Source organism: Lutra lutra, chromosome 12, assembly GCF_902655055.1.
Source record: "Lutra lutra chromosome 12, mLutLut1.2, whole genome shotgun sequence".
NCBI lineage: Eukaryota > Metazoa > Chordata > Mammalia > Carnivora > Mustelidae > Lutra > Lutra lutra.
Window position 1 is genome coordinate 40,664,300 of NC_062289.1, and position 144,179 is coordinate 40,808,478.

Below are 144,179 nucleotides of genomic sequence, written 5' to 3' on the forward strand. Positions count from 1 at the left end.
GGGGCTCGATCCCAGGACCCTGAGATCATGACCTGAGCCGAAGGCAGAGGCTTTAACCCACTGAGCCACCCAGGTGCCCCTATCCATTCACTATTGATGGACACTTGGGTTACTTCCTTATCTTGACTATTGTAAATAATGCTGCAATAAACATAGGGGTGCATATATCTTTTCAAATCAATGTTTTTGTATTCTTTGGGTACACACCCAGCAGTGGAATTACTGGATCATATGGTAGGTCTATTTTAAATTTGAGGAACCTGCAGCAATGGCTGCCGGGGTTTGCATTCCCACCTACCGAGCACCTACTGCTGGCCACAAAAGCCCGAAACTAAGATTCTACTCTCCACGCTCTAGGTGGGGTTTGGATTGTGGCTTCCAGATAAAGCCCCAGCCATTGTTCCTCTTAATTCATTATCCATTCCTCAGTAACTTCTGAATTTAAAATACTGTGTTTAAAGTAGCATGCGATTCTTGTTATTTACTTTGTGATCTTGTTATAATTGTGTGATAAATCTATTGGCTTTAATACATTGGAATATTTACATACATACAGTAGCCACTGATTATTCAGATAATTTTTTAAAAATAAAATAAGGGGGCCTGAGCGGCCTCGTTGGTTAAGCATCTGACTCTTGGTTTTGGCTCAGGTCATGATCTCAGGGTCCTGGGGTTGAGCCCCGATTCAGGCTGCACACTCAGGGCAGAGCCTGCTTGAGATTCTTCCCTCCCTCTCTCGCTTGGGCGCATGCTGCTCTCTCTCTCAAATAATAAATAAATCTTTAACAGACAAACAAAAAAAAAAGAAAAACAAAAGAAAACACCACCTAAATCTCTCATCATACCCAAACCAGCATACACTGTATAATCTCAGAAGTTCAGCCTCCACCAAGTCACTGCCCTCTTCAACGACCTTTAGTGCCTCCAGGTTAAAGGACAGACGTTTGGCTTGGCTCCTAGGGAGTCCTCTGCTCTTCACATCTCCTTGTCTGCCTTATCTCCTGCCACACCCTCCATGACCTTTGTTCCATCCACTCTTCTCTTTTTACCGTCTCCTGAGCACACCTTCCGGAGCCTGTTCCTGGCCCTCTGCTCTAAGAACGGCCCCCTTCCCTGCCCCTTATTATCTAGACGTGATTCACGTTCCAAAGTCCAGGTCAATGGCACTCTCCTCTGTGAATGTTTCAACATCAAAGAAGTGATCTCTCCCTGATCTGGGATTCTACAGCATTTATTTTTGCCATTGTTCATTCAGTATGGTTTTATGGACATGTCGTCTTTTCCCACTAAGTTACAAGTTTCTTGAAAGCAAGATGATACAGTAACATTTGCCCTATCTAAAGGCATTGTTTTTAGCCTAGTGTGTGTGTCTGGGGAAACTGATTTTGCTAAAATTTAATTTTGATTTGTTAGGTACTGAACAAAAGCTATGTTTTAAGTAGTATACAAATGGTTTACTATAACATTTCCTTTTAATTACTCCAGTAATTCCCTATATTCATGTGGTTCACTGCTTAGCTTTTGAATTCTTTTTGGGTAGGTTGGGTTTGTAATGAGTCTTTATTAAGTACCTACTCTGTGCACTGTACTGGAAATAGGAGTTCAGACGGCATGTTTGCCCTCCAAAACTTCGCCTTCTGGTCATCAGCTTCATGGTATTCTTATTTTTACTAAAGTTTTGCATTCCTCTTAGAAGAACTGGTGTTCAAATCACTAGAAGGCCATGTGGACATGGTGTCAGTTTGGATCAAAACTGAGGAAGATGGGATGCCTGGGTGGCTCAGTCAGTTAAGCCTCTGCCTTCAGCTCAGGTCATGATCCCAGGGTTTTGGAATCGAGTCCCACATCAGGCTCCTTGCTCGGCAGGGAGCCTGCTTCTCTGCCTCTGCCTGCTTGTACTCTCTCTCTCGCTTTCTGACAAATAAATAATAATAAATAAAATCTTTTTAAAAATGTGCATTTCTTTAGTCAACCTAAAAAAAAAAAAAAAAACAAAAAAAAACCTTGAGGAAGAGACCCTGAATCTCCTGGACCCTTGGATGCGGTAGGTTTGCTCTGAGAAGAGACAGAAAAGTGGGCATTCTCTTTTCTCTTGTTGCTTTTTACCCATCTACACTATGTTGACTAGTGTGTGATCCTCTGCACAATGACCCTCTCTGACCTCTACACTGTGCTGAATTTTTGCCCTGCTGCTAAGTCTGCACCTTCCTTTCCCTGGACGCTTTAGCTATATTTTCCTTCAGTTCAGTAAACATACATTAAGCACCTACTGCATGCAAGGAAGGATGGAAAGCACTGGTTCCCTGATTTATCAGTGTATGTTATATATTTTTATAACACATGAGACATATTTATATATAACTATATGCACATTTATAAAAGTGTATTTTCATAAGCAGGTTAGATTAACATAATATGAGAGGGTTAAGTTCAAAAGTAAATACATTCGGTGAAAATCCAATAAAAGCACAATTACCCTCAGGAAGTCCTTAAATAGTCTGTGAAAGCGTGTGGTACATGGTAGAAAGGAAGTGAGGGCCCCCTGAAGACCGCCAAGTCGGGCATGAAACATCCCAGACTCACTAAGGGGCTTCTTGAGAGTGAGGCGGACTCAGTGTGCATTTGTGAGACTGTCTGCGTCTGGGTTTGTACGTGTGTGACGGGCCGTGATTCCAGGGGAGACAAAATTATAAAGATGTGTGCAGTAAGTACTACAATCTCTTTCTCTCTTCTGATTTTGAATTGCTCCACTCTACCTCCCTTCTCCACTCCAGGGTGCTCCGAGGTGTTCGGTCTGCGAGTTTGATCCGGAATGTCCTGGTTCTAAGCTGCCACCTTGTGGCTGTTCTGTGTCTGTGTATCCGCTGGCCTTCACCTGCGCTCGCAATTGGATGCCACGCCTCCTACCTCCTGCCTTTTGTCACTACAGCGAAATCCACCTGGCGTTTAGGAGCAGTGTGTTACTTATGTGACAGATAAAAAGTAGAAATATGTGCTTCCTCCCCCTAGAGCTGCCAGTTTTCCTGTCACAGAATCATGAACATGTGTTACAATACTTTTATATCCTTCAGGACCACAGCTTGCCCATGACTTAGGAGTCTACACACAAGTATCGTTGTCTTTATCCCCAGCTGTCATGTCACCCTTCTTTTACAATAGCGGCATCCCACAAGCAATGACGACTTCCTTTCCCAGGCGTTTGCTGAGCACCTCTGAGCTGCTGCCTTGCGCTCCCAGCTTTGTGAAGAGACACTGGGCAGGGGGGCAGTCGCGGGAATGCAATCCCCTACACGGGGAGCTGGGGAAGAGTCCTGGACTCTCTAAAGGGGTCAGTGATGTCTTCATAGAAGAATCTAGGCTGAGGGTAAGCCAGGAGGTCACAGAGGTGGGGAGAGGTTAGGCAGTCCAGGCCGAGGGAAGGAAGAGCTCCCACAGCCCATGTCTGGGACTTCAGTCGCAGAGTTTTGACTCTGAGTACACGAGTAGAGCTCCAGAATCTTGCCTGTCACAGGCTGGTTTAAACATTCTTAGGGGAACTGTCCCTCCTGCCTATTTTCTAACGAAATCTTACACTGAACCATAGCGGATCCTGAGATACATACAGTTTGACCAACCACTGCATTACCCAATGTTTGTTTTCTCTTTCCTTAATATAATTTTCCCGTTGCAAAATGACTGGGTGTCAAGCAACAACCACCCACCCCCTGAAACTGGACTGGAAACCGGCTGAGACTAATGTCTGCAGGAAGTCGCTGCAAAATGCGCTTCTGGTACTTAGTAGGGGAGGGTAAAAGAGAGAAGAGAAAGGTCTTGCTCTCTCTTTGACTGTCGTAGATGCCCACAAATTGGCTCAGGGAAGGAGCACCCATGGGCACCAACCCAGAAAGCCTTGGAGACTACAAGGTGGCCGCACATTGTAGCAAGTATTGCCTATATAGTCAGGAATTAATATCCCACGGAAATAAGAAATACGGTTCAACTGTATGTAAGTGTTGAGAGATTCGTGCATTATAAATCCATGCAGTATCGTTGCCGGATTAGCTGCAGTGGGTATTTCATCGGTCATAAAAATCTGCCATCGTCATGTGGGGAGGTCTGAGAAACCTTCTGAAGTTTGCAAAGAGTTTGCAATGCTGGAAAGGACTGGAAGAACTAGTGTAGATCTTTACCCCATTTTCTTCCCCCTCCCCCAAATATTTATTTATTTGAGAGAGAGTGAGAGAGAGCATGATAGTGGGGAGAAGGTCAGAGGGAGAAGCAGACTCCCCAAGGAGCTGGGAGTTTGATGGGGACTCAATCCCAGGACTCCAGGATCATGACCTGAGCCAAGGGCAGTCACTTAACCAACTGAGCCACCCTGTTTTTATCTTGTAATACCCACTTCTCCACAACTGGTTTCAACTGAATCTCTTCTCTGGGACATAATCAAACCCTGAGAGTTTGCGCCTCTTCCCCGAAGAGCTTATCACAGTTGCAGTGTGGGATTTGTGTCAGTATTTAATGTCTGTCTCTCACCTGCTGCTCTAAAATGTCAGAGGGGCAGGACTGTGTCTTTCTGCTCCCAACTGTCTGCCAGCGTGCAGGACACATCCTGGCCTATACGAGTCACTCATTAGATATAAATTGTTCACTAGACAAGTAAGTACAATAAGTTTTAAAGTCCTGAGTCTTGGTCCTGGGAGATAATAACAGAGAAGGTATGTAAAAATATATCATTTAGGGCCTTGGTGATTGCTAAGTCCTTGGAGGGGAGACCCAGACACGTAGAAGAAAGGGAATATGGACTAAACGGAATAAGTGAAAATGGAATAAGTGTCTTCCCCTAGACAATGAAACTCAAGGGACATTAATCTTTTGTGGACAGCCAGTGTGTTGGAAAGAGCATTGGATTAAGAACTAGGGGCGAGGTTCTAGTCCTTGCTCTACCTACCGTCAAGCTGGAATATAATCCTGGACTATCACCCAAACTCATCTACCATGACTCAGATTCCTCATCTGTGAAGTGGGAATGATATTTGCCCTATCTATACCATCGTTGTGAACTTCAAGCAAGACAGTGGGCCCCAAAGTACATTAAAATTGTAAATATTTAATAAGCATAGGGGTGGTATTTTTAAACTATTTTCTTTTTTTCCATTTTATTTCTTTTATTTTTTTATTTCATTTTTTAATTTATTTATTTTCAGTGTTCCAAAATTCATTGTTTATGCACCACACCCAGTGTTCCATGCAATACATGCCTTCCATAATGCCTACCACCAGGCTCACCCAACCCCCCACCCACCTCCCCTCCAAAACCCTCAGTTTGTTTCTGAGACCACAGTCTCTCGTGGTTTGTCTCCCCCTCCGATTTTTTTAAAACTGCTTTTCTTTCATGATTCTCCTCTTCACCATCTCCTAATACATAATTTATTCCTTATTTTTCCTTTTCCAAGGTTTAACTTCAGGGTCTTTCTCAAGTCTCTTCATAAAATGCTTTCTATAGTTTTTCTGGATATCATCTTTTTTTAAAAATCTTATTTGCATTTATTTTATGCAAGATTTATTCCCAGGCTGGAAGTTTTTGGTTCTTCAGTTTCTTCTGGGATAACTTTTTTCTTCTGTGCATCCTCCTCTTCTGGCTTAGGAACAATCCGCTCTTTTCAGGAAGGAGCAACTCAGTGTGGCAGGGAGGGCTCATGTGTGGGTTCATCCGGCCACAAGCCCTGTAAGTTCAACACCACACCTTGGGGGCTTTGTTTACCTGAATGTGCTCAATGACCAGAGAATCTTCATCTAACCCTTTAAGTGCAGCATTAGTCTCTGCATTTTTAAGTCTGTGCAGTAACAATTCAGCCCTCTTGTGGGGCCCCCGACCCTGTCTGTGTCCTGCCCCACTGTTTGGCCTGGGGCGCACCTGTTCAGCTCCACCACTACAGCAATGGCGAGGCACGCATTGTTTCTACTAAGTGACCTCCTTCAGATACTTGGTGGCTTTTCAGATATGCATACCCTGGATGGCCTGGGCAGCTTTACGTGTGTTCTTAGAGTGGCCCTGAAGATTTGAACCTCTCACTTGCATGATTTCGCAGGGTTTTCTGGGTCAAGTGAATTAGCAGACCATTTTCAGAGATTACCTCAGGGAAGAGCTGGATATTGTCTATTACATTTTTATTGATCATGCATCTTAATCATTATCTAAAATGAATGCAAGGGGTGCCTGGGTGGCTCAGTGGGTTGAAGCCTCTGCCTTCGGCTCAGGTCATGATCCCAGGGTCCTGGGACCGTGCCCCACATGGGGCTCTCTGCTCAGCAGGGAGCCTGCTTCCCCCCTCTCTCTGCCTGGCTCTCTGCCTACTTGTGATCTGTCAAATGAATAAATAAAATCTTTAAAAAAATAAATAAAATAAAATGAATCCAATTTCTTAAAATCTCCATCCATCTCAACATCTTAGTCCCTCAGCGAAGGGAGAGCCCATGCCATTTCTCTTTACTGTCACAAAAGAGTTCAACAAACACGTATTCACTGCCCACCATGTGTTAGGTGTTGGCAATGCCACATGAGGATCATAATAAAAAATTTCAGTCTAGTCTGGTGCAGTGTTTTTTTTTTTTTAAAGATGTATTTATTTGAGAGAGAGAGAGAGAGCAAGCACGAGCACGTGCACATGAGTTGCGGGGACAGGCAGAAAATTTTAAGCAGACTCCACATGGAGCCTGACACGGGGCTCAATCTTACAACCCTGAGATCAGGGCCTGAGCTGAAACCAGGAGTCAGATGCTTAACCGACTGCACCACCCAACCGTCCCCAGTGCAGTGATTCTTAACCCTGGCAGTGTATTAGAATCATGTGGGCCTTCCCCCAAACCAAATAATATCAGAATCTCTGGAGATGGAAACTGGTATGCTGCTCATGCAAAGTTTTCCAGGTGATCTTATGGAGCAGGCAGTGTTAAAAACAACTGGTCTGGTTGGGAAAGAGACTTAATACAAATTAATTGTGTTTTGTTAGGGGTACAAACAGATTACAAATTAATTCCTAATCCAGATCTCTGATACAGTAACTTCGAAGTTGGGGTCAGCGATCTGTGTTTTAACAAGACATCTAGGTGATTCCTATGCACCCCAAATTTTTTTTTTTTTTTTTTGACGGAGAGAGAGATCACAAGTAGGCAGAGAGGCAGGCAGAGAGAGAGGAAGGGAAGCAGGCTCCCTGCTGAGCAGATAGCCCCATGCGGGGCTCGATCCCAGGACTCGGGGATCATGACCTGAGCTGAAGGCAGAGGCTTTAACCCACTGAGCCACCCAGGCGCCCCTGCACCCCAAATTTTAAGAACCACTGGAGTAAACCTGGCCTGGGCAGGCCCATGAGGAGGAGAGAGCTAGCATGAGCTCAAGGTGCCTGCAAGAAAACCAGAAACGCTGAGCAGGTATCAGAGACATGGGTCTGGTGCTCAGAGGAGAGGGGTGGATGAAAATTTGAGATTGGTTAACAAAGATGGTACCTGAAACCTGTACAAATGTGATCACTGATGTACAAAAATGAGATGCTTGATTAGGGATTAAGTCTGTAGTGAGAGAAGAGGAGGGACAGGACTGAGCCTTTCCTGAATAAAATAAGTACTATCTCTGAGACTGCCGTCCAGGAAATAAGGGACATTTCAACACGAAGGTTCTCGGGATACAAATCCAACTTCCATCTTTTCTGCTAAGGAAAATATTTACCATAAACATAGTTAAGAGAGAATGGAAGCTCGAGATACCAGAGTACAAGTAAACAGCTACTTCGTGTGAATTCCTCTCTCTAGTTCCAGATAAACTGCACCTCGGTTTAAGAGTGACAATCCCAGGGTGCCTGCGTGGCTCAGGGGGTTAAAATCTCTGCCTTCGGCTCGTCATGATCCCAGGGTCCTGGGATCGAGCCCCGCATCGGGCTCTCTGCTTGGCAGGGAGCTTGCTTCCCCTCTTCTCTGGGTCTGCCTCTCTGCCTACTTGTGATCGCTGTCTGTTGAATAAGTAAATAAATAAATCTTAAAAAAAAAAAGAGTGACAATCCCATGATAATGGTTGAGAGCCTCCCACATGAAAGCTTCACGTCCAGACTCAACAAGAATGAAGGGAGTGCCTGTGCTTAGAGGATCTCCGGCTGCTAAGGTTTACCTGAACCTAACTCACACCACAGCAGACTCATGCTTCATCACTTCTTTTCTTGCTCTGGGTCTGCTTCTGTGACTAGAAGCATCTCCATCCCCCAACCAGTTCATTTTAGTTTATCTCTTCCCTCTTGGCTCAGTGCTTTTGACCTGGTCACCCACGAGCTGACCTCTGGCTTCACCTCAAGATTTTGATTTTTGGACCTGGCTCCACAGATAACCTAAGACACACACACAACCCAGGGGGAGCAGGTGGGCTGAATTATCAGTCTATGATGGTTATGACACTAACCACTTTTAAATTTGTGATGTTATGATAGATCTGCCGCAAATAATCCTTGAGCGATGATAAAGGCAAAATAAGAGATAAGTAAACCAGTAATTTCCAGGTTTATTTTCTTTTTTAAAAGCAGTATCTATGCACAACCTGGGGCTCGAACTCACTACCTCCAGATGAAGTCACATGCTTCACTGAGTAGGACAAGTGCCCCCAGTAAGTCCCAGGTTTAGAATAACAAAGATTTCATGTGCACATTTCCACCCCTGGATTAAATGATGTGGTATCTTAAACCCAATTCAAACTGCTATAAAATAAATATAACTTTTGCTGTATTATAGCTTTAACAAACCCCAGATCAACTTGCCTCCTTAACATATTCGGCCACACCACATAACCACCAGCAGGGTCATTTATCAGGAATATGAAAGCAGTAAGCCTGCAGATAGAATCTTCTCTTCTACTTAGACATGCTTCCACTGAGAAGTGTTATATTCATGATATCATAAGCCCTCAATAAGCTCCACTCAGGACCTAAGAAACCCTATCTGGATCAAACTGATCCCAAATTTTGTGCAAGAAATACTTCTTCAGAATCAGAATGCCCTCCCTAATATTCAAGTCCTAAGTAACAAATGGAAGAAACAAAAACTTCCAGCTCTATTGAAATAATACACCTATGACGACTGAAGACCATACAACATTCCACAAGTAGTCCCCTTTAAGCATTCCTGATAGAATTTTCCAAAGACAGAGAAATTGCCAGTGAGAGTTAAGTTGCTTGACAAAATTCTAGAGCAGCTAGCTTGTAAGCAATTAGAAAAGAAAATAGTAATTAAAGGACCCACTGTATATTCACTAAGTCAAATTGAACTAAATACATTTCATATTTTAGCACATTTAATGGACCGGTAGATGAAGAATTGTTACTCTTGTGAACAATATGCAAGAGCTGGAGACTAGAATGTTTAAGCGTATTCATAAGTGGTTTGATAACTGTACTCAATTAGTAATAGATGAAATCTGACTAAAGCAGTCTTTAATGATTTGCTCCTGGGCTGCTTTGGTTGTGTGCAGTAAGGTCAAGGCCTTGTTTATCCAATTTGCAAATGAGTCTTGGAGTGATAGCTAATGTGTTGAATGCCAAAATTAAAATTCAAAATACTAATGTAGCAATGAGCCAAAACTACAAAAAGAAAAAGGAAAATTTACTAGTCATAAACGGACAGTACTAAATTATGAAAAACATTTTAGAGGTTATAACTGATACAAATTGCTATCAATGCTCATATACTCTTGAACAGTTTTGGTGAAAATATGGTTTCTAATACAATGCATATAACAGGGGTGCCTGCGTGGCGCAGTCCATTTAGTGTCTGCCTTCAGCTAGGATCATGATCCCGGTGTCCTGGGATCAGTCCTGCATCAGCCTCCCTGCTCAGCAGGAAGTCTGCTTCTCCCTCTGACCCTCCCTCTGACCCTCCCCCTTTTCACGCTCTTTCTCTCTCACTCTCTCTCAAATAAATAAAAGGTTTTTTGTTGTTTTTTTTTTTTTTTAATTAAAGACAAGTTTTGGCGAGGATATGGAGAAAAGGATGCCTTTGTGCACTGTTAGTGGGAATTGCTAAAGCAGTAGAGTCACTATGAAAAACATTATGGAGTTTTCTCAAAAAATTAAAAATATAACTGTCATATGATCCAGCAATTCCATTTCTGGGTATATATCAGAGGAAATAAAATCAGGATCTCAAAAATATATCTGCACTCCCATTTCACTGCAGCATTTCTAATAGCCAAGACATGGAACAACCTAAGTGTGGAAACACACACACACACACACACACACACACACACACAGTTACTCAGCCACAAAAAAAGGAAATCTTGCCATTTCCAACAACATGTATAGATGTTGAGGGCTTTATGGTAAGTGAAATAGGTCAGAGAACGGCATATACTGTATGACCTTACTTCTACGTGGAATCTAACAAACAAAAACCAAACTCAAAAATTGAGAACAGATTGGTGGTTGCGAAGAGATGAGGGAGATGGGCAAAAATGGGTGAAAGTGATCAAACAGTACAAACTTCCAGTTTTTAAACGAGTAAGCCATGGTGATGTAATGTACAGTATGGTGACTATAGTTAATAATAATACTGTGCTGTATATATGAAAGTTGCTAAAAGAGTAAATCTTAAGTTCTTATCACAAGAAAAAAAATTTGCAACTATGTGATGGACGTTAACCAGACTTATTGTGGTGAACATTTCACAATATAAATATTTAATGACTATGTTGCACACTTAAACTAATGTTATGTCAATTTTATCTCAATTAAAAAGACACAAAATCAGAAGTAGTAATTTTGTTATTTTTGATCAGATTAAAATGTAGAATTATGAAGTTATTTTGTGGAGATCCCTTAGATGGGATGTCATCAAGCCATAGCCTGAAAACATTCTGGAAAATCTCAGTAGCTCAGAAAGTGCTCCTCTTAGCTCCACAGCACTAACTTCACAGACTTAATCAATTATTATTATTTTTTTTTTTTGCTAAGCCATCCTTTCTGTTCAGCTTAATCTTCCCCATAAATTGCCAGAGTTCTGCAGCTTGCCAACGAAAGCTTAAATTTCAAAAGTCAGGGTGCAAAAAAGCAAAAAAAAAAAAAAAAGAAGCTTTCTTGGGAACTTTAATCTGCCTAATCTGGTATAAACTACTTGTTTTTCTGTAGTATCCCTAAAGCACCTTCTTGAAGTATCCAAACTGCAAAAAGCGCCAGCTAGTACACAAGAATGAACTTTCCCACAACAAACAGGTAGACAATGGAAGCATGCTTGGATTAAAAGATTTTTACTTTACGAATAGTTTTAAAAAGAAACAATACAATTTGCTTAAGGATGTTACTTTAGTAAGATGTTTGTTAGAAGGGCTTTTTGGTTTTTGTTTTTTTTTTTTTTTTTTAAGATTTTATTTATTTATTTGACAGAGAGAGATCACAAGTAGACAGAGAGGCAGGCAGAGAGAGAGAGAGAGGAGGAAGCAGGCACCCTGCTGAGCAGAGAGCCCGACTCGGGCCTCGATCCCAGGACCCTGAGATCATGACCTGAGCCGAAGGCAGCGGCTTAACCCATTGAGCCACCCAGGCGCCCTCTTTTTTGTTTTTAAGGAATAAATTTATATTAGTAAACATCTTGATTAGATTCCAGGTGAAGGAATAGCCAGTCATAGGTGGGAAGTATGTCAGTTCTACAAGAGCATTTTCTACGACTATTTTTGTTGATACAGCCCAACTACATAAATGTTTAGAAGATTACTGTTTTCATGTATTTAGGATCATATGCTATGGCAGAATTTTTTTTACACCAAAAATTGGAGTGTCATGGGGACCTGAGACCAAGAAGGTTGAGAATTGTTGGTCTAATGGACCTAAAATTACTTTATAAACATAAAAAATGCTCTTAAGGTGCAATATATCAATTCTATCTAGAAACAGAATAACAAAGTTAGCATAAAGTAATGTCAACACTCCGTGAATATTTCAAAAAGTTCAGAAAAACTAAACACTTTAAGACTACTGAATAACCTATATAAACAAACATATATAAGCTATTAAAGTGATTTAATAATATTACAAAATAAATTTTCTTCTAGACAATGGTTTCTTCATGTTAATTATTGGCTAAAAACTAGGCATGTTAAAAATAAAGTGGGTCATAATGCTCAAAGTGAGGACTATAAACACCTGCACGACGTCTGAAAGTTAAGAGAGTAAATCACAAGAGTTCTCATTACAAGGGGGGAAAACCCCCCATTTTTCTGTACGTATAGGTAGGTGTTAACTAAACTTACTGTGGTAATCACTTCATAATATTGGCCAATCAGTAATTATGCTATACACCTTAACCTTCTACAGTGCTGTACGTCAATTTTATCTCAATAAAGTGGGGGGGCTGAATAAATTTCTCATCAATAAATCCTGGGCATACATTACTTAGTATGATTATCAGCTGATTATTCTTCATAATGATTATTCTAAAAGACAGTGTTTTTATTCTAAAAATTTATTCTAAAATTATTTATTTTATTTGTTTTATTTGTTTTTATTCTAAAAATTTATTCTAAAAACAGTGTTTTTATTTAGAAAGCCTCATTATCTATTGAGCGTTTGTACTTCTTGGAGACAAACACAATGTGTCAAATCTTCCTGCAAAAGTTGAGGATAACAAAAACTAATAACCCTTTAGGATCTATATTGGGAAAGGAGGAAAACATTACTCGACTTTCCCGGCAGGATTGATTGAGACCGGACAGATATAAACATAATTGGTAGATCTGGACTGAATACACAGGAACAGTAAAGATAACAAGCATTTTGTGTGTTAGCACCCTGAATCCTCACAACCCAGAGAAGTGAGAGGCTAAGTAATTTGTCCAAAACCATGTTAAGTGTCAACCTGCAGGATCATCAAAAACATTCTAACCCAAGAAACTAGGCTTCTTTTGTATCCTCTGTAACCCCCCTTTAGTTTCTGTTGGTGCATTACTCAATTCCCAGGAAATAGAATGCTTTGTAAAATCCGCTGCCTACAAAATGCTCTGCAAAGAGAACATCCTCCATGCAGTTTAGGAAAAAGGTCAAACAAGAGCTGTGGAAGGCCACTGCCTCCTCTCTTTACCTGTCTTTCCCCAGTTATAGTGGGACAGGGTGGGGCGGTGCGGGGGGGGGGGGGGGGAGCCAGTTTTCAGTTTTTACCTAGATTGACTCCTGTGAGTGCCAACATTCATGAAAAGAACCATTTGCAATGTATCTAACAATTCACAAAAGCTACCATTCAGCTTTTTTGTTCTGGACAAAAGAAAAGTTACTGTAGGTAGCGGTTGACAAAATTAAGACGTACATATAAAAACCTCAAAACAAGGTTAAGCAAAAATAGCCAGATATAATTTTTACTGTCCTTCCTTTTCTGTAAAGTATAAAAGCAGGCAAAACAACCTGTGGTATTAAAAGTTTGTGATGGTAACGAGTTATGACTGCAAGTAGAAATAAGGGGATTTACAGGATTCTAGTGATGTTTTTCTAGTTCTGATTACTAAGGCTACTGTTTACTTTGTGCACATTATCATGCATTATTTTGCCACACTGACAGGTAATTTCTTTCACTCGCCTTTCCTTTGTTTCTTCTCCTTCTCCATAGAACAGCTATAATTCAACTGATTGGGTCTAATCCATATCCACTCCCAGGCCCTGCTCATTTTGAATTCTGTAATCATATGTCCTTGACCATTATACTCTCAAGAATTCCTATTAACATAGGAAACTGTACGGTATAGTGAATGCAAGTTTGCCAGGTAAGTACATAATGGAATACACACATTTATCTTTCTCATTTCAAGGGTGGGAGTGTGGCAACGGTCACCTCTCTCAGCCCCAGCATTGGACAACTGCTGTCAGATTAGAGGGGGAATGCAGGTGGTAATACGCATTTTTGGAGGCTCCTGAATTAATTTCTTAACATTAACTCCTTCCCATTCCACGCTTTTTTCAAAATTGTACTGCATAATCAGAAAATTATATTGACACTAAGTGGTATCATGGAATGAGTACTTTATTCATGTTTCTATCATCAGTTTTATACTACATGTATTTACATGTTTTCTGGGTCACAAAGGCTAAAATGTCATCAGCTCCTCAAAAGGTTTATTCTTTTGAGCAGCAGCCATAACAGATTTCCATAAAAGTTATGATTCAATGAAGATTATAGTTAATACTTCTTAAGCAACCCAAAAGGTATATGACATTGTATTTGGCAAGATGTTCTTACAACCCTAATATCTTACTTAAGGGTAACTTCTCCATCTAAAAGTGTTTATTAACCAGTTAACTAGCTTTCTGCCTGGTTGCTAACAGGATTTGAAAATCTTGCAGCATAAACACTTGACAAATAGCCTTACAAATTGATTAACATTTGAAATAAAGATAGAATAGGTTTATAAAGTTAAATGCAACATATAGCATCAGCATGTGGTAGCTTTCTCCTATCCACTTTTTCAAGAGCAAAATAATGAGTTATCTCCTACATGTCTTCCAGGGTGAGTTATGAGAATTAAATGCTATCATGTTTGCCTCTAGACAAAATTTTAATTAGACACACAAGTAGGAGAAAACCACTTTTAATTGAAAAATAAAGCAATACATCTCAAATAAGACTCTGTTTAACAACATAAACTGTAACTTGCTGGGGGAAATCGCTTTCCTAGAAGTGGTATTGTGAAATTTGGGTATCAGCAATCAATAGTTTCCCTCCTTTATTTTGACTCAGCTATAAGCATATTAAAAATAAGGACTTTCTCATTAATTTAAACTGCAAATCTGTAAAGCTTGTCCCCATTCCTAACCCACTGACAAAAGGTGAGATTAAACAAACATTTCCATACTGAGGAGTTCCCAGGTAATAGCAAATAGGCAATATTTTCCTTAAGAAAAGTTTATAGGAAAGACACACAAGACTGTTATTGATATTTAACTAATCCACAAACTTCCAAGCACAATTTCATCAAGATGATCTCTACTACAATTTTCCTTTAAAGAAGTTCTCAAATCTCAGAATGGTTTAAAACTTGATATACTAGAAGTATTAACTTTGAAAGAAAGTAATAAAGTTATTGCTTTAAACTGGAAAAACCTATGGTCAAAAATCTTTTTAAAAAGAGTTCATTAAACAGCTATCCTTACAATTACACTCATGTAACTGCAGAGAAAATGTTCAAGCACATAGTAAACATCACTCTTTCGAATGACAGAACAAAGGCATATGCTCATCAAGATGTATGGCTTTTTTGGTGATTGTTATTACTACCATAGTCATTGTTTGACTGAAAAAGGTTTTTACAAAACTCCACTTTCAAAATTAACATTTTTATTAAATCAAGTTAAAAAAAATGTTCACTGTAGAAAAGTCAACAAGGGTTTTAACAAAACCAAAATATACCCTTTCATACAATATATGTATATATTAGCAGCAAACTATTTCTGAGATTTTATGTTCTTTTAGTTATTTTAAAGAAAGCATAAACAATGCATATTAGTATGGAATGTCAGCTAATACACACTTCCTCTTTCATTCTGTGATTTAGGCCTTCTAGTACAAGTTATTTTATGATTCTTATTAATAAATACTAAGAACAAACCCAGTGTTGACTAAGAAGTAGTGAAACACAGTGGCTGGTAGCATCAATCTCATTACTTCATAGTCATGCATTATCTTTGAGAATAACAAATGAGCACCATATAAACAAGGTAATTATGTGTGTAAATTCAACTTTAAGGTGTAACAGTAGCCAACTAAACCACTTAGCATTTGGCCGTTACTTTTTAAAAATTTGGTGATATAAAAAATTTTAATCAAATCAGATATTCAATCCCATATTGCTTGTCCATTTTTTAAAATCTTAATAGAAATTCTGTATATAACCTGACAAATTGCATGCATATGTGTGTGTAAATACATAAAAAAGTGTATGTATATATACATACACATCTTTAGCTTTGAATGAGTTTCTAAACTGAAATGAAACCAAACCTCTCATTTAAACATACCTGTAGAATATGATATCACCAACTGGGAGTTTCTAGTCAAAGTTTCATCTTAGCTAAAGAGAAATACCGGCTAGAAAATTTTGAGGACAAAGAGCTATAATTTTGCTTAATATACTTTAGGCTTACAAATTAGTCGGCCAAACAAACAAGATTTGAAATTACCAACCTCCCACCTAAGAAATAAATTTTTCTCTTAGTATTTCCTTCTAAGGCAAAGAGGAAATACCTTTACAATGAACTTTCACTTTTTAAAGAGTTATAATTATTAAAGAAATCTCACTAGTCTTCAAAAATACGAAACATTATATAAATACAATTTTCTTATAGTTGGATTCTTCAGCTAGAATCTGTATTAAAAAAGTTTCCTTTGGATTGTTTCACTTAGCACTTCAAGTCTCCATTCTGCAACTCTGGTAACTGGCTCAGATTTAGTAGTTTTCTATCAATCACATCTTTCAGAGTGTGCTACTGTGTGTTACCTGTGTACAAGAACATCCATGGGAGGAACTGCACCAAATTCCAAAAGCAACATAAGGAAAAATTTAAGACTGTGTAATATAAAAAAAGAGAAGTACAACATGGAATCCCTTTTGTCCATTTCAATATTTTTAAAGATAATGTCCTAACTTTCATTTTTAACTTATCAAAAAGATGAAGTTTTCAGATAGCCCACCTTTATTTTTTAATTAAAAAACTAAATCAATAGACTGAATTACTTTTATTAATATACACGTCAAGTTACTGAAACGGTGACTTCATGTAGTTTTCCCCTTAAAGATGGCACTTGCAGGTACAAAGATGCAGAGATGTCTATAGCCTTCAGATGTTTACTTGAAAAGATTCTTCAACAGCAGTTTGATACTGGGTTTCCTCATCTAGCTGAAGATTCTAAAAACAATGACATTAACATATCAATAGGAAAGACATACTCCACTACTCAATACTTTGCCCAATATATTAACACACTTAAAATGGTTTATGTTACAATATATGCTATCCTTTAAAACATAAGATTTAAATGTCTGAACTTTAGTAATTAAGTTCAGTTGTAATTATTTAAATATAATTGATAAACAAATTAGGATCAGCAGAAAATGAAATTTGAAAGTTATAGTGCTTTAAGATGAGGTAGTTAATTAAAAGTACAGTTAAAGGTAACCCAAAATTTTAAGTGATAATAAATGTGTCATCTCTAGAAAACAATGTCAAATTATCTAAAAAATTTAATTTTAAAGAAAATAAGCATTTATTGAATTAAGAGAACTAAATAGCAGCTTCTTAATCCTAACATGAAGCTAAAAACTATAGCTTCCTCAATCTTAGTTACACCACCCTCCCTCACTTAATTCTACTTGCTGCTATCAGTTATGTTCTATGGGTTTGCTTTAAAATGGGCTTCCACTTGACAATCTCGAATAATTAAAATTACATACTCTTCTGTGGCAAAATAAAACTGGACAATAGATCAAAATAGATTACAATATCACAATAGATCAAAAGCGGTTTATAAAATATATTTTCATTTTTGCAAATCAGATTGTCCACAGTAAACTTTCTTAAAATGAGAATTTAAGAATCTGTATTTCATAAAAATGCTAAAATCATAAAAGTACACATGAATTTTACACATTTGAGGTGTTATTTTAAAACAATATAACTAAAAATGCAAATTCCACAAAATAAAAAAAAAACTTATCAATAATGATATAATTTCAGCACTGGAGAACAGAGAAAAAAATAAATTCTGTTCATGTCATTGTCAGAATTGCACATGCCTGTGCTTACGTCAACTGGAAAATAAGTATCAGCCATTCTTTATCAGGATTAATATTGAATTAGATATGGTTTTAATTCACTGTAGTTGAATAAAATGTAATTTCACAATAAAACAAAAGTCATCTAATTTCTTTAAAAAATTATAATGACACATTTGGGAGGTAGAAAGTAACCCCATTTTTGTTTTAGGGATCTTTTTTATATCTTCTCTCATGCCTGTTAAAGTGATCGTCTAAAACCAGAATCTACTCAATCTGGCTTTATTTAATAACTACGCTCCCTCTTTTTTAACAAGGATGTGGACACCTGGCTGGCTCAGTTGGTTGGGTGTCTGCATTCGACTCTGGTAAAGATCCCATGGTCCCAGAGTCCTGGGATAGAGCCCCCGTAAGGCTCCCTGTTCAGCGGGGAGTCTGCTCCTCCCTCTCCTCCTGTCCCTCCCCCACCTTGTGATCTCTCCTGCTCTCTCATTCACTCAATCTCTCAAATAAAATCTTTAAAAAAAATAATGTGTCTCATATGTAGATATAAGAAATCTATTATAATAAGCAACTTATACTACATGAGAACAACATTCTCCTCCATCTGTTGCACCAGTTTTACTTCTCTAAGCAGGTATAATTATCCCTTAAATCTAGACAGTTTTCACATAAATAGTCATTTTGTTCAATCTGGGGGTTTACTTGTCTTACATTAATTATCTCCCTAGTACAGGAGGTAAACAGTAAATTTAACTTGTACCACTTCCACAAATATAGAACCAAAGTTCACCAATATTATTATATAAACAACCCTGGGGTGCCTGCATGGTTCAGTCATTAGGCATCTGCCTTTGGCTCAGGTCATGATCCCAGCATCTTGGGATCGAGCCCCCATATGGGGTTCCCTGCTCAACAGGGAGCCTGCTTCTCCCCCTCTAGCTCCCCTATGCTTGTGTTCCCTCTCTCAATATCACTCTCTGTAATAAAATCTTTTAAAATAATAATAATAAATAAATAATAAAAGCAATAGCTTGTCTCAAAACTCAAGTCTAGACTGAAAAAAAAAAGTTTAATTAAACTTGAATATTTATTTACAGGGTATTTTCTTAAGCTTAAAGAATTTCACTTACCACAAATTCTCCATAATCAAACTGATGTCTTTGATTTAGATGACTAACGAAATTTCTAGTAATCTGGCTAGGATCTCCCCAAGGAAGAGACACACAAATAGGACATGTCTAAGAGAAACAGAATGTTTTAAATATAATGAAAATATCCAAACATACTAATTATTGGAAGTATTAAAACAACACAAACTTATGTTACTGAAAATGTCTATATAAAAATCATTTCTGGGGTGCCTAGGTGGTTCAGTGGGTTAAGCTTCTGCCTTCAGATCAGGTCATGATCTCAGGGTCCTGGGATCAAGCCCTGAATCAGGTTCTCTGCTCAGTGGGGAGCCTGCTTCCCCCTCTCTCTCTGCCTGTCTGCCTACCTGCGATCTCTGTCAAATAAATAAATAAAATCTTTAAAAAAAAAAAATCACTTCTAAGGTCCAAATTTCAAGAGATCATTTCCTGACCAAAGTACCTCAGATAAAGTATAGTAATCTAACACAATAAAAAAGAGATATACATTCTATTATTTATATCTCTGACCACAGAGCTTTGTTTGAACAGAAACATCACAGCCAGCCTTTAATAATGCCACAGTTGCTATCATTAGTCAGTATGTAATCTCATTTGAACCACAAATAACTATAATCACTATTAGCTTAATTTTATTTATAAGTAAAATGAAAGTGAAGTAAACTTCAAATCATATCCTTAAGGTTTTAAATGAAGGACATGCTAAAAAGTGAATGGATGATACATTCAAATCAAGTTAAGAAGAAACTTTTGGTAATTGGACTCTAACCAAAGTTTGTGCTGTTTTGAAAATAATGCAGAACAAAAATTGGCCAATGCAATATAAAACAAATCAAATATCTTAAATGTGAGATTTTTTCCTGGAGAGATCTTTGGCAATTGTATTTGTTTATTAACTGACCATCCCCTAATGAACAGAGAAGGTGGTGTATCTCCCTTAGTGCTATGTAAGAGTTTAAATGTAGTCTCAGTAGTTACTGAGGCATATCTTTCACAACTTTTCTAGCACAACCAACTAAATCTGCTTAGAAATACCTATAATCCTTATTTTATTTATGAAATGTTCTTTCTACTCTTATTTCTGAAGAAAATACATATCAAAATGTACAGCTGAAAAGGAAGTATCTCTTCCAGCTCAGTTTCTCCTGTACCATCCACAGCTGAAATCACTTACCTGTGTAACTCATGTTCCAAAAGAGTACTTGTAGGACCATTAACACAATGCTGGAATCCTGCAGTCCACTGTCTCCCTCATTTATCAAAAAGGTCTCCCCCTTGCTTACACAGCCTCAAAATGGCATCAAAAAGATATGTATGCATCAAAAAGAAAGAATGTTTCTTTTCCTTCTGTGCTTTATGCATTCATATACTAGATTCTGCAAGGATACAATTAAAAACACCTACTGACTTCATTCTTATTTATAAAAGCTTTCACCTGCAACAGGTCCACCAGGCCAGATCCAGTTGCCTGAATCCTACAGATTAAGAAATTGAGAGGTCCCAGTAGAGGTTGGTTCTGCCATTCCTCAAATGAAAATCCCCAGTTCACCTTTCATGATTTCACTCTCCTCCAGCCTATTCTCTTACATCACCCTTGTAATAACCATCTCCCTTTCTATAAGTGAGTTAGTGGAATTATAAATATCTTATTTTGCTTCTGGTCATCAATTTTTTGTTGACAAAAGTCTACCTTATTGATAATGCCCCATCCAAGTTTAAATCAACTACTTTCCCTTATACACATGAAGTAAAATAAATGGAAGAGCATATTTAAACAGAAGACTGTCTTTAACATAGGTACTTACCACAGGAACTATCTGAAATAGGTGATTACTGTTACAATGATCCAGTAAACGCTGTCTGGTAAAATTTGATTCTTGACACAAGGGACACTTAAAGGTAGGATGCCCAGAAGAACTATAAAATAATTTTAAATGAAATGTACTTAAGGTGAAATCGTAACAAAAATGATGCTTTCCTATTCTTTGACCAATTATTTTAAGTTTCTTTTTTTAAAAGTATACTTATTATTCAAAGATTTCCTCATTTTGCAAAAACTATTTTCCGTAAATGATCTACAACGGATGTTCCCAAACAATCTCAGTTTACAGTACCCTTAAAATGTTTCAGTACATTTTTTTTGGTGCCTTTGTCCTAAACAAAAACAAACCTAGCTGCCCCATATGTTAAGCAGTTACATCCAAACAACTTTAAATTTAGTCATGTGTGTAAGGCCAACAGGTGTCTCTGTAACTCTCCTGAAAGTTGTAAAGCCCTGTGGTGTCCCATATCTAGGACCTCAAAACTTTTTATTAAAAAGATTCCCATCAAGGTCAGATCCTTAGTCTATCCCAGTCTCTAGGAATCTAACATCCAAAATTCATAGGAAAAGTGAAAAACAATAGTGTCAATTATCAGAACGATCAACATTTCAAAACATTTTGAAGGATTTTTTGAGGACCATGCATCACTGAAGTTTAATACCTCAGAATTTCAGCAAGGGACAGTTTAATACTGACATCTCTACCTAAATAATGCATGGAAGAAACCGGACCACAGTAAAAGAGGAGATCTACACTATTCTAATTTAATGTGATCTGTAAAAGCATCTGTAGCATTTATTTAATTGCTAGTCTAGCATTATGTCTGATGATTTCATTTTATAAAAAAATTCTAGGGGCGCCTGGGTGGCTCAGTGGGTTAAAGCCTCTGCCTTTGGCTCAGGTCATGATCTCAGGGTCCTGGGATTGAGCCCCACATCGGTCTCTCTGCTCAGCAGGGATCCTGCTTCCTCCTCTCGCTCTGCCTGCCTCTCTGTCTACTTGTGATCTCTGTCAAGTAAATAAATAAAAAAAAAAATCTTTAAAAAAAATCTTTAATTAAAAAATCTATTATAAAGTGACAGAAATTATATACTAAAGTAGTAAAATTTTCAAAAGCTTACCTTGTATTCTCTTGATAAGTTTCTGTGTTATCAGATGTAGATGTTTCACTCCTATTACTTAAGAAGAATAGAGGGGGGAAAAGTTAATACCTCAAGTAAAAAAGCACATTACAGATTCATTAACTTGAATTACTAATGAAATGACTAGTCTGAATTTTTTTAAAAGCCTGAACTTCAGGATGCCTGGGTGGCTCAGCCAGTTAAGCATCTAACTCTTGATTTTGGCTCAGGTCATGATCTCAGCGTTATGAGATTGCGCCCCATGTAGGTTCTGTGCTGGGCACGGACCTTGCTTGAGATTCTCTCTCTCCCCCTATTCCCTCCCCCACTTGCACATGCACGCCCTCTCTCTTTAAAAAAAAAAAAAGAAAGAAAGAAAAAAAAAGCCTGAACTTCAAATAGTTCTGAACTATGAAATAATTATAGCATTACTTTTTAAATAAATTCTGGTAAGAAAACTGCTTATTAAATCTTTATTTACATCCTTTTCAAATTAGGTTATGCAAGTACAAATATATAGAGAATATAGAATTTTGCAGAATTATCTTAAATCCCTAGCATGATAGTATTTCCCCAGGTTCTTCAGACCTTCAAAGAGACTCTTCTACCTAGACTACCTAGTTTTTGAAAGCTGAGGTAGAAGCAAGAATCTGTGAACTTTCTGACTTGTAACGAATGTGGTTTAAAGATGCAGCCTCCAAAACAGAGTAGTTTTAAGATTTAAATGTTCATTATGTTCATATTTTCCAAAAAAGGAACTAGACTTTCCAACATTGAATATACAGAACAATTTGACATCTTCAGAAGGACCCTGTCCTGGAGCCATATGTCATATGCAGTATTAGAGAAATCCAGAGGGAAGAGTGGGTATGTTCCAAATGGGGACTGTCACTTATGCATTACAGAATATCATCAGAGTTGTCAATTTTATAGAAACAAAGCCTTTTAATAGCAGAAACATTAACAAAATGAGACAGGTAGTGGGCAAAGAACTGTACCATGCAGAAGTCTGCTTTTATATCTCAATACCAGAATTAAAAGAGTTGTTAAACATAGAAAAATGCTTATTTACTTTTTTTATAAAAAACAAAACCGTTACTATGCTAGCTGCCTAACAAATGTTTTCTTTTTGAATTTTCCTTTTTTGATTTGTTTTTCATAATAAAGTTACATACAACAAGGTTTATTTAGTGTATACACCCTCCCAAAGACCGTCCCTTCTATGAAAATAACCATGTTCTCTCTCCACACACATCTATCCAATGCTGAGCCAGCAAGCGAGCTTCCCAGTTTTCACACCCAAAGAGGAAACTAGTAAACCATTATTTTCTGTACCTTTCCAGCAGATACTAATCTGTCTCTTCAGCTAAAAGTGGCATTTTAACAATGTGAAGACTAAACACCTTTTTAAAATAAACTCAAATTATGGAGACTGCATTTATTAAAGAAATGTTCTGAATTTGTCACTGAAAACAGTATGTGTCACCTATTTTTTAAAAATCTCATATCTGTATTTTTAAACTTGGTAACAGATTTTTCTAATTGTTTTTTTAAATCTTTTAAAAAAAATCTTTCAAATAGGGGTGCCTGACTCGCTCAGTCGGTACAGCATCTGACTCTTAATCTCAGGGTTCTGAGTTCAAGACCCAAACTGGGCACTGAGCTTACTTAAAAAAATAAAAAATAAAAAACAAATAAAATCTTCCAAATAAATATAATCACTGGGTTTTAAATGTGTCCTTTAAAAACACTGTAACGACTTCTGGTTGGTTTATAAGAACAACTGTAACATCATTAGGGAAGATGAAAATTTCAACAAAGCTCTTTTGACATTTAATGAATGGAACTGAAAATTTTAGTAAGCTCAACCTGTAACATACTTCTTCTATTTGGATCTATAAGCTTTTGTATGGTAAATATCTTTTTCAGCCATGACAGTCAGCAAAATCTGTATCACTGTAAAAAGAACTTAGTTTCAAATCTTTGATTATGTCATAGTGTTAAACTAAGATTTAAAAAATTTTAGGGGGCACCTGGGTGGCTTAGTCAGTTAAGCATCCAACTCTTGATTTCGGCTCAGGTCATGACCTTGGGGTAGTGAGACTGAGCCCTGTGACAGGCTCCACGCTCAGCAGGGAGTCTGCTTGAGATTCTCTCCTTTCCCCTCTCCGTCTACCCCCCAACTCATGCACGTGTGAGTGTGCTCTAAGTGTGTGCTCTAAGTAAATCTTTAAAAAAAATTTCTAGAAAGTACAGTCAATACTAGTGTTAGTACAAGAATAAAACATTAATAAAATATCTCATACCATTAAGCAAAACTTATTTTTAAAGTAACGATTTCATCTTTAGCTCACTTAAATTTTGCCTGCTTTAAATGTACATAAAGTATTAGAAAAGTAAAATACACGCATGTTTTTTATTATTTTATTTTAACTTTAAGATTTGTGTATTTATTTTAGAAAGAAAGAGAGAGGGTGAGTGAGAGCACAGGGGAGGCAAGGGGAAAGAAGCAGTTTCCTGCTGAGCTAGGAACCTGATGCAGAGCTGGATCTCACAACCTGGAGACTATGACCTAAGCCAAAACCAAGAGTCAGACACTTAACCAGCTGAGCCACCCAGGTGCCCCACCATGCATAGTTTTAAAATAAACATACATGTACTAGGAATGCATTCTTTATTTTTTTCACTGATGGGAGTATACAACCACAAAAGTGATTTAAAACATTTTAATATCAAATTTAACACCCTTTTCAAATGCTTTCTCCCTTCCCTCTCCCATTACAGTTCTCTATTTTCCATTATAACTGTCATTATCATCACTCTAGCCCTTCCTAATCATCCTGTACCATGTCTGGGCTACTACTGGTAGCCTATTCATTTACTCCAGAAATGCATGAATGGGTTCAACAACAGAAAATCTATTACTGGCACCATATTATCAATTAAAATTTTTAAAAGATCATTTCATCTGATGCAGAATAACTATTCAATAAGATGCAACCTCCATAATGGAAACAAAAACAAAAAAAATCCTGATCATTCACAATGCTTTTAAAAATACAAATGCCGGGCGCCTGGGTGGCTCAGTGGGTTAAGCCGCTGCCTTCGGCTCAGATCATGATCTCAGGGTCCTGGGATCGAGGCCCGCATTGGGCTCTCTGCTCAGCAGGGAGCCTGCTTCCCTCTCTGCCTGCCTCTCTGTCTACTTGTGATCTCTGTCAAATAAATAAATAAAATCTTAAAAAAAAAAAAATACAAATGCCTACACCTTAAGTACCAGAATACCTGGGAATGGTGTCAAATGTATATAAGTTTTAATTCCATAAAAGATTCCTTTTTTTTTTAAAGATTTTATTTATTTATTTGACAGACAGAGATCACAAGTAGGCAGAGAGGCAGGCAGAGAGAGAGAGAGAGAGGAGGAAGCAGGCTCCCCGCTGAGCAGAGAGCCCGATGCAGGGCTCGATCCCAGGACCCTGAGATCATGACCTGAGCGGAAGGTAGAGGTTTCAACCCACTGAGCCACCCAGGCGCCCCAAAAGATTCCATTTTGAACAGAACCATTTAATGGGGAAATCTTAAATTCAGAGTGATATCATTATGACACAGATAAAAAAATACCTATGTTAAAAAACTACAGTAAACATAATACTTAATAATAAAATTTTAGATGCATTCCCACTTAAAATCAAGAACAAGAAAAAGGTGCCTGCTATTTACTATTGGATAGAGATCTTAGTTAATGCAATAAATTATGACATGAAGCACTAAGACATAAAATTACATTAAAAAAAAAAAACAAAATTTTCCACATAGTAAGTCCAAGAGAATCTACAGGTAAATTATTTGGAACTATGAAAACTAATAAGTCAACAGTTGCTAATACAACCTTAATGTAAAAATCTGGACTATTCCTACTCGCTAGTAATAATCATTTAGATTACAAAACAGGAAAAAAGATCCATCTGTATACAACAGAAGTTTTACTAGGAAAAGACACAACAAAACATATTTACACATGCTCTAAATGGAATTCTTTCAGCACATTTTTAAAAAAATGCTCTTTTAAAAAAAGAGATGGGGCACCTGGGCGGCTCAGTCAGTTAAGGGTCTGCCTTCAGCTCAGGTCATGATCTCAGGGTCCTGGGATGGAGCTCCATGGCGGGCTCCCTGCTTCTCCCTCTCCCTCTGTGCCACCTCCGCCCCTCCCACTCCTGCCCTGTCTTTCTCAAATGAATAAAAAAAAAACCTTTTTAAAAAAAAGGGGAGAGGGGCGCCTGGGTGGCTCAGTGGGTTAAAGTCTCTGCCTTCAGCCCAGGTCATGGTCTCAGGTTCCTGGGATCCACCCCCCACCCAGTCGGGCTCTCTCTCTCTGCCTCCTCTCTGCCTACTTGTGATCTCTCTTTCTGTGTCAAATAAAAAAATAAAATCTGTAAAAAAAAAAGGGGGGGGGGAGGGGCGCCTGGGTGGCTCAGTCACTAAGCATCTGCCTTCAGCTCAGGTCATGATCCCAGTGTCTGTGGATCGAGCCCCTCATGGGGCTGCCTGCTCAGTGGGGAGCTTGCTTCTCCTTCTCGAGCTCCCCCATGCTTGTGTTCTTTCTCTTGCTATCTCTGTCAAATAAATAAACAAAAATCTTTTTTAAAAAATCACATTAAAAAAACTGGGGAAGACAAGCTATATTTCTAGCAGGGAAAATCAGGAATGTCAGTTCCCTACAAATCTAGGATTTCAATGAATTCAACCTCTATAATGCTTCTGATCAAAATCTCTACAGAGATTTTCAGGAGACTCAAAAGTCTGATCCTAAAATTTATATGGAATATCAAGGGGACAAGAACAGTAGAAACAATTTTATAAGTAAACCAAGGAAGGAAATTTTCCTTACCTGATATTAAAACTTCTTGTTGAATCAATAGTAATTAAGATAGCCTGATATCAGAGAAATAAGCAAATGAACAGGACAGAACAGAACACGAGATGTGCAGGACTGAAATGGCACTGTAAATCCGTGAGAAAAAATTGACCCAATGAATGGTACTGGGACAAATGGCTAATCACATTGGGAAATTTTTCCTACCTCACATTATACATTCAAAATAAATGTGAAAAGCAGATCTTTAAAATGTTCAAAGAAGAAAATATCTTACAACCTTGACATAGGAAAAAAATTTCTCAAGCATGACACAAAATACAAAAATCATTTAAAAATTATATATATGTATATACAAATAAAAATATCACATTTTTGTCAAAAGATACTATAACAAGACTAGCCAAAAACTGAGCAAAGACATTTGCAATCAGGAAATAAAAGCAAAAATAGACAAGTAGGACTACCTAACTTAAAAAGCTTCATCACAGCAAAGGAAACAACCAAAAGAGTGAAAAGATGACCTATGGAATGAGAGAATATATTTATAAACCATGCATCTGATAAAGGGTTAATCTGATAAAATATATAAGGAACTCCTACAACTTAACAGCAAAGAAACTACCAACCCAATTACAAATTGGGCTAAAGACTTGAATAATTCTCCAAAGATGAGATAGAAATGGCCAACAGGTATACAGAAAGATGCTCAAGGTCACTAATGAACAGGGAAATGCAAATCAAAACCACAATGAGCTGTCATCTCATACCTGTTATGACAGCTATTATCAAAAAAGCATATAAGACAAGTATTAGTGAGGGTGTGGGAAAAAACTGGAACCTATGTACACTGTAGGTGGGAACGAAAAATGTTACAAACACTTTGGAAAAGAGTAGGAAGGTTCCCCCTCAAAAAACAAACAAAACTACCATATGATTCAGGATTCTTGTGGGTATTTACCCAAACAACTGAAATCAAGTTCATGAAGAAATATAAGCATTCCCATGTTCACTGTGGGGCTATTCATAAAAGCCAAGAGGCAGAAACAATCTTGTAAATGTATAAAGACACAAGATACGAATAGATAAAGAAAATGAAGAAAATGTGGTATATACATACAACTGATTATTCAACCTTAAAAGGAAATCCTGTAAATGAATGAATCCTGAAAATGACAACATGAATGAACCTTGAGAATGTTCTAAGTTAAATAAGCCAGTCACAGCACAAATATTCCATGATTTCACTTATATGAACTATGCAAACTAGTCAAACTCATAGAAGCAAAGAACAGAATTGTGGTTGCCAAAGACTAAGAGACAATGAAATGGGGAGTTACTAATCAGTATGTATAAAACATTAATTATGCAAGATAGGTTCTAGAGATTTGTTGTACAACACTGTGACAATAGATAAGAACACTATATTATATACTTATAAATCTGTTAAGAGGATAGCTAGCTAGCTCATGTTAAGCATCCTTTCCAAAATTTAAAAAAAAAAAAAAAAAAAAAAAAAAAAAAGGAAAGGGGCCCCTGGCTGGCTGGCTCAGTTGGAAGAGTGTACAAATTTTGATCTTGGGTTTGTGAGCCCCAAGTAAATAGAGATTACTTAAATAAATAAAACATTTTTAAAAAGGAAGAAAAAGAATTAAAATTATGTATGACTATGCCATTTAATGCTAAATTAAGTTGCAATATTCCTTAAAGCAAAATTTTCAAAATACTGAAGTATCTCATTTCTAGTCTTTTAAAAATATGAAGAAAAATCCCAACGTCTATGTTTATGTGTTTTACAAAATGGCAAAAAAAAAAAAATACAAATTTTTTTGAGTAAAAAAAAAATTAAAAAATATATATATACTTGTAATGCATGGAATAAAGGATTGGCATCTACAATATATAAAGAATGTTTATAGGGGCGCCTGGGTGGCTCAGTGGGTTGGGCCGCTGCCTTCAGCTCAGGTCATGATCCCAGGTCCTGGGTTCGAGCCCCGCATCGGGCTTTCTGCTCAGCGAGGAGCCTGCTTCCTCCTCTCTCTCTGCCTGCCTCTCTGCCTACTTGTGATTTCTCTCTGTCAAATAAATAAATAAAATCTTTAAAAAAAAAAAAAAGAATGTTTATAAATAAGGAAAAGTCATTTTATCTAATACTTATACCAGATTCCTTAATAAAGAGTTATTTAGCAGGGCGTCTCGGAGGCTCAGTTGGTTAAGCGTAGGAGTCTTGATTTTGGCTCAGGTTATGATCTCAGAGTCACGAGATTGAGGCCTGCATTGGGCTCTTCACTTGACATGGAGCCTGCTTAAGATTCTTTCTCTCTCTCCCTTTCACTCTGCCCCCCTCCATGTCCCATATACACATCCTCTCTCAAGAAAAAACAAAAACAAAACAAAACAAAAGAAAGTTATTTAGCCACTTAAAGTGTTCAACATCTTGAAATCTGTTAGGAACAACCTAAGACTGCTTGTAACTTTCAGTCTTTCAGTCTCTGTGAAGAGCTGTATTTGGACAAAACTATATGCACCTACTGATATCTACTGATTAATATTTTCAAAGAGTCAAAATTAGTAAGAAAAACCTACAACCAGACCAAACAATTTCCAAGGAAGATAAAATGTGTCTGGTATCAATGATTATATGCATCTTTCCTCCCTATCCTCCTCTTCCTCACTTCTAGTGGCTAAAGAAAACAGCATACACTCTTACATGTTAAAACCAGAATTTTATTAGTATCAACTAGAGAGGGCCTTAAACAACTAGGACTGCTATATAATTATCATGACAAACTACCCCATACTAATGCAATAATTTTATTAAACATCCTCTAACATTTATTACTTTATAGTAAATAGTTATACCCTGAATGATCTGACTGAAACTAGTGGACTAGTTTACCTTGGATTATTCAACTGGAAGTTAAACTGTTTATATATATAGAAAAGGGGACTGTGTCTGTTTTACTCATTCCTTGTGTATTCTAGAACATGTAGAGTGTGCCCAGTAGTTTAAAAGTACAATAAATCTATGTTGAATTAATAAAATGATCGACAGATTTATTTTGAAAAAAAAAAATTTTTTTAAACTGCTGAGATAGGTACATGCAGACACCACTTTAAGAACTTCCACAGCCGGGCGCCTGGGTGGCTCAGTGGGTTAAGCCTCTGCCTTCGGCTCAGGTCATGATCCCAGGGTTCTGGGATCGAGGCCAGCATCGGGCTCTCTGCTCAGTGGGGAGCCTGCTTCCCCCCACCTGCCGCCTGCCTCTCTGCCTACTTGTGATCTCTGTCAAATAAATAAATAAAATCTTAAAAAAAAAAAAAATTCCACAGCCATGAAATTCAGAGTTTAAATCATCCATTTGTACTTACGAGGGAATACTGAAAACTGTATTCTGAGAAAACACCTGCTCTACTCTTAGGTAGTCCTTTGACTCTGCCACAAAGAGGTCTTAAATTATTGTAACAAATTTTCATAAAAATGCCACCAAATCCTGCTTAGCTGTTAATTACATGGTTCTGTTCTTAATCAGCAATATAAAATGTATCTGTTCTCCAGTAACTTGACAAAGAGTAAGACCTTAAATTCTCCAAACTGAGCTGTTTAAAAAAGCTTAGCTGCTAGCAATGATCTTCATGGAGAACTGCATGAATATACAGATCCTCTCCATTCTACCAACACACCTAGATTAATTAAGCCAGAATATCAGAGAAAAGACCCTGGAAGAAAAGTTTTAACAACAATAAGGCATTATTATATGCTACCTTTAAGGTGGCCTTTAAATTACAGCCCTATGTACCTTGTTTTGTATTTACCACAGGAAAGATGACGTTTAATCGCACAGTTTTCTTTAAGGGTGCTATGGGCAAAATCATTTCAGTATCATTTTTTTTAGTATCAGGAATAGCTGTGTTTTTCATTAGAAACATTTTGTTTACAATATCACAGACAATGTTAATATTAATAACATAATAGATGTTTTCTTCTTTGTACTAGCTACTTGGAGGCTATGAAACATAGTTGATAGGATATTACAATATATTTGGCTACTAACTGAAATCTTTATATGCTGGGTATCTTCTGTCCCTCCAGATCTTCTCTCCTCCATTTTTCACCATGCTTTGTGTACTGAGAGACTGACCTGCATCAATAGGCTCCCCTCTCTGCTTTCCAGTTGGGTTCAGCCCAGCAGGCAATTGGGAGGGTAAAACAAGAGGAGAGTTAGGATATTTATTTCCCAGACTCCTTCCTACCAACACTGCCTCAGCTGACTGCATTCCTCCCAGCTGCCCTCTCTATGCAGCTCACTTTCTCCACGTTCTGGTATCTACTTCCTCCCCTCCCCTGCTTTCAGCAGACCCAGAGTACATCGATAACTACTTGTGATTTTCAGCTGCTCACATAGTGTACCCAACACCTTATGCTTTGAAAATAGTCTCTTTACTAAATTCTCCTCAAAATACCTAATTTGAGCATATTATCTCCCTCCTCCCAAGACCTTGACTATACTCTGGCTTCATATCTTCCTACTTCCTACATTAAAAAACAAAAACAAAAACAAACAACCTTCTTTTCCTTCCTTCACCAATTTCCTTACTAATAATTCATACACAAACCCAATTTTTCCATTACAATTAGAATTTTGCACAGGACATAAAAATGAGTAAGACCAAGAAGCCCATTCTAGATTTTAAAAAGAAAGGCAGTAAACAAATAAATATAATAAAGTCTTAGAGGACCTAGTTGGAGAATAAAGAAAGGGCGTACCAAAAGGAAGAAATTCTAGAGGTCAGGGAAGATTTTACGGAGTGATTAACACTTGGTCTAAATCTTCAAAGAAAAGAAAAAGTCCACTGACTGGCAAAGTGTGGGTTAGGGTGGTGGGAAAAGGGACTACTACTTGTAAAAGTATGGAGGTGAGGGAATGATGAGAGTGATAATTAAAAACTACCATTTTGGAGCACCTGAGTGGCTCAGTTGGTTGGGCGACTGCCTTCAGCTCAAGTCATGATCCCGGAGTCCCAGGACTGAATCCCACATTGGGATCCCAGCTCCACGGGGAGTCTGCTTCTCCCTCTGACCTTCTCCCCTCTCATGCTCTCATGCTCATTCTCTCTCTCTCTCTCAAATGGATAAATAAAATCTTTAAAAAATAAAAAAATAAAAACTACCATTTACCAAGCAAGGTACGATTCAATATGCGTTGCCTTTATTAACCTATTTAATGGCTCCCAACCCAATAAGGTACTAATAGTATTATTACCATCCCCCCTTTTAAAACAGAGGAGAAAACTGAGATACAGTTTCTTGCCAAGATCATACAATTAGTAGACCCAGGTAGTCTGACTCCAAGGGTTCATTTTTTAAAACTGCTAACTTATACTGCTTCTTAAGGATGGCAAGGAAATGGTACAAATAATTCAATATAGCTAAGACATATAAGATAATGATGGTTAGCCAAGAAAGAGAAAGGCTAAAAAATGCAAGGCAAGTGCCAGATCAGAAAGGGCTTTAGAATAAAGAATTCTGTCTGATAAAACAGTTGTTGGATTTTAGATCATGGAACCTCTTGAGAATCTCAACATTCTTTCCCCAGAAAAACACACATACACAAAATATTTGGCAGTTTAGGTAGTTCACAGAGTCCTTACTGGCCCATGCAATTCAGAATGAGAAACACTGCTATGGAGTCACGGTAAGTCATGGACAAGGTACAAGGAGGAAGGTATAAGGACAGGGAGAAAGAGATCAGAACTGCACTTGTGAAATACCACTTTGGCAACAGCATATAGGACAGGTTAGAGGAGGACCACCAATAAAAAGACTACATAATAGTTCAAGTGAGAGATGATGAAGGCTCGAGCTAGGGAAGGACAATAGTGTTAGAAGAAAAGCACAAATGAGGAATACTGCTATCAGTAATCAAATTGGATCTGAGAGGTAAAGGAGAAGGCAACAAGACTTCTGGGGAGAAACTCTGGTCCTTTAACAAGCAGTGATTACACAAATCATACATACTGGCAACTTTGCCAAGAACTGGAAATACAATGTTAAATAAGACAAACACCACCTCACACTTAAGAATAATCTATTCGGTTAATAACAAATTGCTGAGTAACTGCAATACAGCAGAAGTACAATAATAAAGAAAGCACAGGGATGAAGGTACCTGAAGAGACTTTTTTTTAAATTACAAAACAAGAGTGACCCACTTCATCCAATGATGCTAAGTCAAGTAAAATGAGAATCTAAAAGAATTTTGCAGACTGGGCAATCAGAAAATTACTAAAGACTAGAACAGTTTCATATGAGTAGAGAAGCCTACAGTACATAAGCCTAAGTACTTAAGAGCAGTTAATTACTGAAAATTAGCAACACATGAAATGAAATGCTACTGAAATAAAATCTTAAGAGACTCTGCTTAATCCAGTCTCCTGGGAGCCTTTCCACACTACTGCCAATACTGCCTTTCCATACACAACAACTATGTGTGTACTTGCTATTATTGAGTGTTTAAAAACTACGTTAAAAACTAAGCACTTTACGTCTAGGGATACATGCACAGATGGTAATATTACAAAGAAAATCAAGGGAATGAATAACCTAAAAAGGAGGAGAGTGGCTACCTCTGGGAGTATGTGGTTCAAAAGGATATGGGCTCACAAGGAGATTCTAAGACCCTAAAGAATGTTCTATTTTTTAATCTGGGTTATAGTGGGTAACTGGGTATTTGTTTTATCACTATTTTAAAAATCATACATGTACATTTTGGTCACTACTCTGTGTAAAGTACATTTCATAGAAATGTTTAATGCGGGCGCCTGGGTGGCTCAGTGGGTTAAGCCGCTGCCTTCGGCTCAGGTCATGATCTCAGGGTCCTGGGATCGAGTCCCGCATCGGGCTCTCTGCTCAGCAGGGAGCCTGCTTCCCTTCCTCTCTCTCTGCCTGCCTCTCTGCCTACTTGTGATCTCTGTCTGTCAAATAAATAAATAAAATCTTTAAAAAAAAAAAAAGAAAAAAGAAATGTTTAATGCATATACATCAGAGACAATAAGATAAAGCAAACCAAGATCTAGTTTAAAAAGGGGAGGGGACTAAAATAGAACTAAGAATTTATTAGTACCACATCTTACTTTTACATGACATCTTATTATGAGAATTAAAATTTTTAACAACTCTATTTCTCAGATAGCAAATAAAGATTTTAGTTGAAAGGGATTTTCTTTAGTTTTCAAGTAATTTCAGTTGCAAAAGAAAACAGCCTTCAACTCTGTTTTTTATTTAAAGAAATGTAGATTTTTTTCTTAGAATTATTTTTAAATAACATAAGCTTAAGTACATTATAAAGATGCTCTCCCAGATGCAATCTTACAGGAGTTAAACAAGCTTGAAGACAAATGTTATAAATCTGTTACTTGGCAAAATACTTTAAACACACTTATATACCCCCAAACAAAAAACACTTTATCATATAATTCTCCAAACAATTCTACTTGAACTATAAAAATTCTCTTTTTATAAATAAATATTGCTTACCTGTTCCCTACTGAATCTTGAGAGATCTGAAAGTTTGGAATGATAGAAGAAACACCATATTCATCTTGATACTTCTTACAAGATTTGTAATGATGTCTCATGCGATAGAATTTAATCTGTAAATTATTGATCAAAATGTAATGTGACTTTTAATTTCAAACAGAAGTTGTAAGATTTGAGATATTGTCAACAGAAGAAAAGCAAGATAAACATAACTAACCAAATATTCCATTTAATTTAAGTAAATGATTTAATTCTTAAGAAGCTAAAAATAAGTAATAAGTTTCTGTCCATTACATGCAGATATGAACTCACTGCAAAAAAATATTAACAATAATTTTGTACTTGAAACTATGCTGCTAATAATAGACCAAAAACAAGTAAATTAAAAGCAGTAATGGGTTTGCCTTATGGTACTGGGCATTTCTTTATTCTTTATTGCAAACTGACAGAGTTAGAAAGTGCTTTTAAAAAAAAATTAGGTTCCCAGGTTAACACCTGGAACATTTTTCAGTTTCTCACAGAGAAGCAGAGACTGAATCTCTCAAGTGTATTTTCTGGCTTCACTTCATTGCCCTGTCAGTTAACACCTCCCTCAAAGAGATGGAAAAGCAGATCTGACTTGTGTGAATGCATGAAAAAGCAACTTGTTTTGCTCGCTGACTTTATTAGCTATTTGAAAAAGTGGCAGCAATAAATCCATAAATACATGGATATACTCAAAGCCTAACCTCCCCTCACTACTTCACTCCCTCTTCAAATGAAGAGAATAAAATCCAGACTGGAGAATTAATGCCAGTTATTTGCCAACACCTGATTTTCTCACCTGTTCCTTAAAAATTAATTAGTTTTCCGCAAAATATTCTGTGATTTTTTTTTTTTAAACACATAAATAAACACAAGTAAAGTGGGCAGCTAGAGAGCTCCTTGACTACATAAATCCATCTGGCCCATTTCTATGTACAAAATTGCATTAATGATGCTGTTACTATCACAATTTGTACCAGAATGGGGTTTAAATGAGTTAAATGCCAGTTTGTTCATTTAGTAGGTAATCAATGAGCAATTACTTTGAGAAAAATACCATGCTAAAAATTATGACAAATTCACAGACTGTATCTTTCAGTCTGTTTTCAATAAGTTTATGATCTATCAAGTTCTGTCATCGGATTTTTTGGCCTTTCTACCCAATTTAAGTAACTTCTTTCTCTTCAAACCAGCACCTACCAAGAAAATTCAAATAGGAATTTGATTTTCAAAGTAGAGTAGAACCTTCATTTTCAAAGAAGAGCTATGTTGCATTTACTCTACCTGTTTTGCACAGCATCTGCAGCTACCAGAAAACTTCCTCATGATATTTTCAAGGTCTAAGGCCCGTTCAGGACATGCTCTCTCTCTTCTAGTCACATTTCCACGACAGAGGGGACAATGTATTCCGCTTTCTCTCATTGCAGTCAGGAAACATTTTCTACAGAAACTAAACCAAACATTTGTGACATGTTAACTACAGAAAAAAGACTTCATTTCTATGATTAAACACACTCAAACAGTTATAGATATATATTCAAGCTAAATGAGTTAGGCTATTCATATATACGTAACCTGCAGAATTTTAAAAACTATACATGTATTTCTCAGAGTCTAAGGCTAATATTTGGGCTAAATAGGAATATAAAAGAAACTACACTCAATTATGCTTTAAACTTTTTTTTTTTAAGATTTTATTTATTTGAAACAGAGAGAGAGATCACAAGTATGCAGAGAGGCAGGCATAGAGAGAGAGAGGAGAAAGCAGGCTCCCCGCTGAGCAGAGAGCCTGATGCGGGCCTCGATCCCAGGACCCTGAGATCATGACCTGAGCCGAAGGCAGAGGCTTAACCCACTGAGCCACCCAGGCGCCCTGCTTTAAACTTTTTAACATAATATATGAAAAGTAAGTATTAACACTACGTAACATTATCAGAGGAAGCGTGGACAAAGGAAGGACTGGCTTATCCTGTGTCATTTATTAGCAGTGTGATCTTAGGTAACACACTGAACAAAACTGGATCTCTATTTCCTCCCCTTATGAAATGAAAGAATAGGTCACATCAGTTTTTATCTCAAACTCATGTACTTTGAGATATTCCACAAGATATGAATAGGTCTACCACCAAACAGTGCACAAAATGATTTGGGAAATTCTAGGATAAACAAGTTAAAGGTTTCTCCGCTAATAAAAACATTAAGTAGTACCCAAACTTATGTTGCCAGGAAATGTGAAAATTTCCCAAAACAGTGTGCAATGGAATAGAATCTGAGAAATATTTAAGGATCCTTCCAGCTCTAAATTTATGTCTAAACATTCTAATTAGAACCAAACTCACTAAAATCTTTATTTCCTCTCTCCTAACCCAATCAAATACCAAACTTGATCATTCTGCTGTTAAAAAAAAAAAAAATTAGATAAATCATAGCCATCTGCATTTGGGGTCCAGAGTACATATAAATTTAATCCAATCCCCTATAAATGCAAATATTCAATCTTCCTCCTCTAACAAAAAGCAAAAGCTTATAGTATAGTAACAAATCATAGAAAATGAGTTTCCTAACTATGTAGCATTGAACAAGTCACTTTTCCCCTCTACAATCAGCTTCCTCATCCATAATATACCTACAGTTGAAACAGTTGTTCAAAGGATTAAAATGGGTAATAAGTAAAATGCTTATCACAATACTTTTGAGTTACAAAGTGCTCCATAAATAGTAGCTAATATCAAACATGGCATTTGATATGATTACCAATTAAGACCACAAGTTAAAATATTAAAAATATTCATCACAGTAAAAAAAAAATAATTCATCAAGAAAATGCAAAGTAAACATGGCTGAGATACCATCTTTCAACTGTCAAACTAAAAACTAGCTTTAAAGGGGCGCCTGGGTGGCTCAGTGGGTTAAGCCGCTGCCTTCGGCTCGGGTCATGATCCCGGGTCCTGGGTTCGAGCCCCGCATCGGGCTTTCTGCTCAGCAGGGAGCCTGCTTCCTCCTCTCTCTCTACCTGCCTCTCTGCTTACTTGTGATTTCTCTCTGTCAAATAAATAAATAAAATCTTAAAAAATAAAAACTAGCTTTAAAAATAATAACCACTGTTAGAAGATATATAAAGAAATAAGTACTGTGTTTCTGGGTAACAACTTGTCAGTACTTATCAAAATCCTTAAAGAGAGGACATCCCGAAAGTCTGAGTGCCACTTTCAGCTTTAATAATTTCGGAAAGTATGAAAATTACAAAGTTACAAAACTATCATTTGTAAGTTCAATTACTAAAAACTGAAATTTAATTGTCTATATATTTTGTAAATTTTGAATAATAAATGTTTAACTTAAATTCTTTGTTTTAGTCAGTGTTTGCATTCCATAATCAAAGGGACCGTAAAAGAGAAAAAAAAGGATGAGTCAGAAAAAACAAAAACAAAAAAAGCAAGACCAACTGGAGCAATAGCCTCAACCATGAAAAGGTCTACAGTAAGGCAGGGGTAGGAGAAACAGAGGATCTCTATTTCAGAGACACAGTTCTCAGTTTGACTGTGTATAGAGGGAGCTTCCTATGTTAACAAAACCAACAAAATGTTATGACAATTGTGGCAAGATAAGAAAGATAAGCATTTCTAACCTAGAAGACTGAATAAAAGGTGACTGGATTAATCAAGTTAAGAAACATTGGAAGAGTTGGTTTGACAGAGGAAAGATGGGTGCAAGTTCAAAGCACCTACAAAAATCTCAACGCGTGATATCCAGTAAACAACTGCAAATACGGATCTTGAAATTAGGGAGAAAAATATGGAGAGCTGTTCAAGTGTCAAGAGCACTACAGAAACAATCTAGAGAAATATAAACACTTACAGGAGTGTTCAGAGAGGAAGAGCCAAAGAAAAAGAAAGACTAAGAATATTAGAGAAGCCAAGTCTAATAAGCTATCAAAGAGAAATAATAAAAAGATGAAAGTAAAACTGTCACCAAACTATTAAGCTAAACTTTCTTCTTTAAATAAGGAATCAAAACCCATCAACAAAACTCACAGCAGTAAAATTCATTACAAAGAAATAATCATGCATAAAAATGATAATACTTGAGTGAAAGAAATGAAGTAGAACACTATTGGAAGGTAAATTAGTCAAATATGCTGGCTAATTTAACAATTAATTATAAATAAAACATAAACATAGAATATTAAAAGATCTTGAGCAATCAAGATGCACAAATGAACGCTGTATTTAGACGGAAGAGATAAAATAAAGCAAAATTTCAAAGCCCACTTGCTGATTAAAAAACTAAAATAGTAAAAATGTGGTAACACCACATACCAACCAGAGCTACTAAAATGAAAAAGGTAGAAAATACAAGTATTGAGGAGGATGTGAACCAACCTAAATTCCCATTTGATCTATGATAATGCAAACTGATACAAAACCATTTGGAAAACTGATATTATCTACTATAAACCAGTAATTTCATTCTCAGTTTATACCCAACAGAACTGCATATATAATCAGAAGAAATTTCTATGAAGTTCACAGCCACAATACCGGTAACAGCCAAAAGCTGAAAATTATACAAATGTCCATCAAAAAAAGAATAAATTGTAGCATATTCATAAAATGAAAACTGTAAGATATTGTAATGAGAATGAATATGGATGAATGTAATGTTGAGTTAAAGAAGCCAGATGTAAGAGTACAACTACATGCTTCTATTTTTATGAAGTATAAAACATGCTTAAATGTTGAATGGATTTTTACTAAAAAGTAGAAACAAATAGAGTTTCACCACTTTCATAATATTGGCAGTGGCTATAAAAATAACACTTAAAGGCATAAAATATAGAAAAGCAAGAAATAAAAATCACTTTAGAAGACAAACTGTTTTGTTAGAAAATACTCAAATAGCCCCCAAAATAATAACACATAACAACTGTACAATACAAACTCTCCAAATAATACATTACTAAAGATTATTGATAGTGTCAAAAAATGAAAAATATTCATATAAAAAACTAAAAAAAGTATGCACTTAAAATTACCTTTATTTTTAAATTTTTTTTAATTTTATTTTAGGATTTTATTCAAAATATAGACATAAATGAAGAAACAAAAATTTCTAGTGGAAACAAACATAATAAAGTAATAAAGGCAAAACAGGGTTTTATTAAAAAGATACTGAAACATCTTACACACTGGCAAGAATATATCTTAAAAAGCAAAAATGGGGGCACCTGGGTGGCTCAGGGGGTTAAAGCCTCTGCCTTCGGCTCAGGTCATGATCTCAGGGTCCTGGGATAGAGTCCCACATCATGCTCCTCACTCAGCCGGGAGCCTGCTTCTACCCCTGCTTAACGCTTCCCCTTTGTACTCTCCCCTCTCTCTGGCAACTAAATAAATAAAATCTTTATATATATAAAAAAAAAAAAAACGAAGAAGAGAAAGTTCTGTTGTTATAAGCCACCAAGGTTGTGTTAATTTGTTACAGCAGCCCTAGGAAACTAATACACAGAATTAAATGTAAAACATTAAACTACAAAACTTTTAGGAAAAAAAAATAGAAAATATTCACAATCACAAAGTCAGATTTTCTGTTTAGAATAGAAAATAGATTCTAAATAGAGAAAAAGGATAAAGTGGACTTCATAAAAACTGAGAACATTTGCTAAGCAAAAGACTACTAAAGATCACTAAAAGGATAAAAAGACAAAATATAGACTGGAAACATTTTGAACTCACTTACCTAACAAAAGTACAGTTAACTAGAATACATAAGGAAGTCTCAAAGCTCAACAGTGAAAAAGGAAACAATCTAGGGGTGCCTGGGTGGCTCAGTCAACTGAGTTTCCTACTCTTGATTTTGGCTCAGGTCGTGTATCTCAGGGTCCTGATATCAACCACCACAGGATGGGCTCCATGCTCAGTGGTGAGTCTGCCAGAGATTCTTTCTCCCTCCCTCTAGGCCCCTCCCCCCACTCACTGTCACTCACTCTCTCAAATGAATAAATCTTTTTTTTTTTTAAAGGCAATCTATGGGATGCCTGGGTGGCTCAGTCAGTTAATTATCTGTGTTTGGCCTGGGTCATGATCTCAGGGTCCTGGGTCCAAGTCCCACATCAGGCTCCCTGCTCAGTGGGGAGTCTACTTCTCCCTCTGCCTGCCACTCCCCCTGCTTGTGCGCTCTCACTCTCTCTGGCAAATAAATAAGCAAAATCTTTTAAAGAAATAAAAAATAAAAAGGCAAACTAATTAAAACATGGGCAAAAGATATGAGGAGACAAGATTTTACATTAAGACACTACAGATGATAAGTACACGAAAAGATGTTCAACATCATTAGCCTTTAGGGAAATACAAATTAAAATCATGAGTTATCACTATATACCTACTGAAATGGCTAAAATTTTAAAATACAACACGAAATGCTGGTGAGGATATAAAGAAACTGGATCACTCACACAATGCTGGTGGGAATGTAAAATGGTTCAGACACTATGGAAAACAGTTTGGCATTTAAAAAACAAAACAAAACAAAACAAAAAAAAAATACAACTACCACATGACCCAGTAATTGCATTCTTCAGCATTTATCCCAGAGAAACAAAGGCTTACTTTCACACAAAAACTTGTACCTGAATATTTATAGCAACTTTATTTGTAACAGTAAAAAACTGGCTATTCCAGACGTCCTTTGGTGGGTGAATGGTTAATTAAAGGTGGTACATTCATACCATGCATACATGTATACTCAGCAAAAAGGAACAACTGATATACACAACAACCTGAGTCTCCAGAAAATTATGCTGAGTGAAAAGAGAAATCCCAAAAGGTTACATAGTATTTGATTACACTTACATAACATTACAGCACATAACATTCTTTTTTGGTAATAGCTCTATTGAGATATAATTCATGTACCATATAATCACCCATTTTGTACTAATATTTACAGAGTTGTTCAATACATAAGATTCTTTTTTCTTAATAAAGATTTTATTTATTTGACAAAGAGAGAGACAGTGAGAGAGGGAACACAAGCAAGGGGAGTGGGAGAAGGAGAAGCAGGCTCCCAGCTGAGCAGGGAGCCCACCATGGAGCTCCATCCCAGGATCCGGGGATCCTGACCTGAGACAAAGGCAGACGCTTAACAACAGAGCCATCCAGGCGCCCCAATACATAAGATTCTTGAAATGACAAAATTATGAAAATAGAGAACACAAGAATGTCAGTGCTTGCCAAAGGTTAAGGAAGGGAGGGGCGATAGGAAAAGTGGGTGTGGCCCCTTTTGGCCACCCCAAAAGGGCTTTATGAAGGATCTTCGTGGTGATGGAAATGTTCAAAATCTTTACTCCACTGGAACAGATATTCTAATTATATTTATAAGATGTTACCATTGGGAGAAACTGGGTCACAGTACATAGGATTTCTGTATTATTCCTTACAACTATATGTGAATCTACAATAATTTCAAATAAATTATATAAACTTAAAAATTAAAAATTATATAAAAGAAAAATAATAAACCCATCCTACCAGACTTCTAAAAATTATGCCCATAGACTATAAAGCATACTACTAACTCAATAAAAATGTATTAAGTACTTACTACACAACAGACATTGGGCTTCTAATAGGCAACAGAAGTGACAAAATCCCTACCCCAATGGTGCTTATAGCATTATGTGTATGCAGGTACTTGTAGCAGGATTTTGTGTATATACTATATCCCCCCTCAAAATTTAATAAGTAATATTAAAAATAGAAAAAGTAATGAAAGGGAAAAATCTCCAATAATCAAATTATTTTAAGAATTTAAATATACTAAAGATAAATATCATATGATTTCACTCATGTGGAATTTAAGAAACAAATGAGCACTGGGGGAAAAAAAAGGAGAAAACTAAGAAACAACCTTTTTATAAAAAAGATTTTATTTGACAGAGAGAGACAGCAAGAGAAGGAACAGAAGTAGGGGGAGTGGGAGAGGGAGAAGCAGGCTTCCCGCCCAGCAGGGAGCTCGATGCAGGGGCTTGATCCCAGGACCCCGAGGGATCATAACCCAAGCCAAAGGCAGGTGCTTAATGACTGAGCCACCCAGGCACCCCAAGAAACAAACTCTTACCTACAGAGAACAACTGATAGCTACTAAAGGGGAGGTTAGTGGGAGGATGGGTTAAATAGGTGATGAGGATTAAGGAGTGCACTTGTGATGAGCACAGGATGTTGTATGAAGCGCTGAATCACTATAGTGTATATGTGAATCTAATATTACACTGTCTGTTACCTAAGTGGAATTTAAATAAAATCTAAATAAATAAATAATTTTTTTAAAAAAAGATATTCTTTATTTATTTGACAGACAGAGATCACAAGTAGGAGAGAGGCAGGCGGAGAGAGAGAGAAGATAGCAGGCTCCCTGCTGAGCAGAAAGCCCAATGCAGGGCTTGATCCCAGGACCCTGAGATCATGACCTGAGTGGAAGGCAGAGGCTTTAATGCACTGAGCCGGCCAGGCACCCCTAAATAATTTTTTTTAAAGACTTTATTTATTTATTTGACAGATAGAGATCACAAGTCAGCAGAGAGGCAGGCAGAGAGAGAGAGAGGAGGAAGCAGGCTCCCCACGGAGCAGAGAGCCCGGATGTGGGGTCAATCCCAGGACCCTGGGATCATGACCTGAGCCGAAGGCAGAGGCAATAAATAAATTTTTAAAAAAGAATTCAGGGGCGCCTGGGTGGCTCAGTGGGTTAAGCCACTGCCTTCGGCTCAGGTCATGATCCCAGGTCCTGGGTTCGAGCCCTGCATCGGGCTTTCTGCTCGGCAGGGAGCCTGCTTCCTCCTCTCTCTCTGCCTGCCTCTCTGCCTACTTGTGATTTCTCTCTGTCAAATAAATAAATAAAATCTTTAAAAAATAAATAAATAAAAATAAAAAAGAATTCAAATATACTAAAAAGGCTTTTTAAAACAATGGAAAAAAAAATGCCCTTGAAGAAATACTGAAGCGAAATGAGTAAGAATGGCAAATTAAGATTCAAAGGCACACACATTAAATATTTCAGTAGACTCCAAGCAGGTACAAAAATTGGAAAAATTTTTTAAGAGATTCAACAAATAAAATCGAGTATCATCATAAACTTAAAGAGAATCAAATACCTCAAATCTGAATATATAAAATATAATACACAAAAGCAAAGCACTAAATAGAAAACCATCTCCAATCTGAATGTATAAGATGATGTAATACACAAAAGGAAAGCCCTAAATAGAAAAAACAATGTGGAGTAATAAATATAAAATAATCACTAAAATATAGCCATAGAGGGCGCCTGGGTGGCTCAGTGGGTTAAGCCGCTGCCTTCGGCTCAGGTCATGATCTCAGGGTCCTGGGATCGAGGCCTGCGTCGGGCTCTCTGCTCAGCAGGGAGCCTGCTTCCCTCTCTCTCTCTCTCTCTGCCTGCCTCTCCGTCTACTTGTGATCTCTCTCTGTCAAATAAATAAATAAAATCTTTAAAAAAAAAAATATAGCCATAGAAATGATCACAATATACTTAGAGCACTCTGGGAATAGTAAAAATATAAAAACTTAATATAGAAAAATGCACAAAGCCTTGCCAGCAACTAAAAAAACAGATTTTAAAGTAACTTCTAGACACCATTTTGAGGGGTGCCTGGGTAGCTCATTTGGTTTCGTGTCTGCCTTTGGCTCAGGTCATGATCCCAGGGTCCTGGGATATAGCCCCCCATCAGGCTCTCTACTCAGCAGGAAGTCTGCTTCTCCCTCTCCCCTCCCCTCTGCTCCTGCCTGCTCTTTCCCTCTCTCTCAATAAAATCTTTTAAAAAAAAACAGACACCATTTTTTACTTTCCCTTTTTTAAAAGATTTTATTTATATGGTAGAGAGAGGGAGACAGCTCCTAGGAGAAGGGAGAAGGGACAGAGGGAGAGGGAAAAGCAGACTCTTCACTGAGCAGGGAGCCCCACAAGGGACTCAATCCCAGGATCCTGAGATCATGACCTGAGCAGAAGGCAGATGCTTAACCAACTGAGCCACCCAAGTGCCCCTAGAAAAAAATGCTTAAAAAAAAAAAAAAAGTTGGCAAAGATGTCAGAATATAGATATACTTTTATCGTACTAATGGCATTTTGCAAGTTACCCCAATTTTGTGCAAGGATTATAACATTTATACAAATAACAGTAACTATTTATTGAGTACTCAAAATGTGGTAGGCAGAGTTCCAGATACTTTATATTCATTACCTTGAATTCTTTAAAAATAATACTGTAAATATTTTAAATGGTCCTTTATTTTACAGTTGAGGAAACTAAGGCTTAAAAAATGAGAAGTTAAGAAGCCTGTAAGAGGGTGAAGGCTAAAAGATACTTCTTCATTAAAATACAAGGCCCTGTGCATTCCCCTCCACTTTAGGGTCTTTGCCTAGAATGTTCCCTCTCCCCAGAATTTTCTATACACAAACATACCCCTCCACAAATTAACACCAAACATCACTTAGATCTCAGAAATGGGTCTTTGATTACCTATCCATCTACCCATCAACCTCCCTAGATCTGGTCTCCTTCTTATTCTCTCTCCCTCTCAAAACCCGTGAGTTTGTAATTACAAGTTTATCTGAGTGTTTATTTGAATTAAAATATGTCTTATCAACACCAGCTTCAAGGGGAGTTATCATACCTCTCTGTTCACCACTGTATGCCCAGCACTATAACACAGCTAAGCACCTAGGAGGCATTCATTAATATTGTTAAAGCAATGAATGTCAATTTACCTTAATCCCAAAACTGTTAAATCCCTTAACTCAAAAGACAGAATCCAGTTTTCAAATCAAAACCATAAGCACCTTCCATGTACAAAACACTCCCCTAGAGCTACAATCATCCTTGTGTGACAGAGCTGACAAATTCCCTGTATTTACTCTTTGACCCAGCAATTTCACACTTGTGAGAATTTATCTTACAGGAAAAACTCCCTGTGAATTTTGCCATGTGAAATGCCATGTGAAATGGCATTTACACAAGTTTAATCACTGCAGCATTTGAAACAGCAAAAGACTAGAGATCACCTAATATTCATCAATATGAAATTGGATAAATAAAGATACATCAAACAGAGATGCCTGGGTGGCTCAGCCGGTTAAGCATCTGCCTTGGGCTCAGGTCATGATCCCAGGATCCTGGAATCGAATTCCAGGTCAGGCTCTCTGCTTAGTGCAGAGCCTGTTTCTCCCCTCCCCCTCCCCCATCCTGTGCTCACATGCTCTCTCTCTCTCTCTGACAAATAAATAAAATCTTTTAAAAAATTGACACATCAAACCATGTAATACCAGAACACTAAATATGTCCCATGAAGTCAGGGATTTTTTATCTCATTTGTTGAATATTATAGCCCTAGCATCTACAATACTACTCGCTCATAATGGCCACTCAATGTTGGTTGAATAAATGAAGAAAACTACAACCAAAATACATATACATGTACTGATATAGAATGATCTCCAAAATAACATGAAAATAGCATGGTACAAAAGAATGTATACAGAATGCTGTTCTTTCTGTAAAAAACAAAAAAATATATTTATAATCTTGTTTATATACACATCTCTGGAAGGATATGTAAGGTAATAGTGATTGTGGGAAAGAGATGTATTATTTCCTATTGTACCTTTAAAACTGTGAATTACAATATTCTCTGTTCACAATAATGCCTTTGGTATTAAATGTCTGGACCAAAAAACTTGAAATAGATTCCTTTCCACTTATGATAAATCTAGCTTTTGGTGTTAGATGCTATAGCTATCAAACTAACAATAATTTTACACTTGTATAGCTTTTGAAAACTGTAAAACAAGTAACAAGATTATTATTATTCACAAACATTGCCTAATCTGGTCCTTGCAACAATCCTGAGAATATATGTTGTTTCTACTCATTTTACAGACAAGAAAATAGGCTGAAAAGAAGTTAAATGACTTGAAGTAACACAAATAATAAGCTATGGCCTCCTAAGACAAACCCATTCATTCCTCTACTCAATACAAAATGTGTATCTTAGACTCCAGTAGGAAAAAGGAGACATAGGTTGCTGCCTTTATAGAGCTTACAGTGAGAAGGACATTAATCAAATCATCTGATTCCAAAAATGTTATGATTATAAACTGTGAAGAGTGCAAAGGAGAATTACTGAGGTCTTTTGTCTCCCATTCTACCACTTCTTCCCCTGGACTACCAAGCACCAAGTTGCCTCAGATACGAAACTTGCTTATTTCTCATCTCCCTTTGGCTGGACTGCTTGAATTTGCTAAATAGAACCTGTTTCAAAACAAAGTAGAAGGTGTATGAAAAAGAGGCAAATCAAAATTACTACAACTATTTTGATGTATCAAAGCTTGCATCTTTAGGATAGTGCATTACCCAGAAACAACTTAAAAGGTTATTTTTAAGTTTCCTTCAATTTTAAAATAACAGACACCAGATTAATTTCTATTCTTACCCACTCTCCTAACAAAAGGCGGATAAACAGACATTGGAAGAGAAAAACTTTCCCATCTATCACGTTCCTGAATTTAGTACTAATTAAAAATTTAGCTTTTTTTTAATAGTTAAAATTTGTAAGGACAAATATCCCAAAGAGACTATCACAGGAAAAAATTATAGGCGCCTGGGTGGCTCAGTCAGTTAAGTGTCCAATCAGGTCATGATCTCAGGGTTGTGAGATTGAGCCCCAGTGGGCTCACACTAAGCATGGAGCATGCTTGGGGTTCTCTCTCTCCCTCTGCCCCTCCCTTCTCCTGCATGCGTGCACACTCTCTCTGTTAAAAAAAATAAAGAAAGAAAAAGGTCATAAAACAGTACCTGTAATATCATTCCACCTAGTTGATCAAACATTAATAGGTACATGACAGAAAAATAAAGACACATAAATCAGTTAAACCCATCAGTCAACCACCCAACCTTTAGAAAGGATACATCACATTGCTCACAACTGCCATCAGGATGCTGTGATTGTGAGTTTCACTTCATTCCTTACATCTTTTTGCACTCTGCATTATGTCATTATGTCACTTTTATAAATAGAAAAATAAAAATTTTAATTTTGGAAAGAAAAAAGTGGCAATTGTCAAAGTAAGTTTTTGGTATTCTTGAGAATGGGTTTTTTGGTTTCTTATACTACTAAAGAATAACTGACATAAAATGTTATATTAGTCTTAGGTATACAACATAATGACTGGATACATTACTCAATGCCTACCACAATAAATGTAATCACCATCTGTCTCCACACAGTATTATTACATTATTATTGACTATATTCCCTATGCTGTACTTTTCAACCCCAGGACTTATTTTCTAACTAGAAGTTGTACCTCTTAATCCTCCCCTACACTTCTACAGGCCATCCCCCAACGGCAACCAATTTGTTCTCTGTATCTATGGGTCTATTACTATTTATATGTACTTTTGTTTCTTAGATTCCACATGTAAGTGAAATCATATGGTATTTGTCTTTCTCTGTCTGTCTTATTTCACTTAGCATAATACCTCTAGGTCGATCCATATAGTCACAAATGGCAAGATCTTATCCTTTTTTATGGCTGAATAATATTCCATGTGTATTTTTATATACACAAATGTCTACATATACATACCTATAATGCAGACACACACACACCTTATTTAAAAATCTAGCACGTTTTATCTTCCTAATCTATAGTCAAAATCATTCCCCAAAAGAACAAACTTAAGGAAAAAAAAAAATCAGTTTAAGTTAGTCTTTGGGGCTTAAAACTAAGTCAACCTTGTTACACAAATAAGTAGCATAATTGTTTTTCTAATTATGTCATTTTATAAATATTTGTCAAGCGAATTTGGATAAAGTCTTAAAATACTTAAGAAAAAAGTCTGGAGCAGCATTTATTAAATCAGCAAGAACCTATCTGTCTGACTTTAAGAATTACAACAAGTCCACAGGAAAGAAGAAATTTTAAAAGTATATATTTAGAGCATGACTGCTCAAACAACAAGGTATCAATAAAGTTGTTAAAATGATAAGAAATGTGGGGTACCTAGGTGGCTCAATTGGTTAAGCCTGTGCCTTAGGCTCAGATCATGATCCCAGGGTCCTAGTTAAGTCCCCCATCCCTGCTCCCTTCTCAGCGGGAAGCCAGCTTCTTCTCCTCCTTCTGACCCTCCCCACCCCACATTCTCTAGTGCACACATATGTGCTCATGCACACTCTCTCTCTCAAATAAATAAAATTTTTAAAAATAAATAAAATGACAAGAAATATAAAATGAAAATTTAGGAGCTGGACAACCCAAAGCAGGTGGATAGAGAATCATACAATAAGTGCCTAGTAAAAAGTGAAAGCTGATTTATATAGCTCATTTTTAAAGATGCCTCCTAACAGAGATGCCCCAAAACAGATTAGAGTCCATCTTTAAGGGGTGCCTGGGTGGCTTAGCCGGTTAAGCATCTGCCTTTGGCTGAGGTCATGATCCCAGGGTCTTGGAATCCAGCCCCACTTCAAGGTCCCTGCCTCACTGGGAGCCTGCCTCATTCCTCTCCCTCTGCTCTTCCCCACCCCCTTGTTCTCTTCTCTTTCTCACTCTCTTAAATTCTTAAAAAAAAAAAAAAAAAAAAAAATTCCATCTTTAAGAGTTCAGCAAGGCATCAACTTATTACATGTAATTTTCATTGCGATGGAGCTTACTTTTAACATGTACAAAAGTTATTCCCTTAACCACTCAAAACAGGAAAGAGGAGAGGTTTGGTTCAAGGAGACTTTGAAGATACAAATGAAAACAGAGAAAGAAATACCTTATGACTATGCCAGTTTGTACCTTCTTCTGAAACCTTGCTTTGACTACCTGGTCAATTTTAATATTCCCTTTTTAAAAAAGATTTAATTTATTTATTAGAGAGAGAGAACATGAGCAGCGGAGAGGGAGAAGAACATGAGCAAAGGGAGAGGGAGAAGCAGGCTCCCTGTTGAGGGACCCTGGAATCATGATCTGAGCTGAAGGCAAATAGACTGACAGCCATCCAGGCACCCTTCAACTTTAATATTCTTACTTCATCTTTGCTTTCTAAAATACTACGACTGATCACTCTAAAGTAATTAACATTGCTTCCTTAAAATTCTTCTCAGTTTCCATACTGTCATACTCTATTGCTGGATTTCTTCCTATCCTGTCCATTCTTTCGCAGGCTGTACTTTTCTCCACTCCAGATTTAAATATGCATTCTCCAGCACTTTGTCCTATCTAGGCCCTCTGCTATCTTACAACTTACGGACCTCCCTCAGTGGCTACCATCCATACTCACAGATTTAGTTCCATGTATTCCACATCCACAGACATACACTTAACTACTGGGCATCATCAGATCTTATGTGATCTCTTTAATATGTCAGGAATCTCTCCTCTCCATTCCCACTGTCAGTACCTTGATTTAGGTTCTAACCCCCTCTCTCTCAGACACAGCAATGAATCATCTATCCCTTCACTAGTCTCACCACTACACCAAGCTGGGTCTTGCTAATAAAGTAAACTTTCTAAAATTGAAACGTGATTGTGCTGCTCCTCTGACAAAAATTATTGAGTAGGTTTCTATGACTTTCAGGAAAAAGCTCAAACTGGCTTACACAGAAAGTTCCTACCAATATCTCTAAACACTATCTCTACTACACTCATACTTTGGCTTCAGCCTGAAAACAGGCATCCTGTGTAACCCCTCCGTGTATCTGTATATGATGTAAACCTAATCAGGGTATTCCCCAGTAAACCCTGAATAACTAATTCCGACCTAAAGTATTACTACATTCAGGAAATCTCCCCTTTAGTCATAGGCTGATTTAGAAGCTGCTCTCTATGCTCACATAAAATTTTCCTCCTAAGTCACTTCCGTATCAGTCACATTCATGCTTAGGTCTTCTCCATTAGACTATTAACAGTCCCCAGGGAAACAGCACTTAGTATTCTTTGTACCTGACATACAAAAACATTCAACAATTGCTGTTTGAAGGAATAAATGGGGATTATATAGAAATTTATATTATGGTGAAGTTATTCTAATGCTAATGAACTTGTTCCTTTCATTAGAATAGTCAGTGGGCAAATCCTCTGCTGTCATTGAAAAAGCGATGAAAATTTTTCATTTTCTAACAGATCCACAGTGACCCAAAACACTTACCACCTCATTTCTTACTATCTATGAATCAAAAACTGATTTTGAAACTAAATACATTTTTAAAGGCACAGGTTTGTCCTTTGTGAAAAAGGAAGAGCAAATGACATAATAAAACTAGATTATTTTAAATAATCCAAACTCCTTCCAATCAGTTAACTTCTGGTTCCTCCATTATCATCTCTTCCAAATAAAACTCCCCCCACCACCCACCCCCGCTTTCTTTAATTCATTGAACCTTAGAGCAACTGTCTGTGTTTGGGGCTCCCGTTGATAAAGGAGGGGGATGGAGGAGGGTGATAAGGCAGTTAAGTTTTCTTCTTATCAAGAAAATCTACTCTACATTTCACTTCCACATCTACTCTAATCACATCCAAGTCCAATGAGATGCTTAGAAAAAGGTCCTCAACAATCATGTCCACTCTCTTTTCCATACGGTTGCTGTCAAGCCAAATTAGTCTGATTTAAAATGTCCCAAAAGGGAAGTGAACTAGAGTAAACTGCATGGAATTTTGAGGAGCTGAAGATTACAATGAGTTCTATGAGGTCAATGACCCAAAGGGTAACTGAAAGGATTCTGTCCAGAAACACCTACTTCCTCTCACTCTGACCTCCAACCTTCCTTTTTGTCCACCCACTGCCAGCACAACCACAGGAAAGGCATCAAGTTGTAATAATGAATACTGACATTAAAGGCCAAAAAGTTATACACTGTGCACTGAACATCTCAAAATATTTCTCTAAACAATCTGCATTTGTGGAATCAACTAACAAAGCAATTTCAGACTGTCATTCATCTCCCATACCAGCAAAACATAACTGGCACAACTCCTATAATGAAGTCACATACTCCTAGCTCACACAACGACCGCAGAATAAGAATAAGGTAAAAAGTGCAGTCAAGATTGATGATCAGAGTGAGGAAAATGGATATCAAACAATAAAAATAAAATACCTGATTAAGAACCCCAAATTCAATCCATTCTTTACAAAATTATAGAACCTATCTCTCAAAAAGAAAAAAAAAAAAGGTCAAAGGAGATACATTTATAAACTTGTTCCGCTCATAAACTTGTTCCGCTCTTTTCAGCTACTTCCAAGCACCCAGAACTTTCAAATCTGAGTGTATTTTTTCAAATAAAGATTTCCAGGCTTCACCTGCCAGAAATTCTTTTGTAAATTTGGAATGGAGCCTGGGTATTGGAATGTTTACTTAAAAAGTTCCCCCAAGGACTCTGATCAGCTGCCAGGTTTGTCAGATGTGCTATGGATCTTTACAAGAAGGGCTCCTGCCAACCCTTACTGACATTCTAGCCGACTGTAAAATTATCGAAGTTCTTCCTATAAATATGCCAAATCAAACAGCACCATGCCACCTCACCTAATCCCTTTGTGTTCTCCCTCACCCCTCGAGTTACTGCCTTATCTTCAGTTCATTCCATGAAACTGCAATCTTCCTTTCCTATCTCCACCTTGTAGTAACCAAGTAATAAGCAGGAGGGTAAAACAAAGGGAAACTATCACTTCAATACCCGGAAATCCTGTCAGTTCTAACATGTGAGAGAAGAAAACCCATTCTAGATCATTCCAACATGTACCCAATTTTAAAGGAAAAAGAACATTTCCAAGGGTGGTCCGTGAAGCAGGGTGGAAGGGTAAGTTAGGTAAGACTTCTTGGATCTGAAAAGAATAGCCCAAGGTTCTGAAAGAAGGGAAAACTTTAAAGCCCGGCAGGTCACAGACAGGAGGCAGTGGCGGGGAGCCGGCCCGTGCCGGCACCTTCGGCCGGTTTTGACACTCGACACCCCAGCCTTCACTCAGGTTGCTAAGAAACAAAAAGGCTCCACGTTCCCTGCAATTCCTCCCGGGCCTGGAGGAGAGAGGGGCCTCCGGGGCCTGAAGACACGACCGGGACGAGCCCTGCCACTACCCCGGGGGCGCGAAAGCAAGGGAGGGATACCCGGGGGGCAGGGGGCTCGGGCAGAGGGGCCGGCCCAGGAAGCTGGCCCCGAGCTCGGGAGGAGGGCGCGCCGGAATGCGTCCTCCGCGCTGAGGAGCGCTCGGGCAGGTCACGGTGGGCTCTGCTCCAGCCAGGCCGCAGTCAAGGGTCCGGGGCTGGATGCGGGGCCTAAACGACCACCCGGCTCCGCGCGGGGGAGGACGCGTCTACTCACACGTGCTGACAGGCCGCGGTCCTCACAGGCGTTTTGAGCACCTCCTGACAGACAGGGCAGTAGAAATCATCTTCGGTGTAGGACGTGGCTGCGGAGAGTTCCTCGGCCATGGCGGGGGATGGGGGATCAAGGAGATGGCGGCAGCGGCGGCGGCGACAGCGGCCGAGCTGGCGGTGTCGGCCCGGGGCCCGACTCTACGCGAACCCGGAGGGGGAGGGGAATCGCGTCAGGAAGCGGCTCGCGCCAGGAAGGGGGCGGGGCGGGGCCGAACGCCGAGACGCTAGGTCCGCACGCGCCAGGCGAGGGTCGGCCCCTGGGGCTGCCCCTCCCGGCGGGGGCAGGCCGGGAAGGCGGTGCCAGGCGGGAGGCGGCGGTGGGGAAACCCGCCGGTGGCTTCACTTTCGCTTCCACCCCGGCTCGGAGCAGGCGGGAAGCCGCCCCTCCACCCGGGAAGGAAGGCGACCGCCCAGCCGTCCCCAGCCGGCGGCAGCCCGCACGGGCAGCTCCCTTACCTGCCTCCACGAGGCGGCCGCGGTTCCGCCCTCGGCCGTCTTCTCCGCCTCCGACTCCTTTGCCCCCACCCCACCCCCACCCCCACCCCCGGCCCCAGGCCCCAGCCCTAGCCCCAGTCGGCACAGCCCGCCCAGCCCGCACAGCCGTCCCACTGCGGGCCTCTACCCACCCAGTTCGGCGGCAGCCTGCCCCGCCCCACACCGCCTCCGCCCCGCCCCTCCACTCTGCTTGCGTAAAGGCTCACTTAGGTGTCCCGGAGTCGCGCGGCTGAGAGATCTGTTTTCCGGGCACGGTTGGTGGAGAAGTGGCCCTGCGCCGTCTCCGGGCTTCTTGTCCGGCCGCTGCAGCCTTCGCCGCGGAGGCCGGGAGGGGAATGGTGAGCGGAGTGGTCAGTGTTCAGCGGCCCGAAAGGGGGCCGGGCCCGAGGCTCATGGTGCCCCGGGATCCCACCGCCCCCTCCAGCAGCTCTCCCGCGACATTGCGCTGCCCGCAGCCAGCCCGGGGTTGTCACCGAACACAAGAGGGCGACGAACAGGGGGACAGAGGATTGAGGAGAGGGCGGGGTGGGGAGGGCAGCCTCCATAGCAACCGGCGCGTGGCATCCGCAGCAGGTTGTGACATAAACCGCTGGGTGCCCACCTGTACCCACCTCCCGCAGTCTCCCTTCAGCGGGATCCCATTTCGCACTGCTTCTATCAAATATATTGGGTTTTTCAGGAATTTTTCCTCAAAAAATACCGTCTGTTAAAGATGGATGGATGGTCCTTACTATATGCCCTTGACAGTATGTATGTCAAGATGTGGTACGAAGCCCAAGTAAAATCCATTATGGGATTTTGATCCTTTGGGGCACAAGAATTAAAAATAAGCTCCCTTGAGAGGGTTTGAACTTTCGCCCTTTACACAGTCTGAGGAGTTACAGTCTCAGATGCAGGCTTCCGCCACCAACACCTTTGCTTTTTGATAGCTTTGAAGAAAAGTGAGGTAGGAGCACGGATCTAAGCATTTCACTAATTAGTTATTCACTGATTTAAATGTTTCTATTTTTTTCAGTGGGCCCTTGCCAGATACATCCACACAAATGATAAACCGGGAAGATAGGGTCACAACCACATGAAAGGAGCCAAGGAATATCTGGAATATCAATTCGCTTCGGAAAAGAAAAAAAAGATTTCAATTCTATGCTTCATTTCCACCACAGTCTCAGTGAATCATAAACAGAAGCCATTGAATCGTTAATTCAATTCTGTCATTCATTGTCTACATTGTCCTTAGAACTGTTAGATGTTATGCTGGTGTCATGAACTTCGTTTTCAACTAGTTTACACTCTGGAGTGCCTAACACTATAAAAGAACAAAAAATGGTATTTGCCAAAGTGTTGCTTTTCATAAACAGTGACTATAATGAGGACAGGAAGTGAGATGATTGCATTGGTATGGGTTTAGAGAAAACCTGATGAAGGAAATAGGTCTTAATGTGCATCTTAAAATGAAAATTCCTAGAAAAATACAGAATTGTTTGTCCAATGAACAGCTAATTCCCTTTACCAAACTACAACATTTTGTATTTTTGTTCCCTTTCCTCCCAAGCAAGAATAGTGGAAGCAGACCAGGAAAGCTAACTTTAGCTTCACATTTCCTGGGAGGAGAAAGAGCACTTGACAGGAGGGATATCAGATAGCAGTAGTCTAGGTACTTTCCAAATTCATTTATAAAAATGGTTCTTGGATTTCAAACTTCACCTTTTTCACCTTATGACCAATCATATCTAACTCATTTTGACCCCTTTAGAAAGTAAAGTGTATTTTCTGTTGAGTAGCGTGTTTCCCTTTACTCACTGGGAATCCTTAACCAGAACTTAATTTTGTGACTTTAATTTTATTTGCTTCATTGTTCCTCTGGCAGCTTTACTCATGCCCTAATCCTAACATGTTTGTGTTACTTCCTTATACATTCTAAGAAGTTATTTTGGGGGTACGTGTAAGCATAGAGTTGTTAGTATGTGGAAATCCATAAAAAATGTGGGTATAACGAAAATGTTACCCTCTGAGTGTTAAGCTTAGACAAATAAACTGTAATGGCCAAAAGACACAATCTGCTGTCTTGGCAGCATTTCCTATGAAAAATTACTTGATATTTTTATGGCAATGTCACAGATTTACTCAAAATCCCTTCAGCTGTGTAAATAAAATATCCTCAGCCTTTGGGTAAAAGGGGGAAAACTCTACATATTATACAACTTGACAAACTTAGTCTGTTGTAATAATTTAATCCATTCCTTTACATTTTGGTTAAAACACTTAAGTTTTTAATATGCCGTCTCTCTCAGTCTGCTCCCCTCAAAATGGCATCTGGAAGGATAAGAGGGAGGACAAGGGGTAGCTGACACAAACTTGAGACACTATTGGAGAATCTCAGTCCTGACATCTGCAAGGTCTCCTTTGAATTCTTGCTGGACTATTCTGAAAAGAGGCTAATGTTGACTCCTCTCTGAGATGCAATGTGTGCTGGCCATTCTGCTGATGGTACCTGCTAGTAAAGATTACTCCTGCCTGCCTCAGCTGGGTCAAGGCCCTGGTTGATTCAGGATTCAGCTTCACCAACACTATAGAACCCTATGAATCTCTCCTGCAGTCATCTTCTAGTTCTTGGTCCTCAATATGGAAGGTCCCTCTTGCTCTGCTCTGAACACACCTACTGTCCATGGCATCTCTTGGGGCCCTCTACACACTCAGTCTGGGAGGGAGAGTCATTCCTTCTAAACATCCCATGTCACTGAATTTGCATGAAGTGGTGACCCCTAGTTTGGTTCTACATGATGTGTAAGGCAATGTGCTTTCTGCTCCCCAGCCCTCACCACTCCCCTCAACCTAATACACCTTTCCCCTATTCCACCTCTCTTTTCCAACCACAATCCCTTGGCCTGGAAAGAATGGACTATTCTACCTTGCTGCTTCCTGCTGATTACCAGTAATGCTCCCTTGCAAAACTCTTTAGCCAAGTCCATATGGCCAGGTAATTAACATACTAAAAGAGGAGCTGGATGAATTTAGAAAATTAATTTCTTTCTTCACAAAGCCTGGCTTTGTCTTACTACAGGGCCTCAGAAGTCTGTTTTGCTGGTAAAAGTGGTTGCTTGCCTTTCAAGAAGTGACTGGGAAGCTGGGGATGGAGGGGGAGGGAGGCTCATGTTTCTCTGTCTATCCTTTGGTATCTTTTTAACTGGTACCATGTGCAGTGTCGACTTTCAGCTGGTTTGCACCAGCATAGCTCTGTGAGTCCTTTTCAGCTTGCCTATTCTGGTTGGGCAATAGTCTGTCCTGGTTGGCCAGTGCCCATTTAGTTCCAGTTGTTAAATATTATTAACATTAATCCTGACCATGTACATAAATAATCTATTTGCTGAAGGCATATAACTTAATTGTTTAAGCCTGTTTTGGAAATGTTCTTTAAAAAAAAAAATGTTTTAAAAAAACATTCTTTACATTACTGATGAATTAATCCTAATTTCTTCTTTTCCCCACCTCACCCCAACACACACACACAGGCCGATGGATGCCTCAGGCTGAATAGGAAGGAGGTCAAGTGAATAAAACTGTGAAAGGGAAACCATACAGGGCACAATGTTCCCATCAACATTTTATAAACCCTGTTCCCATCCCCCACTCTAATAAATCATAATTTTTGTTCAGTTTTCTTTTCTTTTTTTCTTTTCTTTCCTTTTTTTTTTTTTTTTTTTCCTGGCTATGTCCTTTAGGAGGACATTCTCAGCTCAAGGGGAACTACCATGATTGAGAGAAACCAGTTTGAATGGGTCATGTCTTCTTGCCAGTAGTTTAAGCTGGGCATATGATTCAGTTATGACCAAGGATGTGTGAGGAGAATTCTTCTGAAGGCCTTCAGCAAGTGCCTTTCTTCCCTGATTTAAAAAAAACAAACAGGAATAAACACTTCCATGCTACATCTGAATGTTTTCTTGATCATCTGTGCTGCCTGGGACTCTGCAACCGTCCTGAAACCATGAAAAGAACAAGCCAAAGAATAAGCCAATATGCTGATCATGGTGGAGTGAAAGATAGAAGGAATGCAGGACCTTAATGTAGTTTAACCATTCTAATAATCTAATTAACCTTGAAACTGTCCTACCCACTGTTAAGCCTTTCTATTCGAAACCGGTCCCAGTCAGCTCTTTTGCTACTTGTAGCTCAAAGTATCTGAGCCAGACATTTTGGGGTTGACTATCAGATCTGTTTCCCTCCCTGTCACCTGTTCTGGCGTGTATTGCTGGAGCTAACCGTTACAGACAGCTTCCCGTTTCCCCTTGCCAACTGACTTCTGTCTATATTCAGCCAATGTCAGGTACTGGTGAGACACTAGAAGGAAGAAGCCAAGGCATTTTCCCCTCCCTCTCTCTGCTCCTGGCTGTGTCTTCATTTCTTCCATGTTTTCAACCTCTAGAAGACCACCCTTCCCTTTCAGGTCCTGGAGCCTGCTGGGCCATCCCTGCTTTTTCTCAGTGGCTTCTGTGTTTGCCTTGCTGTCACACATGGTCTTTCAGCTTTCCTGACATCTTTGTAATTGTTTTCCATATTAAACATCCTCTTTTGAACTACTTACTGAGAGCTCTGTTTCCTGATTGGACCTCAGTGGACTTTCCTAACAATCAACACTTTAGGAGGAGATAGGAAGGCAAAGGAGGATGAAACACTGCAGAAGTGGCTCCTTTTCCTCCAGAGAGAAGGAACCAAGTTACTCGTCATTGTGAGTTTAAATCCTCTCCTCATAATTCTACAAATTAACACAAACAGAAATTCAAAAGTGAGATTAATAATATCAAGTATGGAAAATAAGGGAATTTACCCATTTTTAGTCCACCACAGTTTGGGACGGTTACATTTCAAATCTTTCATAAATGTCACTATGAATATGCATTTTTCATGCTATTTAATAACATTTAATTTCCTATCAGCAGTACTTTACATACTATTGGACAGCTATCTTTTTTTTTTTTTTAGATTTTATTTATTTATTTGAGAGAGAGAGCAAGTGATAGAGAGCATGAGAAGGTAGAAGATCAAAGGGAGAAACAGACTCCCTGCAGAGCTGGGAGCCCGCTGTGGGACTTGATCCCAGGACTCCAGGGTCAAGACCTGAGCTGAAGGCAGTCGCTTAACTGACTGAGCCACCCAGGTGCCCAGACAGCTATCATTTTTACTAATATTTCTATTTGTAACCGTAAGGGCCTTTTGATCCTGTAGAACCCGGCTTCCATGATACAGTTGAATAAAATAGAGGGGATATAGTACAAACATGTGCCAGTTACACTCTCTCCCAAGAAAGTAGAATTGAGATCCCTCTGTTCTAGTCAGTCTCTATTAGTGCCTTACCTTAGTAAGTATATTAACATAATGGACAGCACCCTTTTCCCAAGCAGAGAAAGCCGTTCGGTAGAGAAACCCAGCCAAAAATGAAACAGGTATTTTGAATGCAGCTGAAACTGTTTCATGGACTAAACTATGCTGTCCTAGGAAGCAGAGCTATGGATTAGACCAGAAATGTCAAAAGAGTCCAACAAATTAACTCACCTTTCAACTTTTGTTTGATGTTGCTGGGTTGCTGGGTTTTTTTCATCTTTGAGAGAAATACAAAATTTTAAATTAAAACCTCTCCTTTTCTTTTCTCCTCCCTGCCTTTTTTCTTTTTCCTCCCCTCTCCTCTTTTACTTCACACCTTTATCGACATCCTCTGGGAACACAGCTTGGATAAAGGCAACTATAACAAGATTAGTTCCAGTGTAACAGTGGAGACAAAAGCCTGACACCAGTTTTAAAAAGCAAACAAAGCCTGATTTTTAGAGAAATAGAAGAACCCTCCAGCGGAAATATACACCTTTCTTTCTTTTTTTAAAGATTTTTATTTATTTATTTGACAGACACAGATCACAAGTAGGCAGGGAGGCAGGCAGAGAGAGAGGGGAAGCAGGCTCCCTGCTGAGCAGAGAGCCGGATGTGGAGCTTGATCCCAGGGCTCCGGGATCATGACCCGAGCAGAAAGCAGAGGCTTTAACCCACTGAGCCACCCAGGCGCCCTACACCTTTCTTTCTATACCTAAAGTTGAATTATTCTGTCCATTCCTCCTCAATACATACACATATATTACTTCTTCAGGACACAAACTAAAGTACCATCCAGCTATGATCCTAGAGGCAATGTCATGAGACCACCATTTTTCCAGTCCAGTGTCTCATAATTTATTTATTTATTTTTAAAGATTTCATTTTATTTATTTGACACAGAGAGAGAGCACACAAGTAGGCAGAGTGGCAGGCAGAAGGAGAGGGAGAAGAAGACACCCCGCTGAGCAGGGAGCCCAATGTGGGGCTCAATCCCAGGACCCTGGGATCATGACCTGAGCCGAAGGCAGCTGCTTAACCGGCTGAGCAACCCAGGCTCCCCTCATAATTTATTTTAAATAATTTGTTTATTCCTTTAGTTGAGTCTTAATCTGATCCAGTTGTAATAACTCATGATCCTGTAGCCTTAGACTAAATTATAAACGTAATCCCTATCAACTACCTCTTATGTACAACAATGCAGAACAAATACAACTACTATGAAAACTTCCACTTAGAACATGAAAAGAGGGGAAGAAATCACAGGGTATGTACCATTTGCTGCTGGCCAGAGTTGATGAAGTGAAGCAGAGAACCATTGAGTCTCATTGGCATCATTTGTTTGACTTGGCTTGGTGAGAGTTCTGTTGTCACTAATACAGCTCTCTGATATTGCCTGCTAGAATCATTCCTATCACTAAGGGAACACCTAAAAGGCCATTAGAGTAAACAACCTGTTTGGGGAAAGAGGAGGGGCATATTTCATTTGCAATTCATTTGTTAACTGTATGGGGTGGAAAAATGGCCTGAGGCCATCCAAGCAGTTTGGACATTCTGTGCCATTGATTTCAGTGCATCACAGGCCTATTATATAGTTTGGTTTTTGCTGGTGCTACAAATTCAAATAAAACCACAGTCACCTGTCTTATCAGTTTCATTTTATGTGAACTTCCTAAAAATTAAACACCAAAAACTTTATCAGGTCAGCATAGCTGCTCAGTGGAAGAGCCAAGTCTGGGCTATAACTCACAGATTTTCTGTTCAATAGCAGCAACTTTGGGATCCACACATATGCAGCACACTCTATTGAACAAACTTTATTTCAGGACAGTGTGGGTGAAGAAACTGTCTGGGCTGGCAGAGAACTCTTCTTTCTCTTCTAGAATAGCACCCTGCTCCCAAACTGAATTCCAGGCCAATGTAGTTGGCACTGCCAATGTCATCCTGTTTGTCAGGAGGGGAGCCAGGGTGAGGCACCGTGGTGGGGCCCCGTGTATCCAGGTACCCCACATACTCCATTAATCCCACCCCTTTGTAGTTGGCGGGATCTCCCATTTTCTCAGTCAGCATCTCAATCTTACACAGAGAAGATGAAGCAAGTCAGAGAACTTGATCTCTCTGTCCTTGGGTCTGTCTTGCTTTGGACCTCAGCCTTATTAGTTCCCAATTCCTCTTTTTTTCTGCTCACATTCAGGAAAATCTTGATGGCTGCAGGCAAATTTTTTGTTGTACCTTATTGGAGGTACTCAGGAAAAATCAGCATAATTTGATGTATCACGCTGGGTACAATTCAGAGAGAGAAATTACACAGTAATTTGACCAGAGAAACTTTAATAACTCTAAGAGGGGATTGGTATAAGAAGTAAAGAGGAACGTGAAGAATATAAGCTCAAATCCTTGCTTTAGCAGTACTTGTCCTAAAATTAGAACCATACAGAGATTCGAAAGGCCCTTGCACAAGGTTGACGTGAAAATTCATGAAGTATTCATGCTTCATATTAAAAAAAAAAAAAAAAATGAAAAGAGAGTTGAAATAGAGTACCCAGAGAAGGGCCCCACCACTCTGGATGGAGATCCAGACCTTGCTGGAAAGGAGGACCCAGCTGTGGTTCACCGGATGGCAGAAATGTCTCTGTGGTATCATGCTGGTAGAACTGGCTGGAAACATATCCCCTAGGATGCAAGGGAAAGCTGTTCACAGAGACATGTCTCATGGAGACATTCTGTTGCAAAACCATCCAGGGGGACTTTGGAGGAAAATGTGGTCTGGCAGATGCAGCTGGGCAGTGCACACTGCCGAAGCCAGGGTTGGCTCTGTACGCCATGGGAAGCAAGCAAACGAGAACTGGGAAACAAAACCCTTTTCCTCCCGCAATTTCTCTCTAGTGCCCTCTGTTGGAAAAGCTGCCAACTATTATTATTATTGTGCCAGCTGGCAAAGGCAAAACATTTAAGGGCCCAGATCTATTTTCACACAGCAAGCAAAACGTATAAATTTGGAACTTCGAATTAACAGACCAGTAACTGGCAGACTGACCCAGTGACATTTTGCTACTAAGTTTTCTAAAGCTTTATCCTTTATAGCCATATGCCTTAAGCCCAAGAAACTTAAGGATATAGTGTTGGCAATTGTTTGGTATCTACATACAAAATCTTAAATTTCTCACCTTACAATGCAGGAATCTGTACCTGCCCCAGCCCCCCATGGAACCACAGTTCAGCTAGTTCTGCATTTTCTCTGATGATCTGAAACAATGATCCCACTTCTGGTATTGATGTCTGTATCACTTGGGACTCTAAGGTTGTTAATCACAGAATCCAACTTGAACTAGGTAATGGGGGATATACATTTTAAGAATGCAGAAATATTGCACAGAAGCCATATGAGTCAAGTTTCTTTTTGCATAGGAAGTGATAGAAATCAAAGTATTGCTTAAGCAATAAATAGAATTCTCTAGTTCACATAATTCCAGTGATAAAGCCAAGATGATACATGTTTGAAGCCAGACATTCAAAAGATATCATCAGGATTTAGTTTTCACTTCCTCTTGGCTCTGCTTTTCTTGGATTCACTTTAGCCTTAGGCATACTTCCCTCATAGTGGTCCCCCAGTGCTAAATTATTTGAGCTTAAGATACTCAGTGTGAAAAAAAGTAACAACAGCACCAGCAACAAGAACAAAAACTGCCTTCTTAAGAGTTCTATCAAAAATCCCATAATGAAGTGATATGAACCCAGACTGCTGACTCATAACAATAAATATCTAAGAGAGCGCACAACCACTGCAAATAGGGGGGGAAAGAAGCAAACAAAGCTGTCTGCCTTAAACTTTATCCCAAGTCTGGAGAGAGAGCAGTGGGTGGAAAAAATAGCAATAGGAAGGAGAGTTGTTCAGTCTCTATATTTAAATAGTTTATTTTTGAAATCTCAAGAACTTTTCCAGTATGATACTTCTTTCCTAAATTTCACTGACAATTATAATTTTCCAAACTGGGTGGCACAGAATTATATATAGACCATAGTATTTGGTTTACCCACACACCAATTTTGTTTGTTTGCTTGTTGTGGTAAAAAACCATATAACATAAAATTTACCATTTTATCCATTTTCAAGTGCACAGTTTATTAGTGTTAACCATATGCACCTTGGTATGCAATGGGTCTCTAGAACCTTTTCATCTTTTCAAACTGAAGCTCTAAATCCATTGACCAATAACTCCCCCTCCCTCTTGCCCCTAACAACCACCATTCTATTTTCTTTTTTTTTAATTTTTAATTTTTTTAAAAAAGATTTTATTTATTTATTTGACAGAGAGAGACAACATAAGCACAAGCAGGGGGAGCAGCAGGCAGAGGGGGAAGCAGGCTCCCCGCGGAGTAGAGAGCCGAACATGAGGCTCAAACCCAGGACCCTGGGATCATGACCTGAGCTGAAGGCAGACAATTAACCGACTAAGCCACCCAGGTACCTCACCATTCTATTTTCTGTTTCTTAGAGTTTGACTAGATGATTATGATTTTTTATTAGAAAGTTATTATTTCTCTCTTTAAGATAGTTTTCAAACCAGCATGCCTCAAGACTGAATATTTAGAGAACACACTTTTGAAATACTGTCAAAGGACAGTATGAGTTTACTTGTAAGATTTTGATGTGTTTTTTTTTAAGTTTTTTTTTTAATTACTCATTTGGGAGAGAGAGTGTGTGTGAGAGTACAGGCGGAGGGGAGGGTTAGAAGGAGAAGGTCAGAGGGAGAGGAAGAAGCAGACTCTCCACTGAGCAGGGAGCCTGACCTAGGGCTCGATCCCAGGACCCTGGGATCATGACCTGAATCAAAGACAGACACTTAACTGATAGAGCCACCAGGCGCCCCAGATTTTGACCTTTTTGCATACATTGTTAAGAATGTATCAAAGGGACAAAAATCAAATACACTTAGAAGTATATTAAATCTTATATATGTATATATATAATATCAAATTCCTCATGATGGGGTTCATGCCCTTATAAGAGAGTGCTCGTGCTCTGTTCTGCCACTTGAGAGTACAGCAAGTACTCTGCAAGCCAGGAAGAGAGCTCTCACTAGAAACCAAACCCTGATGGAACTTGATGTTGGACCTTCCAGGCTCCAGAACTACAACAAAATACCATTTCTGTCCTTTATGCCACTCAGTATAAGGTATTTTACTACAACAGCCCTAACAGCCTAAGACTGAGTTTGATTGAGTTTATAGTGAGGCTCTTTGGAGGTAAAGATAAATGCCATCCCCTGCCCTCAAGGAAATTTCAGTCTTGAGAGCATTTGGCCTATACACAAAGAAATATGATGACTGTAGCAATGAAGGTGAGGTTGAGGGACAGATATAAAGGATAGTGCCATTGACTCTACCTGGATGGCTCAAAAGAGTCTTTACAGAGAAATCATGAAATTTATTTTACGCTAAGTGGAAAAAGTATACAAAATCACCGAGGCATGAACATATGATGGCTTGGGGTTAGGAGGACTGGAACAATAAAATATTTCTTAAGAGCTTAGAAATAGGGGTGCCTAGGTGGCTCAGTGGGTTAAAGCCTCTGCCTTTGGCTCAGGTCACCACCTCAGGGGCCTGGGATCAAGCCCCGCATGGGGCTCTCTGCTCAGCAGGGAGCCTGCTTCCCTCTCCCTCTCTGCCTACTTGTGATCTCTGTCTGTCAAATAAATAAATAAAATCTTAAAAAAAAAAAAAGCTTTTCAAAGAGCTTAGAAATAATTTAACTCTCTGGGAGTTAAAACTAATCAGAGTTGACAGGGTTTAAATGTGATAATTTAGATATAAATTCTTCCCAGGCTGACCTGACAGTAAACTGAATGCTGTATTAACATATTTAGTGACAGTGTTGATCAAAAGGCCACATTTTAAAAACGATTGGCCTGGGGGTGCCTGGCTGACTCACTCAGTAGAGCACGTGACTCTTGATCTCTGGGCTGTGAGTTCAAACCTCATGTTGGGCATAGAGATTATTTTAAAAAAAGCAAAATACAAAAACAAAACAACAAAAAACAGGTCTTTAAAAAAATAATAAAAATACGGGTGTCTGGGTGGCTCAGTCATTAAAAAGCGTCTGCCTTCGGCTCAGGTCATGATCTCAGGGACCTGGCATCGAGCCCCACATTGGGCTCTGCTCAGCAGGAAGCCTGCTTCTCCCTCTCCTACTCCCCCTGCTTGTGTTCCCTCTCTCGCTGTCTCTCTCTCTGTCAAATGAATAAATAAAATCTTTAAAATAAAAATAATAAAAATAAAAAATATTGGACTCTAATTTATGCACTTTGTGTGAATGGCACTGCAATAAATATGATCCTGCATATAGGTTCCATTTTGGAGTAGAAGTGCCAGGAAATATTTCCAGAAGTAGAATTATTTGAAGAGGTAAGATACCACTACCAAATTGCTTTGGAATGTGTAAATTATACCACTAAACCACCATAGTGTGCCAGCTCCACCACAGCTTTCTTGTGTGAAGAACTATCAATTGAGAAATTTTGCTGACAGGCTGATTCAAAAAATGTATGAGAGAGCATACTATGTCAGACATTGTGTTGAGAGAGAAAAATAGTATCATTATAGTGTTCAATATCTCTGATAACCAGTAATGTTTGCATGTTTTATATATATACATATATGCTTAACAATGTTTGTTAACTATATATTTACATTCATTGCATATTTATTGTTACAGATGAATGTTATCTCCCAGAATTCATGTTAAAGTCCTAACTCCTTTTACTGAAAAGGAAAAAGTGACTCAAAAGACAAAATTACTGTTTTATGTTTGAGAAACTGAAACATCTTTCATTTGGTAAAATAATCCTAAATTTTGAGTAAAGTTAAGCAAAACAATAGCAAAATGAATAGGAGTTTATGTTTCTAAAAAGGTAGTCTCTTTTCGGCGTTTTGTCTCTCCTGGCTCAAATTCATGACCCCAAGATCATGCTCTACCACTGAGCCAGCCAAGCGCCCCTCCACATGTATTTGTTATACCCTTTTGCTGTGGACCTCCTGGTCTCTGTCAGCTCTTCCTAGCTTTCTACTTCCATGGTCAGCATTACTATTATATCCCAATATTCAGTTCTCTCCTACCTAAGGAAGATTGCATTTCTCCCAGTGGCTTAAAATTACATCCGGCCGTGACTTGCCTTGGCAAGTGAAATGTGAGTGGAAATGACCTGTGTAACCAACTCTCCAGCCCACTGTGGTAAGGGGTGGTGGGAAGCATGAGGTAGTATACAAATGCCATGAAATCAAAACAATCTGGGATTCTGAGGCTGGAGAACAGCTATCTGGAGAATAGCCAGGAAACACAGGAGACTTTGGGTGAGCGCAGGGTTTGGGGTTGTTTGTAATCACAGGATGACCTAATCTATCTTGACCAATCTCTCACTTTCTCTGGGCTCTCATAGGGCTGCTTTGCAGCAATGATTAGCCTTAATCAAGACCCATGGGTGGCCTTCTCTGAAACCACGATTAAAAAACCAGATGATTTTCCAGTTAATAAAAAAAAAAAAAAGTAGAAATTTAAATATTTAACTTCAAGGATCTCAGGCATAGGTTTCCCTCTGGAAATATTTTGTCTTATCTTCAGTAAAGATAATCTAGGTGATAAAGAGAAGTCTTCTTAACCCATTCTGAGTTGCCTCTATCTTTTACTTTCAGTAAACAATCATGAGAGGTCAAGTCAATAACATCTGTGTTCTGGCCTTTACCTCTTCTTGTGAAAAATCCAAGCGCTTATATGTTTGAACATATTCTGATCTGGGGTACATATGATAGCTATTGCCACCCAAAATTTCATATGTATTTAGTAAGGAGTAGGATTTATAGAATCCAGTTACATCTTACCTTTTAAATTTCAACGAAGCCCCTTGTAAACAGAACTATTACTAAGTCCGTGAGGCTCAGCATTACCTTGGCCTAAATCTGGGTTTCTAAACTTCAGCACCACTGATATTTTGGGCAGGCTAATTCTTTGCGGTTGAGAGCTGTCATATGCACTGGAGATGTGGGGCAGGATCTCTGGTCTCTACCCACTTCCCTGCAAATAGCACACCCCAGTTACGACAACCAAAAACGTATCTGGACATTGCGATGTCCTCTGGGAGGCAAAATCACCCCTATTTGAGAATTACTGGCCTAAAATGAAGGTGTATGTTTGCAATAGATATTGCCAATGATGATAATTTAAAAAGCTAAGTTTGTAAACAATTATCAAATCCATACTTAAGAACAGTCACAGTGGATATTTTAATGAAAGCAATGGTCCTGCCATTCTTTATTTCTGACAATAATACATATTTACAGAAGGAAAAGAATTGTACATTTTAAATTCTGATCATTATACAGATTTGTTGCAACTGAATAATAAAAGAACAAATATCTTAGTGACTTTTTAAAATAACTTCAATGTTCAAAGGTATAAATGATGACATCATAGACTTTCCAAAGCTGGAGTAAGCTCACTTCAAAATGAAAGACACCTAGCACCAGGAAAAGAAATGAAGCAACAAAGGATCTCTTAGGAGATCTGATCTGAAGCTCTGTTTATCATAGAGGCACTATCCAATTTTTTCAACCTACATTTTAGAAACTTGAGGAAAAAGCACATGAAGAAAATCTCTGTAGGTTTTTGTTGGGTTAGAAGACTTTAGCTTTTAAAAAGTAACATGTGAATCAGTTTTTCCCTTTATAAGGCCTTGAAAAAAATGCATCTTGAGGTGCTATAAAGAAAATGAGTGAAACTTTTTTGTTAGTAGTCAACAGCTTCAAATACTGGTTTTCATCCCCCTCCCCTTTATTGAGAAATAATTGACACAGATCAGTGTATAAGGTTTAAGGTGTACAGTATGATGGTTTGGTCTGTGGTTTTCCCTTTTTAAAACAATGAGTTATAAACTCCTTTTTATAAAAGGTTAAAGGCACAGTGAACCAATGAATATTTGCATTTCACCATTTTAGAACTCAAAATAATTCAGAAGGCAAAATAATTCAGGTGGCCAGCACCTCATTTGTCCTGTAGGTGGCAAAATTATCCTAAGAGGAATCCAGGGAAAGGCTGCAGATTTGCTGCACTGAGGTTAATAGTGGTAGATGACTTTTTCAAGCTTTACTTAAAAGCCAGGTTTTAAAGTTTTGAAGTTTTCTCAAGTTTTACAGATTTAAGGATGCCTTTTGTGTAGCTCTGAACTAAGACTTATTTTCTGGATAGTCGGTACTCAAGCTCAGAGATACATTGTTTTATTTTTTAGGGATTAGATTTTCAATCTGATTATCTCTGAAAAATTCCTCTCTTTTTGCACTTGTAGTCCGGCGGGTTTTGCTTTATTGGATAACCCATCCAAATGGCAGGACAAGAGCTTGTGAAACTAAAAATCTGTTCTTACTTGTCTGCAGCTGTGAAAAGCAAGCTTGAAACCAGAATCTAAAAGGGAGGGAATAGGGCTCTGCAGATTTCATCTGGGTTTATCTTTTTCTAAATACTTCACAGTGGATGGCAGAATAGTAATCAAGTCTTTAAGGAAGGAAAGGATAATTTATTATAAAAAATTGGGGGCACCATGACTATGACTACATTTATGTGTAAGGAACCAAGTTCATAAATGATGACGATTAAAAAGCTAACTACGGCCAAGTATTTTATCCTCAGTTGTTATCACTAGTCTTCATAGCTTCCTTCGCTTGCTTACACTACAGAGACGTCATTCTGCATCCTGGATGTGTCATTAAGGAGCCAGACATGAAAAATAGAGCCATCAGATAATCACTAGTAGCAAGCACTGACTATACAGTTATTTGAAGAACTAAGACTAAATGGGGGTTAGAAGGGAGAGAGTATAGTATGTTATACCAGTATGTTCTAGAAACGCTGACATAGTATGACTTCTGAAAACAGAGAATGGGAAAGGCAAATGGAAAAATTTTAATTGTTTCAGTTATCAAATTGTAACTTGCATGTGTAAGGTAAGTAAAGGAAATGAGTAATTGTGGGATATTCTAACTCTAGCATGTCCTATATAGGTCCTTGAAAACCAGGATTCTCAGTATAGAAAATGGAAATACAGTTGTAATAGAAAGCATTAAGAAAAACTCTGTAGTATTCAATTTGATTTGGAAGTTTCACAATAAACTCACGTGTTTTATCATACTAAAAAAAGAAAAAATAGAGATTTCCTAGCTTTCTCCTAGAAACAATGGCCAATCTAACAGCAATGAGCATTCTCAGAGCCCTGATTACGGTTTTGAAATACCATTTCTTACTGAAAGTAACCAGGCTTCTTAGAGAAATGGCTCATTCCATGTCTGGGGCAGGAAACACACCAAGTTGAGCCTGGAATATCTTGTCTTCCAGATAGCAAGGAAGGTAATAAAGACAGTGTAGTGTCAAAATGACTCAGAGGCAACTTGGTGAGGTTCCCAATGGCCAAAAGATGGGGACAATTTGAACTTAAATAAGGTAATATTTGAAATGGGTTGAAGCCTATCAAATACGTTTGAACCCATGAGTTCATAACAGTAAAAAAAAGTGATCTCTGGAAGGTAACTGGAAACAAGTTTATTATCTTGAAAATTAGTAAATGAGAGGAAAATACAAATATTTAATTTCCCTTTCTTGTACAAACTTGACCAGTGGTAAACCAAATAGTGGATGTGGGGAAACATCTCTTTATAAAACTGTTCTAACTAATAAATGAAAGAGCAATGATAGAATTAGAATATCCTCCAACTCACAAATCAGTGAGTGGATCTAGGCAATGAGCATCAACTTCAGCTGACATCACAAATAGAGAGAACCAGACACTGTGTACCCTCTGGCGAAAGAACACACCATAACCTATAGTCTTGCCAAAAAGGACTGAACCTGAGTCTATTCAAACATCTAGATCCATGTGTCAACATCCAGAGGAAAGAGGAACATGCTGAGTACCATGAGTACATAGTCAGCAAAATACAGCAAAATACAGATTGTGGGAAACTCTATAGGTCATGAGATGAAATTCTTCAGTAAATTCTAAGGAAAAGAAAGAAGGGAGAACCTATAGGTTAAAAAGATGTAAGAGATGTAGCCAATAAAACAATTTTAAATGGATAAGATTAAAATATAGTGTGCAGAGATACACACTTGGGTAATAATAAAGAAATGCAAGGAGGTGATTACAATGGGTATCACTGTAGTGGTTACTTCTGTGGAATTTGGGAAGATGGTTGATTAACTGTGACTGGACACACAGAGGATAACCGAGTGGCTGTCAGAGTTCTAAAACAGTGTTTCCTTATAATGATGTAAAAAGCTACATTTTGTTTGGTTTTCAGTATTTATATTTTGTATTTTTTCTAAAGGAAAAGAAGTAAAAAAAAATCAAAGCCCTTAGGGTTTTCCACTAAAAATTATGGATGTGAACACTTCTACTATAAATATCAGGTTCTTAAGAAACTGCCTACATTGTAGAAATAGTTCTAAATAATAAGCTACAAATATTTGAAAAATACAATATTAGATTCTTATTGTGCATAGTTATAAAATTCAAAGAATTAAGTATACATTCCTAACACAAAATTTATTTTGTTACAGTATTATGTTTTACAATGTGGTTAAGTGGCCTTTGTTGACTTCCAAAATTTTCCTTATCTACTCTAATATAAGGCTACTCATATTATCCTATTAGAGATTAGATGTGCACTAGAACAGATTTTGTATTTCCTTCAATGTCCACACTTGGTTTTATTCTCCATCTTTTTACACAGAACAAAGATTAGTTATCTTGCTCAACCATGATAGCAGATATTAATATGTAACATTACACACAGTATCATTCAATTTGCAAATAAAGACCCTTCACCCACAAATCCTGCCTTATGCTCTCTTCCATATGTTAATGGCTGATGGAGACTACTTTTTGTTAAGTTTCTAAAAAACTCAAGAACGTAAAACAGATTTAAGCCATCAAAATGAAAGCAGTTTTAAAAACGCAATAAAACAAGAAACATGGACAAACGTGTAACTGTGTTGTACATTTTTGCCCACCGAACACTGAATTCCCCTCCACTTGTTCAAGCAGCATCTTAACAAATGGTGCAAGTGTATGGTCTCCTTCTCTTTTCTTTTAATAAAATTATGTGGTGTTTGAGTGATTCACATATTCCAGAAGTGACCGGTCTAAGACCCTTCGGATAAGAGCTTCTTCAATTATATTAAAATCCTACAATAAAGAAACATAATTAGAAACATATAATCAGAAATAATAGTTTTCAGCAACTGGAGGATAAAGATCAAGGCAGTGTCTCATTTGGCAGGAAAGTAGAGCCCTGAATTTAGCAACCAGTCCAAGTTTCCACAAAAACTATCATAAATACCTAGGACTTCTGTTCTGGGGCTAGTGCATTTTCTATTTAATTTTACTGCCTAACAACTAACTTGCTATTGTCATAGTAAAATAGTCTTGATTTGGAATTTAAATTAGTAATTTTAGTCAACATTATAAATCGCAGTTACGGTGCTATGTTCTAAATAAACATGTAATACAGAGTAAAGTCAAGACATTCCTGCAGAATTCACCAATCTCAGCAGTACTACTGAGTATCTATTTCTGAAAAATATGTTGAACACAAAACTCTCTTTCTTCCTGCCTCCCTATGGCCAAAATGGCTTTCAAAACTTTAAGTCAGCACATTCTGTAAATAAAACAAAAACTATTAAGAGCCCTATTCTCTGCAATCCATCTCCTCTTCTGCAATAAATCAAATAGAAAAAAGTAAAATCTCTTTTGGAAATCCATTCTAAAACATAAAAACATAAAGGCAAATCAACAAAATCCAAAGGAAAGCCATAAAGCCCAGGAGAACACAAGATCTGGAGTGAATCCTGGCTTTTTCGTAGGCAATTATTAACCTTTGAGCTTAAGAGGTTTCATGCTAAGTGAGGATAGTGACACAACACTCACTTCACAGAAGCTGCCGTAAGGAATAAAATGAGACACTATACTAAGGCGCACAGTATAGTACCCAGTAGCTTGGGAAACCAAAAGTCTAAACAAACAACATGGCTTCCACCTCACTGCCACATCCAAGTGGCATCCAGTTTTGAGTTGGCTAAAAGGACTCTCATCAAAGTTGCTTCCTCCTGACCAGTACTGGATCATACTTTGGAAAATCCTGAGAAGAATGGACTGAACATGAATAGCTGGGACAGATATGAAATCAACCTGGCTTTTAGAACATCTCATGGAGTGAAGGTAAAGAGGAAGCCCTACGGGTTGAAAAAAATGAGAACCTATAGACCAGAACAAGCCTCTGCTGAGTCCATGTGCGCTTCAGGTTCCCAGAAAAGACACTGTTTGAGCGTTGGAGCCTGTGTTGTGGCACCTGCTCGGCTCTTCAAGTGGTCCTAGTACCTCCATTTACCCTCTCCCCTTCTCCAGGTGGCCTAACGTCCTTGCCCAAACTGTGCAAATCACTTTATACGCACTGTCACATTTAATTCTCAACAAGAGCTTTGGGGATGAAGTGCTTTTCCTTTCCTCACTTCACACATGAACAGACAGGCTCTGTGGTTAAGTACCTTGCCCACAGTCACAAAGCTGTGACCGAGACAGAGCTGTTACTCAAACCCAGGTCAGAACCCAAGCTCCTTGTGCTGAATATGGATACAGTGGGCAGATCAGAAAGCAAGGACACATTTTTAAGGGACAATCTTCAACAATTATTAAATTCTATCTTGAAATTGCATAAAAAGACAGCAGTCAAAAATCATGTGAAAATTACATGCAAAGTTAAATTTAGCTCTTAACACTTCATGTATTTAGATAGCGGTGACAATAATAATACACTACTTCACAACATGGCTATGAGGGATTTTCCTTCCATAATAGGCAATACCCCTTTGCTGAAAGGGACTCAGGAGATAACACATTACCCTCACATGGCAACATATGGAGCAAAGCAGAACAAAGGCTACATTAACTTTTCACTTGTTATTCTCATTCCTGATCATGGGAAATACAGTCATAAGTTAGATCTATTCAAACTACATCTAACTTTTCTTCTATCCTAAAAAAACCCCAAAAACCAAAAAAACAAACAAAAAAACTAAGTTAGAACTATTCATACTACATCTAACTTTTCCTCTATCTTAAAAAAAAAAAATCTTTGGGTTGGGGGAGGGAGCATGGGAGGAAAGATATCAAAAGGCATAAACTTCCCCTTGTAAGTTAAATAAATACTGGGGATGTAATGTACTACATGAGGACTATAGTTAACACTAATGTATGGCGTGTTCGAAAGCTGGTAAGAGAGTAAATCCTAAAAATTCTCATCACAAAGAAAAAAAAATTTGGTATCTTTAGGAGATGATGGATGTTACATTATTGTGGTGATAATGTCACACTACGTAAGTCAAGCCATTATACCGTATACTTTAAACTTACACAGTGCTACATGTCAATTATTTCTCAATAAGAAAAAATGGTTAATATAATGAGATTGGCCATTAATTGGTAGTTATTGATGGGTAATTACTGATACATGGGGGTCGGTGGTACTATGTTGTCTGCTTTTGTATGTGTTTGTAATTTTTCATAGAACAATTTTTTCAGTTTAAAAACGTTCAGTAGGGACGCCTGGGTGGCTCAGTTGGTTGGACGACTGCCTTCGGCTCAGGTCATGATCCCGGAGTCCCGGGATCGAGTCCCGCATCGGGCTCCCAGCTCCATGGGGAGTCTGCTTCTCCCTCTGACCTTCTCCTCACTCATGCTCTCTCTCACTGTCTCTCTCTCTCAAATAAATAAATAAAATCTTTAAAAAAAAATAAAAATAAAAACGTTCAGTAGACACGAGTTTTGTGTCTCATGGAATTTAAATTAAAAATGAGGCTTGTATGTCTTACTACACTGATAATGCCGTATCTGTTTTTAGCCATTCAATGCACTATAATAGCCAAGACACAGAACAAACTCTGAGCCATTTCGTTACTGATGTGATTTCATCTCATCTCAGCTATGTAAGTTTTCAACTTCATAAAAATTAAAACTATATATAGGGAGGGGCCTAGACTAGAAATTAAAATAATTTGAAAGTGAAATCTAGTACCTTATACAATGACTAATTACCCAGATCACAAAGAAAATAATTTTGTCTAAGGCAGATGATATCAATAGTCAAGTTTATAAACATTGCATTTTTATAATTTCTTGCTTAATGCTAATACTTAACTTCAGGTCTATACATATTTTTTTCTGCTGTAATTTTATTCACTTGAATTTAAAAAGGTAAGCTTAACGCACAACAAACAGAAACATAATGTAAAAGTAAAATAATATACTTACTATGAAATCATCATAAAACAAAGTGTGATTGACTTGCAAATGTCTTATTAAACTGCCACTAAAGCTGCCTGGATTCTCATTAGGTAGTAAACGGCAAAGTGGACAGAACTGGAAATAAAGAAAATCAGGAGTTCAAGAAGGAATTTAAAATAATCAGTGTCGGAATTAAAAAATTAAATAACCATTCAACAAAATGAAGTTTAACTTTATGAATCTACTGGCCATTTCTCAGCATAATATTTAAAAACTGCATAAATATTAACAATATAAACCAAATAAAATTGTATTTATTTCTTCATATGCATTTCTTGTACTTAACAGTATAGCTATTTATTTTATATCTATCAATCTATTATTTAAACAATATTGCATTTAGTAGATGTACCATAACTTAATTAGTTGCCTCCCTTTTTACTTAATGGCTTTAAAAAATAATCTTTTAAATTTTCAAGTATTTATAAACTCAGGAGAAATTACAAAAATAATGCAAGATTTCCCATGACTCCATCATCCAGCTTCCCTAGTGCTAATACTTTGTAAGTGCAGTACTTTACTGAAACCAGGAAATTAGCAATTAACTAGACTACACACCTTAGTTAGATCTCACCAGTTTTTGCATGAACTCCATTTTTTGGGTGTATGTGACGAAAGACTCTGGGCACCTGGGTGGCTCAGTCGGTTAACTGTCTGCCTTTGACTCAGGTCATGATATCTGGGTCCTAGGATCAAGTCACATGTTGGGCTCCTTGCTTGGTGGGGAATCTGCTTCTCCCTCTCCATCAGCCACTATCCCACATGCACCTGTGCTCTCTCTCACTAATAAATAAAATCTTTAAAAAAATATATACTACTTTATTACTTTTTTTTTTTTTTTACTGCTTTATTACATTTTAACCTAGGGTTTTTAAAATTCGATTTCTTCACATTTTCCTTTTTTAGAATATGAGATGCAGCACCATTACTGACAGCCAGGTATGTGTTAGGCATTAAATTAGGTGGTATTCTCATCTGATCCTCAGAACAATCTAGTGAATTAATTATTATCCTATTTCTTTCATGAGCCCAATCTCAGAAAGAAAAAAAAATTAGCTTAAATTTAAACCACTGTATATCCGAACTGGGATCTAGGCCTCCTAATAGACAATTCAACATTCTTTTCATATTATAATAGAGCTTAATTTATCTGTCTGGATGGTAACATCTCCCTTTAAATTTAAAAGAGGCCTTCTTGTAATTCTCATTGTTTTATAGGGGTCTCAGTTTCAGTATGCTTAGTATTTAAACATAGTTCAACTTCCCAATCTTGCTTTACTCCATTAATCTTTGTCTTATTTTTTTTTAAGATTTTATTTATTTATTTGACAGACAGAGATCACAGGTAGGCAGAGAGGCAGGCAGAGAGAGAGGGGGAAGCAGGCTCCCTGCTGAGCAGAGAGCCAGATGAGGGGCTCGATCCCAGGATCCTGGGATCATGACCGGAGCTGAAGGCAGAGGCTTTAACCCACTGAGCCACCCAGGCACCCCAATCTTTGTCTTATTTTGAATAGAATCACATCATTTAAGTTACTACTGCTTTATAGTCACTTATGATTTTCTAAAGCTCTAGCTATCTTGGTTACTTGCCAACACTGGCTATCCCCAAGATAGCCCTTAATCTACCCTGAGACCCCTAGATAGTAATGAGAACACAGCTGAGACCAAGAAATATTTTAACAAAAAAGCAACATTAATTTTTTTGCGATGTGAAGGAAGGGACACTAGTATAGAGTCACTCAGAGTTCACTCAGTACTCTTTATGGTGCCCTCTACTATATGCTGTGCACCTGGAATATGGAAACCAGTGAAGACACAGTTGTGTTGCATGACCTATGAAGTCAGAAAGCCTTCAAATCCCAGGACCAGCTCTTACCAGCTGTGTCACTGACTTCAGCACATGAACTTCCCTCTTGGGTCAAGTGGAGATACCACCATCTAACTTGTAGAGTAGTTATGATGTTTAGAGATAATGTCCTCTATGTGCCAGATACATACTAGGTATTTAATAAACACCATGTGTTTACTACTGTTTGATCCTTGTTTCTGAAGAGCTAGAGCTCCATGAGGGAAGAAAGTCCATGTGTCCTGTTCACTCCTGCATTCCTAGGACCGGGAAAATAGTTTCCAATTTCATCTCTGCCTCTCACTGACTTGGCCTTGGCAAGTCATTAATCTTAACCTGCAACAGGAGACTTAGCTCTGCTTTGCAGAGCTGTTTATATATTTAAAAGATGCCATTTAACATTATGAAGCTCAGTCATTCTATTAGCTCAGTCCTTGGCACAAATCATAAATGGTTGCTATCGTTATCATGTAAGCAGATACTTTCAATACTGCATAGCAAGTGCTATACCCAAGATGTTACACCATATATTCAAATGTTATACTCAAAAAGGCAGTTCAAGACCTAAAAAAGGAATCATGAATTTTGCCCAGGAAATCAGAAAAGGCGCAGGCCAAGCTGCTGGTAATGGAAACGAGTCTTGCAGAATGAGCCAGCATTGCCAGAGTGAGAAGCATCACAGGCAGAGAAACTAATGTGGGAAAAGGACAGGCCTGCTTAGGGAATGGGAAAAGCTCTGGGAAGCTGAAGGTAGGGCATGTTGGGGAAAGTGGTAGGGGACGAGTTTGGAAGGATAAGTTGGGACCAGTTCTGCTCAACAGATATTTGAGCACCTATTAGGGTTTCCGGAGGACCCACGTCAAGAGTCAGAGGAACAGAGATGCTGAGCCCTGATCCGACTATTAAGGAGATTCCAGATCTAGAGAAGGAGAAAGATACAGAAAACCTCGAACTTTAAGCCAAGTAGTTTTTGTTTTCAGTCTGATGTTGACAGGAGGTAGTGGAGACTTTGGTCTTCTACTGCACATAGTATTTAATTGTGTAACTCAAGAGATTTCTTCCAGAAGGACACTGGAAAACAACAGGTGACTATCTGTACTACTCTAATGATTTATTTTGTGTCCTAAATCAAGGGATCTGACCTGAGGGAGGAGAAAGAAATGGTAAGAGACTGACTAATCATCGCCAAGTACCTAAGTGTTCACCTACATTCTCACTAACATTGCCAACTTGCTACCGTCAGCTCCTCCTTTATTATGTGCCTCCACTCAATGCTCCCAAGGCCATGATACTCGTATTAGGAATCAATCAGTGCACAGTGTATATTCAAAGGATGCTGACCTCATCTCAGTATGTACTTTATCTGGTGGTGAACTCCACAGGTGAGAACAGCCACCATACCAGAAGTTATCACCAACTTAAATCCTTCAGAACATTTATTACAAGGAAAACCCAGTTCTATCTATGGTTTAGATTAACCTCCACAGCAACTATCTGATGGCTAGTGCCAATTGGAGAAGAAATTCAAAATTCCTAAATCCAAAAAAAGAGAAAAGAGACATACGCTAAAATAATTACAGGCAAATATGTAACCAAAATTAAGGTACCAGATTGCATATCTAATTTAGCGAGAGTCTGAAAGCAAATTTAATAAAGATTTTTCTTCCTTCCAAAACATTTATGCACATACACTCCCACAGCCTAGTTGACTCACAGATATTCTAAATACCCACAGAAATAAACCACTGTGGGGCAGGTAGCTCAGGCTCTAGTCACCATAGTTTATGTTCCAAACCAATAAAAGTCCTGTCCCTTCCCTTAAGAAATGAATCTTGGGAGCAAGGCAGAAAATAAGAGACTATTGGAACACTTGAACCTGGGTGAATGGAATTATGTTTTTCTTTAGTATCTTCTTTTTCATTATCACTATAGCCACCCATGCGCTAGGTTCTCCACCAAGAGGTGGGCAGGCAGTGTTGAACAAGGAAGTTGAGTTCCATGACTTCATGAACCTGACAGCTTATAAGGAGAGACAGACGTGAAATGAATACATGATTACAAATTGTGATAAATGAGAAAAAAAGAGGTGAGGAAAGCAAGAGCTGAAAGTAACTTGAATATCATGGAGGGCTTCCCTGAGAAGAAAGATTTCAGCAGAGTTCTAAGGGATGAATAGGAGCCAACCACCGAAAGAAAGAGCACTCTGTGGAGAGAACAGCCAGAAAGTGTGGCTCTTGCTGAAACATCTTCTCTCAAAATACCAAATTTCTCTCAAAAGTGGTCTCTCAATTCAATCTGAAGCATGCTGCTTATGTCACCGGTCTCCTGTGAGTTTAATATTCCACAGACACAAATTTTCAAAAAATAAAACATGGCAGAGGTGCCTGGGTAGCTCAGTCGGTTAATGAGTTTCGGCTCAGGTCATGATCTGGGGATCCTGGGATGAAGCACCGTGTAGCGTCAGAGCTCAGGGAGGGAGGGGTCTGCTTCTCCCTCTCCCTCTGCCTGCCCCCCCCCCCCGACGAGTGCTCTCTCTCTCTCTCTCTCTCTCTCTCTAATGAACAGATAAATCTTCAAAAAAGTAAAACATGACAGAAATAATTACTATGTGACAGAAAGGAGCTGTCAGTTCTTAAAGCTGCATTTAAGAAAAGTCAAAATTCCTCCGTGTTCTTAACCTGCTACCCCAGTCATGAGCAGCTCAGAAAAGATTAGTTGCTCAGGGTTCCATCTCAGAATTATCTAATTTTATCTAGAAGGCAAAATCACTTGCTTAAATCTCCAACTGTCATGAAAGTCAGATGAGGTCACTGATCTTATCTGCAAGCAAACCCAACAACCCAGCCCCTTAGAACAGTAATTCCTTGCTAACTTCCGCACCAATCCAGAATCAGCCTTGGATCTAGGACTTCTCCTGGGGTGTTTTCGCCAACATGTCCCCACTGGGCATCCCTAAGCATGTGAACCCCAAATATGCCACAGTATCTACTTCCAGCCTTTTCATAACCAAAGCACATATCCTGAATTCTAGTGGTTCTAGATCCTTCAGAGTGACACGTGGCTCAAGTTTCTACTCAAGGATGAAACATTAGCAGGAAAACTGAAGGTCTTCTGTTCTAGAGACCACCTCTAGACAGCCCTCATGTGTTACAGAACCACAGATTTTGTGAACAATCTGCTCCTGCCTCAAGGCCATGACAGCATCCTGGCTTCTGAAATTCACCATTTCACTCCCCTACCCTTCCAGCTTAGGTTCCCCAACTGCAAGAGTACATGGCTTCCTCAAAATCTCCACTAGCCTTGGTTTTATGTAGTTGTTAAAGTGGTAGTAGCCCACCATTAACCCCTGACTCATTCACTGCTACCCTGTGAAAAGGCATCATTATCCCCTTTTTACAAATGATGAAAGAGAGGCAAAGACACAATAAACCAAATAAACACAATATAAAATAAGCCAAAAAAATAAACCAAAAAACCCACAATAAACCAAAGTTTATCTCCTCCAAAGCCTATGTTTTTGACTATTAATTCTACAGGCAAACCGATCCCACCATTCCTGGTTTATTTCTTCCCTTAGATCCACTTGCTTCAGTGTCCTCTATCTATCATCTCTAAATCAAGGAAGACCTAGCTTCCATGGGCCACTTTCAATCTGATGGTCAAACTGAGCAGCACCGGGACAGGGATTCCTGCTGGAACAGGTGCACAGTACTAATGGCCAGTCCAGTACATGACCTGCCCCAGAGTGCGGTTGCCATGAAGCCCAAGACCACAGTCCCAAGGACCTGGTGTTCCTCCAGCCAGAGCAGCGCCTGGGTACTAGTGGTTAGGGCTCAGGTTTTCTGGCTAATACCTTCTTAGGGTTGCTAGGAGACAAAGGAGCACTTAGAACTCAGTTAAGTGGTCACTATTATTATGCCATCCTAATGCTTTCTTCCAACTTCCTCTAGCTCCCCAGGGACCTGTCATAAAACAGCTCTGTAACCCAGTTCCTCCCACAGAGCAACTATAGCAGTAAAAGCCCATGATAATCTCCCTTGCTCTCCCAACCCACATCAAGCCATTCCAAGAACCAAAACCCCTAAAACATCAGGATCAGTAACAAATTCCTTTGACTGTACTGTGTGGCTTTTCTTGGGAACCTTCTAGTAGAGCACAGGGGTTCACCATGCTCAGGGGCTAGACTACTGTATTCAGATTGGCTCAGCTATTTTCCAGCTGTGTGAACTTACAAGACTTAATTAACTTCTCTGAGCCTCAATTTATCATTTGTAAAATGGAAGCAATCACACCTATCTTCTAGGACTGCGAGAACTACCTTTGTTCGTAAATTATCTATCTACCTAGTATAGTAACTGTGTTTCAATCTTATCACTTTCCAAGAGGATTTTATAGAAAAAGAAAATCCTTAATACTCAAGATAAAAAAAACAAAACTCGTATCTATATTAATCACACACATACGTCTTTGTATACAGATATATACGCATACATATATACAAATATATACATGTACATATTTATAACATAAAACATTTTATATCTCCTAAGCCTTTAATTTTAAAATAAATGCACCCAGTATAAGCCAAGTTAAGGTGAAAGTGGCTTACTCCTAAACTATAGACAGAAATATAAATTGACACAACCTTTTTGGAATGCATTTAGAAGTATATTTCAAAAGCTATTAAAAAGTTTGCAGTTTCTTGGTCCCAGAAGATAAATCTAAGGAATTTCCTCTTGGGGAAAAAAATCTAATAGAAGAAAAAGTTCAAATATACAAAATGAATTAATATCCTAAAATTGGTAACAAGTGTACAAAAAATAGTAAAATGGTTAAGTAAATGAGGATGTACCCAGAACCACCCTGCCTTCCTTCACAACTATACAAAAATGAAAATTATCAAAGCCACACTGCAAAGTAGAACTAAAATGCCAGGCTGAAAAGAAAAAAAAAGGAAGCATCACAATGAACTAGGAAATGATGAGCAATATGTATGGGTAAATACTCAGACTATGAAATGAAACAATAAACTGAATAAGATGAGTAACTTTCTACTTTTCATTTCTAATAAACTGTCATGATATCCCTATTTGTAGTTTTTTTTAAAAGATTTTGTTTATTTATTTGACAGACAGAGATCACAGGTAGGCAGAGAGGCAGGCAGAGAGAGAAGGGGAAGCAGGCTCCCTACTGAGCAGAGAGCCCGATGTGGGGCTCGATCCTAGGACCCTGGGATCATGACCTGAGCCAAAGGCAGAGGCTTTAACCCACTGAGCCACCCAGGCGCCCCCCTATTTGTATTATTAAAAAATGTTTTTTACTTAGGATGTGACTACGGTTAGTATACTTAAGTTGGATCTTAGCTATGTATTTTGGATCTTCTTAGTTGATTATGCCCTTAATTATGTGTAAGAGAGAATGTCTAAGTTCATAAACGAAAGAATGATTGCACATTAGTAATTCTTGCCACTTTCAATTCAACACCTTCGCATATCATTAACAGTCTCGGAATTATCATAACCTTCACATAAACTATCCTTTAGAACTATGAGTAGAAGCCTACTCAATGATTTCTAGTATATATTACACGTAGACATTACAGAAATGTCTAGTAATGGAATTCCTTACCACAGACCTCCTTTCTGATCTGTGATGAGTAATACAGTGATCCAGCAAGCTCTCTTCTTCCAACTCCCTCTGACAAAATGGACACACACACCTGGAAATCGCACAGAATAAAAAAATTACTAACATTGTCAGCATTTAACTAAAGGTAAAAAATAGAATGTACGCAGATCTAGTTCCCAGCCCTCGTTCTTTCCGATTTGACATTACTTTTCCAATCTGATAATGGGCAGGTGCCTACGTTTTTTCTCGTGAGAAAAGTTAAGTATCCTCATAGGGACAGGATAGAGAAACAGTTAAATAAACTGAACATGAAGCACTTCATTCTCTTCGGAAGAGAAGCACAGACGGAGCTCCCACTGACTGAGAAACTCGGGGATCACATGACCCAGCTGTCCCTGGGTTACTTTTTCTGTTTCTTTTTTTCCCTCCCTTTCCTAATTCAGGTCACACAACTGGGTGTTACTTGTTCTCCAACTTCACCAAGCATCTGTAACTACCGGGGTAGCTAAGGAGTATTTGTCCCTTACACTGTGCTGTCCACTACAGGAGCCTGTAGCCATATATGTCTACTGGTACTTGAAATGTGGCTACTGAAATTGAGTTATGCTGGAAGTACAGAATACACAATGAGTTTCAGAGGCTTAATATTAAAAAAGGAGTAAAATATCTCAATAATGTTGATTATCGATTACATGTTCAAATGATTGTATTTAAGCTATCCAGTTAAATAAAATATACTAAAAATTAACTTCACTGTTTCTTTTTACTTTTTTAGTGTGGCTATGGGAAAATATGAAATTACCTATCTGTTCTATTGGACAGTGCTGCCTTAAACTCCTAGGGACAATATGGAGGCTTGGAATTTTTTGCTCACTTTCCATCATAGACACAACTTCCTGTTCCCTGACACTTGTACTCCAGATAAGCTCCCTGTGTTAAGAATTTTTAAAAATTTCAATTATGTACTAATAACTCCTTTTATAAAGCAAAGATTTCTACCTTTGATGCAAATATTAATTTATCTTCTAAGACTGATTAATCAAAACCCCTTCTCATTTTCTGTTATTTTAATTTTTTATTATCAATTCTAATTAGCAGAAGAAATTAGGATTTAAATGAGCTCACATATATTTTTAAATTTTCATAAAGCCTATCAACCTTACAATCAAACCCACACCTTTTCTTAGCCCATTTATTATCCTTCCTCCTTACTGGTCCTTGCAGCCAATCTAACAGAATTCATACTCTGCTTTGAGCTAAAATCCTCATTTAAATTTATAACATCACGGTATAAAACTAATCCTACAATAAAGAATACACGTGCAAAGCAGTATCAGTAAAACAAAAGGAAGTATGGCAATCTTTTAGACTTTCCGGCTAGGAAATTTACGCTTTGAGTATATTTTCTTAAATAATGAAGACTAGCATTTTCCTTCAGGAGAGAGAAAAAGAAAATCACACTCCTACTGCATACCACTATTCGTAACTGAGCTTGTAAGGAGATTTAATGGTTTCCAAGCCATTAGCCTATGTAGGGAAACACCAATCATTTCCTTATTTTGTTGGGAGAGAGACTCCAAACTTTGCAATTATAGGATAGGTCATGGACTAGCAGGATAGTAATGGCCCAGATTCATTTCTCTCTCTCTTTTTTTTAAGGAAAAACAAATAATGATCAATATTCTCCACTGCCCTACTAACCACCTCCATCCTTCCTCCAGCCCCATAAAAGATTACCCACCAAAAAGTACCGAGTTCAGGATGCCTGGCCCAGGCCTGTTCTTCCTTGCTAGACTATATACTGAGATGTCACTTCCTACCTTCTAAAGCCAAACCAGCAAAACCAGAGGAAAGGAGCAGTGGCAGTGGAAGGGTGAAAAAGAAAAGGCTCTGAACCAGGACCGACTTAAAGCCATTAGTCAGAAAGCAGAGCCTTGAGGAACTTGGACAGTTCCACATTCTATTTTTGGATCTTCCTTAATGCAAACTTGTCTGAGGAAGTTCTCCCAATCTCTCCAGCACTCGATTGGTTCCCCTCATGAAATATTTTTTAAGTAGAGAAAGCAAAATTCTTTCACAGTTATTGCCATTAACAAATGACTACCAACAATAGGTGTATGGTTCAGAGCCTAATTATTACTCCATACATATGTTCACAATAGGAGGTTAGCCTGTCCAGCCTATTAACTTCTTTACAGGCAAATCAAGTTTAACATTTAACTACATTGTATCAAAACAAACCTGGTTGTGGTCTCCCCAAGTTCCTGCAGCGGTCCATACTTATCTATATACTTCTCACAAGATCTTATGTGTGCCCTCATTTCGCTGAGGCAAACCTATATAAAAGCAAATTCAAAATAAAGTCCCTGTTGAAAAGGGGCTCAATGAAGTCTTATGTGATCCAGCTTTATGACTTTCATTATTGCAAATAAGATCATAGCAATGGGTCAGCTGATTGAAAGGATGTATTCCTGACAAGAGTAAAACAAAGTTAAGGCATTATCAAGAATAACACTTTACAAATGTTTCTAGTACTTAGAAGACCCAAATGTTGAGTTCTTGAGTTTGTTCTTCTAGAAAGCATATTTTTTTAAATTTTATTTTTATTTTTAGAATATTTATTTATTTGAGAGAGAGAGCAAGCACACACATGCCTGAGCAGTGGGAGCAGCAGAGGGAGAGGGAGAGAGACTCCTCAAGCTAACTCCACGCTGAGCACAGAGCCTGATGCAGGGCTCCATCCTAGGACCTGAGATCATGACCTAAGCCAAAATCAAGAGTCAGATGCTTAACGGACTGAACCACCCAGGCTACCCTAGAAAGCGTATGTTTTTTAAAGTGGAAAGACAGGGCACCTGGGTGGCTCAGTCGGTTGGGCGTCTGCCCTCGGTCAGGTCATGATCCCAGGGTCCTGGCATTAAGTCCCACATTGGGGGACGCCTGGGTGGCTCAGTTGGTTGAGCAGCTGCCTTCGGCTCAGGTCATGATCCCGGCGTCCTGGGATCGAGTCCCACATCGGGCTCCTTGCTCGGTGGAGCCTGCTTCTCCCTCTGCCTCTGCCTGCCATTCTGTCTGCCTGTGCTCGCGCTCTCTCCCTCTCTCTCTCTGACAAATAAATAAATAAAATCTTTAAAAAAAAAAAAGTCCCACATTGGCCTCCCTGCTCCGTGAGGAGCTTGCTTCTCCCTCTCCCTCAGCTTCTCCCTCTCCCTCAGCTTCTCCCTCTCCCTCTGCCCCTTCCTTCTGCTCATGCTCTCTCTCAAATAAATAAATAAAATCTTTAACAACAACGAAAAATGAAGTGGAAAGACATATTAACTCAAATTTACTTTTTTTGGACACCATTACCAAACTTGGTGATGGTAAGAAGTAAGAAAGAGAAAGGGGAGAGGGGAAAGAGATCAAGCAAGATGGAAGGGGGAAAGAAGTGAGAAGAGACAGAAAGGAAGAGAGAGATAAAGAGAACCAATAGATGCATTTTAATTTTAAAGATGGCCATAGTAAGTAAAAGGAAATCCTGTGCCTCGGGGAAGGATATAAATACCACGGTTTTATAATATATCCAGCAGTATTACATAATTCACAATACACAGTATACCCCATGACCCCATTAAGAGCAAACATAAAAGACCGCTCTTACAGTTCATTTTTACCAAGGCAGAATAAAGAGCCCTTGTTCCTCCAGATATACATTCGGAGATCCTCACCATGAGGGATCTGTGGCTAAATAACACAGCCTACTAAATGTTTCATCAGAAACTCTGATAAGATCTTGCACTAAAGGAAGCTTTGCATAGCTGTGGTAAGGTGGTCCACCCACCCTGCTTTATTTTGCTTGAGCTACGGAAGTTAAACCTCAAACATGAAATCTACCAGTCAAGGAAACTGTTATGATTGCTTAACAAAAGAGAAAAATAAGAGCAAGTGGAAAAATGAAAACAAATCCTTGCTTTACCAATATCCACCTAGGCCCCATTGAGGTAGCTGCCTTAAACACACAGTTTTCCAAGCTTTCAAATCCAGCTTTGCTCATCAATTCTCCCGCATCTCTATTACTTTTCTTAAAAGTGCCTTTCTTCCTCTTTGTATTCCTTGAACAACAAAGATAAGCAAGCGTTTTTTTTTTTTTTTTTAGCAAGCATTCTTGATACAAATTAGAAATCATGGCGTGTCTAGACACAAAATTATAGAAGACACTGTAAGAGATGGCAGAGGAAACATAAGCCACTGTGCTTGCTCTAAAGGGGCTTATCACCTAATGGCGGGGGGAACCACACCTGGACAAGTAGACAGGAAACTGTTTGGTATTGGGGACTGCAATACTAGGAATGGAGACCTCGCCAGAACTCTGAAGAATAAAGAGAGTCTGAACATTTGATTCTAGAAGGAATGGCAATATTCCTGGCAAGAGGAGTAACATAAAAAGGAAGGGCCGGATATAAGAAACACTTTAAAGAAAAAATAAAAATACTTGTGAATAATCAGATATAAAGAGTGAAAAAAGGAAGGGGCTTTCTAGTCAGGATATTTGAGAGAATATCCCCATTTCTGACAGACACCAAAGGTGCGATGAAACACTGGATGACAGAATACTATAGTGAGTTTGACTTTGTGCGTGTTGAATTTTATATGATGACAAAAAACACCAACGCAAAAATAAGTAATTATTATTATGAGTGTAAAAAGCTACTGATTTTGAGCATTTACCATGTTCCAGACAGTGCTACAAGCCATATATATTTTATCATTTTCCCTTACAACTATTCGCCATTGTGTGACACGAATGTTATCTTTTCCCTCCTTTTACAAAAAGATGAACAAAAACTTAGATAATATCGTCCCTACATCACAAATAGTGAGTGAGAGAATTCATGTTTGATCCCAGGAAGTCTGACTCCAAAGACCGCGTATACATTCTGTAGTCAGACAGCCCTGAGTCGGTTACTAGGTCTTTGATAAATATTCAAAAACTGTTATCAAGCACTAACTATGTGCCAGTCACTGTTCAAAGGGCTGGGTTCACACCCAGTCTCCAGTAAAACATACACAGTCCTAACCTTCATGGAACATAACTCTGGTGGGGATAACTGATGTATGTAAGTTTAAAAAATCACAAAAGCATAATTCTAAATGGTGACAAATAGTAAGTAAAGAAAGCGCAGGGTACTCAGAAAGCGTAATGGGCTGTGATGTCGATTAACAATAGAGAAAGTTTCTTTGGAAAAATTCAGACCCTTAACACATCATCTCACTCTTGATCTCTAGACTCCCTATGATAGTATCTTCCCGTTAGCAGTTCAAACGTTAACATATTTAAAAATTGGTGGATTCTTCTCCAAATCTGCTTCCCATCTCAGCACCTTCACCTACACCTACATGTGTCAGAAACCTAGGAGGTATTTTTGACACTGTATACTCTCATTCGGCCCTACACCCAGTCTGTTACCAATTTCCTTCAATTCTCTCCTAAGTGCCCCTTAAAAGAACCTCTTAATCCCTGCCCAATGCTCTCACCCTAATCCAGCTTCCTTACCTGACCCATCCCAATAGCCACTGCATTGGCCCCACCAATCCTGCTCTTGCCCCCTCCAAGCCATTCTCCATGCACATGAGAGAGCAGTTATCTTAAAAATAGATACCCGATCTGGAGCACCTGCGTGGCTTAGATCGTTAACTGTCTGCCTTCAGCTCAGGCCATAATCTCAGGATCCCGGGTTCAAGCCCCACATCAGGCTCCCTACTCAGCAAGGAAGTCTCTCTCTCTCTCTCTCTCTCTCTCTGCCTCTCCCCTCCCAGCTTGTGCTCTCTCTCAGATAAACAAATAAAATCTTGATAAAAATAGATGTGTAAACCTGATTAAAAGCATACACTCTTTCCATGACTCACTACTGCATTTAGGATAAAATCTAGACTCTTTTCCACAGCCTCCCAAGACTTCACATGATCTAACCAGGCTAGTACAGTGTCAAAGGAGGGAACTCGCAACAAGGGGGACAGGATCAACACAGAGAAATACTGCAAAGTCCAGAATATAGAAGGAATTATGCCGCCAGATTTAATAATAAAGCTATTCATGGATAGGCTGCAAAAGGGTAGCAGGACAGGAGGTCAAATGATGGGGGGGGCTGGTCACGGGACTGATGGGAAGGGAGGAGATGGAGGTGGTCGGTGAAAGCATTTTGAAAAATGAGGAGATGGTAGGAGTCGGGTGCCAAGTTCACCACAGCCTACCCATACAAAATTGGAGGAAAGGCAGGGGAGAGAAAGAGACAATAAACCTGAGAAAGATGGGGTAGGATGAAGCCAATGGCACAGGTGAAATGATTTGCCGCATGACAGTCTTCTCAGCAGTCCAGTAACCGTGGGCACAGGCAGAAAGAGGGTCACATACCGGGGTGTCACACTCAGTGCACTTCTGGTACTCGGATTTCATTCTTTTCGCTACATCAGTTGCTGGAACTCCTTCTGAAGGAAGATAGGCCCGGCAATAAGGACAGGTCCATTTGTTGTTCTTTAGACTGGTAGCAATACAGGAACGGCAGAATCTGCCCAAAACAAACCGAGAATATGTTATTTTCCTTCAAAGGTATAAGGGAGCCGGCACTATGTGTTCCTCTGTGTAAAGGGTATTTTAATGACACCTTGTACACTAGGAGCTGTGTTGTCAAGTTCACGGTGCATTTGCACCCTCAAGCCTCTTACCTTCCCAGGAAGACTGCTTTGGAGTCACATGTTCTCACTACACGCACTGCATGCGTTTGAACAGAAGGGCACACAGTGGTGAAAAGAGCATTCCGATATGCAGGATTAAAACTATAACCCAAAGGATAGCTAATGTGTTCTGCCTTTTCTCTAATCCTATTTTAACCCAAATGTTGGGGGAGGGTGGTGGAAATAGGTGTTTGCTCTGTGGGATTTTGTATGTTAGATAAGAAAATAGCAAGAGGCCAAGGAGGCAAAATACCATACATGCTATCCATCTTGTAACAATTTTCATGTCCTCCCCAGGTACAGAAAATTATCTAATCCAAATGACCACTATTAGGAATGTCCTCTGAGTCAAGAAATTTATTCTCTGGTTTATTTAAAGATGATCATAATAAAATCTTAACACAATCAACAGAATTCACAGAAAATCTGGACCTCTTCATAGGATCTGTTGAAGGCTAAGTGCGCACAAATATAAAAATGACATTTAGAAAAGTTATACACATTAGAGTGACTTGAGAGCTCTTAAGATACTCACCATATACTATCTATCTGGGAGTATTACTATATGGCAAAAGTTAAGCTTTTTTAAAATTTAAATATACTGGGGCACCTGGGTAGCTCAGTTGGTTAAGCATTTGCTTTTGGATCAGGTCATAATCTCAAGGTCCTGGGATCAAGTCCCACAATGGGTTCCCTGCTCAGCAGCGAGTCTGCTTCTCCCTCTGCCTCTTCCCACCCCTTGCTTTCTCTCCCTTTCTCTCTGTGCCAAATAAATAAATAAATCTTTAAAAAAAATTTAAATATACGATATATATTGAAATCTTCACATATCAGAGGTATATAGCTCATTGAAATTTCCCAAACTCAACTCTCAAATGTATTAGCCATGACTGATGACGCTTAAAAGAACGCTCTTCTGCATCTATTATAAAATTCTTGTATGCACACAAAAGATGCTGACATTTGCACTGTTCTTGAGGCATCTGCTTGATGTTTATGTCTGTCCAGCATCCATTTCCTCTTTTTCTTGCAACAGTACCCTGATTTCACTCTGCAGGAACTGTTCCTCTTATAGAAGATACAATCTGGTGGGACCTCAGTCAAGGGGCCCACAATCCCCTGCTAAAGACAAAGATCTGAGTCCTCTGCCGTCTTCCACTTATTCTGTGCTTCAAGTGATGAACTCCAAGTTCTAAGACACAATCTGCCCTTGCATTTCTCTGAGTCCCTGAGAAGTGGTTCTCAGAGTGTAGTCTTGATGATGACAAAAAATATCAAGCAAAAATAAGTAATAATCTATTATTATGAATCTCTTATATTACAAGAGGTTCAGATGCTCAAGTTGTAACCCTCATACAACATCTAGGGTTCTGACATGAATTACTCGTTTACATGATGTAGGAGCAAGCAGATGACACTTTGTTTTCTTGGTGAACAAAAGTCTTCCCCTTTCCTCACAACTTACTCGAGTTTTATAACAATACAAACAGAAGATATTGGTGTCGAGCCCTGTGGTGGGTGCTGATGGACATGATCTTGTTTAGTTCTCAGAGTGATCCTAACATGTTGCTCTGCTCTCTCCTCACCTGACTGGAGGCAAACAGACGTTCAGAGATGGAACAATTTGCCACGTTTACACAGCCTGAAGACAGCAGTACTGTGAACCTCGCACAGCTTCAGAAGAGGCTCAAAAAGTATGAGGGGAAAGTCCCCAACTTACAATGTTCCACTTAGGATTTTTTGACTTTATGGTGATTCAAAAACGATCCTCATTCATTAAAAACTGTATTTCAATTTTTGAATTTTGAGCTTCTCCTGGTTGGCAGTAAATCCTCTTCTCTCCATGCTGGGCAGCTCCCAGCCAGCCATGCAGATGAGCAACGGATACAACTTGCTACCACTCTACACCCATCCAACCGTTCTGCCTTCTACTTTCACTACAGTAGTCAACACATTAACAAAATACTCAACACTTTTATTATGATATAGGCTTTGTGTTAGATGATTTTGCTGAACTGTGGACTAGTGAAGTGTTTTGAGCTATTTAGGGTTGATGAGGCTAAGTTAGGATGTTTGGTAGGTTAGGTGTACTAAATGCATTTTTGACTCACTTTAACTTAGGATATGGATTCATCAGGACATAACCCCACTGTGAGTCAAGAAAAGATCTGCAGTCCTTTTTTTTTTTTTTCTTTCTTAATACAGATTTTTGTTTATTTATTTGACACAGAGAGAGAAACGGTGAGAGAGGGAACACAAGCAGGGGTAGTGAGAGAGGGAGAAGCAGTCTTCCCGCTGAGCAGGGAGCCCAATGTGGGGCTTGATCCGAGGACCCTGGGATCATGACCCGAGGTGAAGGCAGACGCTTAATGACTGAGCCACCCAGGTGTCCCATATCTGTAGTCCTTTTTAAGTCACGGCAATTCCTCCCAGTGACAAGCAGAAGCAGCACACCTATTAGACTGAGGATGTACCTGTATAAACCAGTCAAGTCTGTAGAGAGTACATTTCCACTGTCATTTTGTAAGTGCTCTTGCACCTGTTTTTGTAGCTACAACTGATAACTACAACGGAAACGCCTACTAGATACAAATGAAAAGCAGCACACTTATGGCATCTTAAAAAAAAACAAGTCCCTCACTGTAACTCCCTTACGTTTGCACAATGGTGTTACATGTGGCATGAACCCCTCAAATGAGCATTAGACAGACATTACTGCACTCTATGAGAATACTAGTTGCAAATCCTATAGAGCAGTCAATTAGCTATACCCATTTTAACAAAAGCTATTATTAAATGGAGAAAACACATCAAGACTAAGGTGTTTTGGGACAGACTGAACTTGCTGGTTATGAGTTACATAAAAACCATGACTTTTTAGTGTTACCAATAAGGAGAGGAATGGATGCCACTGCATCTTAAGTCTTGGTTTTTGGGGTGCAGAAATGAGATTGCAGAATCGCTTAGTTCAAAAAAATCTGAGGTTAAAAGTCTCCCATTAGAGGTACAGTTACCAAATTCAAGTCTTGTGAACGGGAGAATTTAACATCCTTACTCTGGTACATTAGCATACAAAGTATGTAAGTGATCAAACATTAAATGAATTGTCTAATTAGAATCAGGGCTATTCAGGTTTAGGTAGTGTGTGTGTGTGTGTGTGTGTGTGTGTGTGTGTGTGTGCGCGCGCGTGCGCGCGCACACGCACTATTTAACAAGGTACAAAACAAGATAACTCAAAAATACAATCTCTTGGAAAGCAAATTGGTGCAACCACTCTGGAAAATCATATGGAGGTGCCTCAAAAAGTTAAAAATAGAGCTACCCAATGAGCCAGCAACTGCACTACTAGGTATTTATCCAAAGGATATAAAAATAGTGATTCAAAGGGACACCTGCAGCCCAATGTTTATAGCAGCAATGTCCACAAGAGCCAAACTATGGAAAGAGTCCAGAAGTCCATCAACCAATGAATGGATAAAGAAGCCTGGGTGGCTCAGTCCGCTGAGCATCTGCCTTTAGTTCAGGTCATGATCCTGAGGTCTGGGATCGAGCCCCACATTGGGCTCCCCCCTTGGTGGGGAACCAGCTTGTCCCTCTCCCTCTGCTTTCCACTCTGCCTACTTGTGTTCTATCTCTCTGTCAAGTAAATTTTAAAAAAACTTCAAAAGAAAAAGATGTGGTGTGTCTACACACACACACACACACACACACACACACACACAGGAATATTATACAGCCATCGAAAATGAAATCTTGCATTTGCAACGACGTGGATAGAACAAGAGTGTATTATGCTAAGCAAAATAAGCCAGTTAGGGAAAGACAAATACCATATGATTTTACTCATATGTGTAATTTAAGAAACAAAACTGATGAACATAGGGGAAGGGAAGGAAAAAAAAAATAGGATAAAAACAAAGAGGGAGACAAACCGTAAGAGACTCTTAATCTCAAGAGACAAACTGACAGTTGGTGGAGGGGAGGTGATTGGGGAATGGGGCAACTGGGTGATGGACATTAAGGAGGGCACTTATTGGGATGAGTTCTGGGTATTATATGTAACTGATGAATCACTAAATTCTAAGCCCAAATTAATCATACACTGTAGGTTAACTAACCTGAATTTAAACAAAACAAACAAAAAGAAAACAAAGTATAGAAATATATATATATATATGATGAGCTATTTATAGGTTTACAGATGTATAAAAACATCAAAAAAGATAAAAAAAAAAGAACATTTACCTACCTTTTGGAGAAATGAGAACTAGAAGAAGAGGTGAATATGTGATAGAAATAAAAAAGAACATTTACCCAGTTTTTTTTTTTTGGTTGTTTTTTTTTTGAGAAACAGGAATGGGAAGGAAGAGGTGGGTATTGTCATTGTCAAATTTCAAGTTTAAACTCTATGGCCGTATCACCTACAAAATAAATGATTCTTTAAAAAGTGAATCACCTATAATCACTTGGGATAAATGGTCTGGTAGTTTTTTATAAAACAAAATATATAGGCATCCTTTGGTCCTGCAATACCAAGCCCATGTATTCATTAAATAAAAAGAAATGAAAACACATGTCTCTTTGTACAAGAATATTAATAAGGAACGTATTTACAACAGCCCCAAACTGGAAATAACCCCAGTGTCCATTAACAAGAAAATGAATTAGCAAACTGGAGCAAATTCCTACAATGGAACACCACACAGCAATAAAAAAAATAACAAATTACTAATATACACAGCAACATGGATGAACCTCAAAGACATACTGAGTGAAAGAAGCCAGACACAACAGAGCACAGTCTGTATAATGCCACTGATACGATGTTCTTGAAAAAGCAAAACTGATCCAAGGTAAAGAAAAAAATCACAATGGCTCCTGTGGGGATATATGGACAGGGACTGGCTGGAAAGGGACATGAGGGAACTATCTGGGGGTAATGAAAATATTTTATATCTCATAGGGGTTATACCTAGGATGTGTTCATTTCAGTACATGTGTAATTTACCTTAAAAATAACAAAGTCTGGTTAATAATATGTAACTTTTTAAAAAAGATTTTATTTATCTGAGATAGAGAAAGAGAGAGCGAGCAAGTGAGAGAGAGAACATAAGCTGAGGGACAGAGGGAGATGGAGAAACTGGCTCCCTATTGAGCAGGGAGCCCAATGTGGGGCTCCATCCCAGGACCCCAGGATCATGACCTGAGCCAAAGGCAGATGCTTAATCGACTGAGCCACCCAGGTGCTCCAATATTGTGTATCTTGATATAAGAAGGAAATAGAATGTGCTGATCATCGTAACCTACTCTGAAATGCATCCAAAAAAGATGAATTGATGATGGGTAGGTATGTGATAAAAAGAGAAAAAAGCAATATAGCAAAATTGATAACTGTAGAATCTAGGTAGTGAATATATAGTTGTTCACTGTACATTCAACTTAGCTCTATGTTTAAAATTTTTCATAATAAAATGTTAGGGGGAAAATGTTAGAAAAATTAACCACCTTACTATGACTTTAATTTTCTTTACTCCTGAGAAAAACTGTGTTGTAAAATTAGGAAGGAAAATGTCTGGAGGGTAAGAGGCCTGAAATTTTTAATGGAACATGAGGAGAAAAACATTAAGAAAAATATTTTTAAGGGCATTCAAATTCAGTGTGAGGAAAAGATTACACTGCATTGATGATTATTTAAATAAACATAAAGAACAGAACAATTTTGAATATAATAAAGGGCTGAGGAGAGAAAATACAAACCATCTAAAACTGGGTATGTGTAGCTTTTAGCAAGAACAGTTAATCCATGGTTCTAGAGAAGAATATGAGAGAATATATAAAAGTGCACAAACATCCCTACACCCACCCATGTAAGCATTCATGTACTGGTGAAACTTTTAGCTAGAGCTTACTACTGACAGCTTACATCATGTCAGGGATGAAACTGTGGCAGTGCCTAAGGTCCCTGCTCTCTAGAGTTCTAGAATGAGGCAGGAGGGCTAAACAAACAGATTGGCAAATGATAAATCCTTTGAGACGAAGAAAACATTTGACCATGAAAATACGGTGAGGGGGGCAAGGGGAGCATTTAGATGGGTGGTTCCTGAGATGATATTTGAAGGCACCCCTCTAAGGAAGATCTGGGAATGGTTTTCCAAACTGAAAACAAAGGGTACAAAAGATAGGGACCATCCTGTTGAGATACAGAAAGCCAGCATGCTTGAAAGGCAAGGGGCCCCAGGGAGAGTAAATGGAGATGTGGGAGGGGGAGTGAAGTGGACAGGAGACAGAGCATTAAGCCTTAAGTCAGTGATGGATAGGTACTTGGACGGTTTTAAGTAGGAGGGTGACACAGTTTGATTTACATTACATGGATCACTCTGATTCTTGTGTAAAGAACAGATTACAGAGGTACAAGAGCCACAGCAGTGAGGAGCTCAGGTTTAAGCCATTGGAAGAGTCAGTTCAAGAGAGGATGATGGCTTCGACTAACAAAGTAACAGGAAGCAGTTAAGTGGTCAGACAGATTTAGGATTTATTTTGGAAGTGAGGCAAAGGGACTTACAACATACCAAATGACAACAAACACATTATACTAAGTGAGAAAAGTCAAACACAAAAAAGACTACTTATTGTAGGATTCGAAAACTTAGTGACAGAAAACAGATGGGGTTGTTGGAGTCAGGGGCTTTGGGAGGGGATTGTGCACAACAGATTTGAAGGAACTTTTTAGGGTAATGGAATTAACTGTTCTAGATCTCGTGAGTGGAGGAAGTTATATAATTACCAAAACTCCTCGACTTACACACTTCGTATGAATTATACTGTATCACCTCAATAAAACTGAAAAACAACACAACCAAACAAAAATGTCCCAGTGACAACAGGCCAGAAACCACCATCGCATGAAGCAGATCACAGAAATACACACAGCTCAGAACCATTCAGAATCTTGCTGGCCTCCCTCCTCCACCACTCCAGGCACAGAGTAGTTACTTGATAAATTCAAATAACTGAAGCAGTTATGCGGAACGGATCAAAGGAGCATTTTCTGGGCAGGGCCCAACATTCACATTAATAAGGAAGAGCATAAGGGTGCTGGGTCCTTCTGAAAGAACCTAAGGGATAGAAATGAACACAAACCTAAGGAGATAAGAGATTCCCTTTTGACTCCCCCTTCTCCACCTTCATAAGGTGGCTGAGAATGATGAAATGAGGAGAATGAGGAGAAATTAGATGAAAGAAGCTGAGGATAGAAGTCAATTACTTTTTTTTTTAGACCAATTCAATGTTTTCAAAAATTCTGAGTTGCCATTGCTATAATATTAGATTTTGTGGGGTGTCCGGGGTCTTAGGCTTTGTGGTGGGTGTGGAGCCTGCTTAAGATTCCCTTTCCCTCTCCCTCTGTCCTATTCCACCTAAAAATTAAAAAAAAAAAAAAAAAATCAGATTTTACAACTAAACCCAAATTTCTGGCTTCTTTTAAAAGCTAGTCTTCTTCAACTCTGGACTCAATTCCCATGTGGTCCCATGGGCTGGCACCCCCCATCCTGTGGAGGGCTCATCCTCCACATTCATTTACATCACCTGGCAGTTTGCAGCTCCTGAAGACCTGAATTAGGAACTGAATAATGACTCTATGAACTTTGAAACCAGATGGAAACTTAAATACCCCACTCCCTTTGATAATTTTATTAGCCCCTTTCTATTTCTCTAAATTGATTATCAATAAAAACCCTTTTATAATGAAGAGATCAGCAAAGCACTGTAGAAAAATGAGGAAAGGCTTGCTGAGGACACTGGGTAAAATTAGGCATCCAATCTTAGGAGGTAAAACTGAACCCTAAGTATTGTAAATTTAAGGAGGGAAGGGATGCATTAGGGACTCCATGGGTCTAGTACTAGACGGGCAAAATAAGTATTCAGACATGGTTCCTAAATACGGCTCTGCAAAAGCCACTGGTGACATGAGGTCAATGTAACATTTTATTTATGTTCTCAACACTAGGCTGCCTGGCCTGATGGATACGAAGCCCTCAAGAAGGGGCTTCATGAACTTTAAACAGAATAAGGAGAATTGTTATTGTTATTGTTATTCTAAGTGATGATAAGAGTCTCACACTAAAATATTCCAGTGTAAGGCAATAAACACACACACACACACACACACACTCCCCCTTGGCCTGCAGGTCAGCCTAGACAGCCCTGAGCACAGCTATTCCTAGAGCAAAGCCCTCCAGCTCCCCACTGCCCCTGAGATTTCCTTTGATGTTATTTCTGCATTCAGTTAGGTTCCAGAGTCCATCCTGGGACTCATTTAGCCTTCAAAGACTCTGCATATTTCTACACAGCATTATGTGTTGATTTAAAATTTAACCCCTTCGAGACAACTGTATTTCCTTTAACTTAAAATCTTAGCAGGGTGCCTCTCTAGAACCTTCAAATGTGGTCCTCAACTTGCTGTATTTTACTGTCAATTAAATAGGGTTAGCTAAAGCTGTGCTTCAAACTTTAAAGTGAATATAAATCACCTGAACATCCTATTAAAATGCAGATTCTGATTTAGTAGGTGGGAGATGGGGCCCAGGATTCTACAATGCTGCCGGTCCGCGGGGCAAGTAGCCAAGTTCTAAGGAAAATCTGGGCATAAAACTCCATCTGCTACATTATTTAGGTTCTGTTTGTTAGAGAATACATAATTTAATAGATCACTAATATTTAATTTGCCTGTGACAATACTGTTACTAAATAAACACACAGCGGTCCAACAACCAGAGGAGGTAAATTACATCTTTCTGAAATTCTCAGTAATCCAAGGACAGATGAGCAACCCCATAAAAAGAATGGAGGTCAGAAACTATCATGGGGGACGCCTGGGTGGCTCAGTTGGTTAAGCAGCTGCCTTCGGCTCAGGTCGTGATCCCGGCGTCCTGGGATCGAGTCCCACATCGGGCTCCTTGCTCATCAGGGAGCCTGCTTCTCCGTCTGCCTCTGCCTGCCATTCTGTCTGCCTGTGCTCGCTCTCTCTCCCTCTCTCTCTCTGACAAATAAATAAATAAAATCTTTAAAAAAAAAAAAAAAAAAAGAAACTATCATGGGACTCCTATCTATTACTCAACCACAGAGCATCCGTTGGCTGGCACTATAGAATGGCTGTCCTCGCTTGAGGGGCATTCACCAAAGTATTCCAACTGCATGGTATTTTGGAATCACCCATTAATTCAATGGATACTGAACACCCACTAAGCGCCAGGCCCTGAAGGAGTGGCAATGTAGAAAGCAGCATTCCTTTCCTAGAGCAAAGGCTCACCAGAGTTTTGGGACCTTGAGGGTACCAAAGACTCTCACCACCCCATTTTAAGTGATGCTTACCCAAGCACCCTGGGAGGAGGAAGCATTCTATATACATTTGTTTTAGCATCAGAGGCCTAGATGTTCATATTTAAACTTCAAAGTTTCATCTTGAAGTCAAGTCACAGGTCAAGTAATATGTCAATGTAAGTGGAAATCAGATGGAAACTTCCACAACATTCCACGTCTTCAATTCAACTCCCTTCATCTGTGCCCCTTTAATGCCCTACATCCCATGAAATGGATGAACCGTCCATTCTCCTGCTAAGGCCAAACCTTCCCCCTGGCCCCCAACTCCTGCTGCAATTCCCAGCTCCTCTCTCCTACTCAAGGGCATTGCTCCTGAAAGTTTCTCTCTTCCTGTGCATCAGTTTGCCTCTCCCTATTGGGTCATTTCCATAACCATACAGAATATTCCATTTTCCTTCTCTTAAAAAAAAATTTTTTTTTAAAGAAAACTCTTGTGATCCCACTTCTCCTTTCAGCTATTACCCAAATTCTCTTCTTCGCTTTGCTTCTCAACTCCATGAAAGGGCCTTCCATGCTCCCTGTCTGTGGCTCCTGTGATCATTCATGAACCCACTCCTCTCCCCAAGCGGTGGGGCCCACCATCCCACTGAAATTGCTCTTCTCAAGGTCCCCAAGAGCCTCCACATTAAGATATCCAGTGCTCAGGGGCGCCTGGGTGGCTCAGTGGGTTGAAGCCTCCGCCTTCAGCTCAGGTCATGATCCCAGGGTCCTGGGATCGAGTCCCGCATCGGGCTCTCTGCTCAGCGGGGAGCCTGCTTCCCTTCCTCTCTCTCTGCCTGTCTCTCTGCCTACCTGTGATCTCTGTCTTTCAAATAAATAAATAAAATCTTAAAAAAAAAAAAAGATATCCAGTGCTCAATTCTCTTGTATAGAAATCTGACAGGATAATTTCATGTCTGTTGAATGTAATTAGTAATTTTAAAAATGAGGGCTTGTATTTTATATAACTTTGTTTTTTAATTTCATTTTTCCATAATACATTTTTCATTTTATAAAATATAAAATATTTTAATATATTTATATATCTTAAAAAATAAAATACTTATATATATAAAATATAAAATAAAATATCAGCCAGCGATGGGCTGAAAACAACAAACGAAACCAAACCACACTGGGTTTTTCAGCTGATAATTTGAGAAACGCTGCTCTAAATATCTTAAAATTGCTACTCCCCCACATACTCCCTATCACATTTTCTTACTCATTTTTTTTTTATCCTTTACACCTTTCACTATGTAACAAGCGACATACTCCTGGCTGGAATCTTGTTTATTGTCACCTGCCGCATGAGAATGCAAACTCCAGGACGGCAAGCAATTGTGTCTACACGCTCAGCACAGAACAGGGCAGATCTGCTGCATCGATAAATGACAGCACTCCATGAGACAGCAGATCTAACCAAACAACCCATAAAAAACCAAAATGATAAGGATGAAGTAAATGAACAAAGATTTTATTTTAAAGAACACTTTGCCGATTCCTACTGTCTGCTTGAGTGTAGTGTGTGCATGGGTGCATGACAGCCAGACTTCTTGGAAGAATTCTAAAGGGCCTATCGGAAAGCCTGATAATGATCTAATTTTTGTTTTTGATAATTTAAAAACTCGGTTGGTAGATGGGATGGTTAGTCTCCTGAGTCAACATGGCAGGATATAGGACTCCGTTATTTAATCAGACACTTATCTAGGTGCAGCTGTGCAGGTATTTTGTAGGTGTGGTTAACACCTATAATGGGCTGACTTTAAGAGACTATTATCCTCAATAACAAAACAATTCCTTAAAATTAGTCTTTCTCACACGCGTGCGCGCACACACGCTATTGGTTGTTTCTCAGGAGAACCCTCACTAACAAATAACATACGAGCGGGCCATAAATATCTGTAATGATTAATAAAACAAGTAGCTTTATAATCTTATGTGAAAAATGAAGGCTTTGGGATTATACACCTCCTGTAAGAACGAAAGGGGCAGCAAAATGGGCAAAAGGGGGTCAAAAGGTACAAACTTCCAGTTATAAATCAGCCATGGGGCTCTAAGGTACAGAATGGTGGCTGTAGTCAAGAAGATTGTGTTGTATATTTTATTTTATTTTTTTTTTAAGATTTTATTTATTTATTTGTCAGAGAGAGAGAGGGAGAGAGAGCGAGCACAGGCAGACAGAATGGCAGGCAGAGGCAGAGGGAGAAGCAGGCTCCCCGACGAGCAAGGAGCCCGATGTGGGACTCGATTCCAGGACGCTGGGATCATGACCTGAGCCGAAGGCAGCTGCTTAACCAACTGAGCCACCCAGGCGTCCCTGTGTTGTATATTTTAAAGTTGCGAAGACAATAGATCTTAAAACGTTCTCGACACAAGAAAAAAATATAACTATGTAGGCTGACAGCTTGCTAGACTTTCTGTGGTGTTCGTCTTCCAGTATGTACAAAGTTCAATCATTATGTTGAATACCTGAAAACTAACATATGTAAATTACACCTTGACAACATTTAAATAAAAAGTAAAATATACTAAATTTTAAAAAAAGATTGAAAGCACTGTTGTATATTTCTGGGTCAGCTGAAAACTCATCAGGAAACTCTTGGGCCCTCCTTAGAGAAGCCCTAATTTGATGCAGCCTGTACTTGACCACAAATGGAAAGTTTTAATCTGCTTACCTCAAAGTCCTTCAGAATTATCCTCAAGAGTTTCCTTTTAAAAATTAGGAAAATGTGACTTAGAGCAATTTAATCCAACTCAGTTCAGTGAAGATGTGGCTCTTTGTACCTTCAAGTATGCCCCAGTCTATACCTATTAGGTTTGCTAGACCCATTCTCAACCTCTGGGTCCTTTTAGGTAACTTCCTAATAAGCTCCAGCTCTGACCTTCCCCCAAACCCATTCTCCCAATATCTTGAGGACATTTCCATTTGGGTATCTCCCTATCGACTACTATATACCTGACAAGCTGCATCACGAGTTCCATTATCTCCGGAGCTGAACTCTGCCCCACTTTATCTCTGTCACCTGTTAGGGAGTTGCCTTCCACTCCTTTCTCCCCCTTTATCTATCATACCCAACTGGTCAACACATTTCCTTATAAATACTTATTTTAAACGTAAATGGATTCCCTTTCAGTTTCACTCATACAGCTTCAACTTATCAGCACCCTCCTCCCACCCAATGATAACGGAAGAAAAGGCAGAGGTAGGAAAACAGATTTCCCCAAAATCTGTTTTAACAACTGATAAACAGAGATATGAATAAAGTCAATTTGAAATGACCAGCACATTAAAATAGAACTTCTTAAATTAAGGGCCACCAAAGGAAAAAGAACCAAGCTAAAAGGAAGGCTATCTGGGACATCCCAGAAATGTCATAGGTCTATCTTTTGTAGCCCAGTATTATTCCAAAAGAAATACAGATTAAGACATAATACCCATTCCTGGATTTTTGCTTTGTGAGACGACTTTAAAAGAACAGAAATTATGTGTTGAGTCTTTATGATGGGCCACTTTTACATTTTTTAAATACTCATATAAAAATTCCATTATTCAGCATATTTTACAAATGAAGAAACAATAAAAGAGATTAAGCAACGTGGTGGTTACACAGCAGGTCTGTGGCAGGGCTGAATTCAAATCCTGCTCTCAAGCCCACCATTTCTACAATTTATAGAGTGCTCATACATATTCATTCAATACATTTTTGCCATTATTAATAACTTGCTTGACCTGAAATAGGTTTCAACAGAAATCAGCATCAACAAAAGAGTTCAACAAGTTTGGAAATTAGCTTCAATATGGGATAATATAGAGAGATTTCATTTGCTTTTCTTCATTTTCCAATATAAGATCAATGGAAGGGAGTAATTCACGTAGGAAGTACAAATGGTGTTACTAGCACTCAGTACCGCCAGTGCAGAAGGAACTCTAGTTAACATTTATAAAGTGGAGGGGGCCCAAGTAAATTTGCCAAAAGGAGGAATATGGAAATTCTGCCCACAGCCAGAACAATGGACATAGATTTGTCAAAACCAAGAACAGTAAAGTGAGGGAAGGCCATTCGTCCAGCCCTTGTTGTGCTACTCCATGACTATTTTTCCAGTTGCTGGTTTCCTATTCAAACTCTAACAAAGAAAAAGATTAAACAAAAGATTTAACTTTTTACACATTTTATTATCCTTTAGCAGAGGCAAAAACACTGCAAACGGCAAGTTACAGCCTTCAAAATCCAAACCAGGGAAAACAATCCCCAATCAGACAACAATCTCCAGTAACAAAGTCACCCACTTCAGTTCTACAAAAGGAACCTTCAAGACTTCATATGGATCTCTGGTGCAACTTAATGCTCATACAGACTAAATTTACCCACAGTTACCAGGAGGTTATTACCACCCTGAACTAATCAATAGGTTACACTGTTACACAATGGTACCTTGGCTTCCATCTTGGCCTTGGGATTTATGTCAATGAGCTACATCTGGACAGCTGGGAAACAAGATCAGTAATCAGTCAGGAGGTCAATTAGACTGGAGTTTAAAGTACATAGCTGAAACAACAGGCTTTGAAAATAGAGCCACAAAATAATGACTAGGGCACTCACTATTTAAACACTGTGTGGGCTGCGTTTTTCTTCCTGGATAGCAGCAGGTTTTTCAGTGGTGCTTCTCAGTTCCTAGTCTATAGGTGTCAAGGACCACCTAAGTCCTTTGAAAAACCTTTTGTGCCCTTGCATTTATAATATGGTATTTTTTTCCCCTGGTAAACCAGAAGCACTTGCTAGCCATTGCGGTATGGCCCCCGTCAGCCAAAGACATTAAGTGGGCTTCCACTGCCACTCTATGCAACTCCCCCACCTCCACACCCCCGCCCACCCCAACATGCACACATCCGGTCGCACACCCGTGCAGCCACAGCAAGAAAGCTTCTAAGTAAACCGAGAACACGAATCCACAGATCCGACTCCCATTTCTAGTTACTCAAGCACACATTAAGGGCGTGCCAATTCTATACAGGGATTCTGTTTTCAAACTCTTTTTAGAAACTACTCGTTTTTATCTATACTTTCCATCGATTTAGGCAGACTGTAGCCTCCTGTCACTTCGTGGTTGGATTTTAAGGGCTCACTCAAGGCTTGGTGCTAACGTTCAAGTCCCCACCACACCCTGACAGGTATTTAAACTCTAACGACTACAGAGTCTCTTGGACGTTCCAATTTGAGTTGATCTTTGAGGGGCTTGAGTGTTTGTATTAGGAAAGGGAGGTGGGAGTGGAAGGCCAGTTTGCACAGATCTGTGTTTGCTCAAGAGGCTAGCCTCAGTGGGCGTTCTGGACGCGTGCAGAGAGCCAGCAAAATAAATCCGACCTGGGTGGGGGGCGGTGAGGGAAGCACCTCGCGATTAACTGAGCTCAGGGGGTAACTGCTCTGCAGCAGCCTACTCCCTTGTGCCCAAGCAGGTACCGGCCGTCCGGCCAAGAGCACCTTCCCCCGCTGGTGAGCCCTAGCTCCTGGCAGGTCGTTCGCCTGGGAACCCCACCCCTGGGCACTCTACACCTAGGCTTCGGGAACAAGCAGCGACCTGCGGAGGGGCCGGGGGCGAAGGGGCGGGTGGTAGGGAGGCAGGAGGCGCTGCAGGGCCCGCTTGTTGCTGTTTTCGCCTCCTGAAATCCTGTGTCCCCTTCCGACCGGTCATTTTTCCCGTGGCGTGGACTCCCCAGGTCCGGGCGTCTCCCTGCAGCAGCACCATTCAGGCGCGGGCTTCTGAAATCCCCCATGCCCTCGGCTCCCCCAACCCACCTCGCCTTCCCCAGAAGCGGGCGTGCAAGCCGAGCTCCCCCGGCACTTACACGTGGCCACAGCGGGTCCGGACCGGCTGGTGCAACACCTCGAGGCACACAGAACAGTCGAAGGACGTGACGGGCAGTTCGGGGTCCCCCTTGCGCTCCAGGGCCCGCGGGGCGGCCGAGGCGGGGGCGGATTTGCCGCTATCGCTGCTCAGCACGGAGCCCATTGCTGCGCTTCCCGCCCAGACAGCGGCCAAGAGCTCAGTGCCTGCTGCCGGTTGTTTTGTTGTCCTGCGGTAGAGGAAGGAAGTCCCGGCCCAGCTGTGATCGCCGCCTCCCAGCGCGTCCAGCTAGACCAGCCTAGCAGCAGCCTCAGCTCCGGCGCCCAACCTCCGTCTAGGGCAGACGAGTGCGCCGCCGCCGCGCCTGGAACTGGCTTTCGCTGGCGGCCTCGGCGGAGACGTGCAGGCGGAGGCGGCAGCCGCACCGTGCGCGATGCGACAGCCCGGGCTCCTGGGAGGATTGAAACCTGAAACCTCAACTGCGGAGCCAAGGACCTGGGCCGGGCGTAAGCCTTCCGGGCGTTCGCGTACATCCTCCTTACCCATTCTTGCAAGTTCGAGGGAATGTGGGTCTGGTCGTGCTTTATGGGAACCAGAACCCGCTGGTAAGGTGATGTTCCTGTCCGCCCTGCACTGTTGTAATCATAAAAGGCAACGAAGACCATCTATAATGGGTGTGTCTCCTAAGACTGTGCTAACCAGGACTTGAACATCGGATCAATCAATACTCAATACTTAATGGAGAGGTAGCATGGGGCAGTGAAAAGGGTTCTGGAGACCCAGATTCGAAGCTCAACTCCAGGACAAGGATTCTAGTTCTAAATTCTACCATCCTAGTTTCCTCAGCTCACGGTCTCCTGCTGTTGCTCCGATTCCCTGCCCCAACCTCTTTTAGACATGACCAAATATATCATTTATTAAGTCACACATTTGGGCGCCTGGGTGGCTCAGTCGGCTAAGTGTCTCCCTACTGCTTGGTCACGATCTCGGGGTCCTGGGATAGAGCCCCACTTAGGGCTCCCTGCTCAGCTGGGAGTCCACTTTTCCCTCTTTTGCCTCCCTCCCTCTGCTCCTCCCCCTCTGCTCTCTCTCTCAAATAAATAAATAAATAAATAAATAAATAAATAAATATCAATCTATCTTTGGGAAAAAATAAGCCCCATAAAGCATTTAATAAGATTTCTTTAGTACCCGCTGCATGCCAGTAATGGGAACACAGTTCCTGACAAGGAGACAAAATCCCAGTTCTCACAGAACTTACTTTAAAAAAACAAAAGCAAAAGCATTTCTTTTGAGATACAGATTCATACACTTATCATTTATACATAACACATATAATGTAATACATGTAATTATGTAATATACATATACATAAATATACATATACATATATGTAATATACAGTCCACACTATACATCATGCAGTAATACATGTAATATGTAACAATCCCATAAACTTTACCCATTTTTCCCCAGATGTTATTTTTAATGAGAAGATAAAAGTAATCAACCGATAAACAAATGAACAAGATCATTTCACATGATAAGAGCCATGAAGAAGGAAAAACAGGGACTGAGGGTGGAAGTGGGGAGGATAAGAAGGTCAGAGAATACTTTTTGGATAAGGCAACATTTGAGCAGTCATGAATAATGAAAAGGAGTCAGCCATTAAGAGATGTTGGAAAAAGCTTGCTAAGCACTGGGACCAGTGAGTGAGCAAGGAACAAAGAACAGAAAGAAGCCATGTAGAGACAGAGCACAGGACCAGTAGGGTAGAATGGGATCCCTTAAGATAGGAGAATGGCCTGATTATATTCGATCTCATAGGTCAGGACCAAGAGTTTGGATTTTATTTCAAAACCATGATTTCATTTACTGTGACTGTTCTGTGGTTTCAAAAAGCTAAGAACAAAATAAGAATGGAAGCAGAGAAACCAATCAGAGGCGACTGAGTTAGCCCAAGTGAGGATGGTTCGAACCAAGGGGTTATCTGGGTCGAAGGCCAGAGATGGACAGATTTGGGATACATTTATGAGAAAGATGCAAAGAGGCTTACAAATGAATTGGATGTAAAGGTGAAGGAAAAATAGCCATCCCTATTTTTAAAGATTGATTTTATTTATTTATTTATGAGAGAGGGAGAGTGCATGCATGAGTGCGGAGGGATGGGGGAACAGAGACGGATGCCTCACCATCCCTATCTTTAAAAGAAAAGAGGGATGGGCGCCTGGGTGGCTCAGTGGGTTAAGCCGCTGCCTTCGGCTCGGGTCATGATCTCAGGGTCCTGGGATCGAGGCCCGCATCGGGCTCTCTGCTCAGCGGGGAGCCTGCTTCCCTCTCTCTCTCTCTCTCTGCGCCTGCCTCTCCATCTACTTGTGATCTCTCTCTGTCAAATAAATAAATAAAATCTTTAAAAAAAAATAAAAGAAAAGAGGGAGAGGGCACTCTACCCTTCCTATCTTTAAAAGAAAAACAGGGGCACCTGGATGGCTCAGTTGCTCTAGCGCCCAACTCTTGCTTTTGGTTCAGGTCATGATCTCAGGGTAGTGAGATGGAGCCCCACACTGGACTCCATGCTGTGTGTGGAGCCTGCTTAAGATTCTTTCTTTTTCCTCTGCCCCTCCCCCACACTCATGTATGCATACGCTCACACATGATCTCTTTCCCTATAAAATAAATAAAATCTTAAAAAGAAAGAAATAAAAAGAAGCCCCTCCCTTTCTTAAAAAGAAAGAAATAAAAAGAGCTGTCCCTCAGCTCCTGCCCAATGTCCTCTTGAAGGCCAATTTGTTGACCTGCTTCTCCACCATCTGTGTCTCCATTTCTTAATTATCCTCTCTTTATCTAGTCCAGCCTGGGTTCTGAACCAACCATACCACTTCCCTCTGTCTAAAAGCTGCTTCATTACCAGTGTCACCAGTGGCCTTCTTGTGGCTGAAGCCAAAGAATCTTTTTAGTCTTTTTCTTCTGGGACCTCTCAACTACATTTGTTGGTATAGAGCATTCCCTCCTTGTAGAAACTCTTTGGCTTTCCCTCTTTCTTTCTGGCTGTTCTTCTCCATCTCCTTTGCTGGCCTCTTCTTCTCCATGGAAAAGCTAAGTGCTAGGGGTCCTAGGATTCTGTCTTAGGACCTTTTCTCATTCTTTGCTCCCTCCCTAAGAATCTCAAAACTTACATAGACTCTGTTACCATCTTGGTTCCAAAAACTCCCAAGTCTTCATCTCTCCTCTGGCCACTCAAATGCCCAAATGCTTGCTTGACATAACGTCCTGGTTGCTTCAGGCACCTTCATTCAACCTGTCCACTAATGAACTCATTGGAGTAAACTCCCACCTGCTCTACTTCCAGTTGTTTATCCCTCTCTTAGTAAATGGTGCTATAATCCAGCGGGTAGCTCAATCCAGACACCTGGGCGCCACCTTGATTTCTCCCCCTTCCTCATTCACATTGAATCAGTAACAGTCACAATCACAATTCTGCCTCCAGTGTATCTCTCGGTAGCTCTTGAATGAGTTCTCTAACCCCATGGTAAACACATACTTTAAATCATTGCATTCTCTTTGTGGCCTGTTGCAATAGTTTCTATCTTCTACACCTGCTTCCACTTCCACATGCCATTGTCCAACCTATTATGCACATTGTAACTAAAGTCATCTTTTGAAAAGCAAAATTCATCCCATACTTAAAGCTTTTAATGGTTCTCCATAACCCTTAGAATTAAATTCCAGATCATTAATACGATCTACAAAGTCCTATGTGATCTCTCTTTCAATAAATATAATAAAGATGTCTTTGGTGGTAGGGAAATTCAACTAAAACTGCCTGAATCAATAAGGATATTATCGAAGGTAAATTAGCCTAGAGGTGAGCACTTTCAGAGTTGGCTCAGTAGTTCAGTGATGTCCTCAAGTGTCCAGCCTCTTGCCATCCCTGGTGTATCAGCACTGCCTTCCTCAGGGTAGAAAGACTGCAAGAGCAGTTCCAACTATCACATCTACACAAAACAATCTACAAGACCAGAAAGGAAAGATGGGGATTCTCCTTCTACCTCTGTCCTTTTATATGGGAGGAAAATGTTTCCTAGATGCCTTCTTTTGCAGATTTTGCCTTAAATCTCACTGATCCAGATTGGGTCCCATGATCATCCTTACACCAATCACTAGCAAAAGACTGAAATTCTATCTGAACAATACAACTGGGGGTTCTTTTACCAAGAAAGATGAGGATAAGGTAATTGGATATGCTAACAATAAGGCTTCCCCAAATAACCATTTTTGGCCCCAGCTGCTATCACTCTCTCCCTTATTCTCCATGGTCCTAAATTTTCCTACTTCTTTCAGTTCCTTGAGTAACTAAGTCCTCTTTGACCTCTTTGGCCTTTACACATGTTTTTTTGCTCTGCCTGAACACTTCCTGCCAATACCCACCACTTTCAACTTCCTCTAGGTCAAAATTCAGGTCTTAGTTTGGTGACTACAACACATCCATCTCATATTATCCTTGACTTTCTCATTGCCTGCTGCATTTACCTTCCTATTTATCTTGCTGGAGATACCTCTAACTACTTCATGAGTTAGAGATAATGGGTGTAAAGTAACTTACATGTAGGAGGTGACATATATATTTATACATGTAATTTATACAAATCTCAAAGATAGATATTATTGTTCCCATTTTATAGGCTCAGAGACTTTAACTTAGCAAAGGCCACATAGTAAATTATGGAAAAACAATGTTTTAATTCTAGATCTTCTTTTATTTTAAAATTCATGTGCTTGCAGTGCCTGGGTGGCTCAGTCGGCTAAGCGTCGCACTCTTGATTTTGGCTCAGGTGGGGATCTCAGAGTGGTGGGATCCAGCTCTATGTAAGGCTCCCACTCTGGGCTCAGTGGGGAATCTGCTCTTCTCCCTCTCATTCTTTCCCTCCCCGCTGCTTACCCCAATGCACTTGTGAGTTCTTTCTCTCCCTGTCTAAAATAAATGAGTAAATCTTTTTAAAAATAAAAAATAAGGGGCGCCTGGGTGGCTCAGTGGGTTAAGCCGCTGCCTTCGGCTCAGGTCATGATCCCAGGTCCTGGGTTCGAGCCCCACATCGGGTTTTCTGCTCAGCGGGGAGCCTGCTTCCTCCTCTCTCTCTGCCTGCTCTCTGCCTACTTGTGATTTCTCTCTGTCAAATAAATAAATAAAATCTTTAAAAAAAATAAATAAATAAATAATAAAAAATAAATAAAATAAAATAAAATCCATGTGCTTGTGTAGAGAGGAGCTTGTGTAGAGAATAGAAGCTTGTGTAGAGAATAGAAGCACTAAGAATCTTAGAAAAGAATAAGATAAAATTAAATAAAATAAAGCAGAAAAATGGAATATGGGAAGCTAGGTAAAAATGAAACATCTGATATTATTTATAAGGGTCTTAATAAACTTATGAAGGTGACAATAATAATAATGATGATGATGGTATCAGTGAGAAATAAATTCACAATCCAGATTCTAAGTCCTAGAAAGCATCAGTATAAATCAGTATAAAGGAAATTTCAAAGCCTTACGACCAACATCTCTGATAGTACATGGAGTGGGAAGAAAAACTTGTACTATATGATCTTTTGTACATTTTGACATTGTACTGTGTATATCCATTGCAATAGATAAAAATTAGCAATCTTTACATACATATGTCCTTTAACTCAATAATTCTACTCCTTGAACCAATGTGTGGACAAACGTGCACAAGAAGGCATAATCAGGAATGTTCTTTGTAGCATTGTATACAATACCAAAAATTTGCAACCAACAAGGTTTCCATTCATAAAGGAATGATTGAATATATTGTAGTCCATACATGTTGTAGAAGGCAATGTAATTGTTAAAAAGAACAAGGAAAAATTTTTATAGAACTTAACTCTATATTAGATATCAATCCAAGTGTTTTATATGTGTTAACTATTTTGTTGATGTTGTTGTTGTTTGGTTTTTTTTGGTGGGCAGCAAAGTTTATTGAGAGTACAGTAAAGTACAGATAATACAAAGCTCCCGAAGAGGGAGGGGACCCAAGAGGGTTGCCCTGTGTTAACTAATTTAATCTTCATAATATCCCTAGGACATAGGTAACTAATATCCTGATTTCCAAGAAAGAGAGGTACAGAGAGCTTGAAAACTTGCCTTAGATCACATTTATGGTAAAAAGCAGAGTTGGGAGTCCCACCCAGGAAATCCGGTTCTTCAGGTCTACGAACTTCATCCAGTACTGGCCTTCCTCTATTGTGGATAACATGGAGGTATCTCTAAGACACCATTAATTAAAAAGGATGCTGCTGAAGAAAAGGATGTTATTAAACCAAACAAAAATCAATATAGTGTATACTTCTCATGGAGAAAAAGCATTATATATTTCTCACTGAAGGAAGGCAGCTCAGTACATTTTCAAGATCCTAGCTTTTTCTCTTGCTCTCCCTTTTCTCCCTGGGCATGCTCTACATTACTGCTTTGGTCTTAGTTCCCTCAGTTGAAAAACACAGATAATGTTTACTTGTAGAATGGTGAAAGGCTGACTGCAATAACATTGAAACCCTCACTCATTGCCTGACAGGGAGTGTTAGTTCTCTCCCTGATGTCATTCATTCTCCAAACATCCAGCGAGAACCTACTATGTGGCAAACTCTGCCGGGGACACTGGGGGCACAATCAGGAGCAAGACTCAGTGAGGTGAACAGCTGTTGTTTTCGACCACTGAGCTTCTCCTCTTCGTCTGTGACAGCACCACACACTCTTTCTTTGGAAGAAGTTTCCTTCCATCATCTCACATGACTCTGGTGGGCTTGCCCATCACACAGTCTGCTTTTTACCCCTTATGGGTAGGAGTTGTTGTGTTGCTGTGATCTGCAGTTTCCCTGGTGTCTGTCCTTCCTAAGTATAGTTGACACACGTCCTTTTTATCTCCAAGCTATGCAGCATTTTACCAATACCTCCCTTTGTTTTTGATTAATTTATTCAAAGTTGAGTTTTGTTGCCTGCAACCAAACTCACTGACATATGTGTCCTGCGTCCTCAAGGACTTCCATCACTTAACAGGTAAGATGAACAGAGAAACAGAATTACATTTATAATTTGGTAAAACCCATGTGTAGACAGAGAAAGAACGATGGTGCGGGCTTATGCCAGGGGAATATAACAAAGGGGAACACTGCAGATAAGGGAACCTGGAATGAAGGAAAGAAAGGCAGAGCATACTAGAAAGAGGGGACATGATGAGCACAGACAAGGAAGAAAGAAGGAGTGTGCTCTGTTTGAAGGGGGTACAAACATTTCCTTGTTCCTGGAATTTTAAGCACACAGCAGGCGATGGGGAAAGAACTGGAGTTCTGGGCACAGGCGAGGTCATGAAAGCTGTGTGCAGGTTAAATATTTTCAACTTGCTTTGTGGTGTGGTGGAGCCAATCAGGAGCTTAAGTAGAAGAAAGACATGTCAATACCTGCGATTTGACAAGTCACTTTGTTTATGCCAAGAGTTCTCTGACTTGGGGTGCGTGGGTGGCTCGGTCAGTTAAGCGTTTGCCTTCAGCTCAAGTCATGATCCTGGCGTCCTGGGATGGAGCCCTGCATTGGGCTCCCTGCTCAGCAGGGACTCTGCTTCTCCCTCTGCCTCTGCAGCAACGCCTACTTGGGCTCTCTCTCTCTGTACAAACAAATAAATAAAATCTTTTAAAAAATAAAATACAAAAAGGAAAAGTCCTCTCACTTAATCCAGCAACAGAATCACCCGAGTAGCTTATTAAAATGGCCCCATTCCGAGATATTTTAAAACAGTGGGCTGGGGTAAGCTGCAGAAGCTGCACTGTTTTTAAGAGGAGGCTCCACACCCACTTTTGGGGCTTGAACTCACAACGCAGAGATCAAGAACTACATGTCCTACAGACTGAGACAGCCCAGAAGCTGCATTTTTAACAGTCCCCCAGCTGGTTCTAATGCGGGGGTCAGTGGATCATTCTTGGAGAAAGAGGATTCCACAGGATGGGCAGCAGATGCTTCGGGTGACTTTGACAAGATGCAGAGATGTCAGGTCGGAGGAGAGAGTCACTTACATTCATTCCTAATGTAATCTGTCCATGACCACAGCCATGCCTCCTCGATACTGGAGACATTACACTGGTTCATACTCTAGTACTGAAACATATATACTTCTGAACTCACCAAGACCATTAAAAACTTCTAATCCATTAACCTGTGGAGAGTAATAAAGATTCGTTATATTCTACAGAAATATAAATATCCAAGAAGTGATCTTGAATAGTGTTTAGAACACCTCCACCATCTGTTGTCTGATGGTAAGATGAGGCACTCTTCTCTTCTTCAAGGGAGAAGGACATCATCATAAATGAAGTTCTATTGAATGAAAGACCCAGGAGTTCAACCCGGGGAGTCAGTCAAGTGCCTGGATCCTCTGCCTTGGTTTCAGTACAATTGGTTTTTCAAAGATGAATATTGTCTTCATTTTTCCTGCCAGCTGGTCTCACTCCTAGTTGCTGCTAGTCTTCCCAGATAGCATTTCGGCAGCCATGCCATTCTGCCCATTACAGTTTCCTGGAGCTGTGAACAGTCCCACTACAGTACGTCTTCAAAGCGTGTGCATTACTCCAGGAATGACTCTCAGTGAATACGGCTGTTGACTTTTAGTGGGCAGCACAACTATGTAATCATTGAACCACATTTGGGGTGTTTTACTTCAGTGACCGTGAAGTCATGGCATGCTTGGAACAGGAAAGGGTCACAGAAGGCATCTGACCTAGTCCTCTCATCTTGCAGATGAGTAAACATTTCCAATGAGGTGAAAGCATTTGAGTTGCATCCTTTAGCATTTCAAATGGACACATCTGAAAGAAAAATTAAGTCACTAAGTACTTGGGAAAAGCTGGCCTGTTTATAAGAGATATAAGTTATTTCTGGAGGCAAGATCACAAAAGGTGAAAATAAAAATAATAATAAGTGATTTAAATAGGAGCTTATTTTTCTTTTCAATATTTTATTTATTCATTTGACACAGAGAGAGAGAGATCACAAGTAGGCAGAGGTAGGCAGAGAGATGGGGGAAGCAGGCTCCCTGCTGAGCAGAGAGCCTGATGTGGGGCTTGATCCCAGGACCCTGAGATCATGACCTGAGCTGAAGGCAGAGGTCCAACCCATTGAGCCACCCAGGCGTCCCTGAGCTTATTTTTAAATATATATATATATATATATATACATATATATATAATATATATATATATTTTTAAAGATTTTGTTTATTTATTTGACAGAGAGAGAGAGAGATCACAAGTAGGCAGAGAGAGAGGGGGGAAGCAGGCTCCCTGCTGAGCAGAGAGCCTGATGCGAGTCTTGATCCCAGGACCCTGAGATCATGACCTGAGCTGAAGGCAGAGGCTTAACCCACTGAGCCACCCAGGTGCCCCAAATTATAGATATATTTTTAAGTAATCTCTACATCCAATACGGGACTTGGACTCCTGACCCAGAGATGAAGAGTCACATGTTCTGTGAACTGAGACAGCCAGGTGCCCCTACTTAAATAGTAGCTTAAAACAAAATTAGAAGCAATATAAGAAAATAGTTGTGATTAATTGTATACAAATATCTTTTTTGTGATTTTGCACAACACTGGTAATTATATAAATAGTTTGCCATTGGACATCCTTCTATTACCCATACAACTAGCCATCTTTTATCAAAGGAGAATGTTTATGCCTCAGCTTTAATTCCAAAACATGTAATTGCTTCCCGTGCTGCCATTATAAAGGGCTAGTAGCCAAAATCTATAAAGAACTTAGCAAACTCAACACCCAAAAAACAAATAATTAGATCAAGAAATGGGCAGAAGACATGAACAGACATTTCTGCAAAGAAGACATCCAAATGGCCAACAGACACATGAAAAAATGCTCCACATCACTTGGCATCAAGGAAATACAAATCAAAACCTCAATGAGATACCACCTCATACTAGTCAGAATGGATAATAATTAACAAGTCAGCAAATGACAGATGTTGGTGAGGATATGGAGAAAGGGGAACTCTCTTACACTGTTGGTGGGAATGCAAGCCAGTGCAGCCACTTTGGAGAACAGAATGGAGGTTCCTCAAAAAGTTGAAAGGAGAGCTACTGTACTACCCAGCAATTGCACTACTGGGTATTTACCCCAAAGATACAAATGTCATGATCTGAAGGGGCATGTGTACCCCAATGTTTAATAGCAGCAATGTCCACAATAGCCAAACTGTGGAAGGAGCCTAGATGTCCATCGACAGATGAATGGATAAATGGTGTATACATATAATGGAATATTATGCAGCCATCAAAAATTGAAATCTTGCCATTTGCAATGATGTGGATGGAACTAGAGGGTATTATGCTAAGCAAAATAAGTCAATCAGAGAAAGACAATTATCATATGATCTTGCTGATATGTGGAATTTGAGAAAGCAGGCAGAGAGGATCATGGGGGAAGAGAGGAAAAAATCAAATGGGATGAAACCAGAGAGGGAGACAAACCATAAGAGACTCTTAATCTCAGGAAACAAACTGAGGGTTTCTGGAGTGGAAGGGGGTGGGAGGAATGGGATGGCAGGGTGATGGATATTGGGGAGGGTATGTGCTATGGTGAGTGCTTTCTGGGAATTGTGTTAAGACTGATGAATCATAGACCTGTGCCCCCGAAACAAATGATACATTATATGTTAATTTAAAAATAAGCAAATAATATAGATAAATGATGTCTTTTCACTTAGGGAGGAGATAGAAATATATTTTATCAGTATATATGAGTGTATGTAAATATGTTCCTATTATGGAAAGCTTCTTTAAGCTAGTAGATAATAAAAGAAAACAAGAGATACTATTTTGATTGATTACTATAGTCATGCACAATGTTTAAAGCTATATATGTATGCGGTCGTGTATGTATGTGTTGAGATTATAACAATTCAAACATGTATATATACATATAAATACATGTGCATTTATATACATATGTGTGTATAGTTTAATGTTTATGACAATAGTTTTTTCTTATCCCCTTTTCAAAATTTAAGTTCAGAGAAAAACTTGCCCAAAGCCAAACAATCTCTATATGGTAGAGCCATAATTTGAAACCTTGTTGTTTCAGCCTCCTAAAAGTCTTTGCTTCTGACCACAGTACAAACATGGTACCGATTTTTCAATCCTACCGTCAGACATATAGGTTGGATTGAGTCTGTTCTGTTTATATTGCTTGTTTTTTTAATGTGTTAGAAGTTTAATATTCTGAATTCCCAAATCCCAGAAAATAACAGGATATAGTAAAAACTGGCAGATTGGATTTTTTTTTTTAAGGCACAACATTGGTAACTTAAAATATCTTATAATATTGAAGATGTCCCTGGAATAAAACAGATGTAAGCTTTATTATACTGATTTCATAAATGGAAAACTCAAGCAAATAAAGGGGTCTAAAATACCATTTACTTCTAGCCGATGCCCTCAAAATTGGAAACATAGGTCAGCTGAAAAAAAAACACACAGAAATTATGGTAGAGGTTTAACTCCAATGATCTGGAGTGGCAACAACAATTATGGTAGAGATTTTATGCAGAAATTTCTGGGAAACTTGGTGGTAAGAGCTATTCTTCTGTGACTCCAACTAAAAGATCAACTTCTTTTAAAAAACAGCATCGTGGTTAAGAGCTGTGGGTATCGTTTTCTGACCTTCTATCAAAACCCATATCAGCTGTACCCTGTGAAAGACCTGTGGCCTCCTCAGACGTGGAAGTCAACAGCAAATTGCCTATAAGCAAGCGTTAGAACAATTACATTTTGTGTGCTGTGTCTTCCCTTCTCCCTGTTTCTATTTGGTCTTTTGTTTCAACAGCTGGAAAAGTGGGGCAGGGTGGAGAGACATGGCTCACATGGGAATTAGGGGCCACAGACAAAAGTAGGTGCAGACCGGTGGACCAGGTGGGATGATGACATGGAGCGAGGCAACTCTCCAGATGCCGTCCCAGGTGCACAAACCTTTCTCACACCTGGTGCCTTGCCAGGGCAGTGGCATGATGGCTGGATGGAGTCACTCTCTGTCCCTTTACAATGAGCAAAAGCTGTTGAAGGAACAGATGTAGTGAATCAACGGACACTGGTGAAACTTATTAATTTTACAACTTCAACTGGGATTACTAAAAGGGTAGAATTTCTCCAAACTCGGTACGATATTCCAAAACAACATTACTGGTAATGAGTTTATTAAAAGCACAATATCCAAGATTATAGGAAAAGATCATACAAAGAGAATTAACTTAAATTCATAAATCTTTCTTCATGGCCCTGGGCAATTGGATACAGCGTGTCAAGAATTTTCCACTATTATTTTGTAATATATGTATGTACCCCTAATGAATTGTATTGGCCTCTTTTCTTCTTCTAATTGATTCTAATAGAAAACTGGCTACCTATCACTCAGCATATGAAGAGGGCTGTTATTAAAATGCCAACATGTGTATCGTGAACAACTTTGTGGTCAGAAATGCATTAATATAGTCTGTCACATTTGAAGCTATTTCTAAATTAATTTTGTAATTTACATATGAGTCTAATCAAAGACCAGTACAGTTAAAGAAAAGTAAGCAGCTCTAAGTTTGCTTTTTTTTTTTAACCTTTATGTATAATTGCTAACCATAATACATAAACTAACAAACTCAGGAGACTTAATGACAATATTGCTCCATTAGATTTGCTGTAGAGTATTATCTGGAACTCCATGCCAAATGAGAACGAATAGCCAGAAGGTTCAGCCAAAGCCTAAAGTTATTAATAGTGATCTGTAGAGTAGCAGTCATACAAGGACAAGAGGGCTTTCAGTGGAATGAAGTTTATGTTAAAGTAATATGAAATTCACATTCGTCAAAGGTTAACTCTACCTTAAATACAAAATTGCAGGAATAAAAATGAAGCAAAATATTTAAATGGAATCACAATGTCCCTGACACCTATAAGGCTTAACTCAGAAATAACGGCCTTTCCCACAGCAGAGCAGTGCCCTCTCTCTAGCTGGTCTCTGTGTTAGCAAAGTGAATACAGAAAAATCAGCTGATTCTAGGTCAGCAGCTGCAGAGGTAAGGGGAAAAAAAGTCATTGTTTTCTTTAAGGCTCTGGAGAATCCCCTTACAGGAGACAGGGGAAAAATCAATGCCAGATGGCTCTCAAGGAGATGCCACTAATGGTTCTTCTACTGCAAGTCCGTTGTGAAAAAAAATTCCTTCACAGCGAATCAATAGGGCAATGCAGCGCCAAAAGCCGCCTGTCTCGTGAACCACTGATGTCCCCAGCAGAGGACGGCGCCTTCCTCAGTCTCACTCCTCCAGGCCCAGTAGAGACCATTTTTGACAGCGACAGTGATTGATGACGTGGTTCAGACAAAGCAGCAGAAAATTTCCCCCCCTTTCACTTCTTATTTGTTGTTGAAATGGTATTTTAACCTACTTTAAAGAAAATTTATAAATAATATCAGATACCATTTGTAAGGCGCTTACTGTGGGCCAGTAAAGTGTGAAGGGCGTTGCCTTTTTTTACTGAAGTATAATGGACATACAACTATTCATTAGTTTCAGGTGGATGATATAATGATTCAACCTTTGTATACATTATGGAATGAGCACCACAGTTGGTCTATTCTCTGTCGCCACACAAAGTTACAAAAATATTTTTCTTGAGACAAGAACTTTTAGGATTTGCTTTTTTAGTTTTCTTTTTCTTTCTTTCCTTCCTTCCTTCCTTCCTTCCTTCCTTCCTTCCTTCCTTCCTTTCTTCCTTCCTTCTTTCCTTCTTTTTGTCTTCCTTACTTTCTTATAAGCTCTATGCCCAGTGTGGGGTTTGAATTCACAAACTTGAGATCAAGAGTCGCATGTTGTACGGACTGAGCCAGCCAGACGCCCCTCTTAGCAACTTTCAAATTTGCGATATATTATCATTGACTATAGTCCACATGTTGTACATTATTTATTTATTTTATGACTGGAAGTTTGTACCATTTGACCCACTTTGCCTATTTCGCACTCTGCTTCCCCACAACAACCAATCTATTCTCTGTATCTATGGTTTTTTGTTTGTTTGTTCATTTGTTTTATTTTCGATTCCACATATAAGTGAAATCATACAATTGTCTTCTCTGACTTATTTCATTTAGCAAAATACCATCTAAATTCATCTATGTTGCTGCAAATGGCAAGGTTTCTTTCTTCTTGGGCGCCTGGATGGCTCAGTGGGTTAAGCCTCTGCCTTCAGCTCAGGTCATGGTCTTGGGGTCCTGGGATCAAGTCCCGCATCAGGCTCTCTGCATGGCAAGGAGCCTGCTTCCTCCTCTTTCTCTCTGCCTGCCTCTCTACCTACTTGTAATCTCTGCCTGTCAAATAAATAAATAAAATCTAAAAAAAAAAAATTTCTTTCTACTTTATGGCTGATTAGCATTCCCTTGTGTGTGTTTGTGTGTGAGAGACACACACCCCCCCTTTTAAAGTAGGCTCCACACCCGAAGTAGATCCCAACTTGGGGTTTGAACTTAGAACCCTGTGATCAAGACCTGGGCTAAGAGTCAGATGCTTAACCGACTGAGCCAGCCAGGTGCCCCAGTGACACCTCCTTTATCCATTCCATCAGCGACAGACACTGAGATTGTTTCCATATCTTGACCATTGTGAATTACGCTGCAATTGACATAGAGGTGCATATATCTTTTCAAATAAGTGTTTTCATTTTATTCAGATAAATACCAAAAGTAGAATTGTTGAATCTTACAGTAGTTCTATTTTTAATTTTTTCAGGGACTTGCATCCTGTTTTCCATAGTGGTTGCCCTGGTTTGCATGCCCACCAACAGGACACAAAAGTTCCTTTTCCTCCACATCCTCACCAACACTTGTTATTCCTTGTCCCTTTGATAACAGCCATTCTGACAGGTGTGAGGTGATGTTTCATTGTGGTTTTGATTTGCATGTCCCTGATGACTGATGGTGAGCATTTTTCATATGCCTGCTGGCCATCTGGATGTCTCCTTTGGAAAAATTGTCTATTCGGATCCTCTGCCCATTTTTTTTAAAGATTTTATTTATTTATTTGACAGACGGAAATCACAAGTAGGCAGAGAAGCAGGCAGAGAGAGGAGGAAGCAGGCTCCCTGATGAGCAGAGAGCCTGATGCGGGGCTTGATCACAGGACCCTAAGATCATGACCTGAGCCGAAGGCAGAGGCTTTTACCCACTGGGCCACCCAGGAGTCCCCCTCTGCCCATTGTTAAAATTGGATTGTTTGTGTTCTTGTTATTGGAACTCATTCATCCTTCACTCTAGAATAGGTATTATTTTCTCCATTTGAAATGATGTAACTGGCATGAGGCCGTGCAGCCTGCATATGGTGGAGCTGGAATGTAGACACATGCCTGTATGGCCCTGGTTTCTAACCACCACACTATATATTCTGTTCTAAAACACGAAGTTGAGAAGAATGATTTCATAAATAATCCCGTAGCCCTCGGAAGACTGCTTTCATTATCTTGCATTCCCTTTCTTTGTGGTTCATATGAATATTGCTGCAAACTTCTTTTTGGTTTATTGTTGCCACACACAACCCTTACCCCCCACTGTCTCCTTTCGGTTCAGCAAGAGTAACTGCTTTCCTAGAAATGACTTTGTACCCAACACACCTCCCCAGCCACCAGTCACTGTTTATTAGTTCAAGGGTGGCTACCTGAGCCAAGCTGGGCTTGGAAGTTTGTTCAGGAGGAGTTTTGAAATTTGGGCAGAGAGGTGTCAAAAGCTAGAGAAGGAGGGAGAAATGGAGGGAGGAGAGGAAATGAATCCATTTCTCGCTGCTTTAGCTAGAGCATGTAAGCGTCAGAAGCTATGTGCAGTCCCGTTCTTTGTCGTGGCCTGCAGGGATAGAGGACAGCCTTTGCACAGTGAGAAAAAAGGCAGAGCACCAGAGAGAGATGGAGAAGGAGGACACTTGGACTCCCCACAGTGTTTCAGGCTTTGCTTTGTTCCCAAGGCCTGGCTGTGACTCTGTCCTTGGGTTCTGTGAAATGTGTCGATTTTCTGAGAAGGTCTCTCTCTTACTTAAGACAGTTACAGTCTGCTCTTGTCACTTGCCACAGGCTTTGGAACTGATTTTTTTATAACAAAAATAATACTAAAAAGTGTTCTAAGCATTTGCCCAGTTGTCCGTCTCAGAAACACATCAATAGGTCTGCAGGGGAGACGGTGTCAGTGAAGTGCACAGATGTCCCTTCGATCAGCGGGGAGCAAGGACAGTCTGACTCTCACACTGGCTGGATCCAGAAGGAGACTTAGTGGCTGCTGCAGCTGCAGGCTCTGAGCAAAGGCAGGGTTCTGTGGTGAGTTAATCCGAAGACAGTTGCACCATTTCCTTTTGTCTTGCCTCCTCCATGCCCATCTTCTTCTTAGGCCAGTAGCAGGACAACTGCCACCTGTGACTTAAGGAGGTTTTCCTACTCTCCCAGTGTATTTTTGTGGCCCTCAGTTCTTGCTACAATTCCTGTGGCCAGGGTGGTGGCGTGTGCTCAGGGGAGGCCTGAGTTCCTGAACCAACATCTGGAATGTTGGATGCAGGATGGAGAATATGAAGATCATGACGGTTCCTGTAGGGCAGGCATGGAAGAGATGAGGGAGTTTCTTCCACAATGTCTGCTCAAGGTCCTTTGGGTAGACTAGCATCCTTGAACATGCGCCTTCCTCTTCCCTGCTGAGAAGCAATGGCTATGAACAACATTGGCTGTGGAGACAAGACTGCCAGAGATCTTTCTGATTTCTGGCTTTTCTCTGAATCTTCTTCCTGTCTTCAGCAGCACCTGCCCCTGTCACATTTCTTGCTTAAAAAACACTGGAGTCTTTGGTCTGCACTGTGGAACCTTGACATGGTGATGATAGCCCCTTCTGAGACAGCCAGGGAGGCCGGGGAGGAGCCAGGGAGCTCCCCAGGGCCAATAATCCTTGTGGCCCTGAGTGAGCTGAGCCCTCTGCCGAGCTTTATCTGGGCTCATCTGCTTCTTGTGACAACTTGCTATTTTTCTTGGCCCTGAATTTCTGAGCAGTAGTACTGGGTCTGGAGATGGCTGGCACATCATAAGTACTACCCAAGTGGTTGAGAGGCAGAACAGAACTCTCAAAACAGAATGCCTAGGCTTGTATCCCAGCTTGGACACTTACCAGCTATGTGACCTTGGACAATCTACTGAACCTCTCTGTGCCCCATTCTCTTCATCTGTAAGACAGGGTTAATGATGGGTTAAGTGAGTTAATGTATGTGAATCATTCTGAAGAGTGACGGGTACATAGTAAGCCCTAAGTACTTGCTAACATTATTGTCATTATCATTTATTACCGGAGGTTGAATTCCCAGGGAACAGACTCTGAGACAGGAATTTAGGTAGAGTCACGTTAACCCGCAGTACTTTGCAATCAACCCCTGGAGTGAGATTGGGATTGCGCAGAGGGAGGAGTTGAACTGTGATGTAGCTGTCACCCAGTCCAAAGGGAGAGGTGGGCAGGGCGTTGTCCTTTGAAGATTTTGTGCTGCTCCTTCCTCCACCTCCCTACCCCCTGTGAGGAATGTTGGCTGCAGGCTTTCCCTGAGGACAGGTGTGACACGGAGGCAGGACAATTTCTAGGGTGAGACCTGGCTGTGAGCCACTGGCAGACAGGACTCTGGGTATGAGTGCTTCAGTTATGGAGGGGAGATGTGGGCTGTTCCCAGCAACCACCACATATGTCTTCCTACGGGACCCACTTAAGAGAGGACTCAACCCAAAGACATTGAGCTGTGGTATCAGCACCGGCTTCAGCAAGCTGGGCATTGTGTTGTCCTCTTTATGAATTCCAGCTATAGCTCCTCAGGGGGCCCGTGTCTGAATTATAAATCACCTCCCCCTCAGTGTACAAAGAACATGACAACTATAAAAAGTTGTAAAATGGGGGACTGGGCAGCAACACACATTTCCAAACACATATCCTCTCCTGTTGGGCGGGAATAGCAGGAGCTCCAGGCCATGCACAGGGGTGAAGTCCTTTGTTAGCCACACTGGCTATGGACACTTACCAGCTATATGACCTTACAGCTAAAGCTGTGCTCCCAAGGGGACTGCCCTTTCTATTGCCTTTGTTGAGCCCAAGTTCTGTCCTCTGGGAGGAACTCTTCTATTCAGTGTCCTCTCTGGCTATATTTGGGGTGAACATCAACACAGAAATCCTCTCCTAAAGGATATATATCTATTAAGGAACCTGTTTCTGGATGGAAGGCTTTCCAGGTCATAGAATCACTTGGAGTTTGAATGGTCATGAGATATTAAAAAATACTTCCCCAAAAGCCCCACAACAAACTTCCCTTATTGGCTTGAATCAAGTCAAATCTAGACTTAAAGTAAGAATGGTCTAAATAGCTTGGGCTTGAGATCCTGAATTAATGATTGGGAAAGGGGATGGGTTTATCAGGTTGGGTAAAGCCCTATAGAGGTCATCAGTTTCTCAAGCCCTGGGCTGCTAGCCAATGGGAAAGTGAAGCAATTGATGTTGGGCAGTGATCCATCTCTTGGCCCATTAGCAATTTAACCGGATCAACTGCTTGAAGAGGCAAGATATATAAAGCACCGATGAATTTTGAGAAATTTGCAAGCTGATCTCCTCCAGTCACACTCAAGAATCCACAACTGTACCTTTAGCCTAAAAAAATTGCTTAAGGGAGATGATCTATTCTAGAGTAAGGCTGAGGGATTTTACCAGCAGCAGAGAGGAACAATTAGCAAATCAATTATTTGGCCTTACTTATATCACTATCATATGATGGCTCATTGTTCATTTCAGAAATGTTAATTTTGAAATCATTAATCTCAAGGGTTACCTAAAACACAATTATCAAGTGCTTTGTCTGTCTCCCAGTTAGGTACCCGATCTCATTCAACCTAATAGACTTAATATCTAGCGGGTCTTAAACATGGTAGGAACATCATGAGAATCTGTTAAATAGCAAGGGGAGGTTCCTTCTATCTAGTCACTCCCAACAACTCCACAGTTACTGATACTTTTAAAATGAGCTCTGCTTGGAATGCAACCTTTTCTTCTCTCATCCATATGTACACTTAGCAAAAAATGCAGGAATACAGGGAGTTTTTGAGAAATGGAATCATAATACCAATGTCAACATAACTTTAAAGCAAATGAAGTCTTCTAAATTATTTGAAAGTGATGGAAAACAGTTTGCTTTTTCAGGTGTATGAATATGTCAGCTATGACGTGTCCTGATAAACCGTTCCTTATGGGAAAAGTAAAAACTTGTCGAGTTTTCCAAAGCCTTACCTGTTCACAAGCACATGGAAATGTACTAACAATTTCACCGATTCTCAGACCCGTAGTCAGTGATGCAGGAGCTCTTCCACCCTTCCTCTATGAGCACCAAGGATTCTGGGGTCCTTCGTCAGCCACACTGGCAGTCTGAAGCTGTTTCCCACACACGCTTGCAACTGAGTCTCTTCCCATGGGGCACCGTCACTGCCGCACAGTACCTTCTTTGTCAGATCGTACCACCCTTTGCTGGCTGCTGCGGCTGTATACCCTGGCAGGGCTGTTCTGATTCTCTAATACAGGGTGGTTTGCCTGATATCTTTACCTACTCATTCATGAGAGAGAGAGAGAGAGAGAGAGAGAGAGTGTAGGCGGGTGGGTGGGGAGCAGAGGGAGAAGAGAGAGAGAATCCGATGCAGGCTCCATGCATAGCCCCGAGCCCAATGCTGAGCTCCATCTCATGACCCTGAGAGCATGACCTGAGCTGAAATCAAGAGTCACATGCTTAACTCACTGAGTCACCCAGGCGCCCCTTACCTACACTCTTAATAGGTACCCTTCTCTCTGTTGGTTACTATCACTGATTCCATATTAATACATATAATTATATAGAATATTTTCATTTGCTCATATTGTTATTTATGGACACATGAGAATTTGTATAGTTTTACTGCACATTTTCATGGCATTTTATGCATGGACTGTAACTGATTTAATGAATTCCCTATTACTGGACATTTGGTTATTTTCTTGTTATTATAAATAATGCCGCACTGAATATCCTTGCAGTCAAACCTGTCCCTTTCCTTAAATTTTGCTTTAGGATAATAATAGCTAATTTAATCTGCTTTATATGCTTCTTAAAAACAAGGAAATGATTTCATAAGTAGTTCAAGGCTTGAACAGTTTTCAGAATTTAGAAGAGCAACTGACAAAAATAGAAAACACTAACAATCCTACCATGTATACCAGCTTAATTACCAGCTACAACAATTCAAGGAAGAGCTGTCCAGTGGCCTAGAGCAACGATCTTCCTGGAGACTTTGGTTTTGTGTAGAAGCTGCTTACCATCAAGTAAACAATGTGGTTTTGTAATAATTTTCAGATGTTTTATTGTTTTTGCTTTAAATCTGTAATGAGCCATTTGAATCTAAAGAAAATACAACTGAATAAGAACTAAAGGAGCTCCTTTACTTTTTACCATTTTTTACCTGGGTAAGTAGTACAAACATTTAAACAGGAGAGTAGAGTTTATAGAAGGGCAAACTCTGGAGAGACTAATAATGGGAAATCTAGCGAGGGTAAAGAAAGAACTTCAGGAAATTTCTAAAGCAGAGCTGGCTGTTTGATTTGCTAGGACTGTAGGAAAACTAGCTGAAAAGTGGAAATTAGGAAAGAGACTGTAGGTGTCACCATTTATCTTAGTTCTACTTTGTTCCTTCTGCTGTTTCTTCACTATCAACCAGAATCTAAATCTGCTTTGCAAGAGGCAAATCCTAGGTCAACTATCCATCTCTTACTCCAGGGCTCTCTCCTTTTAGTGGTTCTGTGCACCATAACCCTTACTCACTGATAGGAAATTTCTCTATATCCAGGTAGATCTCCCAGTCATGACCACTACTTTGGGTGACTTACAAATTCGTTGTCTGCCTAAAATAATAATAGCCATTATTTTTATGTACCACATGCTGGAATAAAGTCTTTATTTTCATTATTTGATTTTACCCTCATAATAAACCTTGGTTCAAGCCTGCTTAAACAGTTAGAAATTGTACTGGTTTGTATTTTAAAAAATGCAAAAGCGGTATTGGCTTCAGGCAAGGTTTTATCAGGATTCTGTTTCCATCTTTCTGCAATTCTACTCAATTGTATGTCTGTTGTATTCTGAAGCTCAATTCCCTGGTTATATGGAATGGGTGCTGGTGGTATTGGGGGCTCCTTATATGCTTTTTTGAAACATTGTGGGGGAGGGCTTCAACAGATGAGTTCTGTGGGGACACATTTCAGTCTAAAGTCTTTCATATCTCCTTAGCCATCATCCCTAGCCCAATCATTAGCAAGGAGAATGGGATTCTTATCATTGCCTTAGATGGATCAGCTGAGATAAAAAGAATTTGGGGAAGTCAACCACAAAGTATATGGTAAAGTAGGTACACTTTGCAAATGAGGAAACTGAATCTGAGATATGTTAAGTGAACGGCCAAGGTCATGCATATAATGAGTGGGAGAGCCAAGATTTTAAACTTGATTGACTCTAAAGCCCTTGTTCTTTGCAGTCCATGACACTAGTGTCTCTTGTTTGCTTTCCTAATTTGCAGTTTATCTGCTCCTTCTAATTTTAGGCTGTGTCCTCTTTCCATAGCAGTTACCTTGCCCCAGCCTCGCAACCTGAGTGGACAACCCAGGACCCTGAGCTCCATGCCCCACCTTGGGCTGCAGGGATGGAGGGTCAGGCCCAAAATGTGAAAGGTGCCCCAGTGTCCTCTGGACTGCTACTTAAAAACTTTTTACAAAGTCCTTACTTTCTGAAGGCGTTTTAAGTGCTCCTTACTTAACTTTTTTGGTGGGATGCCACCCTTCTACTTTCCTGAAATCTCCATCAACTTTTAGATCTCCTAGTACTTGTTCATACCGTTCAACCTGACTGGAGGCCTCTGACTGGATTTTGTGACCCTTCTGCTGGGAAAAAATAGAAATGTTGAAGTAAGATAACCATGATACTGTGATTTATAATGGGAAATATAGATTTGGTCTTCGTCCTTGCTTCCGTTTCACAGACCTCCAAAAGCTCTTGGCATTTCCTAAGTGATAGGAGGAGCACTGGGAACATCTTTTGTTATACCATTTGGTCTTTTATTCTTCATTCCTGAAATAGCTCGGGAGCCATAAAACTGTAAGGAATGTCTTGTTATTCATAACAAGCCCCTTTCAACCACACATGAGCTTATGTTATTGAGGTGACATAAATACAGATGTGTTGTTCTAGAGATGGGGGCTGGTTGCCAGGGGAACCAACCATGGTTACAGGATGGAACTTTTCGGTCCCACCTTCCAGCCTCCAGGAAGCGGAGAGGGGTTGCAGGTTGAATCCGTTGCAGGGCCAATAATTTAATCAATCATGCCTATGTCATGAAGTCTCCATAGAAGCTTACAAGGACAGGGTTTGGAGAGCCTTCGGGTTGGTAAACACATGGAGGTTTGGGGATAGTGGTGTGTCCAGAGAGAGCAGGGAAGCTCTGCACCCCTTCCCACATAACTTGCCCCATGCATCTCTTCCATCCGGCTGTTCGTGAGTTCTATCTTTTTTAAATAAACCAGTAACCTAGCAAATAAATTGTTTTCCTGAGTTCTGTGAGCTGCTGTGGCAAATTAACCAAACCTGAGGAGGGGTTGTGGGAAGTTCCAATTTGTAGCTGGTCAGTCAGAAGCAAAGGTAGCAAGCTGGACTTGTGATTGGCAAGGGAAGGGGGCGTGGGGGTGGGCAGTCTTGTGGGACTGAGACCTATTGAAATAAAACTGCTAGGCCCAAGATGGAGCCGCTTCTGCGTGGGTTGCCACATCAGCAACTAAAACTTGGATAATTTTCGCATCCCTGTAAATGCTTGCTTTTCCAGAATCGCTGTATATCCAGCCAGCCAATTCTCAACTGCCAAGAGACTGTAATTATTTCCTTGTTCTAAATAAGGTCAGATATGTGACCTCAACCAATCAACTTAAGGCAAATACTTTTTCCTGATTCTGATGGACCTGCTAGTCTTATAAGGAAATCCCTGACCTCCTAGCCAATCATACCCTGTTTTCACGTTGCCTTTTCTAACATTTTCTAAAAACCGCTCTCTCCCAAACAGCCCTTGGGAAGAGTGCTCCACCACTTGGGAGGCACAGGACTCCCCCAAACATGGATTGCTTTCCAGTGCATAAAGGACATCAAACTTGTCACTAAATTGCTTTATTTTTGTCATTTGACAGCCCTTACTTAACTCATGGTATCTGATAGTATGCCCAGGTCGATACCATCAGGATGGAATAAAATTGTGGGACACCCTGGTGGTATCCCAGAATTGGTGGGTATATGGAAAACCCACCCCTTTGGTGTCAGAGTGAGGTAGTATTGTCATCGGGTATGGAGAATAGGGGAGACACAGAAGAAGTAGTTTTTTTTTTAAATTTTTTTGTTTTTTGTTTTCCTTTGCAGACACATGGGTTCAAGCCTTCTCTTCTATTTCCGGGGTGAGTTACTCAGAACAACTTGGTTAAACCTTCTAATCCTCAGTCTCCTCCCTTGTAGATTATGGATACTAATACCCATTTCACAAGGTTGTTCTGAGACATTAGAATCCATATGCGAAAATGTCAGACAAGAAATACGTCCTTAATGAATGGGAAGTCCTACTTCCTTCATAAAATTTCTTTCATCTCAACCTGAACCGGTTATTCTCTCGGAACTGTCATAAAAAAACACAGCTAACACAACTGGTTTGACTGTTAACAGGGCACTATGTTGTGATAACTCTTCTGTTGCTGCCATAGACTTCCATTCAAAACTCGTAACTACTTAACTTTCCAATTAGATTATAAGCAACTTGCAGTCTCTGTAAGATGCAGCACAGGGTCTTGCCCATAGATTTGGAAAGAACATCCAGTGCAAAACTTTCTCTTCTTCAGGCATAGTTAACACTACTTTAATATGCTCAGTAAATACCAGTCATTCTCAGCTATGAGGCAGACAGTAGAAACACGATGTAGGAAAATTATGTCCCCCCCCTGCATTTTTTTTTTTTTTAAAGATTTTATTTATTTATTTGACAGACAGAGATCACAACTAGGCAGAGAGGCAGGCAGAGAGAGAGAGGGAAGCAGGCTCCCCGCCGAGCAGAGAGCCCGATGTGGGACTCGATCCCAGGACCCCGAGATCATGACCTGAGCCAAAGGCAGCGGCCCAACCCACTGAGCCACCCAGGTGCCCCCCCCCCTGCATTTTGAAGGATGGTAGGAGTCATTGTGAATAAGGACACGGACCCATATTGCTATTCTGCTGTGGATGTTGTTAGTACTGACTCAGATTCTCAGTAACCTCAAGAACAGTCCGTTCAAGCTCCCACGGGTGGTCCTGGGCCAGTTTCCATTTCAGGCTCCCTTTATCCCAGTTTTTTTTTTTTTTTTTTTTTAAAGATAGCTTCTGCCTTGGTTCCTATTGCAAAAGTTGTTTTCCTGGTATCCTTCCAAGAATTCCATGCCAAGAATGACATGATTGTCACTTGTTGTCCCTAGTTGGAACTTCTTGATGATGAAAGGGGGTGCTATTTATATTTACATTAAGGAAACAGGCCTCACGCAGTACTAGTCTAGGCTAACTAACCATCCTTCTATCTTGTACTGGTGTTTTGCCTTAAGTTTGCTTGTTTTTTCCTTGAGGACCAAGAAGAGCCTGTCACTGAGATCCAGGCTGGTTGGTGAGTAGAGGTCACCACCAAACAACAGATATCCCAGACATGGATTGCCTTACCTGAGGACACTGTCTTTTGCCCTTCTGGCTGGACTCCTGTGGTCAGCTGAGTCAAAATCTCCCACCCACTTCCCACAGGAATAGACTGGGCCACATCCCAAGATTAGTCAGTGTTTTACTCAGAGAAAATAGCCACATTCCCATGCGATGGGGTGAGTGCTGGTTAACCAATTACCTGGTTAAGGTACAAACAGTCCTCATATAAGAGCACAATAGACACGGTGCTTTGCACTTAGAGAACTCTTCCATTACCACGTGTGCTGTTATTTACAGCACTCCCAGCCCTGCACAAAGTAGGTCATTGGGTCAGAATGCTTTTGGGGAGTTCCAGCAAACCAGTGTTGCCTTGGCTGTGACTCCCAAGCAACTCCCCACCCACCCCAGCTTTTCTCCTGGGGGGTCTCGTCATCTCTGCCAAGTCAAGAACTTGGGTTTTAAAAGCTAAGCGAATTGGTGGATATGCACTTTATAGTGATTCTTGTAAAGTGTAAGTATCTTAAATGAAGCAGTAAACCTTAAATATATTTTTTTGGTCAATTATACCTAAATAAACCTGAAGAAACAAGCAAACAAACAAAGAACTTGGGTTTTTCTGACTCCTGGTTTTATTTATTTATTTATTTATTTATTTATTTTTGACTCCTAGTTTTAGACACCACTTGATGCCAAAACTTCCCAAGACAACTTTGCCTCTCATTATATTTGCTCCTTGAGGTAAAAGCACTTTCCCTAGAAGGCCATATTAAAATTGCACATTGACTTGAAGGGGAAGAATGTCAGTTAGGACACAAATGATGCCATTGCTTTTGGGTGATCAGAATACTAATACTTCAAAAGTCAGAGTTTTTAAGGTTGGGGGGGGCGTTGGTCCCTAGATATGTTTGCCAAAGGGCTTATCAGTATAGTTTCATCTCCTTGACAGTATTTCTGTTAAATAGGAAGATAAGATCAGAAGACTCCAGTTAAAAGACCTTCCTTGAAGTAAGTTCAGTCCCCTTTTGTTGGTCTGTATTGCTCTTCAGTGATCTTTCTGCTTCTGGAAATTCAAATAAACTCAATTCAATAAGTATTTATAGAGGTTTTGTGCCTGGTATTTTAATAGGCACTTTGTGCATGGTATTTTAATATTAAAACTTTGTGCATGGTATTTTAATAGGCACTGGTGATACCAAGTAGAATGAGACATAGTCCTGGCCTTCAGGAAACTCAAAACTTGGGGACATTGGGGTGGCTCGACAGGGTAAGCATCTGCCTTGGGCTCAGGTCATGATCCTAATGTCCTGGGATGGAGTTCTGCATGGGGTTCCTTGCTCAGCGGGAAGCCTGCTTCTTCCTCTTCCTGCCGCTCCCCCTACCCTGCCTGGCTTGTGTGCACGCTCTCTATAATTTGAAAAAAACAAAAAACAAAAAAAACCTAAAAATCTGATGGACCATCTGAGAGAACTATGTACCCCATAAAACTTATCGCCCTTATTGTCAAAACTTCAGAGCTCCCACGTTATTATTATTATTTTTTTGAGATTTATTTGAGTGAGTGTGTGTGAGAGAGACAGAGCACAAGAGTGACAGGCAAGAGAAAACCTCAAGCAGAACTCCACGCTGAGCACAGAGCTTGACGTGGGGCTTGATCTCACAACCATGAGCTCTCAACCTGAGTGGAAACCAAGACTCCAACGCTTAACCAACTGTGCCATCCAGGCACCACACCATGTTTTTTATTTCCTTTCCACTAAAAACAATCCACCACCCAAGGCTACCTGCTGAAAAAGAACAGATTATACACGCCTCTTTTAAGGAAAAATTCCCATTAGGTTGCAAATATATTCTAATTCTTTATGTCTTTTAGAGATTTTTTTGGTTGTTGAGTCTCTGTATAAAGTAGATTAAGTACAACTAGATTCACATTTATAGTAAATTCTAATGCATACTTCTTCCCACCTGAAGGAGCCCAAGAAAAGACAAAGATGGTGGAAGGGAATATCACAGCTATTTCCATAAAGCTGAAAAGCTGCAACCTCCACGGCAGATGTGCTCACTCTGGTTTTCTTCAAAAGACACGTGGGTCTGCATAAGCACCTATGGGCACATTTAGAAGGAACATTAGAAGGAACGTTAGCAAAGGTCTTCTAATTACTAAGTTTCCTGAAAATGGGACGAGGTCCCATGAAGTAGTACATTCCTTTTCATTAACTTTATTTTTTTTAATTTTATAAAAAATTTTATTTATTTATTTGCCAGAGAGAGTGCACAAGCAGAGAGGGAGAAGCAGGCTCCCCGCTGAGCAAGGAGCCCAACGTGAGACTCTATCCCAGGATCCTGGGATCATGGCCTTAGCTGAAGGCAGATGCTTCACCCACTGAACCACCCACCCACTTTCACTAGCTTTACACAAAGTTGAAGCTAGACAACCTGTTGAAAGGGGTACTATAAGGTTGAAGATGCCTATATATTTTTTAATGAGGCATCTGGGGGGCTGCACTCAAGGGAGGGAGGGACCCCCAGAGGATGCTGGGCCAGTTTGAACTGAACATTTTGAAGACCAACTTTCTTGCTGCCCTCTAAAATATGAGTATGGTATATTTACTGAAAGAACCTCTTCTCTTGGGAGTGGAGGGAACTTGATAAAAGACAATATTATCTTATTATCTACAGGATTACGCAGGTTTGGAAGCTCTCAAGGAAACGAGGATCGCTGATTGTGTCCGCAGGTTTTGTCAACTTAGAAACCCACATCTGTTGGAGGAGTGACTCACTTTAGGCTGAAAGGCTGTTGCTTTAAAAAAGAGACACAATCTGGGACATTATTCAAGTATTTAGAGCAGAGTTTAAACCCAGACGGGGATCAGTGCTAGGGTATTCATCAACTTTGCAAATGAAAACAAAATAAGGGGTGTCTGGGTGACTCAGTCGGTTAAGCAGTGGCTGCCTTTGGCTCAGGTAATGATCTGGGAGTCTCATGTCTGGCTTCCTGCTCAGCAGGAAGTCTGCTTCTCCCTCTTCCTCTCACCCCTCACCCCACTCATCCTCTCACTCTCAAATTAATGAAATCTTAAAAAAAAGTAACAAAATAAAATTGAAAACAGTCATAGGTATATTTGCCTGTTTGTGAAGATGTACTTTTAATAATGTTGCAGCTAAATCGCAACTGATGACAATTTAGATACAAGTTTTAAACCAATTGCACATTTTCTTCACAACTGTTTTAAATAGGGCTGTATCATTAATTAAAAAAAACTGGTCACTGTGGTATTGTGATTTATAACAAGAAATATGCATGTGTTCTTTATCCCCCTTGCTTGCGCAGAGTTCCTAAAATGCTTGGGATTTTCTAAGCTAAAAGGGCAATTAAAGTGTCTTTTGTTATGTTAATGAAATGACTTTGGAAAGCGCCTAAGGAAGCTAGTTGGTTGCTGAATCTATCATCACTGGCCTTTGAGTTCATCAGTAATATCTATGTAGGACTAAACCCTTAACCTGCGGGATCTGATGCTATCTCCTTGTAGATATGTCAGAATTGATTGATATCCAGTTGGGGTCCCAAGAAATGCTTGATGGTGTGGGGACCCACCCCCTCTGCCAACACTGGAATTAGTATCAGAAGCTATTTAGATACCTTGCAGCCTCTCAAGTATTTACTTGGTTCACTGTCCGGAAAACTAGCATTTTTAGATTCAGAAATCTAAGTTATAAAAATATGAGATCTTCCAGTCCATCCCTGCATCATTTATAGAGTTGTTTCATCTACATAACAACTGTTCTTTTATGTTTCCTAAAAAAAAATTCATAATAATAGCTTATACTTACCCATATTCTGAGCCATGCACTGTTCTTTACATGCATTAACTCACTTAAGAAAGTCTACTTTCCAGGTTAACAATCTTAAGGAGAAAAATAAACCTTTTTCTTTTATAAGCAGTTCATATGTCTGTGATATATATAGCAGAAATGATCTTTCGTTTTTTGTTTTTGTTTTGTCTTGGTGTGTGTGTGTGTGTGTGTGTGTGTGTTTCTCAAGGGGACTGTCATGCTTCCCTTTTCTTGTGTCTCATCTCAGAAGCTTCAGAAAAGGGAACTGATTCCAAGACTCGTAATACTCACTGTATCAGAATCTCTGCCCGCAGAGCAGTCCTCCTCTTCTGTTTCTCGGTTCTTCTCTGTCACTGTTGCTTCTACTCTGTTAGGCAAAATGGAAAACCTGCATAATCCTGAGAAAATATATTTGGAGCCCTCTTCCTATATTTTTTTGTAATGCCATATGTTGGGGGAAGAGGTAGAAGAGAGAACACGTACCCTAGACAGAGATGGTTCTTGTTAATAAGGTCAATCAAAAAAAATTTTTTTTTAATTTCCTTTTCCTTTATCTTAATCATATACCTTAAGTAAAAAAGATATAAAAGATCTTAAATAAAATATGGCAAATTGGAATAGGTAAGCATCACTAACATCAAAAACACAAACTCCAAGTTATTTTATATAGCGACATATTTAAATGTATCTAATTTTCAAATACAATTGCCCGATAGAAAATGCTCCAGTCTGCTAGAAATGGTGTTGTGTTACCAAAGGTCAGCTGCACACAAAAATGGTGTTGCTGAGAGAAATGGCACATTTGACCTGGCACTCTTCAGGGGTGATCCACTGCACTTACATGGCTGTTAAAACTGTTAATTCTGCCAGCTGTTCTTGAGATACTCAATGACATTTGTGATTGCAGAAAATCGCCTCCTGATGGATATTGTAGGATATATATTATTTAATAGGACTTTCAGTAGCCTTGGCTTTAGAGCCAACTCCATAGGCACCAGGTTACAGGGTATATAATGCTTACTTTTTTTTTTTTTTTTTTTTTTTACTGCCTAAAATGTTCCTCAATAAGTTTGGAATTGTACTTATAGTTAGTAGTATAGGTACCCATAAACCTATGTATGGGTTCAGTGTCAGAACTGTGAATTACAGACACTTGGGAGAGAGGAACCATCCCTTAGATTCCTTCTACATATGCTTCAGTGTCCAGCACAGTGGTATTTGCATAATTGGTACATTAATTCAATAAACATTTACCAAGACTTCTTTACATCTTCCATTTTGCAATTATTGTGGAAAGCCAATTTTGAGATTTCCAGGCAGTGAAAATTTAACACATGAAAGGCACTTGCCATTACTGATCGTATTTCAAAAAGGTGGTATTAAAGTTAGAAGTGGCAATTGTTCTGTAACTGCCCACATATGTGAAGTGGGATCCAAGGGTAATAGGACTTAAAGGATTCAACTGAAGCAAAAATGGGAGAGTATGAATAGGATTAGACTAGAAAAAAAAATTTTTTTTGGTAGATATTGCAGTGATAAAATTATCTTCATGAATAAGGTCAATATACATATTGATTGGTGATTGGTCAATTGGTGATTGGTCAATGTTAATAAGGTCAATATACATATGCCTTCAAGATTTGAACCTAGAGCTATTCTTTCATTTCCCATAGATATCATCACTAGCAGCAGCTTACAAAAGCAACACTTTTGTGTTTCTTGGTTTTTCAGATTTTCTCATCTCTCATAAACTATGTTTATTTATCCAGCTAGTAGCATATTAGGAATTTTGTAAAAGTAATACATGTTTGTGGTAAAAAACAATTTAAATAGTACCAAAGGGCACACAGTGAAAAATAAGGGTTCCCCCACAGTAACACCCACCTAGAGCATACCACTGTGGCCAGTTTATGGGGTATTTTCCAAGCATACTCCATGCACACCAAACATATAGATGTATATATAAATCCCTTTTGTATGCAAAACAACATTCCATGTCTTCTTTAATCATTGAATAGATCCTCTTTTTTCACTTCATGGTCAAAAGATGACACTGAGTTCTCTTTGATACTATGCTTATTCTGTTTCCAGGCTTTCTGAATTACATTTCCTTTAAGGTATGCTTCAATATAACCTTAATGAAAAGGCTGAGGATTATCTGACCCCGCTCTGTTATTTGGATCCATCCCAGGTAGATCTTTGATTCAGTCAACAATGTTGCACAGCTTACAGATAGAAGGAAGCAGAAAAGGATACAGAGGAGGAGAAATGACTAAATCACACACCAGTATTCATTAGGGCAGGCGTTTACAGCTTTAGATTGTGACCCACAGGGAGGTTGTGAAATCCATTTACTGGGTTTGAAAGTCCAGGATTCATTAGAATGCAAGAAAAGCAGGATAGAAAACAGGCTCAGCACCTATAGAAGAGCTAAGTATTGTCTTCCAAAACATTCCTGCCAGCGTTACATTCACGGGCATGTGTGTACTGGTTTCCAACATGAAATCTATCCCACCACCTGAAGTCACAGAAAAAAAAAATGGAAAAACATTTTCCCCGAGTTTACTCCTTAGGAGAACAAGTCCATTACATCTTAAGAAAAAGTTTGAACAAGTCTGAGAACCAGTTTGTTTTTTGGAGATTCAAAACTCATATCAGTATAGCAAGTTCTGCAGTGAAGCTCGTTTAACCAAAGGTTTTCCAAAAACGGGCTGCAGAACTCTTCCCTGTGTTCCAGAGAGAGCGTGAACCTCCTCCAGCACCAGTGCAGGGAGAAGCACAATTTCATCTGCATTGTCATGGCCTCCAGCTTCTACTGGCAAGCTGTCTTCTTTGAGAGTGCTAAGTCCTGTGCCAGATTTTGATCTCCTTCTGTCTAGCCCCGAATACTACAAAGAGGGCTAAGACTGCTTCTCAAGTTTCCTCCAATCCGGACATGCTAAGGTAAACAGTCTGGGGCCAGAATGCAAGAACCCAGGGTCTTCCCTTAATTCCTTCTGAGGCTCTACTGGTCTTTATTTAAGGAGCACTGGCTTAAGAGCCGAGTCCTAACATCAAGGAGTGATACAGTAACAACTAGTCGTCATCCTAGACAAGTTACTTAACTCCTCCATGTCTCCAGTTACCATATCTAAAATAAGGAGGCTGGACACTGATTTTGGAGGTCCCATTTTGCACAAGTGTTTAGGTCTTTTTCTGGTATTTTAAATTTTCATAGTAATCCTGAAAACTTCTCTCCAGCCTATCTCCCCTGCCTTCCTTCTTGACTTACTTTCCAAAGTTTTATCGAGAGTCTGCTCTTTGCCAAGCATTGTATCAACTGCTGAAGATATGATGGTACACAAATAATTTTTACATCCCGTTCCCAGCAATAATCTGCCTGGACAAAATGATGTTTCCTTAACTCTGTCCAGTCTTGGCCCATGTGAATTTTGAGAAGGATAGTCTTGCTCCTGATCCCTCTCATTACTACAGAAAACATCTACTCTGCTCAAAAATAAATAAGTAAATCTATGACTATATTTACATTAGAAAATAGATTGTGCCAGCTTTCTATTTGGGATACTTCCCCAATAATACCCCCATGTTCTGTTGGAGAGGGCCCATGATATCTGTAAGTGCTGCCACCATACAGTGGGTGGTCTCAGTTCTTCTTATATTCATGCTCTGAATAAGTCCTATCCAGTGGAATTTTGTGCAGGCAAGAATCACTTCTGAGCAGCTGACAGACTGACTTAAAATTAAGTGAAAATGCTTGCGGATGCTAATGTAACCATTCCTTAAAAAGTGTGGAATATCCATGTTAAACCTAAATATCAAATATACTGAGAAGGTGGACACAAAACTAAATGTCCCATAATCTTTAACTGTATATTCTGCAAGTTTTCTTTAAAACGCACATATACACACACAAACAGAAAAACAAAATAAGCAACATATGCTGGCTATTCTTTTAACATTTAGAAATACTTCTGGAATGCCTGCAACATACATGACAGTCACTGTAAAACCTTATTTTTAGAAAAATTCCTATGTGCTAAATGACATTAAAAAGGTATACTCTTGGGGGGTGCAGCATGGCTGACTCAGGCAAAGGAGCATGTGACTCTTGATCTCGGAGTTGTGAGTTTGAGACCCACGTTGGGGGTAGAGATCACTAAAAACAACAACAACAACAACCAACCAAACAAACAAAAGACAACCCAAAGTTTAAAAATAAATACATAAAAAAAGTATACTCTCCAAAGGATGGAAGATGATCATTGTGTTGTACTTTGTACTGATCAGATCACATCTGGAATGCTGTTCAATTCTAACACAGCATTTTTAGAGCAATACAGACAAATGAAAGTGTTCTCAGAGAAGCAGGGGAAAATGGAAAAGAAACTTAAAACCATGCCTAAATGGGACCGTTAAAGAGGTGTATATTTTTAGTCTAGAGAAGAGCAGATTATAAGGGCACATAGTAGCTAGCTGGCTGTCTTTGCATTTGTGAAAGGAGATAGTATTTTTGCTATATATTGCTCTGGAAACCAAAATCCAGACAGAGGGTAGAAGTCATGAGGAGGCATGTTTCAGCTCAGGCTCAGATGTGGATTAGACCTTCGATCACCGGGGGCAGCCAAGCAGAGGCTAACCTATCACCTGCCTGGAATTTTGTAGCTTTTAATTCTATTTTCAACATTAGGTTTTTATGTCCCTTCTTGCCCTTTGATCAGTCAGTGTGAAACCCAGAATCTGATCAAGGAACACACAATTCCGCAATACATTTGAAGAGCTTTAGCTGGTACTAGTTGGTACAGAACCTCGGGTTTTTTTTTGGAACCATGTTATTCGCAGTAAACCGACTGCAATGTTGTGCGTGACCTCATTCATATTTCTGATGTGTATTTCCAAGCAGAAGTACTGTAAAATATCTCATCTTAGGACCTCAAGGACATAATTTCAAGATATGTATAACTCGCAGAGCCAGAAAAGCAGTCTTTTGGCTTTTTAAGAATCGAAACTTTAAGAGGATTTCCTTAAAATAGATTGAGTTCAACTTGCCCTGCAATTTTCTGGAAGAAAACCTGTTATCAATTTTCAGAGAATCAGCCTGGAAAGTGCTCCCTGACTTTCAGGAGGAGGATGAAAATCGCACCCCATGTGTATCACATCCTGTGTGTGGGCAGAGTGACTCCATCAAGTGTCACTCATGGATGCGTGCCCTGAGTGAGGGTTGGGGCGTAGGTGACAGGACGAAGCCCAAGAGGGCAAATGGCATAAGAAGAGAGAGTGGAGGGGGGCGGGGTGTGTGCTAGGAGGGTGGAGCTCTGCAGGAGACAGGAACAACTGGCAGGGCCTTTGCAAGCAAGGTTTTCAGCATTCAGCAGAGCAGTGAGAGTAAGCACAGATCCATGCAAGGAGACTGGAGAGTAAGAGTCCTTTCCTTTCCAGAAGGCATTTAAGCTGCACCAAAGAATTGTATAGTCTCAGATTTCAAGCCATTGGTATTGAAGAATAGAGAAGCCCACTGATTCTGATGGTAAAAACACTACTTTATATTTGAATACTACCTTTGAAACACTATTTTGAATTGTGTAGTATTTTGAATGGTATTTGAAACACTATTTTTCAAAGTTCTTTGTCATTTAATGGGACCAGATATAACACAGTAGAAACTTCAAGAGTCTTGAAATTTTTGGAATCCCAAACCTGACTAATGACTGCAAAATTCAGGGTATCAAATGTCTTGATAAGGCCAGCGAATTTAGTGGATATCACTAATACCTCTGCATTTTATTTTTGTAGTAACTTGTAAAAAGATCATGTCCCATATTTCACTATTCTCGCCCATTGAGTATTTTGGAAGGTTAGAGTTAGTTTTGTGGTGCAAAATTCTGTCCAGAGGGGAACTGGGCCAGGACATTGCTGCCATAGCTTAAAGACATGAACAGCAGGTCCAAGATGTATTTTGTAAGTTTATTCTGGTATTTTCTTTTTTTTTTTTTTTAAAGATTTTATTTATTTATTTGACAGAGAGAGATCACAAGCAGGCAGAGAGGCAGTCAGAGAGAGAGGAGGAAGCAGGCTCCCTGCTGAGCAGAGAGCCCGATGTGGGGCTCGATCCCAGGACCCTGAGATCATGACCTGAGCTGAAGGCAGCAGCTTAACCCACTGAGCCACCCAGGCGCCCCTTATTCTGGTATTTTCTAATAAACTTTTTTTCTTATGGTTTTAAGGTTTGTACCAGTGATTCCTCAATGAAAGCAGAAATGCTGAGTGTTTTTTTCAAATCAATATTTTTCATACCTTGTAGTCGTACTTAGAAAATGCCAACTCTATTATTTTTCAAATACATTATTAAGAATCCTAGGGGGGGCCTTCGTGCCTTAGTCCATTACAAGTCCAACTCTTGATTTCAGCTCAGGTACCATCTCAGGGTGATGAGATCCAGCCCTGCGTGAGGTTCCATGCTGAGTGTGGGGCCCACTTAAGATTCTCTCTCTCTCCCTCTGCCTTCCCCCTCTCCTGCTTGCACTTTCTCTCACTAAAATAATAATAATAATAATAATAATAATAATAATTCTATTCAGATTCATTTATCAAGAATTTATTGAGGAGAAACCTGAAATACAAGTTATGATATTATAAAGATTCAGGGCAACAGAAAGGGGGTATCGCACCTAACAGATAAGAGTGTGGAGTCAGAGTCTGTCAGAATTTAGATTCTAACCCTACCACTTGCTACATGGTACTTCTTGGGTGAATCAGTTTCTCTAATACCAGGACCCACTTCTTAGAATTGCTGTAAATTTTCAATGGACTAATGAATGTAGAACACTCTGAACAGTGTCTAGCCTTTGGTAAATGCTCTGTAAGTGGTAGCTATCTTTTTCAGAGATTTCTACTTGGAATTCTAAGGATTCAAGCGAAAATTTCCTTAATCTTACCATATATTTTGAAGTATTGGGAAAAGATTTTAGATCTTGGGGCCTTTGGGAATGCCCTACTGAAAGAATTTTATTGTAAAAAATCAGAGAATTTAGGTATATGTAGATTAAGGGATTTGCCCAAGATTCGAAAGCCAAAGACAATACCAGGAATTCAGTCTTCTTATAATCTTTAGACCACTGCATAAACATGCAAGCAATAGCATGTGGGCAAAAGTAAATAAATACCCAGAGACAACTTTGGATCACAGATACTATTAACACTTGTACCCTTTGGTGTTTTATGTACATAGCTTTATTATTTTTAAAAATTATTATAATTTGTTGTTGTTGTTTTGAGAGAGAGAAAGACAGCATGAGTGGTGGGGTTGAGCTGCGAAGGGAGAGAGAGAATCTTAAGCAGTCTCCACACTCAGCAATGGAGCCTGATGTGGGGCTCAATCTCGCCACCCTGAGATCATGACCTGCACTGAAATCAAGAGTCAGCTGCTTAAACAGTTAACAAAACCAAAAGACAACTGACAGAATGGGAGAAGATATTTGCACATGACATATCAGATAAAGGGCTAGTGTCCAAAATCTATAAAGAACTTAGCAAACTCAACACCCAAAGAACAAATAATCCAATCAAGAAATGGGCAGAGGACATGAACAGACATTTCTGCAAAGAAGACATCCAATTGGCCAACAGACACATGAAAAAGTGCTCCATATCACTCAGCATCAGGGAAATACAAATCAAAACCACAATGAGATATCACCTCACACCAGTCAGAATGGCTAAAATTAACAAGTCAGGAAATGACAGATGCTGGAGAGGATGCGGAGAAAGGGGAACCCTCCTACACTGTTGGTGGGAATGCAAGCTGGTGCAACCACTCTGGAAAGCAGCATGGAGGTTCCTCAAAATGTTGAAAATAGAACTACCCTATGACCCTGCAATTGCACTGCTGGGTATTTACCCTAAAGATACAAACGTAGTGATCCGAAGGGGCATGTGCACCCGAATGTTTATAGCAGCAATGTCTACAATAGCCAAACTATGGAAAGAACCTAGATGTCCATCAACAGACGAATGGATAAAGAAGATGTGGTATATATACACAATGGAATACTATGCAGCCATCAAAAGAAATGAAATCTTGCCATTTGCGATGACATGGATGGAACTAGAGGGTATCATGCTTAGCGAAATAAGTCCATCGGAGAAAGACAACTATCACATGATCTCCCTGATATGAGGGAGAGGAGATGCAACATGGGGGGTTAAGGGGGTAGGAGAAGAGTAAATGAAACAAGATGGGATTGGGAGGGAGACAAACCATAAGTGACTCTTAATCTCACAAAACAAACTGAGGGTTGATGGGGGAGGGGGGTTGGGGGGGTGGGATTATGGACATTGGGGAGGGTATGTGCTATGGTGAGTGCTGTGAAGTGTGTAAACCTGGCGATTCACAGACCTGTACCCCTGGGGATAAAAATATATTATATGTTTATAAAAAATAAAATAAAAAAAATTCTATTAATAAATTGGTAAAAGGAGAAAAAAAAAGAGTCACAAAAAAAAAAAAAGAGTCAGCTGCTTAACCAACTGAGCCACCCAGGTGCCTCTGTACGCAGCTTTAAATGCAAGATGAGTTATTCCAAGGTGAGTTTAAATGAGTCACTTGAGTCATCTTAACTTTTGGAAAATGCACTCATTTGTTTTTCTAAGCTAGCAACCTTAAGACAATTATCTATACATAGGTAAGGTAGAAGGATTAATTGGGGAAGGCGAACCATATAATTCAAACCAAATGACCCCTTTGGTCTGGTCTGTCCAAATAACTATGATTAACTTGGTTGTGTTTTATTTTGTTTGCTTCATTTTGGAAACTGGGGTATCAGCAAGAAAAGTATATGAAGAAAGAATTGAATTTTTCAAACAATTGTCTCAATTTTCTACCGTGTTAAAAATAATCAGTGTTTGACCCTTAAAATAGATAATAGGAAGTGCTATGAAAGTGTTTTACCCCAATGACACTCAGGACACTCAGATCCTGTCATTTCACTATTCTACAAAATTTCCATTTCCATTTTATGTCTAAAAAGTATTGCTATTCTTAAGATGTTTACTCTAAGATACTATCAGCCAAAACTTTATAGTGTAGTGTCACTACTGTCCATCAGCAGAGAGCAAGGCTAGCACATGGATTTCTAAATATTTGTCTCAGAAGAGGAAAGGTCTTAGACAAGAGGACTCAGTTTTCCAATATGCACGCCTTGGATTTAGTCCAATGTAAACCCTAAAATCAACTATCAGCGAGAGATTGAGTTACTGTACATAGAAATGAAGAAACTAGAGCAAAATCAATTATTAGTTGCCACTTTATAAAAATATCAGAAACCTCTTCAAAGTACTTGTCACCATAGTTGATGTGAACTAAACTATCAACTACTTTAAGTGATACTGACAGAACTCTACCTAATAACTATAGAGTTGTTCTCTTTGCTTGCACCTTTCAAATTTCTTTTCAAATTCATGTTTACTCATGAATATTGACTCAAAGACATTGACTCATTAAAAACTATCTAATGAGTCAATCATAATCATGTAGAAAATGCTATTTGACTACAGAAGTATTAAATTGGAAATCACAAACGAGGGCTTGGTATATTAGGTTGCTCAGGCTACTACAACAAAATACCATAGAGTAGGTGGCTTAAAGATTAAGGTGCCAGCAAATTTGGTTTCTGGTGAGTCCTCTCTTCTTAGCTTGTACATAGCCAACTTGTACTATGTCCTCATATGGATGCATGAGAAGAGAGAGGAGAGGTGAGAGGGCTCTCTGATGTCTCTTCTTAGAAGGACACACTAGGGCGCCTGGGTGGCTCAGTGGGTTAATCTGCTGCCTTCGGCTCAGGTCATGATCTCAGGGTCCTGGGATTGAGTCCCGCATCGGGCTCTCTGCTCAGCAGGGAGCCTGCTTCCCCCTCTCTCTCTCTCTGCCTGCCTGTCTACTTGTGATCTCTCTCTGTCAAATAAATAAATAAAATATTAAAAAAAATAGAAGGACATGCTAGTCCTACTGGATCAGCACCCCACCCTTATGACCTTACTTAACTTTTTTTTAAAACCTTATTTAACCTTAATTACTTTCTTAGAGTCCCATCTTCAAATATAGCTACATTGGAGGTTAGGGCTTCAACGTATGAATTTTGGGAGGACACAAATACTCAATCCATACTACTTGGAAAACCTCAAATATTTAGAAGTTAAAAAACAGAGGAATCTGGGTGGCTCAGTTGGTTAAGCAACTGCCTTGAGCTCAGGTCATGATCCCAGCGTCCTGGGATGAAGTCCCACATTGGGCTCCCCCTGCTCTGCAGGGATTCTGCTTCTCCCTCTCCCTCTTCTGCTCAGCCTGCTCGGGTACTCCTCTTTCTGTCAACTAAATAAATAAAATCTTTGAAAAAAAAAAAGACGTTAAAAAACAAACTTCTAAGTGTTCATAGATCAAATAAGAAAAGACAGAAAATTGGAAAATATTTCAAACTGAGTAACAATGAAAATACAAGATAGTCATTCTGGGAAGGATGCAACTAAGGCAGTACTCAGAGAAACATTCATAGCTTTAAATTCTTTTTCTTTTCTTTTTTTTTTAAGTTCTATTTTTTGAGACAGAGAGAGAGAGAGAGAGAGCACACAAGCAGGGAGAGAGGACAGAGGGAAGGGAGAGAAAGAATCTCCAGCAGATTCACTGCTGAGCATGAAGCTCCAATGCCAGGCTTGATGTGGGGCTTGATCTCACAACCCTGAGATCATGACTCCATCTGAAATCAAGAGCTGGATGCTCAACCAACTGAGCCACCCAGACAACCCTATAGCTTTAAATTCCTATATTAAATAGAAGAAAGGTCTGGGGCACCTAAGTGGCTCAGTTGGTAGAGCATGCAACTCTTGATCCCCAGGTGAGACATTAGAGCTCCACATTGGACATAGAGTTAACTTAAAAAAAAAATAAATAAATAGAAGAAAGGTCTAAGATCAGTGATCTAAGATTCTACCTTAACAATCGTAAAAACAGAAGGGCAAAGCAAACCCTAAAAGTGTAGAAGACAGGAAATAAAGCAAAGAGCAGAGATCAATGTAATAGGACACCTCAAACGAGAGAGTTAATAAATATAAGAGTTGATTTTACATTATTTGCTAGTAATCTAAAAAGGTTAGAATCATCAAGCCTTAGAAAAGTAATCAAGGGAAAAAAATAATACAGTACCATCAATAATAAGAATGATACAGTAATTATCATAGATCCTATAGGCATTGAAGTAACAATAAGAAGATATTATTAAAACATTTTACCAATACATTTGATGCATTATATAACATGGAAAAGTTCCTAGAAAAATATAACTTACTAAAACTGATGAAGATGAAATAATATTTCAATCCTGCTATACAGTAGTCCCCTCTTCAGGGTCTATGTTCCAAAACACACAGTGGCTGAAACTGAGGATAGTACCAAGCTCTATATATCTCCTGTTTTTTTCTGTACATACACATCTGTGACAAAGTTTAAATCATATTAGGCACAGCAAGATATTAGCAAGAGCTAATAAAATAGAACAATTACACTAATACTGTACAAAAGTTATGTGAATGTGGTTTCTTGCTCTTTCTCAAAATATCTTATTATATCGTATTCATGCTTCTCATGATGATGTGAGATGATAAAATGCCTGTGTGATGAGATGAAGTGAGATGAGTGATGGAAGCATTGTGACATAACACTGGGCTACTACTGACCTTCTGACCATGTCAGAAAGAGGGTCATCTGCTTCCATACTGCAATGGACTATAGGTAACTAAAACCATGGAAGGCAAAACAGAGATAAGAGAGAACTACCTATCTATTAGGGAAATTGACTTTTTCATCAAAAACCTTTCCATGAAGAAAGCCCCAGTGTCAATGGTGAATACTGATATATTCAAGAAAGAGATAACACCGGGCGCCTGGGTGGCTCAGTGGATTAAGCCGCTGCCTTAGGCTCAGGTCATGATCTCAGGGTCCTGGGATCGAGTCCCGCATCGGGCTCTCTGCTCGGCCAAGAGCCTGCTTCCCTCTCTCTCTCTCTCTCTCTCTCTCTGTCTGCCTCTCTGCCTACTTGTGATCTCTGTCAAATAAATAAATAAAATATTAAAAAAAAAAAGAAAGAGATAACACCAATCTTACATAAACTCTTTTAGAAACAGAG

At 39.5% G+C, this 144,179-nt stretch overlaps 3 protein-coding genes and 1 pseudogene across 8 annotated transcripts; 2 read left to right on the top strand and 2 right to left on the bottom strand.

The window, feature by feature from the left end:
- Positions 1 to 14,565: 14,565 nt before the first annotated feature.
- On the bottom strand, positions 14,566 to 53,554 carry RNF138 (ring finger protein 138). Of its 4 annotated transcripts, none has more exons than XM_047697524.1 (8): positions 53,417 to 53,554; positions 52,660 to 52,853; positions 35,578 to 35,743; positions 34,267 to 34,382; positions 21,857 to 21,913; positions 20,718 to 20,829; positions 18,895 to 19,002; positions 14,566 to 16,895 (listed from the first exon to the last, which is right to left on the bottom strand). In XM_047697524.1, exons 2-8 carry the CDS (start codon positions 52,767 to 52,769, stop codon positions 16,827 to 16,829), a joined length of 738 nt encoding a protein of 245 aa, XP_047553480.1. In that variant the 5' UTR covers positions 52,770 to 52,853; positions 53,417 to 53,554; the 3' UTR covers positions 14,566 to 16,826. The 4 variants fall into 4 exon arrangements, with proteins under 4 accessions (XP_047553480.1, XP_047553481.1, XP_047553482.1 ...); XM_047697525.1 differs by lacking the exon at positions 53,417 to 53,554 and adding an exon at positions 53,172 to 53,302; XM_047697526.1 differs by lacking the exon at positions 18,895 to 19,002.
- On the top strand, positions 52,768 to 55,260 carry LOC125081742 (basic proline-rich protein-like). The gene is made up of 2 exons (XM_047696488.1): positions 52,768 to 53,548; positions 54,226 to 55,260. The coding sequence occupies exons 1-2, from the start codon at positions 52,768 to 52,770 to the stop codon at positions 54,255 to 54,257; spliced, it is 813 nt and encodes a 270-aa protein (XP_047552444.1). The 3' UTR covers positions 54,258 to 55,260.
- A 5,113-nt stretch (positions 55,261 to 60,373) lies between these two features.
- RNF125 (ring finger protein 125) lies at positions 60,374 to 103,801 on the bottom strand. Of its 3 annotated transcripts, none has more exons than XM_047697696.1 (6): positions 103,336 to 103,799; positions 87,811 to 87,964; positions 83,661 to 83,755; positions 81,420 to 81,510; positions 73,913 to 74,020; positions 60,374 to 60,773 (listed from the first exon to the last, which is right to left on the bottom strand). In XM_047697696.1, the coding sequence occupies exons 1-6, from the start codon at positions 103,497 to 103,499 to the stop codon at positions 60,756 to 60,758; spliced, it is 630 nt and encodes a 209-aa protein (XP_047553652.1). In that variant the 5' UTR covers positions 103,500 to 103,799; the 3' UTR covers positions 60,374 to 60,755. The 3 variants fall into 3 exon arrangements, with proteins under 3 accessions (XP_047553652.1, XP_047553651.1, XP_047553650.1); XM_047697695.1 differs by having other exon boundaries at positions 60,759 to 60,844; positions 103,336 to 103,801; XM_047697694.1 differs by lacking the exon at positions 60,374 to 60,773 and adding an exon at positions 68,042 to 70,792 and having other exon boundaries at positions 103,336 to 103,790.
- On the top strand, positions 60,963 to 61,062 carry LOC125082759 (uncharacterized; annotated as a pseudogene).
- Positions 103,802 to 144,179: the final 40,378 nt, after the last annotated feature.

Coding starts and splice junctions, on each gene's coding strand:
- LOC125081742 (XM_047696488.1), top strand. CDS start 52,768: ATGGCGGGGGATGGGGGATCAAGGAGATGGCGGCAGCGGCGGCGGCGA. Junction 53,549..54,225: donor CGGAGGCCGGGAGGGGAATG/GTGAGCGGAGTG, acceptor TATTTTTTTCAG/TGGGCCCTTGCCAGATACAT.
- RNF138 (XM_047697524.1), bottom strand. CDS start 52,769: ATGGCCGAGGAACTCTCCGCAGCCACGTCCTACACCGAAGATGATTTC. Junction 34,383..35,577: donor GCAGATGCTGTGCAAAACAG/GTAGAGTAAATG, acceptor AATAATTTACAG/ATTAAATTCTATCGCATGAG. Junction 16,896..18,894: donor TTGATTATGGAGAATTTGTG/GTAAGTGAAATT, acceptor CATTGTTTTTAG/AATCTTCAGCTAGATGAGGA.
- RNF125 (XM_047697694.1), bottom strand. CDS start 103,499: ATGGGCTCCGTGCTGAGCAGCGATAGCGGCAAATCCGCCCCCGCCTCG. Junction 83,756..87,810: donor GCACTGAGTGTGACACCCCG/GTATGTGACCCT, acceptor GCTTTTATATAG/GTTTGCCTCAGCGAAATGAG. Junction 81,511..83,660: donor CTTGGGGAGACCACAACCAG/GTTTGTTTTGAT, acceptor TGCGATTTCCAG/GTGTGTGTGTCCATTTTGTC.